General features: G+C 36.5%; 1 protein-coding gene across 2 annotated transcripts; it reads left to right on the top strand.

Annotated features, from left to right (window-relative positions):
• The first annotated feature begins 14063 nt into the window (after positions 1 to 14063).
• LOC131039363 (zinc finger CCCH domain-containing protein 5) lies at positions 14064 to 78521 on the top strand. Of its 2 annotated transcripts, XM_057972080.2 has the most exons (9): positions 14064 to 14557; positions 16207 to 16359; positions 16580 to 16714; positions 36189 to 36347; positions 40824 to 40916; positions 41146 to 41262; positions 75964 to 76038; positions 76144 to 76676; positions 76983 to 78521. In XM_057972080.2, exons 1-9 carry the CDS (start codon positions 14264 to 14266, stop codon positions 78139 to 78141), a joined length of 2718 nt encoding a protein of 905 aa, XP_057828063.1. In that variant the 5' UTR covers positions 14064 to 14263; the 3' UTR covers positions 78142 to 78521. The 2 variants fall into 2 exon arrangements, with proteins under 2 accessions (XP_057828063.1, XP_057828064.1); XM_057972081.2 differs by lacking the exon at positions 41146 to 41262.
• Positions 78522 to 133900: the final 55379 nt, after the last annotated feature.

Genomic DNA, 133900 nt, shown 5'->3' with positions numbered 1-133900 from the left:
CAACCCTGCTAAAATGTTATTATCATTACATGTGGCGTTGTACACCCCCATTTCCACATTATCAATTGTGGGATCACGAAAAAGCTTCTACATGTACTTCGTTTTCATCATCAAAGGATAACGCCCACTTTGAGAGGACATCTACCACCTCATTCCCTTCCCTCTATACATGGGTGATGCAGTAATTATTAAATGATTTTAATCCATTTAAAATGGTAAAAATATATTTATTGAGATGCCATGCTTGAGCCTCACCTTTCATAATTGAATTTATTATTATTAGAGAAACTCCTTCCAAATGTAAATTTTGAATGCCTAATTTTTCTCCCCATTGTATTACTAGCATGATTGCTTGTGCCTTTGCCATGTTGTTTGTTCCCACCAATAGCTTTTTTTGCTCCCATCACCATAATATTACCCAACCAATCCCTTATTACAAACCCTACCCCCAATATTCATGGGTTACCTTTATATGCTCCATCTACATTTGCTTTATACCAACCATGTTGAGGAGCAATCTGTCTCACACAAAATCTTTGAAGCTCATCTGAATTGACTCGACAAGGCCCATTATCAAGCCAAAACTCAATTCTAGTCCAACATTGTTGAATTCTACTATCCTCCTTTGTAAACAAAACCTTCTCTTTATAATGTTGTGAAGCAGCTACTCCAACCACCTCCTCAATTGCAATATTTATCCTATTGCAAACTTTTTACACAGATTTAGATTTATCCTGGAAAATACTCTTGTTCCTTTCATTCCAAATTTCCTAAACTCTCACCAAAGGGCTTATCTTCCATACACAAGAAAAGGTCGACTTCTTACTAGCTAGAGGCCATCCAATGAAAACATCTTTCAACATTTTTGGGAGAGGGCCACACCAACCCAATTTTTGTAAGACCATCGTCCAACATTGTCTGGCGAAGTCACAGTTTAACAATAGATGATCAACACCCCCTTCTTCTTTTTCACACATCACACACTTTGTTGAGCCCATGAATCCCAACCTTTTCCTTCTTTCTCTCATAAGGATTCTTCCTCTTATGGCCAACCATGCAAAGGTTCTTGTCTTTGAAAGGCACTCTTCCCCCCAGCACAAGCTTGTCAACCATCATTCCTCTCTCTCATCGATGTCAAGAAGCTAATAACCAATTTTGACTGAATAGTTGCCATCTTTTGCTCCAAACCACACGACTATATCCTCTCTCTCTGATAAAGAAACCATCCTCCTGTTAAAAATATCCTCAATTAATCTTTTGTGATGATCATTCACTAGAACATTCTCTACTAATTTCTAAACCCACTCCATTTTCCCATCCATGAGCCTTATCTCCATATATTCTCTTTCAGTCCCCACAGCATACAAAGAATTCACTTTACCTCTTCTAGATTCTAATCCTCTCCCAAGGTCTCCAATTCATCTTTTTAAATTGAATCAATAGAAAGTGACATATATGTTTTGAACTTTGAAATGATGTGAACTAATAAATTTTATATATTTTTGTGTATTTTATGTTTGTAATTCAAAAAATAAATAAATTATTTGAATATATATTTTTTATAATGTAAACACTAAAATTTAGCTACTGATAAAATGTTGTAATTGAAGTTACACAAAGCCCCACACTTTATATAATAAATTTTATCTTTTTTTCTTCAATTTTTTATGTGTATTGATAACTTGAAACTTTAGTGCATGGATATATTTTTTACTATTTTTTTATAAATATATATTTTTAAAATAAATTTGAAGAGTTGCATTGACTGAAATATAATTATTTCCATTTGACACCACCTTTTCTCTTAATTATTTACTCAAAATAGAAAAGAATTATATCGTCTTGAATAGATTCTTTTCTATACTGCATCATATTTTTTTGAAATTTTTAAAATAAATTTAAATATTTTTCCTTAACAAGATAATGAACCTTGTATTTTAGTGTTGATGACCTACTTTCAATAAAAATATATATATATAAAAAATATTAAAAACTAATTATAATATTAAAAGATATACAAAAGGTTATTTTTTAAATTTAATAAAAAATATTATTTATAAAAGTAGGAGTTATTGAAACATTGAGTTTTTCAAAAAAAATAAAAAATTGGTGATTAGACTTAAAGTGGTAGAAAATATACATTTAGTAGACACTTCCAATTGTAAAATTTGTGGCCCATGTATAACTTAGCTATAATGAATCTATATAGACCATGTGTTTGACTAAAAATATGTTTTAGTTAGAATTACTCAAATTCACTTGTGCTAATAAGTTGGCCTAAAACATGACATAGTTTTATACTTTTACCCATTCCCGTGAGATAACCCTAATTGTATTATCAACTTGCATCATCATCCTAAGCATAATGCATGTTTTTTGTTGTCTTCAATCTCAGTTTATTATTGTTGACTCAATTTGCCTAGAAGCTTGAGGAGGGAAACATGATCTTTACTTAGCAAGTTCCCAAGTAGTGTTTGTAGACACCACCCGCTTTATACATAAGTGTGATCATATTTTAATCACTTCACTTCTATGGTCTAGGACCAACTCCATGCACCAATTCACTTCTATAAGTGTGGACTATGAAGATCAATCAAAGAGTACACTTTGCAGGGGAAGTGACGGAGGAGGCATAACCAAGGAGTTGTTCATGAAACTATAGGCCAAATTCAACTACTAGTACTAATCCACAAAAAAAAAGTAGCTACTAGTAATAATCCACAAAAAGAGTAGCTACTAGTAATAATCCACAAATTGTAAGGGAAATAAGAATAACAATGGGAACAACAATGATAAAACCATAGATAATTTTTCTTGGTATGTGGATGGGAACAACAATAATGGGAACATGGACAACAAAAAAAAAGAAACATTAGTGAGCATAAAGAACGACAACAAGATCCAATTTCTAGAGGGACCTCATTCCCAGCATGTCCTCGGGGACAAAACTAGCAAAAATTAATTTACCAAAGGCATGCTAGACCTAGGTTGTTATTTGACAAGAACAAGTGTGCCCCACAAGTTTTATTTCCTTTTCTTTTATGTCCCCACTTCTTTAATCTTTGCATATCTCCTTAAAAGCTAAAAGAAAACATAAGAGAGAGAAAATGTTTGTTATACATGAGGATTTGAAAAATGTAGCCCAAGTGTGCCAAGGTCCTACTAGGGGAGGCACAAATAACAATATAAAGCAAATATTAAAACATCTAGATGTAGTGGAGGGGGCAGGGTACAACAGTGGATCCTAAATTCAATTGAATGATCTATTAATAAACCTTTTATACAGAGAAAGATTGAAATCCTCTTGGAAGAACACTCTTCATTTCTCAAATGTGCCTACAACTCATTACCCTACCAAAATAGTGGAAGATTTAACAAGTTATCGGGGATCTCTCATGGACGGATTCTCCCAACAAAAAGACATAGACAACACATATGAAAGATTGGTTTTTACTAATGCAAAGTAGTATAGGGGAATCCTAAGGCATATAAAAATTCAAAAACCAAGGCAAACACATAAGATTTTTTTCCTCAATTATCTAGGCGAATGTTAATAACAATAACACATATGTCTTTAGTAAGGTTTCCTATATCAAAGAGGAACAAACAAATTAAGAATAGAATAAAGGAAAACAATAGTGGGTAGAAAATATTAAGAATTTAGAACCAAAATTGAGCAAAATAGAAGTGCTCACAATGAACAAAGAAGAAAAATAAGACAATAAAGACCTATATAGTCCCACATCAACACCATTAATGTGGTCATATGAGCTATATGTGGAGGAACTCATGAACATGAAAAATGGACTTGAAATTTTAGAAACTAAGGGGTGTTATGAAGAGAACAAAGTAAAAGAAGCCATGGAGTTTAAGCGTGAAATTGAAAGAAAAACTAAAACTCTCAAAGAACACTTCTCAAACATGTAGAGGACAACAATAATTGGTTGCTTTGAAACAAGAAATGGAACAATTGCAAATAACTAGAAATAAGAAATCAAAATTGATAAAGGGAGATGACAACACGAATAAAGGAGATTCAATCAACATTAGCAGACATGGAAAAAAATAAAATCAACTAAGGTATTAGATAGAAGAGTAAAAATCATGGTCACAAGTTGTAAATGGTTCATTAAATGAGAAAAAAAGAATAATTGAGAAATAAATTAAAATACAAATAACTGAAGAACAAGATAAGCAAGACAAGGTCGCAAATATCATTATCAAAGGCTTTGGGGACTTTGGTGAGATGGAGAGAACCGACATTCTAGCAAGAGATCTCCTTGAAGACAAGTTTAAGTGGATCAAGTATACTCAACAAGCAAATAAGATAAAAAAGAAGACAGATGGAGGAAGAGACATGTTGCATATATGGAGCAATGTGTTGTCATTGATGTCAACCCATGATGCATTTTTTGTCAATTCATGATATGTGTATGACTAATAATGACTAAGGAGAATCGTGAAAATTATCTATGACACACTTGTATGACAAATGGGGAGATCAATTTAGATATATTGTCAGCATGTGATCTATGTGTTGCAGCTCATTCTCTTATAGTCATGATTGATTGATGTACTATTCATATGTAAATCTCTAAGGCACAAAGTTTTGCATCGCGAAAGAGGAAAGGATAGCTCTGCATTTCTCCGTAAACATTGATATGGCCATGTGGTTGAAAATACAAGTCACTACAACTCAGAGGTATGTATCTTTCAAGTTATAAAGTATAAAAAACAAACACAAAATATTCTAGTGATAACATAATTAAAATAAGACAAGTTCGTGTGAATAGTTGTACATGGAAGGATAGAAATCCTCCACACTTCTTTGCATCGCATCAATTTGTCTTGTGGTTGTGTATTTACACTCATAGATATGACAAGATTGATTTGATAAAGTTTTTATGAGATTTAGTGCTCTATTGATATTTTTACTAATGACAGTGTATTGACTGCATTTTAGAACTCAAAATAACTAACCAATATCAATATCCTTTTGTATACACTAGCTTGTATCAATCAAATATTACAAATGAAGTATGCAAGGTTGTTTGATAAGGTTAAAAGTGTATATATCTTGATCCACACAATGACGTTCATCTCTTTCTGGTACCGCAAACATGACAAGTCAATATTTTGATATTTTGGAGTCTTTGGGCCAACAAGGTCTACTGTTCTACTTTGTGCCATGAACTTGGGTATTTGCACTAGATTTGGAGATTTTAATAGGATGCCCTTGGAGTCAACTTAATTGTAGAATGCACCGCATTTGTGATCTCTTTGGAAAATGTGTTTTGTGGTTGACCTAAAAGATCTATAAGTCTCATTTGCACGTTACACTAAGGTGAGCCTAATTGATGTTTTGGTAACTTTGTAGAGAACATATCAAGTGATCAAATGATAAAGGACTATATAATTCATCTTCACATGATATTAAAGTTGACCTAATTGATTTGGAGATCACAAAGGGGAAGTTTAAGTGGTCGACTAGAAATGTGCTACATGCTTCACTTATATGTTATCACATAGCCAACCTAATTGTGGGTTTGAACACTTGTGGAGGATGTGTGTGTGTGTGTGTGTGTGTGTGTGTGAGAGAGAGAGAGAGAGAGAGAGAGGAGAGGAGAGAGAGAGAGAAGAGAGAGAGAGAGGAGAGAGAGGAGAGAGAGAGAGAGAGAGAGAGAGTAGAGAGAGAGGAGAGAGAGAGGAGAGGATGAGAGAGAGAGAGAAGAGGAGAGAGAGAGAGGAGAGAGAGATGTGAATGTTGAAGCCAAAAGTAGCTAATGTTGTAGAGCATAAATATTGTTGACTTACCAGTGGAATAGAGACATTAAAATCAACCTTTCTTTTGTACCAAAAATTACATTTTCAGAAAGTAGTTTCTTCCTTGGGTTGGGTGCCCCTAAATCAAAGTTGTAATCTTGTTTTATATTTTTGTGAGTTTGGATTTGGATAGTGGATCCAAGTAGCTTTCTCACCGCGGTTTTTTCCCTTGTTGGGTTTTCCATATAATTTTTTTGTTGTGGTCGTGTGCTTTTATGTTTCTTTTCATGTAGTTGCATAATCACATTTAATGAATTAGTGATCAATTGAAGAAATTGTTTAAGTACCAATTCAATTCCCCCCTCTCAGTACTTCCATGTGTTCAACAAGATATGTGTGTAAGACTTTATCTTGAGAAATATAGAGGATAAATATATGATTCTAAAAATTTGAGAAAGAAACTTAGAGGCACACACATTTACCTGGATGAAGAATTAATGGTTGCCTAGTAGGAAGAAAAAAAAGAAAGAGTGGGAGAAAATGAAAAGAACAAGAAATGAGGGAAAGTTGACATGGTTGAAGAACAAGAAAGACCAAATCAATGAATTGTTTTTCAAATAAGAACTAGGGATTAGGGGGCCCCATAAGACTAATTACATGTAGTGAGTTGGAATTGGTTGGGGGCCATAGTAGAGGGAAAATATATTATCATTCTTATAGAACACATGAGCACGATGACTGCAAAGTCCCAAATTTCAAATGTTACAAGAAAATTTTTGTTTAGAACAAAGGGAATGAAACATGCAACGGGCATAGGGGAGTTATAATGCTAGAAAGTGAAAAGTAGTATGGAATCCTAAAATTTGAAAAGAGGAATAAAATAAACAATACACATGGCTACAAATAATAGAGAATGAAGTAACTTTTAGGCTGGACGCTTGCTACTTTGCTCCAAAAAACTCAAAGAGAAATAAGAAGAAATTCAAATAATGAAGACCCACATGCCTCGCTACGAAAAAGATATCTCTATATTCAACACCTTAGGAGAAATAGTGTTAATGGGTGATTTTATTGCAAGGACAACTTACAATCAATCTCTCCACTTGACTAGTGAAGAAGAAGGGGAAAGTAATCTCTTATGGTTGGATGAAGGCAAAGGTCAATCTTGGGAAAGAGCATCACAAGATGGAAATGGGAGTAACACATTTTGGGGTGGGATTATTAGGGCTTTGTAGTTTGTTTAGCATTGTTATTTTCAAGGACACAAGAGGTTGACCAAATTGAGGAGGTATCACATGCAAAACTTATAAAGGACAAAGTATGGTGGACTACAAATTTTACTCTCAAAGTTAAATATTTTTAGATTGTTGGAGTTTGATATTGGGGTTTGCCCTATTAAGATGAAATTTGATCACAACTCATTTACTTGTTAAATTGGACTTCACTCTAGTTAGTCCACATAATAATCAAGCTCGCTACATGCAAAAAAAAAACTTACCAAAGGTAAAATCCTCATGAATCAAGAAAATAGAGAAATATATAGAGTTGCTCTTAAGCAACATTTCCATGTAATAAAAAATAACAGAATGGATAGAGAGACCAAAGAGGTGTGTGGTCATGTTTTTAGTTGTTTGTTGATTCCAATAATTCACAAGGATTTAAGTGCATGCAAAATGTTTCATCCTAAGGAGGGGGTTGCAAATTCTTTTTTGGCAAAGCCATGGTACAATGAAGATTGTAAGACACCAACGAGATCACTAAAAGAGAGAAACGAACAAAGAAAACAAGAAGTATGAAAAATTGGTGCAATAAATGAAACTGGAATATGTAAATGCAAGAAGAAAGGAGTTAAACTCCCTTGGGAAACACAATCCCAAAGGTTTTTGAAGGAATTCCAACAAAGGAGAAAATAGATTGAAAACACTATCATAGATATCCAATGGTTATAGTATGCAAGTCTCCTTTATGAATAGATACATGAGCAAGACTCCCCTCCCATAGTAAACACATCAATAGAACTCTTCATGGTGGATGATATCAAACAAGGAATATTTTTTTATAGAAAATGGTAAAGAAGAGGTCACAAATGGGCTACATACTAAAATTTTAAAATGGGGAGTTGAGACCTTTGCCCCTCACATAAAAGGAATTTTTAATAATGCCATTCGAGATGACTTTCCAATGGAGTACACAACTAGTGTGGTCATCTTTCTCTCTTTAAAAGTGGGGATACCAATAACCCATCTAACTACCACATTATTATGGTCAATCCTCTTCTTGGCAATCCTTTTGGGAGCATGATAGAACATAGAATCAATAGGTTGGGTAGAAGATGAGGGACAAAGAGAAAAAGTGCAGGTGAGTTTTAGTCCTAGACACTTTATAATTGATCATTTTGTCACTCTTAGACATTTGATAGAAAAAACATAGGACAATAAAGGAAAAGAAGCTTATTGTTGTTTTGTGGACTTTGAGAAAGCCTTTTACATGGTTCCTAGAGACAAATTATGGAATAGTTAGGATGAATTGGTATTCTAGATGTGTATAGAGCAGCATTGCATAAACTATATAAGAAAGAACTAAAATATTAACAAGCGAAGGAATGTCCAAGTGTATTGGTAGTCACATTGGCATTAAAAAAGGTTGTCCTCAAGCCCCCACTTTGTTTAGTTTATACATTGATAAGTTGGAAGCTTGGTTAAGAAAAACAAATGGAGAAGGTGTCTAGTTGGCAGACTATGTGGTGAAGCTACTTTTATATGTTGAAAATATGATCCTAATTTCAAAAACAACTCATAGGTTGAGAGAACATTTAAAGGCCTTAGAACACTTTTGCCAAGAGGTTGGGATGCAATTGAACATTACCAAGACCAAAATCATGATTTTCTCTTTAAACAAAAATGATAAACAAATTACCTTTTTTTCAAAGGCAACCTAATGGAAATAACAAAATGATACAAATACCTTGGGACCGACTTCCACTATAAGCCTAGTTGGGAGACTTGTAGGACAAAAATGATACAAAGATGATAGAAATCCTCATACTTACTTCAAAACAGGTGCAAAAAAGCTGAACTTTGGGACTAAAAAACCAAGAATTAATCTTTTTGGTTTATTGGTCATACTGGTTGTCTTTTATGGATGTGAAGTATGAGAAAGAACCATGCCAACTCGTAGATGGAGACAAATAGAAAGATTCCAAAAGCATCTAATCACAAGCAATCTCAAAGTCAAAATCATAATTCCATATTAAATCCCTTTGGTTAAAGCAAGTAAGATCCATTGGGGCATTGACAATAACCCAATTGATAAATTAATTTAAAAAAGGTTAAAAACATGGATAACCATTATTAGCCCCAAATAGTTATGGAGGAAGTTCTCGGTCGCAGAAATAAAACTTGGATGAAGTAGAACAAAAAATGCTAAGCAAGTGGAAAATCAATTTACACGAAAGTCCTAACACCAATGAAGAAATAAAAAATTATGTGATAGAAATATTTAGGATTGCGATGTGGTTTAAACAAATTAGAAGGAAAAAGTTATACTACATCAAAGAGTTTAACCTAACTTGGAATCATGGTGAAAAACATATTTAAGAGCAATTATTAAAGGAAAAGCAAGGTTGTTAGTTGCACACTTCTGGACGAGATCACATCATCTTAGATGTGAGATAGGTTGGTGGGAGATACCCAAGAAAGTCTTGGAAGAGAGTACTTGCATATTTTGCAATAAAAGTGCAGTGGAGACAAAGTGACACTTTATCATGGTGTCACATCCTCCTTTCTCACTAATACTTTGCTAGGCTTAATTTGCACTAATATGTGATGTTGATTTGATGACAATTGAACAGTGGTTCAAAATTTCATATGTGATATGATTTTATTTGAAAGTCAATAAGTTTTATACTATTGTCTAGTCATATTTTTACATGTTGGAATTATTGATAAGGTTTTAGGCTAACTTCATTGTTTTGACCTAGTGGTTGTAGGAATTTCATCATCCTCTAAGAAGAGAGAGAAAGTATCATTGGGTATGGAAGGTAAGTAGATGAAGGGTCGAGATGCTATTTGACTGTCTGAAACTTGTAAGTATTGGTCATGACATGTTTGTTGGCATGATTGGCATAACTGATGTGGATGAAGAATGATGACTGAACCGGTAAAGGACTGTTTGTGATGAAGAGATTGAGATTGCATGATTGGATGACTTTGATCAGTTATTTGTGTTGTCATTGATGGCAACTGATGTTTACTATGTTGTATTTTGTCATCTTAGTCTTTTTGGTCTACTGGAAAGACCTTACCGGTAAAGAAATAGGAAACTAGGAATTAGGACCTTAACCAATAAATGAGGAAATATTTTGATTAGACCTGGGATTGGTGATGATTGAAGTGTTGTGGTTTGGAATGTGAGTTTGTATCATTGTAATATGTATCTGATCGAAACTGCATCATGTTTTGGTTATCAGAAGTCATGTTTACGATTTCTGTTGTATTTTTGTTAGGGTTTAAGAAGGGATTAAGGATTGACAAAGAATTCTCTTAACCGGTAATGATTTTGAGTTTGGTGGTGGATCACATTATGTTCAAATGTTGGAGGTGACGTGGCACAAACCACGTGAAGTGTTTGAGATTTTAATGCGTTTGAAGATGGAATTTATTGGGAAACAACAAAGCGCTTAGAAGAGTGTTATAAGGGTTTGACTTTGTATCAGATCGAGATGCGGTGATCATTCAACGGTTGTAATTGATTGTTATGATCCATTTGATGATCTATAGTGAGTTGTAAAGATATGTGATGATCTATGTTGTAAGTCTTAGGGTTTTGCATCCGACTAAGTTGTAAAGGTTATTTAGGTCGGTACAGTTGATGTTTGTTGTGTCGGTGGTTTTTGAGAAGAGTGTGAAGCCGAACCAGAGTGTAGCAGATTTGGATCTGATCAAGTAAGCAGTTAAGTGCTATACCCAGATCATTCATTGTTGTTCCCTAACAGTTGCAACAGTCAAAATCCCTTATTCGGGTAGGTCCTAACAAGCCTTTCATTGTAAATCCCTTAACTGGGTAGCTCAACATCCGAGTGTTAAATCCTCTTGTGAGGTTGATCCTAACAGGTCAAAGCTCCTAACAAGGCTCATCATCTAAATCCCTTAACCAAGTGACTCCTAACAGGGTCTGCTCTTGATCGAGCATCTTTGTAAGCTCCTAATCGGGCTAGGCTCCTAATAGGGCACATTCCGAAAGAGTGCACAATTTTTGTGGGTACCAATTCCCACCGTGGTTTTTCCCTATTTGGGTTTCCACGTGAAAAACATAGTGTTCATATGTCGAATGTTTCTGATGTGTTGATTTGATTTACTTTCAGTTTATGCATGTTGATGAACACTTAATGAGCAATTTTGTTAAATTAGTTTAACAGTTGGTTATTAGTGATTACCGACAATGGTAAAGAGTTTATTACTGGTTTATGATAGATTTGGTGAAGTTTTATAAGTTCAAGTTTTAAGTTTGAAATTGTTGTTAATACCGATTCACCCCCCCCCCCCCCCCCCCCCCCCTCTCAGTATTAACCAGATCCTCTAAGATTAACAATGTTTTGACAATAAAGCCTAAAGATGTGGAGTCGTGAACTAGGTACTTAATATGGTTAACCCTTAGAGATAGTCAAGCTGTTAGGGTTCCTTCTTAACAAAGAACTCATGATATTGACTTAAGCCATCGAATAACTAAGTTCAAACTATAAATTGAATTGATAATCAATCCAAACTTATACTTTAATTTAAATGTACTGTATTTGATACATAAATGATTATGTATGTATAATATAAGAAGTACATATTTACACGTTTGTATATATGTATATATGTATGCAACATGTTAATGTGACACAAGTATATATATACATATACTTAAGTATATATAAACCACATATAGTATACATCATAGTCATATAAGTATCATTAAGTGATACTAATATATAAGTATCATTAAGTGATACTAATGATAGTTTAATGTAATGAACTTTAAATTCATTGAAATGAATTATAAATTAATTAAAAATCTTCTTAACCATTTAAGGATTAAAGCTAATTGGGAAAAACTTAATGTTCGTACATTACATACGAAAAGAAGCTTGCATAGAGGATTGTCACATAACTTGTGTTTTGGAATTTCTTTCTAATGGAGAAGCTGAAAAACTCAAACTGTGGTAGAACAGAGGTTTGGGAATATCGTAGCAAGCTAAGAAAGGAATATTGAAGGGTTGAAAGAAGTACTCTACTCAGCCAACTTGGAATATAGGCATGCAAGCCAGGTCCCAATTTTGAAATTCTTTGTTTGAATTATAAATTTAGGAAAGAAGCACTACTTTATTTCTCTATTCTTGTTAGTAAGAAATAATTCTAAGACCTGAGATTTTAGGTCAATAAGTTTATATCACAGTATAATTGTGGATTAGTATGTAAATAAGTTCAATGGCATATTTATGCTAAAGCATTCATGGTTGTCATAAAAGAAAGGGTCTACCTCTTGTAGTGTCACATATATGAGACAAAGAAGCTAATATAATGACAAACAATCTGAAACATTTCATTGTTCCAAACCATAATGCAAGCAGTGAACTTAAAATTATATCCCCTATGGGTAGAAATATAGTAGCTCAACAAATAACTGTTAACATTTATTTTCGCTGAACAAAACACCCATATGCTTTATAACAATCTTTATATAAGCAGAGATTAACTACGAAGTTATAGTAGTTGCATTGTGCTTTAATCATACTTGTTCTTGCACGAACAATGAAGAAGATTAACCAAATAAACAAGGTTCAAGGATTCAATTTAAAGTATTGAATAACGAAGAATTTTGCATTGTTTTTCATCTTTGTTTTTGTATAACAAGTGTTCATTTTACAAAACTTGTTGGAAAACAAAAGTAAAGATAACTATTGTGACCCCTAGAATTGAGGGCATATGTATATTCGTAAATGTGAGGGTGCAAGAATGCAAGCTCATGTTCATGAATATGGTCCCTGTTGAACTCTACAACAATTAACTCAATTTAAGTAATATAAACATGTTGTTAATGGTAGCTACCCATAATAATGGAGAACAACAAAGTCTAAACTTAGAATGGTTAGATAGAAGTTCTTAAACTTAGAAACAAGTGAGCCTCTAAACCCGAGTCAGTATGTAGTTAGCATAAGAGATAGTCGTGATTGGTCAGTTGACTAATCCTTATTATTGGTTATAACAGAGTAGGGTGATGAACAATGACTAAACGTTAAATCGTGCCCAATGCAATTATAAAAACCTCTGGCCAAGATGATGCTATCAATTACAAGTCTATGTCACTTCACATGGTCCAGATGCACTACCTAGTCAGAGGTCATACTAGTTAGGAGGTACCTCTAGTGTGTGACTGACTAAGGTTGTGTAGGGTCAAAACACTAGGCGCAGTTGACATTAGACCTTTTAACCCATTACACCCTTGCGAAGGGTAGGACCGCTTTTAGTAGAAAGATGTGCGAGAGATCACTAGGTATATGGTTGGGTAGTAAATCGCCTTGATGATACTTTCCCTTTGGTTAGTTACTTTGGATAATAAAGGAATCATAATGGATTACCAAATGCTGTCAACTCTAAACTCCTCTTGTACTTTATTTGTTATGTACTCAAGTTAGAATAGTCTATGAATTGATTATATGCACTTGTACTCATTCATGAATAGCTGATGTTACTACCTACATGAAGAAAAGTTAAATTTACATTTACTTTTATATAAAAAAAAATATAAAAAATAGTTCCATGTTATTATTTTTTATTTGTTCAAACTTCAAATGTTAATTTACATTCTTGTTCAGCTAAGGTAGTTTAGCTTGTTACACATGGAATGTATGACTTATGAGGATATTTGTACTCCATATGAAAACAATTTGAAGGTTGACAACATGCATCATTTATTCAATGAGGATAGGATTAACTAGACTACTAGCTTCCTAGACAAGATTCATAGTAGAAGATGTGACATGGGAAAGAGTATGAAGATAGATTAAGGCTACTATTCTCAGTCCCTTAGACTGTCTAGTCTCATAGACATCATTAAAATCATTCATTCATTCATTAATAAACACAAACTTGAAATAAAATGAAACATAATCAGATTATAGAATTTTGAATCTATCTTTAAATAAAATCATACTTTACAACATATTGATGTTAAACATAACATTTATTTAATTTAAATTCGATAAATGTAATTCATACCTGTTATTATAATCTGAGCTCTAAATCCTTACTTTTATTCTTTGCATTAGGGGAATGGGTAACTACCCTGGCAAAAAACTCGCCTCCCTCCAACCGGGCTATATTCTCCATCGCAACAAAGTGAACAATTTACAGTCACAACTCCGAGGCGGGAGAAGCTCCTTAAGAATGATGTTCTACCTCAACGGTAGCTTGTTGATTATAGAGTGACAACTGGTGATTCCAACCTTAAATCCTCAATGGAAACGGAGCAATCGGTGACTGTTGCTTCGAAATGGGACCAATTGCCCCGCAAAGAGAAGAGGAAAAACATGAAGAAGTTCAAGAGGAAGGCCGCGAGGAAAGAGGGCGCAGAGAAGGAGAGAGCGCGGCTGAATGATCCAGAGGAGCAGCAGAGGATCGAGTTGCAGGAGCAGGCTGAGGCCGAGGCTGTGGAAAAGGCCAGGAAGGACTTCGAGGAGCACGAGAGAATTTGGATTCTAACTCATCAGGAAGCCCAGTTGAAACGTCAGGAAGAAATCCAGATACAACAGGTATGCATATACATAATTCCTTTTCAATATATTTCGCAACTGGAAATCCAGCCTCTCATATTGGGTTATACCGGCACGATTGTCATCTTTGATTCACTAATTAAGACTCAAACTTAGGCCATTACCATCTCTATAACTCAATTTTAGTGCTTTATTGGATGGATTTTAGCTTGGGACTCCGCTTTGGAAGCTCTAGTGTTTTACCACTTGAGCTAGCCCATTCCACTAATACTTTCATTAAAAACTGGGTAATTTTAGGGGTTTTTTTGGAGCTTATGCAATGCTTGGATGCGGTATGTTTAGAGCTCTGTTTGCAGCACTCCATTTGGACGCTTCACCATGTCTTGTGGTGATTAGACCTTAGAAGTCCATGTTGAAGCCCTTATATTTAACCACTTCAGGTTATCCTATTCATTTATTGCCCTCATTATTTATTAAATGGCTAAATATATGGCTTTGTTTGGATTTTATAAATAATATAGAAGTTTGCTTATGCTCATTTACAGTTCTAACGATGTTGCAGGTGTTCGCTAACACCCGTTCCTGTCGTTCCCCCTGGTAGAGGCAATTGCTTAGCCTCCTCTCCTTAAGTGAGTAGATGAGCGGTTTGTTTATGCTTAACATGAAGCAATCAAGGAAATATCATTTGTTTGATTTAGTAGATTCCCCTTGTGAAACTTTTGGTTTATACTTTATTTGTCACGAAGTAGAAGCATCCATTATGTTAACTTCACATTTTTACCATTGGATAGGATACGCCACCAACTTCTTAGTTATGGAATTTAAGCCAATTTCAATACTTTATCATATCTCTTGGGGATTTGAACTTGGGATCCACTTTGAAAGTCCCCATGCTTTACCACCCAAGATAATCCCATTCAATTAATGCCCCATTTTTTTAAGAACCTGGTAAATCTAGGGTTTTTTTGGCTTTTAAGTTTTAGGCAATGCTTAGAAAATTTGGCTGCACTCGCTTATACCTCTCTTGTTGGTTTGGGGTTCATTATGCTCGCTTTCCCCTGCCCTGTTCCTTGAGGATTTCGCTTAATCTTACTCCTTCCCAAGACATACATGAGTGGTTGAGGGGTTTGCTTACTTCCATCTTCACTTATTCTCAGTTACCAGTATAGGGCTTTGCTATCTCCTCTGTGAGTAGAAGGGCTTGATTATGCTCACCTAGGGGTAGAGAAGTTTGCGCAGGCTTGCTCCTTTCCCTATATCTAATGTAAAAGAAAAAAAATGAGGAATCGACATTTTTTGCAGCATTGTTGGCACTGCATTTGAATTTTATGCAATAATAGCAAATGCTTTGTAATGAATAAATCAAGAGGCTTCAATGCCTTACCTATAAGATACAAATATTAATTTTCAGGAGGGGCAGGGCAGAGTATAGAGCTGAGACTTGAGTTGTCAAGTAGGACTTTTGACTTGGACTTGGACTTGGCAAAAGAAACTCGGTTAAGACTTTTATTTTTGAAAAAAATATATAAGATATAAGAATTGTTTTTAATGTTGTGTTATTATTGTTATTCTTTTTCTGTTTTCTTCCTTATGTTTTAGCAGACCTGGCTAGATTCAGCAAGTATGTAAAGAAGCATTTTTTTTTTGTCCATATGTAACTTAAGCAATACTTCATCTCACATTCACAGGCTCAAGAGGCAGCTAAGAAGGAAGAAGAAGAAAATTGGGAATATGTTGAGGATGGACCAGCTGAAATAATCTGGCAAGGAAATGAGATCATTGTGCAAAAGAAAAAGATCAGGGTACCAAAGGGAAAATTAGATGTGAATACAGTAGCAGACGTATGTGATTGATCAACTCTTGTGAATTTGAGCTGTTTGGCATGAATTCTTTGTTTATTCAGACATAAAGGTCAAAGATATCTAATGTGGTGAAAACTCTGATGTTATTTTTTCTCTCAAATTCAACCAGCAGTGGATTGTGGTCCTACTCGCTTGATGCTAATCGTCTTTGTAATTTAGGAATGGAAAGACAATGAATTCATTATGTTATTAAGTGCAGGATTCCAATCGACCAATATCCAACCCACTTCCGCCTCAACGTGATGCCTTTGAAGCTTACAGCAAACTAGAAACTCCAGGTTTCAAGGCATTTGATGCAGTTGAACAACAAATACCAAACTTTGGAACTGAACAGGTAACTCCACTTTTGCTGCATTTCTTACAAGATTGACTTTTGTAATGTGTCTCGCATTTCATGTATATGGCATTACTTAGACTTTCTAATATTCAATCCCACTAGTCTTTGTAGTATCAGGTCAGAGTGACATAATTTTCCTGTATTCAGGTTCATTCTATACATTGTAGCATTACACTAAAAAAACCAGCAGTTAATCATGAGTTATCATTACCCATTGCATTGCATGCTCGTTCCTGAGTTTTTCAAAAAAGTGGTTTTGATTTTTTGTAAATGTATTTTTTAGCTCATTTTTCCACAGACTACAAACCCAGAGCAAGGCGGACTGAATATTTATGGTTTACAGTTAGGGTTGGGGTATTATAAATTTTCTTTAAGTTTTACTTTGAATAGATTTCTTTTATGCTTTTTACATAAAACCCCTTAAATGTAAGTAAAAGAGTTTTCTTAAACTCCTATGCAAATTTAAAATTCTAACTATATTAAAACAAAAGAAGAATTACATCCATCCTTAACCCAAAAGCAAAACTTCATATGTTGGGGAAAAAATGACAAACGGCAATCTAGAATAGAATTGCTGAAGAGCAACAACATTAGCTCTTGTTGATACTGAGAAGGTGTATTATCTAATTTATCTTCATCTTTGGGACCTAGGGTTTTATGGATAAATAATTAGTTATAACTTATAATGGATAACACAGGGAATTTCTGAACATACATTCTGCTGTTACTGTTAAATATGCTAAAACCTTGATAACCCTAGGTTTAATGATTTGACTAATCAAATTTAGATCAGAGATTTGACAAGTTTCACGAGTTTCTTAAGCAATAATCTCAACATTAGAAGCATGACAGATTGCACAGAAGTATAAACATGATCCGATTGAAATCTGTTTGCACAATGGATTATAGCAGAGATTACCCTCAAATGCTGCTTATACAAATTGCTGGAAACAGTCAAGAGATCTGGGACTGGAATTTGAAGGATTATCCACATTTGAGGTGATTGAAACATCTTTTATTTAGCCCTGCTCTTCTGCATGTTTAAGCAAATAACTCGAGGCTGCCAGCATAATGGCACCATGTTATTGAAGAGGAAAACCTTGTCTGATTTCCATTGGTTTCAAAAAAACCAGTTCGTCCACCATCAAGTAGAATAGAGAAAGAACTGGAACTTATGCACCCTTCCACCCAATTGATCCATTACTCTGAAAAATCCAATTTGCAGAGCACCATTAAGAGGATTTTTCTGCTAAGACAATCATAAACAGTAGCAAAATTAATTTTACCATCATTATTCTTCTCTTAGTACTGATTGAAGAATGAATAGCTTCTTGAGCAATTATCACTTCATCGAGGATTCGTTTGCCTTTGACAGCCCCATCTTGTTCCTCCGCAATGATGCTAGGAAGCCACAATTGCAACCTTGTGGCCATAATCTTCGAAATAATTTTGTAAGAAAAGTTGCAAAGAGATATGGGCCCAAAGCTGTCAAATCTGAATGTTTTATATTCTTTTGGGATCAGAGGAAGAAAAGTAGAATTGAGAGCTGGTTTATCTTACTTGAGGTTCTAGATTCTTCCACCATGGATAGCAGATCTTCAACAATAGCATCCCAAGGTCTACAATTTTGATTTACCTGGGAACCATCTGAACCTGGGGACTTGTCAAGCTGAAAGGAGACAATAGCATTTTTATGTGCTTCAATTAATATTTCATTAACCGGTTGCTCATTTATTGCATTAGAAATAAGAGATGGATGAACTCAATTAACTCATCTCATGGCCACACTCTGTGTCATATCCCCGTCCGGTTAGATGAACGATTATAATAATTTAAATTAAAGATTTAAACCTATATCAGTTTATGGTCTTCAGAGTCAACCGTTCAAGGATTTTGATTATGATATAAAAGCCATTTTCATAAGTTATAAACCATAAATTTGAAACCATCGATCTCATACAAGTTTGTATTGAAGGTGGCGTGTTAATGAAGTAAACAATCCGTATGCTATAACAATGACTTCCTTAATGGTGTTGTTGTTAAGAATAAACAAGCAACTTCCTTAGGACAACAACTACAAAGTAAGAAAGGTAATGATTAAGTCGGCAACGTACAGATGTCTGAGCTTGAGTAATGAAGTCGGATCTAAAGAATAATCCATTAGCAATACACATCAATAATAAGGAATTGGTGGTGACTTGTGGAAGGAGAAGTGATTAGGTGAATCAAGGCAATGACTTTATTAGAAGACACGGAAGCAGCGATTAATTGCTGAAGCCAATGATAAGCTTAGCTAAGCATGCTATTAATCAAAGGCAGCAATTTATAATCAGCAATTATCAAAGGCATAGGTTAGTTTAGAAGCAACAAATTAATATATGATTATTATAAGTCAGCACCTGATTAAGGAGAGAAGGCCACGATCGTATTAAGCAATAATGAGACAAAGTGTGATGTTTCAAAAGCAGCAACTCATAATAAAAAAATAGCATATTAAATAGAGGGATGTGTCCATTGGAAAAGATGACTCCTGGGAAGAGGTTCGTACTCTTCTAGGAAGGTATAAGGTTTGGTGGGAGCACTATGAGAGAGGGAGATTAGAGCATACTATTTTTTAAGACATTTTATTTGTAAGTTCCGGAATGGGAATTGCTCTATGTGAGCAGAATATTTTAAGGAAGGAAACATAAGATATAAAACCATACATCAGAGAAGGTTCCAAAGGTTAAGTTGTAGGGTTATGTTGATGTGTTTTTTATGCACATGCGAACACAGAATAAAATACCCAGAGGTATCTTATCCTCTCTTGAGTAAAGTTTCCTGACTGCTGAAGATCTCGCCAAAGGATCAGTCAGAGTAACTCCAAGGTTCTGTTATCTAGGATCTCTACGTGTGGATAAGCTCTTCGTGGTATGATGTGATTTTGCTGGAATCACAAGGGGACTTACACTTGATGACTGAACGTCTGATTTGCTTTGAATATTGCTGGAACACAGGATTTCACTAGTCTAGATTTTGAAAAAAAGGGAAAAGGATGAGGGCGAGGAAAGGATCTAATTCGGACACTAAGAATGTAGGAGCAATGAATAACCTTTGATGAAATTCTAACTAAGTCTTGTTTTGACATCCCAGGACCATCTCCACAAGGTTAGTGCGATCTTCGGAGGAAAGCTTTATGATGTTCATATCATCGCTATAGGCATAGACACCATCAAGTTGATGCATATCAGTGAAGAAGCGACAATTGAAGTTAAGCTTAAGCTGAATGATTCCAGTTGTCTACACAAGGCAAGTCTGCAATCAACAAACTGCTAGTAGTATGGATAAACAAATTTCACCATCAATCAAACACATTTTTTCCATTCATCTAATAACATGAAATCAAATCTGAGAAGTATAAAGACCATGCAAATTGTTGAATCGACCCATAGATTTCACCATTTCTTCAATGAAGTTTACAAGTCTTTTACAACAATATCTTGGCAACAATCCTTGCCTTCTCTTTCTATTCTACTCTAATTGCTATTCTATTGACTAACTATTCACTATTAACTAACTATTCACCTTTGTCATGTCCCTATGCTAATTGTACATAATATGTTTGCATATATGTATTTAAATTTCTGATATTCATTTAATACTTATGTCGCTACTCAGAGAACAGTTCAAACCTTATTGTGTTAGATTAATTAGTGAATATTAATTAATATGAAATCATAAGTATTGCGTTGATCATTAACAATTATTGTTGAATTTAAATTAATATACTTAACATACCTATAATTATTAATGTAAATATTGCATAGGATGTGTAATAAATATAATGTTAAATAAATGCATTGGGTATGCGTTTGAAGAGAGACACGACCCAAACAAATACAAACAAAAGGGCAGCGAACTATAAAGTAATCACGTCTCTTCTAAAAAGAGACGTGACCCTCAGTTTGACCCGCCACATACTATAAGACAAACACATCAAAGGGGGACAAGGGATCACGGAGGAATATATGGAAAGGAAATCGACTACAGCCAGGACACCGACTGCCAGGTATGCCATCATACTCAGATTCTAAAGGATATGAAATTATTGGTACGTTAAAATCGTAGCCCTACAAGTACGTCTGTAGAATGATATTTCTGTCGATGTTTAAACCAATTTCCAAACTGTATAAAATATACTCCATCACGGTGAACTTTAAGCGATTCTAACAGATCTTATAATTCTGATTAAAAGACTGAAAATAAGCATCTTTTACAACTTGCACCAGTATAATAAATAAGGTAATGATAAAGTCTGAACAAAGAACACAATAACATCATATATAATAACTTATCATTATATGGCTGCTCTTTGAGAGGAGGGGGATCTGTAGTGGGGTCAATTGCCCACCTAAATAGCCCACCTACTGTGTGAAGATGAACCAGTATGCCAGGAGGGCAAGTGACCGCTCCTGGGTTTGGGTCTGGCATGATGAACCACCATTACCATCCATCGTCCTTTGGAAAGATGCAGGTCATTTATAAGATAAAGTATAAATCTGTTTGGGAGAATAATTAGGAGACTGAATCTATGTGATTACCCCACTCAATTCTCAATGCGTTAAAGTGAATTGAGTATGAACAATAAACTGATGTTTACTAATTCTGGAATGGCAATTGTTCAATATTATTTCTGTTTCTTGTATTTGTAATCGATGTATTTTGTGGATACTTTCGTATGACTTCCGCTGTGTTAATTAATACAAATATAGTCTTTTATGATGAATAATTAAATTCAGTTGTTCCGTAAACCTAATCCCCAATTGTATGTCCTAGATTCTGACCTGTCTCCTTATAATTTCTGCCAGGCAAACTTATTAGTAATAGTAATCTAAGAAGGGGACATCACAAGTGGTATCAGAGCTTACTTTCCTGCCATCCTGTAGGAATTATTAAATGCATAGACGGGGTAATAAGATGGGTGATCAATTAAGTAGTGAGTTCCGAACATTCATGGAGCAGAGTGAGAAAACCAATCAATTGATCTTACAAACACTCCAAAACCTAAGCAACAATAATAATAACAACGCAAGATTTACTCAAAATAATGGAAGGGACACCAACTCCCATCATTCTGAAAATAATCAAAGTAATAACAGTGCTAACCCCAGGCCCACCAAACCCAATTTTTTACCCAGTATTGAACCGGGGGAAGAAGAAGCTAATTCACCCTTGGTTGATGTGGATGAGGTACTAAGAGCCTATTCAAATTTAGATCCTGAACTCAAAGCAAATGTATCTTTCAGGGATTATCATGAAGCTAAGCTAAAATCCATTCCCCAAGTAAAAAGAAAAAGATTCAGTGACAAGGACCTTAGGGAGAGAATAAGCAAAATTACCATTCCCAACTTTGATGGCTCGGGAAAAATTTCAGCCAGGTCATGGGTTCAAAAACTCGACACTTACCTGTCCCTCAGCCCAATGACGGAAGAGAATGCAATCAAATTTGCAGTCCTAAATCTTGCGGGGGCCGCCCATGATTGGTGGCACCATGGTCTCATAACCTTAGGCCACCAAAATATCACCTCCTATGAAGAGTTTACTCAGAAAATTATCAAAAGGTTTGATCAAAAGCACCCACAGTCCTATTTTAAAGAACTGGCTCACCTAAAACATGAGGGGACGGTGGAAGAGTATGCCACCGAGTATCAAAAATTAGCAGTGATGGTACCTGAAGTTTCACAAGAGAGACTTACTTACCTCTTTGTGGATGGACTAAAAGACTCAATCCGTAGTGTGGTGAGTGCCATGGAGCCCGACAACCTAGAAGAAGCTATTTTTAAGGCAAGGAAATTTGACACCCCCTCATCAAAGGAGAAATCAAAAACCTTTCCATCAAATACTCAACCAAAATATCCGCATAAGGGGGACAAATATAAGAAAGAGTACTACCATACAAATCCGTGCCAGTATTGTAAAGCACCCTGGGAGAGGGGTCACGCGTGTAATGAATATCAAAAACAACAGGAGGAGCTTAGAAGGAAACGATTATGTTTCAAATGTAAGGAACCATGGGAAAGAAAACATCAATGCAAAAACATGCAACTACATTGTTTGGAAAGAGAATTGAACGAGGAAGTAGAAGAAAGCCCAACAAAAAAGGCAAGATATGATAGTGTTGAACGGGTCACCCTTGCTACCATCTCTTGGGATTCTGAGCATAAACCCCTTAGACTGAAAGGCACGCTTAAGGGACAAAGGGTAATTGCTTTGGTTGATAGTGGGGCATCCCACAATTTTATCAGCAAGGAGCTAACAAATAGAAGAAAACTAAAAACTCAAGGATTTGAGGGATTCAATGTGGCATTAGCAAATGGGTCCATAGCCCCTTGCAACACCCATATTCCACAATTAGAGATCAAAGTGGGGGACCATACAATCAAAGGAAATTTCTATGTGGTAACACTTGATAATGATGTCATTTTAGGTACGCCATGGATTCATTCTCTAGGCAGATTTGCTATGGATCTTCCGAATATGGAAGTTTGTTTTAAGCACAAGGGTAAGGAGGTTACACTCAAGGGAATACCTAACGGAGCAGCTAAGTTGGTTAATTGTAAGAAAATGAGTAAAATTCTCAAGCATGGTCACGGAGAATGGATTGCTAGATGTATGGTCTTGGACCATTCAGTTCCCAATGATAAGACCATCCACATTGACATTCAACCCATCCTAAGGAAACACAAAAGAGTGTTTGAAGATATTCCACCAGGCCTACCTCCCAGCCGAGGGTTTGAGCATATGATTGAGTTGGAGGAAGGGACAAAACCGGTTATTACTACCCCCTATAGACACCCCCATAAATTCAAGGAGGAAATTGAGAAGACCATCAAAGAATTGATGGAGATGGAACACATTCGGCCCAGCTCGAGTCCATTCGCGTCGTCGGTGGTCCTAGTGAAAAAGAAGGATGGAACAATGAGAATGTGTGTTGACTACCGAGCACTAAACAAAAAGACTATAAAAAATAGATACCCAATCCCAAGAATCGATGAACTATTGGATGAACTTCACGGGGCCAAATATTTCTCAAAAATTGACCTGAGGTCAGGGTATCATCAAATCAAAATGAGGAAAGAAGATGTTCCCAAAACAGCTTTCAGATGTCATTACGGCCATTTTGAATTTCTAGTTTTACCGTTTGGCCTTACCAATGCACCGGCCACATTCCAATCATGTATGAACCATATTTTCCGCAAACACCTCCGAACTTGTTTACTTGTATTCTTTGATGACCTCCTAATCTACAACAAAACATGGGAGGAACACCTCCAACACATTGATGACATACTGAGTGTCCTCAAATCAGAATCTTTGTTTGCTAAGGCTTCTAAGTGTGAATTTGGCTTGGAAGAGATTCTTTACCTTGGACACAAAATCAACTCTCAGGGAGTCAGTGTGGATGTTGAGAAAATCAAAGCCATAAGAGAATGGCCAAAACCAAAGACCTTGACCCAGTTAAGGGGCTTTGTAGGATTGTGCAGTTATTACAGGTGGTTCGTCCAGGGGTTTTCAAAAATAGCAGCCCCCCTCATAGATTTGACTAAGAAGGGAGCTTTCATGTGGAATGATATAGCACAACAAGCCTTCGAAAAACTAAAGGAGGCAATGCGTTCATGTCCAGTCCCTGCCATTCCCGATTTTACACGACCCTTTGAACTACAATGTGATGCTTCAGGTGATGGAATAGGGGCCGTACTCATGCAAGACAAGCACCCTATAGCCTTTGAAAGTCGTAAGCTGACAGAGGGAGAAAAACATTGCTCCATCTCGATAAGGAAATGTTGGCTATTATGCATGCATTTGCAAAATTCAGACAATACTTAGTGGGTGGCAAATTTAATGTAAAGACGGATCACAATAGTCTTAGATTTTTTATGAATCAGAAGGACCTTAATGAACGCCAACAGAAGTGGGTAAGCAAGATTCAGGCATATGATTTTGATATAGAATATGTGAAAGGAACAAATAATGTGGTAGCGGATGCCTTGTCCCGATGGTCTTATGTAAACACTCTCACTTGTATTGAGGGAGATTGGAAGACTCAAATCACAGCAGAATATACCAAGGATCCTTTAGCCACTGAAATAATGGAAGGGAATTTACCAAATGAGGATTACAAGGTAGTGGAGGAATTGATTCTATATAAGGAGAGGATTTTTCTTATACCCAGCTCCAAATTCAAGAATACCATTCTGAAGGAATATCATGATAACCCCATGGCTGGACATCAGGGGTACTATAAAACTTACAAACAAATAAGAGAGAAGTTTTCATGGAAAGGACTCAAAAAAGATGTTCTTAAATATGTTCAGGAATGTATGACTTGTTAGAAAAATAAAATTGAACAGACACATCCGGCAGGACTATTACAACCTCTACCCATTCCTGATCAAAAATGGGAAAGTATTTCTATGGATTTTATCACAGGCCTACCTAAGGTGCAGGGCAAAGATTGTATCTATGTAGTAGTGGATTGCCTCACTAAATATGCTCACTTCTTTGCGATTTCCACTGAGTACAAAGCATACCAGGTGGCGGAAGTTTTCTTCAATGAAGTGTTTCGGTTACATGGACTACCAAAGAACATTGTCAGTGACAGGGATAGCCGTTTCCTTAGCCAGTTTTGGCAGGAATTGTTCAGATGAGCAGGCACAAACCTTACTCCCAGCACCAGCTATCACCCACAGATTGATGGGCAGACATAAATAGTAAATAAGTGGTTGGAAGGATATTTGAGAAATTATGTTACGAACCAGCAAAATGCTTGGATTAAGTGGCTACACTTGGGAGAGTATTGCTACAATACAACTCACCACATGTCTATTGGTATGAGTCCCTTTAAGGCTCTCTACGGGTATGATGCCATGACTTTTGGAGGAGTAGCCATACAAGAAAGCAAAGTGCCAGGTGCTAAAGATTTTATGCAACGAAATATTGATATTCTGAATTCTCTCAAAGATAACTTACATCACGCGCAGAATCAGCAAAAGATGTATGCTGACTGGCATAGAGAGGAAAGAACCTTTGTGGAAGGAGACTGGGTCTTTTTAAGGCTTCAGCCTTATAGACAGTCATCATTGAAGTCTAATGGTGCGGAAAAGCTAAAACCCCGATTTTATGGACCTTACAAGGTATTGCGGAAAATAGGGGAAGTGGCCTATGAGATAGAGCTTCCAGAGAACAGTCGGATTCATAACACCTTTCATGTATCTTGACTCAAAAAGGTCTTGGGGCAGCATATTGTTCCTTGCTCAGAATTGCCACCTCTAGATGATGAGGGTAAACTGATTCTGGAACCAGAGACCATACTGAATATGAGAGAAAAGAGACTGAGGAATAAAACTATTCCGGAATTCCTAGTGAAATGGAAAGGATTGCCTGAAGAAGATGCTACTTGGGAAGGAGAGGAAATATTTAATCATCCCCAACTCAAATTGCTTGAGGGCAAGCAAATTCGGGAGGGGAGGACTGTCATGTCCCTATGCTAATTGTACATAATATGTTTGCATATATATATTTAAATTTCTGATATTCATTTAATACTTATGTCGCTACTCAGAAAACAGTTCAAACCTTATTGTGTTAGATTAATTAGTGAATATTAATTAATATGAAATCATAAGTATTGCGTTGATCATTAACAATTATTGTTGAATTTAAATTAATATACTTAACATACCTATAATTATTAATGTAAATATTGCATAGGATGTGTAATAAATATAATATTAAATAAATGCACTGGGTATGCGTCTGAAGAGAGACACGACCCAAACAAATACAAACAAAAGGGCAGCGAACTATAAAGTAATCACGTCTCTTCTAAAAAGAGACGTGACCCTCAGTTTGACCCGCCACATACTATAAGACAAACACATCAAAGGGGGACAAGGGATCACGGAGGAATATATGGAAAGGAAGTCGACTACAGCCAGGAGACTGACTGCCAGGTATGCCATCATACTCAGATTCTAAAGGATATGAAATTATTGGTACGTTAAAATCGTAGCCCTACAAATACGTCTGTAGAATGATATTTCTGTCGATGTTTAAACCAATTTCCAAACTGTATAAAATATACTCCATCACGGTGAACTTTAAGCGATTCTAACAGATCTTATAATTCTGATTAAAAGACTGAAAATAAGCATCTTTTACAACTTGCACCAGTATAATAAATAAGGTAATGATAAAGTCTTAACAAAGAACACAATAACATCATATGTATTAACTTATCATTATATGGCTGCTCTTTGAGAGGAGGGGGATCTGTAGTGGGGTCGATTGCCCACCTAAATAGCCCACCTACTGTGTGAAGATGAACCAGTAGGCCAGGAGGGCAAGTGACCGCTCCTGGGTTTGGGTTTGGCATGATGAACCACCATTACCATCCATCGTCCTTTGGAAAGATGCAGGTCATTTATAAGATAAAGTATAAATCTGTTTGGGAGAATAATTAGGAGACTGAATCTATGTGATTACCCCACTCAATTCTCAATGCGTTAAAGTGAATTGAGTATGAACAATAAACTGATGTTTACTAATTCTGGAATGGCAATTGTTCAATATTATTTCTGTTTCTTGTATTTGTAATCGATGTATTTTGTGGATACTTTCGTACGACTTCCGCTGTGTTAATTTAATACAAATATAGTCTTTTATGATGAATAATTAAATTCAGTTGTTCCGTAAACCTAATCCCCAATTGTATGTCCTAGATTCTGACCTGTCTCCTTATAATTTCTGCCAGGCAAACTTATCAGTAATAGTAATCTAAGAAGGGGACATCACAACCTTCTAACTATTGACTAACTATTATTCGCCTTTACAAATGAGGAGCTAGGGCTTATATAGCGCCCTTAATACAATTCAATGGCTTAGATCAATTTGAGATCAATGGTCGAGATTTTACAATGAAAACCCTAATTAGGGTTTGTTATAACAAACTCAATTCTGGCCAATGAAATAATTGCATTATTTGGGCACATGTCTTCTCTGGAATATTCGACCAATGGATAACCGGGGTAGGTACATCAAAGTTTGTGTCGTCTTTGATGAGTCGGGTACATTGAATCTGGACACGCTGAGGTGGACCAATCCAACTGGAGGAATGATGACTGGGATGCCACCTTGTCTGACACTTGCAACTTGGTTAATGTTCAATTCGATGAGGCTAAGAAACTAACTTTAATTAACTCTTCTGAAACTATCTGCTTCTCCAATGGACCCTTGCTTTAACCTCCTTTGTCTTTGATGTGCAGGATGGATGGATGGATGGATGATGCTGGACTGGAGAAGGTCGTCCTTGATGATGCTGGGCTGGAGAAGGTCGCCCTTGATCTGGCCTGGTCTTCTTTCATCTGCAAGACAAACCATAAGATGATTAAGGACACATAATATATTTATTCTAACATAGCATTTTCTTCCTTAAATCATCAACAAGAAGACATCAAAATGAAGTTTGTTCAAGATTCTTCCCAGGGACAGGCCCCATAAGAATTTTGCCCTGGACCCTTTGGATGGGTCAGGAGCGAAATTCACCTTTTAGCTCAAAATTGGTATTTTTAATGTCAAAAATCTTTTCAAGGCATTCCAAATAGCTTCTCTCACCCTAGTCTAGGCCTGACTTCACTCAAAATTTGGAGAAAAGGATGGTTTTAGTGTTTTTCGCTCTGGACCCTTTGGAAGGGTCAAGAGCGAAATTCTTGTTTTAGGCTTATTCCTCCATCTTTCAACCTCAACCAGCTTCAAAAGGGCAAGAACACCAATCCTGACACTCATCCAAGCTATAAAAACCCAAGTTTGACTTGACTTTGCAAGGAAAATAAGTAATTTTAGGAATTTCGCTCTGGACCCTTTGGAAGGGTCAGGAGCGAAATTTATGATTTGGCTCAATTCCTTCAAATTTGATAATCACTGGCAAGTCAAAGTCACACCTAAGGACACTCCCAATCCTAATTCACCTTGAACCACCCTAGACTTGGCATAAAATTGAGGGAAAAGAGTGGTTTTGAGGAATTTCGCTATGGACCCTTTGGAAGGGTCAAGAGCGATTTTCCTATTTTGAGCTTGTTTTAGCTACTCCATTACCTCAATCTAATATTCAAAGGCAAGAACACATCAAAGTCCTTCTAACCATGCCATAAAACTCAAGAATTTGACCATCTCCAAGAAGAAAATATGAGTTTCCAAGAATTTCGCTCTGGACCCTTTGGAAGGGTCAGGAGCGAAATCCATATTCTTGATTGATTTCTCACCTCCTTCATCCAATCCATCTTCAAAATTGATCTAACTCAACTCTCCTCTCCACAATCAAGCCCACTCACCACCAAATTAGCTTGAAAACTTCACCTCTCAATGCCTTGGGCAAAATAAAGGGGGGGTAAATGAGGATTTCGCTCTGGACCCTTTGGAAGGGTCAGGAGCGAAATCCATGTTCTGAGTTGATTTCCACCATTTCTCAAGGAAAGAACACATAAATCTACCTTTCAACACGCGTCAGAAACCAACACTTGGCCAAAACTAGGAAAGAAATAAGAGCTCTAGAGATTTTCACTCTGGACCCTTTGGAAGGGTCAGGAACGAAATTCTTTTTAGTCTTCTTCCTCCATCCTTTCAACTTGAATCCACCTCAAAAAGGCAAGAAAACACCTCTCCTCACTCATCCAAGTTATACAAACCCAAGTTTGACTTGATTTTGCTAAGAAAATAAGGGTTTTTAGGAATTTCGCTCTGGACCCTTTGGAAGGGTCAGGAGCAAAATTCACTATTTGGCTCAATTTCTTCACTTTCAATGATTTCCTAGCGCATGAAGTCATTCCTAAGGATCTCTTTCACCTCAATTCACTTTAGTCTGCAATTGCATTGGCACAATATTTGGAAAAAAGGTGGTTTTGAGAAAATTTGCTTTGGACCCTTTGGAAGGGTCAGGAGCGAATTTCTCATTCTTGACTTGATCCTCCATCTTCTCAACTCCAATACTCTCTAGAAGGTAACTAAACATTATTCTTCACCCAAGGGACAAGGTTTGTGGTCTGAGCAAGGTCAAAAAATAGGTGTGTAAGGAATTTCGCTCTAGACCCTTTGGAAGGGTCAGGAGCGAAATTCACCTTTCTTGGCTAAAACCCTACATTTTTCAATGTTTTCAAACATTTCCAAAGGCAAAACATGTCCATTCTTCTTTTCAAGATGCCTTGCAAATCAAAATTTGGTCCAACTAGGGAGGAAATGAGTCCTAGGTAGATTTTCGCTCTGGACCCTCTGGAAGGGTCAGGAGCGAAAATCATGATTTGGGCTAGATTGTTCGTTTTTCAAACTTCAATCTTGTTTTGGGAGCAAACATAGATCATTTTCCACTTAAGGAACAAGGTTTTAAGCCCATTCAAGGTAGCAAATGAGGTTTATAGTGAATTTCGCTCTAGACGCTTTGGAAGGGTCAGGAGCGAAAGTCATCTCTTAGGCAAAATCTTGATCATCCAAAGCATCCAACTCCCTCTCAAGGCAACAACATACCCATTCATACTCCATCATGTCAACACCAAGCCAAAACAAGGAAGAAAACAAGAGCTATAAGGATTTTCGCTCTGGACCCTTTGGAAGGGTCAGGAGCGAAAATCATGTTTTTGACCTTGATTCTTGATTTTTCCAACTTAAATCTTCTTTGGGAGGCAAACATAGGTCGCTCTTCTTGCATCTCCATCTTGGTCCTGACTTTGGCAAAGGGAAAATGAGTGTTTTCAAGAATTTCTCTCTGGACCCTTTGGAAGGGTCAGGAGCGAAAATCTTGTTTTAGGCTAAAATCCTCCATTTCCTCCACCTCTAGTCATTTCCTTAGGCAAAAATATGTCTAACACTTCCACACATGCCTTAGAAACTAGGAAATTAGTCTTGACAAGTGAGAATTTGAGGTTTATAAGGATTTTCGCTTTGGACCCTTTGGAAGGGTCAGGAGCGAAAATCTTGTTTTAGGCTAAAATCCTCCATTTCCTCCACCTCTGGTCATTTCCTTAGGCAAAAATATGTCTAACACTTCCACACATGCCTTAGAAACTAGGAAATTAGTCTTGACAAGTGAGAATTTGAGGTTTATAAGGATTTTCGCTTTGGACCCTTTGGAAGGGTCAGGAGCGAAAATCTTGTTTTAGACCAAAATCATCATTCTTTCAATCCCAATCTTCTTTGCAAGGTAAAATTTCATCTCTTTTCGCCTAAGGAACAAGGTTGGTAGTCTAAACAAGGACGAAAATGAGGCTTATGAAGAATTTCGCTCTGGACCCTTTGGAAGGGTCAGGAGCGAAATTCCTATTTTAGGCCAAAATCCTTAACTTCATCTCTTTTAGTCACTCTCTAAGGCACGAACATATCCGTCTACCCCCACTATGATCAAGGAACAAGACTTTCAGTGCAAACAAGGAAGAAAAAGGGGTCTTCCAAGAATTTCGCTCTGGACCCTCTGGAAGGGTCAGGAGTGAAATTTCTCTTTGAGCTCAAGTCCTGGCTTCATTTTCACATTTCTTCATTTAAACAAGGGCCTTTTCCTTCATTCAAACCTAGGAATGGGTTAGCTTATAGTTTGGGTCAAGGTGGAGTGTCTTGTAGAGGAATTCGCTCTGGACCCTTTGGAAGGATCAGGAGCGAAATTCCTGTTCTAGGCTCAATTCACCTTCAAACTGACTTGACTTTGTCTTAGACTTGATCCTAGATCCATTTCCTTCTATATCCTTGCCCGTTCGCTCAACCACTCTTTGACTTAGGTGAGATCTCGAGTCCTTGGTGAATTTTCGCTCTGGACCCTTTGGAAGGGTCAGGAGCGAAATTGAAATTCGCTCTGGAACCTTTGGAAGGGTCAGGAGCGAAATTTGACATTTTAGCCTCTCCGTCAGGATCATTTTATGGAATATAACATTTAAGTATAAGTGACATTTCCTTATATCTTTCTTCTTTCTTATACTTTAAGTTATATTCCATATATACTGTTAGGATGTTTGAGAGTGGTTTCGGACCTTCAGGAGTTATAATGCAAATTCTAGTTTTTGGAGGATTCTTTAGTTTTCCAGACTTTAGTCAAATTTTAGGATCAGGACATTCCAGACAGCCAAATTTCAGGGCATTTGAAGATCAGGATGACATTCCAGACTTCATCACTCACCAACTTGACCTAGCTCGGACCTTCAAGGATGATACTCACTCACCAAGCAAGACATAATTAGCAACAAGAGCAAAACCAAGCCCTAAGGAAGACTTTCAAAGAAACCCTAACCTGGAGCATCTACTGACTCAACCTAGCTCAAGCAGAGCCTGCTATCCAGCGATCCCCCTGACAGCACTCATCATGCAAAGGCTAATAGACAAAACCCTAAAAGACCTAGAAAGCCAAGCCAAAAAAGCAGGGGTCCCCATTTGCAATGGGGCGATGTGTGAATACGTCACAACAGGTTATAAGGAAACCTATCAGGCCTCTTACTTGAAGTAGAATTGCCGATTCTATAATAAATTCAGATTTCTGTCACCATAAGAACATTTGGAAGTGATATTGATTGAACTCCACATTCTTTACTAAGCTATCAATATAATAAATAGAGACATATATATCCATTTGTATATTTCAATACAAATCTTTATGAATATCTGTTTCGTTTACTTAGTCATTAAGAAAATTGGCCAAAGTTCGCATTGTTCCTAAATGGGAACATTAAACTGTGTCACAATCTTCCTCAAAAAGACGAGTCTGAAAATAGTCCTTCATAGCCTTTCTCATATAGAGTAGCCCTCAGTAAGATATTCTTCACCTTATCTTTTTTATAATAGAAATTATATTTCTCATCTTATGTGCCACCACTACTAGTGAAGAAATTTATAGTTAGCATCACCTTGCTTTACCTAGAGAACTCTAGATCTAAGATGCATTAAGAAATTTTCCTCTTCCTCTAACTTCGCCAACTTAGAAAACAAATTATTTTCTTAGCTCAGCTAGCATAAAATTCTAAGCCAATTTGTGCCATAATACTTATCACTTTAGTCTTTTGCAATTTGTTTGTTTCAGCTCACACTCATATTTCATGGTGCTCCTTTGCTACTCTTTTCTCTTGCTTTAAGTATATTTCAATTTGGCATGGAACTTATACTTTCAAGTCCCTTCTACTTTGATCTCATTCCACCACTTTTTGATATCATCATCAAAATTCTCATGCTCCAACCTTGGGAAGTTCAAAGCCCTGAAGTTGTAGGAGAATAGGAGCATGATCAGATCTGTTCCCAGGCAAAATGAAGGATTTGTCCTAGCAAAGATTCATCAACAAGAAATTCATCTAATCTCTGCATAATCAACAAGTTTCCTTTCCTTTTGTTTGTCCAAGTGAAAATACCACCTTTGAGGATGATATTAACAAGAATTCATTTTTTCCATAAATCCAACAAAAATTGAGAATTTTGATCCAAATAAACAATTCCCATTTCTTTCTCTCTTCTAATCTCTGAGTCAAATTGAAATCACCGCCCACAACCCAAATTTCTGGCCTGTGAGTGCACCCATCCCACCAAATTTTTGCCAACTCTCTTTAGCCAAGGAGTGTAGATAAGGACCAGTCCCTAAACATTTGTGAAGTGAATGATTTTTAGAAGTTTGACATTGCATTGAAATCATAGATCTAGAGCCAATGCATTCAACCCCAAACACATTATTATTCCATGGATCTTTCAATTGTAACATGGCATCCTTTGAAAGTTTCATTTCATGAAGAAAAAACAATATGAGGCTGCAAATCAAGATTTTTACCTTGAAGAGTAACATGGATCGAATCTGAGCCTCATAGATTCCAAGAGAAATAATCATTTTTTAAGGTTGCGAGGCACATCCATCTTATTCTTCCCTCCTGGGGTTTCCAAAGAAATTTGTTCGTTCCCTGGCCTAGCTGATTCATGTTTGTAAAAATTTTTAGGTATCTGTTTCTAAGATTCTTCCTCTATTGTTTTTTGTGACATTAACTGAAGTGCCTGTGATCTTGAAGGATGACCTGTCTTAATAGAAATGTGACAATCAATCTGGGAATTTAATCGCCCTAGAGACAGTAAACCTCTAGGGGTATTTGCAATTACGACATCAAAATGACAAAATCAGTTATAACCTTATTGGCTTTATCATCCTCCCTTCTGAAATAACATCGTCAATTCTCACACCCTTCTCTGTTCCGCTATCCACTTCCTGAAACATTTCCATTTCTTTACTTAAATTATTGATTTCGTAAGTCTACTTCATTGTCTCACAATCTTCTTCCTCACTAGAATTTACATCTAAGCTTCTTCCACTGCTCTCCACACCAGATTTAAGTGTTATTCCTTCATTATGTTCATCTTCTAAAGCAACAGATTTATTTTGAGTAGGCACTATACCATCAGCCTCCTTTTGTCTTTTATTAGCAACAGATCCTTTTTGTTGGTTTTGAGTTTTTCCTTGGCCTCTGATTGGGCTTTGGGATAGTTGTGGAAGAAATGTCCATAGTCATGATAGTGTGAGCATATAAAACGCTAAGATACCGATTCTTTTCAAAAATCTCTGGGTCCGGGTTCTGATTCTGCCCCGGTCCTGGTCCAAGCCTGATTCTGCTTGGGTTCCTCCCGGGTCCTTCCCAGGTGGCTGGGAAGAACCCGGGAGGAATCCGCGGGGAACCTAGGCGGACCCAAGAGAACCAAGGCCCGTGGGTTCCCAAAAACAGGGCCCACAGGTCATAAAGATGCAAAAAACAATTAAAAAACACTTTTTAAAATATTTTTTTAACATCTACACCTTAATTTTGCCCATATGTATATGTATATGTTTATGTATATGTATATGTATATAGATACATATATATACATAATATACATATGTATACATACATATACATATACATATACATATACATATGTGTGTGTGTGTGTGTGTGTGTGTGTGTGTGTGTGTGTGTGTGTGTGTGTGTACGGACGTACCTGTACCTGATTCCGTATCCGTATCTGTATCCGAATCGGTAACTTAGTATAAAAGGAATGCACTTATATTCTAGATCCTGTTTCCAATTTTGTTCTTGAGGTTCTGTTTCAATGCAATCAAGAAGACCCTCTGTTACATCAATTTTCATATATAGTTGAGTGAATGTGTAAGACTCTGTTGAGAAGTTATTTATGCAACAAACTTGCCAAGAGTGCCCCTAACTGAATAGGAAAGTGTGGTTACCTTACACAAATGAATGGGGTTTGGTACCTCTTCCCGCGAGTCAAAATTGGCATCCCAGTATTTCATAAATGGGCTGCTTCTTGCCATTAATCACAATCCTTTATTAAAAACCGTTTCATTGTCGTTTGGCTAGTGGAAAATAACCCAAGAAATACCCCTCCCAGAAAAACAAATACTGGGGAAGCCCATTGTTTCTGGTCGATGGTTGAATGCTCTTTGAAGATGGATAGAGACTACAAATCAATCCACAGTCTACCAGTTTGTCATAGTCCTGAATATTTTTTTGTCAAATCTCACCTTTGGGAACTTACCCTTTCTCTTAACAAAATCATCTTTTATAAGTGGGTGACATCTAGTTTCTTGCTTCAGGATTCCGTCATATCCTTAATGATTTCACTTTGGATTTGTTTTAAAGGGCCCTGAACTCCACAAACCAGAAGAGATACCTGCAGATGCTGGAGCGGACAGTCTTGCCCATACCAGATAAACAGCTGCCAAGCAAAAAGGTGGCTCAGAAAACCCTATCCACCTGCAAAAAGACTGTTAACATGTACTCAGAGACACCAGCAATGATATTCAATTGCAGAGAATGATGGTGATCCTGCAAACCATCGGCCTCCTCTCTCTTGATAGTGGCCCTTCCAATGCTTCACTTCTCCAACATATGTTTTTATCCATACACACTATATATGACATGAAGTAGCAAAATTAATTTTTATTTCTGTTCTTATAACGAGTACATTGTTATTTAATTCCTGAGTTTTTACCAAGTTTACCCGTTTACCCCATTTTGAACCTAGCTAATTGAATTCCAATTAGATGCTTTTACAATACCATGCTAATGCTGCGTAAATGGAATGCTACAATGATCCTATGTGAGTTTGCAAATATTGGTTTAGCAGCAGAATTTTCGCTTATTCTTGATTTATTTATGTTCTTTTTACACTTTTTTGGTGGTCAAGGCTTTATAAAATATAGTTGTTTGTTGGATTTAGTTTCCAATTTCTTTCCTCCCTTACCTTTCAGTATTGTAGTGAATTCAAGGCCCTATATATATATATTTTCTTTCTGTGAGCTAAACTTGGCGATTTTACTCATTCCTAATTTCAGATTTCTTTGCTGTTGTTATTTTTACATATTGCTATACACTAAAGTTTGTGGGGCTCTATTTTGTACTTTTCAGGTTAGTATTTCTGATTCTAATGATATTTAATTCTTCAGGATAAGACTCACTGTCCCTTTCATGTTAAAACTGGAGCTTGTCGATTTGGAGCTCGATGCAGCAGAGCTCATTTTTATCCTGACAAATCTTGTACGTTACTCATGAAAAATATGTACAATGGTCCAGGTCTCACGTGGGAGCAAGAGGAAGGACTTGAGGTCTGTAATATTATTGTGTGGGTTAACGTGTTCTATCATGTTCAAGTTTTTCATTCTACATTCTCCTAAGAAAATACTCATATTAAATACATAATTCAGCCTTCCTCTGCCAATGCAGTATCTGTAGAAGTCTTTGTAGGAAATATGGTGCTATGAGCCTAGATAAATCTAAACTGAAATTTATTAAAATCTGGAGAAGAAATCTGTGTACAAAATATGAATATCTGATATGTGAAATGAAGCGGTTTTAAGAATTAAACCTTTTACTAAGTTATTTTCATAAGAAAATAGTATCATTCAATGCATACTTCAGTTGTCCTACATGCCATTTCAGTATTTGTAGAAGTCTTTATAGGAAATGTGATTCTTTCAGCCTGGATGAGTCTGAAATGAAATTATAAATTCTGGAAATGTAGTCTGTCTGTACTGAATATTAATGAACCTTTTACTAGGAATAACTCTATTCTGACTATGACCAATAACCAGAACAGTCCAAGCTTACATGTGAGCCACTCCCACTTTTGAAGAAAAGTGGTAGTTAATTAACTGCTAATTCACACAATTACATTCCAAATAATCATGTCCTTGTTACAATAAGCTAGGCAAGGAAACATTCTCCTGAAAATAACTAATCTTTACCTGCCCTTCACTTGATAAAAAAGCAACCTGAAAAATTGTGTAACAAACCTATCTTGAGCCTTTGTGTGTTTTATTTGTTCTAATTCCCTAGTTAACTGGACGTTATCTCTGATTAAATGCAACTAACTAAATGAGAACAAATTTGGATTTATATAATGCAAACTTACGTTGTATTTGCATGAAATATTATATTTCTATATCATGTAAACTTATCCTTTATTTGCATGGATATTATCTTAAATATGCTTTATAATTTTACGCATGGATATTATCACTGATATTCTTTATTCTTTCCTGAAATTTTATTTCTTTCTCGTTGTGAGATATGTTGGGTTCATTACATATAGAAAGAAAAAATATAAATATGAAAAGGTCTAATAACATGTATGGAAAGTTTACAAATTAGCGATAGATAATTTGATGTCAAATGATTCAAACTTTTCTTTTAATCTTTGCTGCTGTTTAGATGAAGCTTCCTTTAGATTATAAAAGTCGTATGATAGGCGATTAGTCTTCTGGTTGAGATGGAAATGATTCCCAATTTAACCTCAACCAATATGTTGCTCAAGCAGCAAGCTTTGTTTTATGAAGTGACTCAGATGTTGAATAATAGCATCAAAGCTGAAGAATTTTTTGACCCTGCAACTACTATTGTGAAGGCTAAAAATACTTACAATTATATTGGTGTAGGTATCCTGCAATTACAACAATGAATTTCTAAAGAAGGCAATCCCAATTGAATCTCAAGTGATATAACATTCAATGTTGCCTGAATAGTAGGCTCTGCTCTATGAAAAGATTCAGATGGTGAATTATCATCAAAGTTAAGGATCGACCTTTAAACTACTATTACTAAGGTCATAGAATACTTATAATCATATTGGTGTAGACAACCAGTAACTTCAGCTATCAACTTGCTAAAGAAGACATGTTTTATTTAATTCATGGATAGAAATTTCAAGTAGTAATAATTATGCATATTGGTTGGCAGTTGTATTAGATTTAATTTATTATTGACACATGTAGTAATTGTAAACCAATACATAAATCTCATGAGCTTGCCATTTTTTTGCATCCCAACATATTTGTTTGTCTACGGTTAATACCTGTGAAGTCTCTTTCCCCTGACATATCTTTCCAGAAATCCATTTCGTGGTTCGGTGCAAAGCAGATTCATGGTTGTTGGCACTGGCCAAGGCTGGAGATGCAGACACATATCCTAATTGTAAATACTTAGGGAAGGGAGTTTTAAGCAATGTAAATGCTGAGGTTTCTGAGGTTTATTGAGCTTTTTATGTTGTAGGCTTATTGAATGTTTAGACAAATGGTTTATTTTTTATACTTTTTTAATAATTCTCTCCATCAATGAAAGCTGTCAAGAAATTCTATTTCATTGATTGTGCACTGAACTAAATGTAAATCATTTCTCTGGGGAGATTTTTCCAGATTCTTCTAAATTGATTTCTTCAGATATGAAGCTATTGTTGAACTTTGAATTTAATAATGTTTAGCTATTCTAGAAGAAAGGCAGATCCTTAACTTTTTGGTCTTGGGAAGGCCAAAAAATGGATGTTATTGAGATGGCATACTAGGCAGTGTATGCTTGCATGTTTGACGTTCCAAAAAGTTCCAACTAGCTACATCAGAGGTTGTACTTGATTGGAAGCAAACAGGTATTCAAAATGAAAGAAACCAACATTTAAATTCCAAAGGCACAAGGTTATTGAATATGGTTACCTGCATTCTCTTTTAATTTCATTCTATATTTTATTTGACATAGTATTTTCTGGAAATAACTCTAGCATCATAAGGGAAAGAGTATTCCACTAGATGGGCGTTATGCATGTCAGTTAGGCTAGTAGGTAGTCATTTAATTTATATTTCAAAAGAAGTTTGAGTCTGTTGTCTACTAAGCATTAAGTAGCACATCGGAGACATTAGTGTATTTTACTTGGAAGAAATCTGACTGAGTGTAGCTGCTTAGAAGAAGTCTTGAATATACTGGACAAATTCTGAAGTTCTAAATAATCGTACATGTTTCTTGTTGTGAAATCCACTTTGAGCGATAACTTTGTGTAATTTAAATATTGTGCAACTCAATGATACTTTAGTACTTTTTCAAAAAGAAACTAACAATACCAATAAGAAAATCTGGAATATAGGATTTGATTGTTTTTGTGGCCAGTTGCCTCTTATCTCAAAGAGGGCATTCAACATCTGCATATATCTTGTGATACCTCCAACATTGAGAGGCATAACTACATTGGCAGTAAGGGGTGGAGGACAATGGCATGAGTGTGTTAACAAAAGTTATTAAAAAAAGCTCTCAAATAAAATAATCAAACACAACAAATAAAATATATGATGGATATAAAAAAATTAAGAACTCTATATAATATTATTTTAATTAGATAATAAGTACTTTAGTAAATAAAACAATAAATAACTTTGCACTTTAGTAAATAAAATAGTAGATAACACTTAAAAATAACTATATGATTAAATATGCAGTAAATAATTTATTTGAAATTACTGTAGGATATCTTTTAAATAATAAATGTTAATAAATAAAATAACTTAGTATATACTGTGTTCCATGGGGATGTTTCCCTAACATCAAACCCCATTCCGGTCCTCAATGGTGTTTTGTTTCCGGCAGGGGACATCCCTAAAAGTCTTCAAATCTTCGAAATGTTTCAAAATTGTGGGGACATTTGGCCATCCCCAAGATGGCTGGCAGGGATGTCTGAGATGTCCCTCAACTGTCCTGGGGATGGCCAGATGTAAGATCATTTATAACATCAAAAAAGGACTGCTATATATATCATGACAACAGTATAACAGCAATTGAATTAAGCATGACAGCAGTATAACAGCAATTAAATTAATCTTGACAGCAGTGACAGCAACAGCAGTAGTATAACATCAATAAATATATCATGATTTAGATTTATAGCTAATGATATAAACTATATAACAGTTAACACTAACAACAATAATTTGGATTTCGGATTTCATTGTTCAAAAAAGTCTCTGACTTAAAACTCTCAATATGGTTTTAGAGTAATGATTATCAGTTCCAAAAGATATTAAAGGTTCATTGGCCATGGTCTGGTAGACTGTGGTATTGTGTGAGACATGCAGACAAACAATTTTCTTTGGCATGTGGGCTTCTGCAGACATCATCTAACATCATTTTAACAGCATAAATATAGATATATATATGCTGCCCCCCAAAAATGGCCCTCAGACTGCTGTCCCTGAAATGTGCCTTCCCCATCCCAGAAATGCCATGGAACATAGAGTGAATACAATAAACCATAATTAAAATTAGCTCTTCAAATAAAAATAATCTGAACAATGTAAAAAAATAAAATGATTTGTAAATAGTTCCAAAGTTTGAAAAGAACTTCCAAGTAAAAAAAGTAACTCAATAGTGGTATCTCTTGGAGTGTAGATGCATTTAAGATATTTTATATTGTTTACTCATTTTCATTTGAAGAGCTAGTTTAGTTTTTATTTGTTGATGAGTTATTTTATTTTATTATGCCGAGAGGTGTAATTACAGTATCAGAAAGGGATTGAGTGTATTGCTGTGAGCATGTTAACAGAACGTAACTGACATTTATCTAAAAAAAACTAAAACTATAATATAGCACTCAAGCAAATAAAAAAAAAAACTTCTTAAATAGTGAATAAATGTGCCAACAGTGATATCTCTTGGTGTGTGGTATGCTAGTTTTTAATTTGTGAAATACATTTCTGAATATTATTTTGAATATGATCCTTTGATTGATTATTTTCACTTCAAATATTGTTGCTGTGAACATGCTGCAGTATACAGATGAAGAGGTGGTCCATCATTATGAGGAATTTTATGAAGATGTACACACAGAATTTTTGAAGTTTGGAGAGCTTGTTAATTTCAAGGTAAGATTTCCTTTTTACTCTTTTGACATTTTTTACGAAGCATGTTTTTTGCCTGCAAAATGCTTGCATACATACTATACTGGTAACACAAACTATTTTTTTGCCACATTTGGAATTGTGTTTCTTACATACAGAACTGTTTAACTTTATTAGTTGTCACATGATTTGTAATTTCAGTTTGATATTTGGAAACTAGAATTGTGAAGGACTAATCTTTTTGACCATCTAGGTTTGCAAAAATGGCTCATCCCATCTTCGTGGGAATGTCTATGTGCACTATCAGTCTCTATTGTCTGCAGTTTCTGCATATAATGCCATAAATGGCCGCTTCTTTGCCGGAAAGCAGGTATGTGATAGACTCACGGGGCAGTAATATTTCTAGTGGCATGCTTGGGTGTTGTTAGGCCATTTGTGAGTCGAAGTGTTATCATAAAGAATTGAAGTCTTCAAGTGCTTGCTAGGATTGTTTTGTGTTCATGTCAATCTTGAATCCTGGTTGGATGGTTGCCCCTGCAATGCTTGGAACCTCTAGATTTGTTGCTTTATTTGCCTGCAGTTACCACTTGAATCTGCCTCTGTTAAATTCAAATTTTTCAAAGCATTTCATTCTCTGCAACTGCATGATGCAGATTTTAGTGCTATCTTGTTCGTTAAGTCCAATTTTGGCAATTTTTATATTTTGTCAATAAATGTCCTATGATTTTTCCCTTTCAACTATAGCTTTTGTTTTGAAGAATACAAATAATATTAGAAAGAGTATTTTTTTAAAAATAATTAGCACATGGCTGTACTCTGATAAAAAAGATGAAAACAGAAACTGGGGACTAAGATCACATTCCTGGGAAGGAAGGGGACTAGGAAGAAATAAAATCAGGATTTATAAACAGACATACCAGTTAATTTACAGCACAAATACGATGCAAATAATTGTAATTGCAGAAGAAATAAACCAGTACAAGGAAACAGGGGAAAGCCTAGAATGGTCTGGAATACTGTGAGTTTTTTCCTTAAAAATGTGCTGAAAGAGAACACGTTCAATTTCTGCTGCTGGACAGGCACATATCAATAGCAACACCTTGATGTAGTTCCTGCTGCAAGCCTTGCCTTTATCTGTGTGCCCTATTGGGTCATTCCATTCCTGGTTTGAGAAGTTACACCCATATTAATATGCTTGAGCTCCCTGTTGAAGCCTATTATTGAAGGGTATTTACTATTTGGGGGCATGTTGAGGGAATGTGTGCAAAACCCCAAATATTCTTAAACAATTCAATGTTGCATGTGCAACGAAACATAAGATTGAGTAAATTTTTTTCAAATTATCATGTAAGGCATGTAATTTTAAAGAGAATAATTTTGAGGGTAAGTAAGCATAATTTATTGGGGTGTATCTCCTTTTAAATGAGATTAGTGAGTAGTTATGAGGGGAAGAATGTGTGATGTATGTAAAATAAGGGTTAATTACTTGTCAAATCAAATAAATAATGGGTCAGCCCTTTTTTTTTTAAATATAAAACTTTACTAAGAGTCCTTGAGAGCAAGGTGTCATGCCCCCAATCTGATGACCCTTGTTAACAATAAGAAATCGTCTTACCCTAGTAAGACCTCACAATTTGTTATCCCTCACACTAAACCATGGCTACAGCAGCAGATTGTGATTATAGATGAGTGCAGATCGAGACTAATTTGAGAACAAACTGTGATTATCCCTGCATACAGATCGGGGTTTTTTAACTATATTAATCGCCTTCCTTCACTCCTAGCAGCGATGCTCTCCCTTAATCAATGAAAGATCCTTTCCTTAATAGAATGAAGGGTTAATTAGAATCAACACAATCTAGAATTAGAAGAGGCAGTTAGACATTAAAGAGGTGCGATTGTAGCCAATAGACATGTTGCCATCCAAGAGTCACAACCATAGGGGAGGGTCACTATCTAACGAAGGATATAAAAGGATTTTCCAAGCAAACCAAGGGATTATCATGTAAGGAGCAGATCAGATGATATATGTAATCATCTGGAGACTCAGTACGGTCATAGCAAGGTCTTCAATTACAGCAGTTTGAATCATTTGCAATCATTATTTGTTACAGCAGATTGGTATGCTGTATCTTACCTTATGGACTAAGTGCTTATTTACAATAATGTCATATTTGAATTCTATTAGGAATAAAAGATTTATATGAGAGCTGTGCTTAATTTCATATATATACATATACATTCATAATACATGAGAAATTAGTGTGTCAATGACCTAATCCTTAATCATTCTCTATTACCCCTCATGAGGATTGGTTGGATTTGCTAGGGAAAGGCGGTATTAATATCTCACAAGGTAGGTGAGCCCCAAGAGGTGGTATGGATAGGTGTTCCTGAAACCCTTAGGGAGCCGAAGAGGTGATATGGACGGGCGTTCCTAAAACCCTTGGGCCTATTTGTGGAGAATGGTTTTCTAGTGCCTTAACATAGTTATTCCCCATCCTCTATTAGGGTTGATGATTAGGAAAGAAGTAGGGATTGGGCTTAAATATGGTAATTATCAATTGTATTATGAATACTAATAATAATTTGATTTAAGGTATAGCAAGTATGATGAAGTATGTTTAATCATGGAAAACATGCATACTCCTAGTAGGAGAGATTACACAAGGGCTAAATAAAGTAGAAGAAGAGTGCAAGGATGCTAGAGGCATATAATTACAAGAATGCAAAGAAGGTAAGGAAAAAAGAATAAAATGAGTGGAAAGGACTGAATACAAAAGTAATCTAGGAGGAGAATGGATCTCAAATGAAGGTGGAGGAGCAAAATACACATGGAGACAGTATTGACAACCAAGGTGAAAGGGAAGAAAAGAGGGAAGATGACAATTCAAGTGATGAGGGATAATATTAAGGGGTTTGAGATTGTGCTGTATCAAGATTCAAGATGAGGAGTTGAAGAGAGGAAATAAATATATAATTTTAAAGAAAAGCAAGAAGGCTTGACAACAAGAACTAAGGGGAAATTGTAAAAGAGAACTAAATTATTATACTTATGAGAGTTTGTAATTGATTCCCAAGAAAAATTTAGATCTGATACCAAATCTCCATGGAGATTGTATGGGTGCTTGTTAATATCAAGAGCTTCCCTAAGTTTTCTCTCATAGTGATTTTCCACTTTCAATAAGACCTGGGTGGCCTCTAAGCAAATATGGAGTTTGGGTGTTGAGTGAATACTTTACTTGTGTGGATCTGTTGATGTTCTCATTTTTGATGTTCATGTCGTGTCTCTCGATCCTAGTGCTAATAGAGCAACTTGTATCACCAACTTGAGGAGTTTTGTAGGAGCATACTTTGAAGTAATTCTCTTTGATTTTAACGCAGAGAATTAGATTTGTGGCTTTAATATGTGGTTTAAACAAAGTTGCATTGACGTTTTTCTTCAAAATTTTAGAAATCTTGTTAGAGATTCCTTCAACACATGGAAGAAAAACAATGGGCATCTCATATGAGCCATCTACATTTCTATTAGTCAAGTGAGAGATCTTAAGCATCAAAATGAAAGGCTCTATTAGTTGAAGTTGTTGAAGTGTACGTGTTTTTTCCATATGCTTGATGAGGCAAGGATTAATCATGCTTTCAATGAAGAAGATTATGAGGAAAAAAGCATCATGAATTTGTTTAAACAACATAAGAAAATCAGGTTTTTGATCCTCACCCTTATGCATAAAAGAGATGCTATAAAACTTTAGGGTCTATAAATTGAGTGTACTTGTGGAACTCCTTTCATTAGTGAAATAAGTTGCTCTATCAACACTAGCTTCATAATAATCATATTATTGGGGATCTATATACGAATCTCTAACCTAACAATAGTAGATGAAACCTCATTAGCTAATATACCAATAGAACGATAAACAAATAACACATCGAGAGCATATATAACTATTCCCAACTTATCATAGTCAACCAAGCTAGAACTAACATATTACTATATGCCTATATAGCTGTCCACATACAGAAACTAAAGAGAACCAAACCTATTTAAGGCATCACTAACATTCCTTCAAAGAGGAGAATAGTACCTCAAACTAGCATAGAGCTACCATTAAATAAATAGGAAAAAACAACAATAGCTACCATCCCTAGCCAAAGACCAAACATTTTGTAGTAGACTACCACAAAAACATATAGATCTAGTGCTAGGGGTGCAATGGGACATGTCCTCGAGATATGGGGATTTGGAGGGGACACCCCCTTATCATTGCAATAGCGCCGTTCAAGTCTTAGGGATGTTTCTAGGACGCCCCTTGGTTTGTGAACTTTGGGACACTCTTGAAAAGTTTAGGATACTTAAAGGAGTCCCCTAAATATCCCAAGAACTTCTAGGTTTTGCAATAAATAAGTGATAAAATTTTGAAAGTGACATTCACCATGAAGTTTTGTGAGGTTTTGAAGGCGTTAATTTGTGCTTGGTGGTGGGGGCTTCAACTCTTGACCCTACCTTGTATTGCGATAGGGAACATGACAATGTGTTGCCGCCCCTCGATCTTGTTGGGGGGTTTTGCTCTTAGATCCCCACAAGGTGTGTTGTTCCCAAACCCTTACAAGGAGTGCTGCCCCTTGACCTTGTTGGGGGCTCTGCTCCCAAACCCTTGCAAGGGGCACTTTCCCTTGACCCCAAACCTATACATACCATTGTTAATGCTCAATGCAATAATTGCTACGTTCTTAATGACGATAAGTTTAAACTTTGCTTAGTATGCTAAGGTTTCATTTACAATTCTTATATTCTTGATTTTCCCCCAAACCTCTACCCACCATTGTCAATATTCAATGCAATCATTGCCATGTTTTTAATGTTAACTAGTTTAATATTTACTTAGTATACCAAAGTTTCATTTACATTTCTCATACTTATTTCTTACACATCTTTTATAACTAATTTTTCTAGTACTTTATGTATTTGTGCCACACCATCGTTGCCTCACCGCCCTTGCTCCATTGCCTCGTTGTTGTCCCCAAACTTAGGCCCTTGGCCTCCTTGTCCCCTTGCCTCCTTGCCTGGAAACTTTGTGGAACTATGGTAATAATCCATTGCTTTGAAACCCAATTGTAAATATCATTTCTAGATATTGGAGTGTTTTGTACCAATGGAGCAAGTGTTCTAGCTGCATACACAACACCATGAAGCTTAATCCATTTAATAACCTCGGTTCTTCATAGTGCCATTATAAGCATTCTATCCTTTGGGAGTGGCATAAGATATCTACTTGTGAGCTCAACATTTTATTGTGAAATGAGACCACCATATGTTGTGTTGCCATCCTTAAATATGACATAATGCCTACATTATTTGATTATCTGATTGTCACTCACAAATATCATCTTGTAATTTCTTTATGACCTTGTCCATATCATTCCTTGAAGTACGCTTCTTTGATTTACCTAAGTGAGACTATTTCATTCCTCTTAACAATTCTCTTTTCTCAAATTTATTATCCATCTCCTTATAAACAAGCACTTGTAGGATACAATCCCTAACCTTGTCACTCACAATGGCTATTGTAAACTTACATTTAGAATCCACCATAATCATTGCCGGCGAACTCAATTGGCCATTATCTGCTAGACCATACATCCCTAATATTGCCTTTTTAACTAGACTTCTTTCCACACCCAAACAATGGTTTGTAATGGGCCACAAAGCAATGGGTTCTTGGAAGATTCTTGTTGCACCATTATTAGAGGCCGACCCACACAATCTGACAACAAAATACCTAGAGGAAGAAAAATCAACTTTCTAAAAGTCACATTCCACACAACCAGAATACTTAAAAGGTTTTCCCACTTCTCCGAATGACTCTTCATAAAACATTTCCAAGGCAATTCGTAATGAATATTGATGTGCTATAAAATGTGCGAGTGGTATACATGAATATAATCAGAGCCTCTTGTCTCTTCAAAGAGTATTCACATATAACACAATATATAACAATTATAGTGGTTGATCCTCATCAAAAGGGGTTCCAACCCCTTCCAATCTTCAATCCTCCTACTTCTGACTAATTTGATGTCTAATTGAAGCACATCTTTGGTAGCCAAGACTTATTCCATTTTATTTTGAGATCTATGATAGCGTGCTACTTGATGTGTTTTTACGCACATGCGAACACATAATAAAATACCATAAGTATCTTATCCTCTCTTGAACAAAATCTCTCCGATGCTGAAGATTAGCTTAAGGATCATTCGAGACGACTCCAAGGTTCATGAATGTAGGGTCACTACGTGTGGATAAGTTCTGTTGGTTGATGTGATTTTGCTGGAATCACAAGGGGACTTACATTCGAATGCTTGAATGCTTGATTTGCTGAACCTTAGGTCCTATCTACTCAATTGGAAGATAAAAAAAAGAGCAAAAGAGATAGTGTTTGAGAAATCTACGCTAGGCCTTAGAATGTAAGAAGATAGATGAATGACTAGGTGGAATCCTACCAAGCTAGGTCTCACCATCAACTTAAACAATTCAACACAAGCTCAGTGCAATCTTCTAAGGATGTTTCAAAGATGTTCGAACCAATACCGCCAAACATCGACTACCATTCAAGTTAATGCATAAACAATGAATGTAGAACGATTCGAAGTTAAGCTCATATCATTCCAGTTGACCACACAAGGTGCACTTACAAACAGCAAGAGGCTAGTGGTATGGATTGAGTGGATTCCACATGAATACATTCAACAACTTCTTTTATTCAATCTAATCAACATGAAAATAAACTGAGAAGTAGAACCATGAGGCTTGTTGAAATAACAAATTTCACCATAACTTCAATGAAAGAGTATCTCATTTACAAGTCATACCAACAATTCTTCGTTCTCCTCATCTACTCTAATTGCTATTCTACTTACTACTAGCTATTAACCAACTATTAGCTATTAACTATTAACCTACTATTAGCTATTAACTATTAACCTTTACAAATGAAGAGATTGAGCTTTTAGAGAGAGCTCACTTACAATGAATGGACAGACCAGGATTTTACAATGAAACCCTAATTAGGGTTTGTTACAACAAACTTCTCCATAGCCAATGAGAAAATTACATTCAGAAAGTGTTGTCCAATAGATATTAGGGGTAGGTGCCTCGAAGTTTGTGCCATCACTCATGAGTTAGGTACATTGCATCTAGACATGCTGATGTGGAACCCCTCTAATTGGTGAGTGATGACTGTGATGCCAATTCGATTCACTTAAGACTTGAAAGAATTGATACTCAACATTATCTAGCTTTAGCGGTGGTGATGATGATCTTCTAACTTTGATTTACTCTTCTGAAATTATTTTCTGGAATGCCTGAGAATGAACTTTTGATGTCATCTTTATATCTCTCCTTCGGAATTCCTTCTCTTGTGACTTTCTTTCATGTTGTTGATGTTGTAGATCTTGTCTTCACGCAAGTGAATGCTTCCTGTTTGATCTCCTTGTTTTCTTCTTCATTTCCTGCAAAACAAACAAGCAAATATCAAATACACTTAATATGTAAGCTTAATAAGATCATACAAAGAGAATTCGCCCTTAAAGGCCCCTACATGAAGTTCATTTATCTCAAACATGAAGTTAAATTCGCTCATGTAGCTTGATTCATGAAGTTCACTTGCATGAAATTCGCTCCATTTCTTCAACTCATGAAGTATAATTCCGCTCTCCTTATTCAATACATGAAGTTGTAATATTGTTCCAAATCACGAATACAAGAAGTAATAACTTCGCTCCTAATTGCTTGAACCTGAAGTTCTCTCTTCTCCCTTAAACATGAAGTTGCACACTTCGCTTCAAGGAGGTAATTCATGAGGTTCAAACTTCGCTCCTATCTCTCAACTCATGAAGTTATTGACTTCGCTCCTATTTCCCAATGTATTCATGAAGATGTTGAATCTCACTCTTATCCATCAACTAGTGAAGTTCGCTTGAGAAGCGCAACTCATGAAGCAATGATTTCGCTCTAAAACCTTCTAAGATGAAGCTCGCTCCTTATCCCAAACACATGAAGTAGTAAACTTCGCTCCAAAACCTCAACTCATGAAGTATGACTTCGCTCTCCTTGTTTAATACATGAAGTTGCAAGATCGCTCTAAATAGGTGGTTCATGGAATGAAAACTTCGCTCCAAATCATGTGTTCATGAAGTAACAATTTCGCTCCAAATTGATGAAACATGAAGTTGCTTTAATCATTTCTCAACTACCGAAGTCAGAACTTCGCTTACTCCCTTTAATTCATGAAGTAAGCACTTCGCTCTTCTCCTTTAGTGCACGAAGTTGATTTATTTCACCTATTTATATCCAACTTCACTCTCAAGATCGCTTCATTTTGCTAGATCATGAATTTCGCTTCAAAGTGCCCAAACATGAAGTTGTCAATTTCGCTTCAAAATGCAAACTTGTGAAGAAAGAAACTTCGCTCCTTAGTGGTGAAACATGAAATTCGCTCCTAAGTCCTTGATGTAAGGGACGGGGGCTAGGAGGACACTATGCATTCATTCAACCAAGGTTTGATTTAGCAACTTGAAGCGTGACTGGATAGTACACACAAAAACCCTAGGAATGATCTAAATAACCCTTAATCACTCAACTGACCTGACCTCCTTCACTCCACCTTGAGGAGATCCACTCGGCTTGATGACCTTTGAGAAACTCAATCCCTTCAATGCAAAGGCTAAGACACTAAAACAACCAACAACAAAACTAAAAGAGCTAACCCTAGAAAGCAAAAAGTGGGGGTCCCCATTTGCAATGGGGCGATGTGTGAATACCTCACAACACTACTGTCTATGTTATTGGTTTGCTCCTTGCAAGCCTTTGTTTTGGGTTCAGTGTGAACTCAACTAAAATTTTAGGTTGCTTTGGAGGGGAGTTGGCTAGGGTTTCCTTTATGGTTTGTGGTTTCATCTCAAGTGAATTTGAGCAAATCTAACAAAATTTCACAAAAGTAATATCGAATATGCTGTATTTTTACAATGTAAAAAAATGCCTTTAGGCAGCTACATGACATTGATTAAATTTGCTTCCTTAGCTTTTGTGGTGCCCTTAGTGAAAATCGAGTCCAGTTTTGATTTTTGACATTAGCAAAATACATCAAAACTTTCCCCTATCAGATAAAGATTACATTAGAATGATTACTTGTAAGTCATCGTAGGGCATTTGTTTAATGCTGCTCATTGGTTGCTGGAGGGTAATCTCCATGTGACAAAACATGTGGAATTCTTTTAATTTTTTTTACAATGAGCTTTAGATATAAAGGTTATGAAGACCTAATTTTATTATTTTAATATTAAATTATAAATATCATAGCTATGAATATTAGTTTATTGATGTTTATTATTTTTCAAACATCATTTCATTATTAATATCTATTGTATAAAAATAAAATTTTAAAATCAAGTCCTCGTTTGAGTTTACAAATTAATATTGTTAAGTATTATTATGCCAAAGGCAGTCCCTAAATGAAGTGAACCACCTGCTTTTTGAAATCAATGGTTCAAAATTGAGGAGAAGGATGCAAGACTATAGAATTAATCTCAACCATTACCACCTGCTTTTTGAAATCAATGGTTCAAAATTGAGGAGAAGGATGCAAGACTATAGAATTAATCTCAACCATTCTATAGTCTTGCATCCTTCTCCTCAATTTTGAACCATTGATTTCAAAAAGCAGGTGGTAATGGTTGAGATTAATTCTATAGTCTTGCATCCTTCTCCTCAATTTTGAACCATTGATTTCAAAAAGCAGGTGGTTCACTTCATTTAGGGAATGCCTTCGACATAATTAATTTAAAAAAAATTGTTTATAATAAATAATAAAACAAATATTATTAGTTAGAAAAGGAATGTGCATAAAAAAAATCTCTTTAAAAATTATCTTCATTTGATCAAAATATCTATTAATATTATTTTTTATTAGGATATTCTATTTTGTTTTAAAGTTTCTAAAAAGAAAAAGAAAAAATATTGAAAAAGAAAGAACTAGCTTCGCCTCCTCCTCCTACTCCTCTTCTTCTTGTAAAAAATAATTTTTCATTTTATTTTAATTATTTGTCTTTTATGCAATTACAAATAATAATTAAAAATTATTAAAATTAATTTAATTTATAATTATTTGTCATATTAAAATTTTAATTATTGTAGAATGATTATATTTTGAATTAAAATCTTTCTTTTATTGCTATCTTCTTTTGATAAGAATATCTTGTAATGTTATCTTCTTTTATTAGATATTCTAACTTTTTTTTAATTTCTTCTAATTCTACCACTCCTTCCTTTTTAAGGATTAATTTTTATTAAGTTAAAACTTTATTTTAATTATTTATGTCTTCTTATGGAATTACAAATAATAATTAAAAGATATTATAATTAATTTAATTTATACATTTTGTCTTATTAAAATTTTATTTATTGTAAAATAATTATATTTGAATTTTATTTTAATATCTATGTTAAAATAAATTTCAACTTAAAAAACAAATTAAACTTTTAGAGCGTGAGAGCAAGAGAGAGAAACTGACTTTTGATTACTCATTTCATGTCAATAATCTAAGGAAAACATGTGTACTTGGAGAGTTGTGTTGTGTTGAGGGTAGCATGTCATTTGATTATTATCTCCATCTGTATCTCTCCCCCTATCTATATCTCTCTCTCTCTCTCTATATATATATATATATATATATATATATATCCCCTCTCCCTCTTTCCTCTTCTCTATCTATTTATATATCTTTTCCCCCCTTTATATCTATCTCCATATCTCTTTCACTTACACATACATTCCTTATTTCTCCCTCATTATCTCTATCTCTCTATCTCTAGATCTTATACACTCCTTTTCCTTCATCTCTCCTAATCTCTCTCCATATCCCTCTCTACTTCTACATATATCACGTCCTATATCTTTATCTTTCTATCTATCTCCCCCTCTCTCATTGTCACTCTCTTTCTATCTATATTTCTCCCTCTTTACCTTTTTCTCTCTTTCCATCTCTTCCTCTCTTGCTCTCACCCCCTTTATATTTTACTAGTTATATCTACTCTCTCCTTTCTATCACCATGTTTATCTCTTTCTATCCCTCTCTCCCCATCACTCCCTCTTTTTATATCTCTACTTCTCTCTCTAATTTGTATACACACACTCTCTGTTTCTTCCTTCCTATCTCTATCTCTATCTCTATTTCCCTATCTTCCCCCTCTCTATCTCTCTCTTTCTCTCTAAGTCTAAATCTTTCTTTCTATTACTTGTCTTTGTCACCATCCTCCACTCTCTCTTGCCCCCTCTATCTCTAGCTCCATATATCTTTCTCCAACTTTGTATCTATATATCATTATCTTCACCCCTCTCTCTCATTCACTCCATCTCTGTTGTACAATCTCTCTCTCTCTCTCTCTCTCTCTCTCTCTCCCTCCTCTATCTATCTCTTTCTATGCATATAATCTATATCTCTCTCCCTATCCCCCACCTCTCTCTCTCTTGGGCCCTCCCACTTTCTATCTTACCTTCCTCTTCATTTCTCCCCATCTCACCCTCCCTCATTCCTTCCCTATAGCCTTATCTATCTCTTTATCTCTGTCTTTCTCTCCTATTTTCTTTCTGTATATCTTTATCTCTCTCTTTCTATTCGAATATATGTCTATCTTTCCCTCTATCTCCTCCTACTTCTCTCACCCTCTCTCCATATCTATTTTTCTATCTCTAGTTCTCTCTATTTGTTTGTATCTTTATCTCCCTTCCTCTCCCCCTCTATATCTCTATCTCCCTAACTCTATCTTGCCATATATATATATATATCCCTCTTCCTTTATAGATCTCTCTATCTATAGCTATTTTTTACCTCTTCCTCTCTCGTTCCATCTTCATCTCTGCCTCTATCTTCCTCTCTCCCCTATATCTCTAGACATGCCTTTCTCTATCCATCCATCTCTCTTCCTTTCTCTCTTCTTATCCCACTTTTTAGACCTCTATATCGATATCTCTTCTCCTCTCTATATTTATCTTTCCGTATCACTTCTTTTATCCGTCTCTCTATATCTATCTCCCTCTCCCTCTACTACTATATCTCTCCCTCTCTCTATATCACTTCTTATCTCTATCTTTATCATTCTATCTATCTCTCTCTCTTCCACTATTTATTTTTCTCGTCCATCTCTTCCATCCCCATCTATTCCTCTCCCCTCTCTCGTCATCTCCATATCTGTCTCCTCTCCATTTTCCTCTCCTCATTCTCGATCTCTATCTATATCTCTATAGATTCTTCTTTGTCTCTATCTCTATCTTTGTACCCATCTCTCTCTCTCTCTCTCTCTCTTCCCCCTCTATATACCCCTCTTTTTAGCCCAATCTCAACCTCTCTCTCTCATTCTCACCCTATTGCAAACATAACATGAGCCTGTTTGTAATGAAATTCTGAAAGTTGTTTATCTTTTTGATTCAAAGGTTTTGTTCCAATTATGTTTGGATCCTTGTAAGTGGATGCATAGTTGATTATAAGCTATCACTTCTCCATTGGGACCTTTGATGCACAAATAACATCATGGCCTACCAATTGACCTCATGTACTACACAGATTTATGCTAAAAATAGACCAAATTTTTGTTAATCGACCTTCCACACCTCTTCTACATACTTATTGCACACCAAGGTGCAATTGCTAGTTTTACTTTTATGGTGGTTTTGTTTATTATATACAGGTTACATGGTATTTTAATTTAATTGTTTTTTAGATTGCTAATATGTATAGAATTGTTGCTTTTATATGTTTTTTTTAAATGAACCTAAAAGTAACCTAACCCCAAAATATTTTTTTGACAAAATCTAGGAATTGAGTCCTACATCCAAATCTGAACTTGAACCTGTACCAAGATTGTTAGCTTAGGCCATCTAATACAATTGCGTTTAGCCCTTCATTCTAGAACTTCTAAGATCGCTTTTAGTTTCCAATTAGGGTAATTGCCTTTGTTAAGTACAGTAACGACTATCTATGAATTTCTTTCAATCTCCACATCTCCATACCTTGCCGGTTAAGTAGCTTTCATTCCTTCAAGTAATGCTTCTTATTATGCCTATGTTATCAGGTACTGCTGGTAAAGCCTGGGTCTTGCTAGTGTATGTTTCAGTTACGAGTATGTTTTGGGTACGGCCTGGGTACTTCTAGGGTCCCGACGTTCGCTGTGGGTCCTTGTGTGAAGGACCCATAGCTCACCCAGGCACCCAAGAAGTACCAAGGGCTGTACCCAAGCGTGGTTTCATGCATTAAAAACAACAGCTTCACCCTTCATCATTTTGGGTATGCCATTTTCTTTATCCACCCAATCCCAGCTGTATCATAACTTTGTGACAGCATTTTATATCACAATATGCCAGCAAGCAAGCAATTCAATATTATTTCAGTTGCATTTGTGGGTTGTACTTGTGAACACAGGGTTAGTAAACTTTATATCAGCAATAATGAGATTAATTTCAGTTGATTTACATTATGCATATGTACCAGCTGTTTGTTTATGTTTTGTGAAATCACTTTCCTTGTATTCTTAATGATTTGACATTTTGTCAAATGTTTGAAAAATGAAATTGACCAGTGTCTACACTTGACATAGCTAGTGGGATTGGCAATTCAATTGATTGTGGTTCAAATGAAATTGAATTGAATGTTGATGTTGACCTTGATGCATTTGATGGAGAAGAATATGAATATTAAATATCATTTGTAATTTGAATTTTCATTGTGTAATGACATTTTGAGACTTGAGTATTTTCATTTTTGCAAACTTTGAATATGAGGTATTTAAATATTTTATTTTTTGTCAATTATGAGTATCACTGTACTTATAATTTATATCTTATGAACATTATATATATATGCCCGCTAGAATAAGCTAGCAGGCGCATTAATGAACTGATGCCCCCCTACTATTTGAAGTAAGGGGCCGTTGATGGAACGCTGCCTATTTATTGCTTCCCACCCACCCTAGTTAGTCAGATAATGCTTCCTTTCCATTCCACTGAGAGAAGCTTCCACCTACCCCCACCCTTTGTTTGGGGCTGGAAGGCCTTTGATTTATTCCCCTCAAAGAGAGCTGGTTATTCCTCCTTTCTCACTCATTTGAACCCTCCCAGTCGATTTCAAGCCGCCCTCCGAAGTAGCTGTCGTGGAATCATTCAGAAGAGTGGGTGGCCATGGGAATCCTTTTGGGGGCACCAGCATATATAAGTAGGTCGCTGTGTGACTTATTGTGAGTGGGGTGGGCGCAGGCAGGCGTTTTTTCTCCCCTTGGTGACCTTGAATTTTGCATGTGGATCTTTCCATCCCCGCAGCTCCGGCAGGCCGGTCCCCCTCCTCCCGATGAGTAATTGAGAGGCACATTCTTAATTGCCACTTAATAATACGCAAGGAACTATAGCGGGTATATCGGGGTCACAATATTAAAAATCTGACCACTCATGTAGCATTCTTTGGTGTTGGGGTGGTAACTAATAGATGTGTGTGTGTCTAAGTTACCGGATTCGGCATTATGAGGCTTGAAACGGGGCTGGGTACAATTCTATTCTGGGTTCGGTATTGGTGCACCCTAGGGTAGTACCCGAGCGGTACCTTGGGCAAACCTAGGCATACTTGCCATTAGGGGCGTCCAAAAAGCGGCCCCATCACTTAAAAAAACAAATTGAAACACCCCCTTCCCAATTCCTAATGCCTTAACTTTCCCTATTATTGCCATTTCAACTCATTTCCTCAACACAAAACACCATGCTCACCAATTTTTTTTCCTCCAAGATGGTTTTGAAGGTTGCTACATTTTTTTTCGAAGGTGAAGGCTATAAAGGAGAAAGACGAACATAAAAGGCTTAGGAATCATTGGAGAAGGAAGATTTAGCCATCAAAGGTGAGTAAATCACTTTTTTCAAGCTTTTTTAATTTTTTTCTTTTTAAGTTTTGAATATTTTAAAATTTTTTTATGCATAATAAGGGGTTATAATGCTCATATTTTAAATTATTTTTCAGTAATGTTCTCTATTTTAGGTTCATTATTCATACATAATGGCTGAAACTGGAAGTTCTAGTTTAGTTGCCCAAGGCCAAAATGAAGGGAGTCCTCTTAGAATTGATGCAGCTTCGCCACTTTGGCTTTATACAACAATGATTAAGCAAATGTTTGGTGGTGTAACCATTGCAACAACAAGAATACAAGTTCATACTATTGAGTGAAAGCACATTTATGTGCCATCCTTGGACACGGAACAAAGGCTTGTTGGGGGCCAAATGACAAAGAGCTACCACAAGATCTAATAATGGCTTATATTAAAGAACAAGAGGATGCCAACATGATGCAAAAAATAAAAAACTAATGATCATCCTCTTGCCAAGAAAAGCTCAAAGGGATCTCCTAGTAGCTTGACACAACTAGCTGACCCACATCCTTTCATGCGAATGCCACCACCTTCTAAACTAGAGAATGTTTTGGTTACATAAAAAGAGATCCATTGGATAGGACCTTCAAAAATTAAATCAAAGAGGTTGCAGATTAGAGGGTTGCTTGTTGCGTTTATGGCAGTGGACTTCCTTTTAACAGTGTTAGATCACCTTATTAGTGAGAGATGGTGAATAGCCTTTGTAATACACCTCTCGATTATGTTAGTTTTGGGTATGAAAAGGTGCAAACCACTTTATTGGGGAAGGAGAAAGCTTGAGTAGAGACATCATTGAGAGTAATCAAAGATACATGGCCGAAAATAGGTGTGTCCATTTTTGATGGATGGAAAGATTTCAAAAATAGACCATTAATTTATGTTGTAGCAATGTCCTTAAAGGGGGGCTGTTTTTGAAGGTAGTGGATTGTGAGGGGCAAGTAAAAGCTGCAAGTTTCCTTGCCAATATCCTCATAGAATCCATTTGGATGGTGGGGCCTGAAAATGTTGTTGAAGTCATATTGGACAATGCTAAAAATTGTAGGGCAGCTAGGTCTATAGTGGAGGATACGTATAGTCACATTTTTTGGACACCATGTTCTATCCACTCAATTAAATCTTGCAAAAGATTGGCACACAAATTGACTAGGTCAAAGAAGTCTACACCCGAGGAGTTTCAAATGTTTGAGACTAATCATCACGTGTCATAAGCCATTTTTTTTGGTTGATGTATGACGTGTATTTTTTATGTCATGTTTGGTTGCCGAAACATGATTTGCATCTCACACAATCATCTTAAGACAACTTGTGAAGGTGCGAGAGGCCTTGAGTTCTATGGTCATCAACATCATGTGGTTTGTATGGAGCTAGTCAAATACAAAAAGAGCCCATAAAGTAAGAGCATGGGTCCTTGATGATGAGTGGTAGGATTGTGTGGAATATGTTTTGAGTTTCACTGATCTCATCTTGAGCATAATTAGGTATGTTGATACTGATTGCCCATGTTTGGGTGAAATTTATGATGGCATGGACTCATGGTGGAGAGAATAAGAACAATAATAGAGGCCAAGGAACATGACCCAATGGAAACATTTTTCAAAATTGTGCAACAAATTATTGTTGATCATTGGAACAAGATGACTACTCCCTTACATCCCTTAGCATTTGCTTTGTTGCCAAAGTTTTATAGCAGAGAGGTACTTGCATTGCCAAAGTTTTATAGCAGAGAGGTACTTGCATTGCCAAGGAGGGTGGCATCTTATAGAGATGGGGAGGTTGCTATTGGCTATAAGGCTGCGTTTAGAAAGATATTTTTAGATGATAAATTTAAAATATTGACTTGAGTGAGTTTGGCCAATTCGTATCTTCAAAAAATCATGATACTACTGTTCTTCATGCCTAATATAGGATCGCTGGTGGTATGTACATGGGTCTTGCAATTAAATTTTTCTTGAGCACTCATTCAATATTGAAACACCATATCCACTTAGGTCACCAAGGTCCTAGTGAAAAAAGAAAATTATTGCAAGAGAAAACTTAGGAAGCTCATGAATTAAGAACACCCTTATAATCTCAATAGATATGAGGGGTGGGGCTTGAGTTTCTCTTGCCAACTGAGTATAAAGTCCCTTAATCATGATAATATTACACCAAAATGACTTATAGATTTGGTTCTTATTTGGTTTCCCTTTACCTCTCTTGGTCAAGCCTTTCCATGTTTCTTTACATCATTTTTTTTTTTTACCTCTTAGTAAGATTTAAGTTTATTTCGAAATTTGTGTGTTATTTTACAAACATGCTCATTTAATGTATTTAGACGTGTGTAAAGAAATAAAGCAATATAGTAAATGAAAGATTATGCTAACTTAACAACATCGGAGTTGGGAATTGAAAAAGAACTGTTTTAGAAAGGCAAGGTGAGAGAAGGCATTCTTGATTTGATGTTTGAACAAGGCTGAAGGCTGGTACAAGTTGTGTAGATATTCAAGATTTTTTTGGATTGTGCATAAGAATCAAACAACAGTCCATATATAGTGTGCAGGTGGTTTGCAAAATGTAGTGTTGACTTGTAAATCAAACTATTGACCCAAGAAGATGAAGGCATTTAGAAATGTATAGACCAACTCTTGGCAACTGCAATATGGAAAACTACGATCTTGACCGTACAATTACACTAGCAACTTGTAACAAACAGTAGTGCCCTTGGGTTCCAAAACTTCATACTTTCACAGATTGTTCATTTTGATCAGTTGGCCATTGTGGTGCATGCATATTTGAGATTTGTTGCTCTAATAGAAAGATTTAGGGGCTAAAAGTTGCAAGTAAGAAAAGAAAAATGGTTGTGAAATGCTTGGCAGTTTGCAGTCACGCCCTTGAATGGTATATTTAACCTCATGTAATAGTAGATAAAAGTTTGGAGTGTGTCTCTGCCTAGGTGCAACAGTGAGGAGCCATGTTAAATGCTTAAAGATTTAGAAAGTTTATAGAGACTTTTATAGGTATCCTGATGGATGGAAGAGGATAGGGAAGATGGAAGATTGTAAAGAGTCATGGGAAAAGTGTGTGAGGTTATAGGTTTTTGGTAGTGAACAAAATTACAGGAGAAGTAATGGCTAGAAGTTGTAAAGAGTTCATTGCTGTGTTAGAAAAAACATCAGAATATTCATGAGGAAAAAATCAGCCAAAAATCAAATTCAAAAGAATAGAGGGAATTCCAAATTAGTTGTGTGAGATTAAAAAGAAGATTAAATCTTTAAATGAGATTCAAAATTGCATTTTTATAAAAACTGCATGTAGGTTAGTTGTTAAAAAACACAGTAACACCACCAAAAACAAATTGTTTGATTGTTTTCAGATGGGTGTGTGCGCTTGGAGACTACTTGATTGCACTAGTGACTTGGGTCCTGGTGGACATAGGTTCTCAGAAAATTTAGATACGATCAGAAACAAATATTGAATTAAGATTGAGCTTTTTTTGCATCTTGATAAAGGTTTTAAGGCTTGGGAATGGGCTGAATGACTCCTAAAACATATTAAGGGAATTACTCTTAAATTGCAAAGTGGGTGATATCTAGCTCTTCACATCCCAAAACAACATGGTTTCTAACCCCATAACATTTATCCCTCTATCTCTTGAATTACCTTTTTCCCTCTTTTCTTCTTCTTTATCTCTTGGTTGTTATTAGTATTACTATCCTCCATGCCCTTTTTACTCATCCAACTTTATCCTAGGTCCATTCTCTCCTAGATTATTGTTGCAATGGCATTCAATCCTTTCCATTTGTATTCATTTTACATTTTCCTTACCTTTTCCCTAATTTTGTCATTACATTCCTCTTTTTGATCCTTGTATGCTACTCCTTGCTCGTTTATTTATGCCACCTTTATGCATGATTCTAGTAAGGTTTTTATAAATTATTTGATGCATTGACCAAGAAATTTTTTGTGGCGTTTCTACTAGAAATCAATACTTATTATACATAACTTATGCCTTCTTAGAGGGTTTCACTTAGTAAGGTTGTCCTACAGTGCCTTCATTCATAGAATCTTAAATAATACCTCTAATTTTCATTTCTATATCTTGGTATTTATTTTTTCAAACCACCTCCTCTTACATCATTCCTAATAGAATATCATTTAGCGAGGGTTGGTAATAGGGGCTTCCACCCTTTGCATTTTGTAGGAATAACACTCTATCTAGTGCTTTCCAAGCAGGGATTCCGTTGGAATTAACTTGTGTGGGGTACTGCACCACCTTTCACCTTGTCTCTAGGTCCTCCTCCTTGTGGGACTCTTGCTCCTCCAATTTTATCTATGAGACTACAACTTGCCTTCTTTGTTCCACCCAATCCTTGTGTGGGACTACTTGTAGCGTCCTAAAATTGCGACACTTGCAATTTCGACTGCATTTCGGTCTTCACGATGGCGACGCAACACGCAACCTGAATGGAGACCCCGAAACCTGATTATGACACAGAAAACTGCATTTTCTAGCACCCTGGCCTGAACCTCCTTTGCACCCTGCTGTCCCGGGAGGTGGGACCAGAGCGCCCAGCGCCCTGGTCCCCCAGGACCATGGCGCCCAGCGCCCTGGTCCCTGGGTCTTATTTTGGGCCCGGTCTCTTTTGGACTTCGGGTCTTTATGTTTGCAAATTGGAAAATTATCTTTCCTGGTCGGCCTAAGTTCGGGAAAATCAGTCTATCAGCCCTAAATGACAAGTATATAAACTACATTTGCCTCTCCCATTTGGGTAAGAGAGATACATGAGGGAAAAAGCGTGGAAACTATACTCAAGCATTCAAGCATTCAAGCATTCCTTCAAGCAATTGATCATTTCAAGTCTCCATTCAAGGCTAAGTGTTGCATTCAAGACAAGGATTCAACCATTGAAGAGGAGATCACTTACTACATACTACTACAACATACAACATACAACATCTATACTTTCGCACATAAGGATACAAACATCCTTACAACAAGGTATTAGTACTTGTTTTACATTACAGACATTTACATTTACAGCACTTGCTCATTTCTTGGTTAATTCCAAAATCGGGGTTTGACCTAAAGGCAAACCCCTAATCCCTAACCCCCCAATCGTCTTCGCTTTTCTGTGTGTAGGTTGCAGGTACGCGGCTGAAATTGAAGATCTGGAATCCTTGTGCAGAGACGAACAGATCCCCCTTCGTTTCGCGGATTTTTCGGAGGACCATGGCGTTCGGGCGCCATCGTCCCGACAACTTTTGCTCAAATTTGCAGGACAACGCCGTATCGACATTTTACTGCTAATTCCAGGTCCGCAGCTTCATACTGTATTCCTATCTCAGTTTATAAGCGAATCTTTGTCACTTTCTATGCATTCCTAGCTTAATTCTTCTATCAACATTCTTTACAAAAGAGGGTAGCCTTGCTGTCATAACCCTTGAAACACATTTAGCATCCAATCTTGCATTGTGTGGGATTGGATCTTGTGGGTTTCAACCCCTCTTTTGAATGTAAAGTCTCTCCCCTAAGTGAAAACCATCAACCCTAGTGAATCTCCCTTCTCTCTCCTTGGAGTTGGAAGAGGGGAGAGCAACTAGGGTTCGAACGCGATTTTCCGCTTTACATTTTGGTGAACCCGACGTGAACATCCTTTCTGATTATTCATAATTAGATCTGAAAATTGGATTCCTTGATTACATTTCCATGTTTGATCTTTTGCAAATTTTAGAGGCTGATTGCATAAAAACCCTAAATTTTCTTTTTAAGTAATTAAACTTGTGAAATGTTTAATTGTTGATGCTTGTTTCAGATCTGCCCTTCTATTACAAATTATCAATTCATATTTGTGCTTTAATTCTGAAAATTAAGTGGTTGAGTGTCAAAACCCTAATTTTTGAAACCCTCTTGATTCAACCTTTGTCCGACAATTTCACTGATCAAAACATCTCCAAATCAGCTGTAACTTTGGATTCCGCAATAGAATCACAATATCTTTCATCCCTGAAAATTTGGAAAAAAGTTGCGAGGACCGTGTGCACTCCGAGCGCCATCGTCCCCGACATTTTTTCCGAAATTTTGGGAGCGAGATCTTACTGTATTTTCCTGCTAAAATCCAGAATTTTGGCTGATTTTATCAATTTTAACACTTTCAAAATTTACAGTCAAAGTTGGTCTTGTGATTGCTTGGTTTAGGGCTTCTAATCATTCAAAAATCATCGAAATTGAAATTTTGTGTCAAAATTGTGTTCTTACTGTCCTAAATCTGAAAAGTGTATTTGCATTCATTCGAAATTTCAGTGCTTTATTCAAATTCTTGCAATTTGTGACTTTTGAAATTAAGTGCTTAATTACAACAACTTTGATTTCCGCTTTCAAAATTGAATTTTGCGTGAAATTGAGTCAATTTTTAAATTTCAAAACTTGCATTGCTTTTGACATTCCCTCTAAAATCATAAAATTCAAAATTTCAGTTTCCCTCTCTTTTTCAAAATTCAAATTTTGCATTTTTTGACAATCTTGATAGGGATCAATTTTGAATTTGCAACTTTAATTTGGCCTATTTACAGATCGTAAAATCACTCAATTTTTTCAGATTAGCTCTAAAATCATCATAACTTTCATCCTTGCAAATTTCGAAAAAAGTTGCAAGGACCGTGTTGCACTCCGAGCGCCACGGTCCCGGACATTTTTTCCGAAATTTCGGGAGACTGTCGTGATTGCATTTAACAGCTTAAATCTGGAAGATTGGCTGATTTTACTAAAAATTGCTACCTCTAAATTCAAAATTTTCTCTCTCTTTCTAGTGCATGAGTTTTACAACAATAAGCCCTACTTACACTATTCCTGTTAGACGAAGCCGTAGAATTAAGTCTTTCCGAGGTTTAATTACCGAGGAGATGGAACCTAATTTGAATAGCCTTTTTAACGAGGACATGGGTAATTCCTCTAATCCTCCTAATGATGAAGAAGCTCTCCATGAGGTTTCTGTAGAACAACTTTCGAAATTGGATAACCAATTTGACGATTTTCACCAATGGATGTCTCATGAGTATCCCGATAGTCAAGCTCTTCCTTTAATTGAGGGTCTAAAACATATGCTTCAAAGTGATAAGAATGGAATTGATATTTTGCGTGGTATTTCACACATTGTGAATTTGAACGTGATGCCTATGAAGAGTTGTGCCGAAACTTTAGGTTATACACAACCTCCTACACAAGTTGATCATTCTATTCCTTTGATAACTCCTATTGCTAGCATACCTACCTTTACATCAAACATAATGACTACTTCTATACAAGACATTCCTCCTGTGATCACCAGTCATGGGGGCAATCCTTCCTCTTCAATTAACCCTCTTCCTTCATTTAATCCGACTTCTTCATTCATTCCTTCAATGAGTGTCCCTATTATATCTCCACAAATGAACATGACGCAAGGGGGCAATTCGTTCAATCATTCCATTCCTCCTTGTAGTGTTCCTCCTGTCCAATCATCTCCTATGACTAATTATCATAGAGTCCCACCACCTTACTCTTTACCTTCTTTCAATAACATAACACCTCCATCTCAATCTAACACATCTAATATGAATTCTTCGACTGAAGCGACCATTAACAATCTTGCACAAACTGTCTCTTCTTTACAGCAACAAATTGCCTCTATGAATCAATCTAAGTTTAGTGTGCCCACATTTGATGTTGCGAGCCCACTTTCTCTTGACATTGTTCGAGCTATCCCTCCTAAACATGTTGAAATCCCGCATTTGGAGCTTTATAATGGTAAAGGTGATCCTCTAACACATGTTAAGACTTTTCAAACAATATGTACTGATTTTGCTTATGACCAAAGGTTGCTTGCAAAACTGTTCACTAGAACATTAAGAGACAAAGCCCTACAATGGTATTGCTCGTTGCCTTCTTATTCTATTACTTCTTTCGAACAACTTGCAAATGCTTTCATTCAACAATTTCAAAACAATATAAGTCCTAAAGTTACTTTGATTGATTTAATGCATTGTAAACAAGGTGTTACAGAAAAAGTGACTGATTTCATTGGTAGATATAAGCATTTGTATGCTCAAATTTCTTTTCCAGTGCCTGACAATGATATTCAAAGAATCTTTATTTCTAATTTACAAAAAGACATTAGAGAAAAACTTCTGTTTTCTGAGTTTACTTCTTTCCAACAGTTGTGTGCAACTCTTCACAATTATCAACTGACTGTGAGTCAAATGGAACAATCACATCCTATGGCTCCGAGTGATAAGGGTGATAGCAGTCAACAACCATTTGGGAAGTTTAAACCGAACAGAGATTCCATCAAATTCAATGAAAACATCATCAACAACAATGTGAATGCAGCATCAGGTGTGCCTCCTATTTCTAAATTTTTCAAGAAAGAAAGAAAGTATACTCCTTTGAATGAATCATTGCATAGTATTATGAATAAGTTATTGGAACAAAATGTGCTTACTCTTCCTCCTATAAGACAAATTGATCCTGCAAAGATTACTTCACCTTATTTTGATAACAAATCTTTTTGTCAATTTCATCGTCAACCTGGGCATGATACTGAAAAATGTTTTGCTTTAAAGGGGAAAATTCAAGATTTGATTGATAATAATACTATCTCTGTTTCTGGAGTGAATGATAAAAGCAACACATCTGTAGCTCCTCCTAACCAAAATCTTCAGATTTTCACTGATCCATTACCTTCTCATACCTCTAATGCAATTGAGGCTAATGATTCCTCTCTCTCATCTGATGGTCTTGTGTCTATGACTCCGAATGTGATTAACTTTGTAGAGCAGCAAGAAATCCCTAAAGAACCTTCCATCACATTTGATTCCAGTGAAACCATTAGGGCACCTGATGGTCCTTTATACATAGTTGCAAAAGTCAAGAATACACCTTGCCGTGGAGTGCTTATTGATCCTTCGTGCATGGTTAATGTTATTACTGAGGAATTTCTTTTTACTTTGCAATTGAATCAAGTGATCTATGACAAAACAGATGTGGTTGTGAAATTATTTGATGCATTTTCTTCTTCTGCAATTGGTTCTATTTCATTGCCTATTGAGGTCCATAACAAATCCCTTGATGTGAACTTTGCTATTATTCCTTCATCCGAACAATTTCGTGTGAAGCTTGGCTATCCTTGGCTATCTTCCATGAAAGCTATTGCTTCTCCTATTCATAAGTGTTTGAAATTTCCCCATAATGGTGAAGTTGTTACTGTCAATCATAGTCTCTTTAAACCAGCTGAAAGAACTTCTAGCGTTCCTATTGATTACTTTTGGCCTAAACAATTCCAATCTCTTCCTCTGCGAAGTGATCATCTTTTCAAATCTTATCAAAAGTGGAAAACAGATATGATCCTATCTCTAAGTGAACCTAGAACACCTAAACTTGATATTCCTATCATTCTTGAGAAGGAAGTTCTTCCTTTGAAAGATAAAACTAATGTCTTTCCTCAAGAAGATTCCCAACCCGTTCCTATGGATGTGACTATGTCTATATCTAATAAACTTCCTAAAAGTAGACCTATCCCTCCTCGTCATGATGGACTTGGTTTCCTTCCTAAACCAAAAATTCCTCCTTTATATGGAGCAGTTCCTCCTCCTTCCTTCTATAGAGAGAAGAGACCTTCTTCTTCTCCTATTATCCAGCCTAAGAGACCACAACCTAAACACCCAAGTGCTAAGGATGAGAACATTCCTCCTCCTCAATCTTCTCAACTTCCTACTAAGACTAGACGAAATCGTTCTGCACGTGAACGCCGACGAAAGCGTCGTCTTAGGGCTCAAGCAGCTGCTTCTCAAACTTTACAATCTCCAAAAACACCTTCAACAAGCATTATTCCATTTTCTCCTCAGCCGGACATTGAGCCTAAATCTCCAAAACATAAGATGCATGATGGTCTTGATCCTGTGCGAGTTAAAGATCCTATTTTTATAAATCTTGATGATGCTATAGATGAAAATGTTACTTCTCTTGCTTCTGATAGTGAATATGAACTTGTTGATATTGATAACCATTTATCTAATGAATTTTCTAAAGCACTTATCCTAGCTCCTAGACAAGAACACCGCGGCTTGGGATATGAACATAGCCCTTGTTTGGATCTTGTGATAGCTCCATCTGCTGTGTTGGATGTTCCTCCTCTAGCGTGTTCCCTACCTTCCCGAAATATTGATCAGCAAGATCGGGGGGTAGATGACGTGCTAGACTAGTTACATTAGCATAGCAGATTCTCTCCTCCTCTATCGTTACTTCCTCTATATGTTACTCTCATTCTTCTATTTGTTGTCCTTAGTGTTGTCTACTTGAGGACGATGCAAAGCATTGAGATCTCTCGATCTCTCTCATGTTGACTCAAAAGACACATGTGTTCCCTTCTTCTAGGTGACCTTCCTTGACTGGGGAATGAAGAACAATTATGCATACATACATATGATATACATGAATAATCATACAGCATACTGACCCCGAGGAAAGCGAAGTCACCTTGTGCTTTGTGTTTTGTGTCTATTATCCTTGGGCTTATCTCACACTTGGGGGGCTAAATCCTTGCGATAACGTGCTCCTTTCTCATTTCTTATATGTATCACTACCTTAAAGCAATCACCCCCGGTGAGGCGTGTGCGATCGCTTTAACGTAGGGGGGCATACATCCCGTTCATATCTTTTCAAGATACTTGAAAATTTCTTGGCAAATTTAACCTTGCCTTGAAAATTTTTGATATCTTTCTTGCATGACTCATAGTGAGGGAACCTTACTACTGACAGTCATGGTTCTCCCTCATGATCTTCCCTTTTACTTTGTCAATTGAAGTCGTAAGATCCTTAGTCCACTGGGGGCTTGGTGTATCTTGCCTCCTTGACGTGGTGAAAGTCTTTCAATGTTGTTTCCTTGTAATTTACCGGAAGTATGAGCATACATACTCCCGCTAAAGTGGGGGCTAAATGTAGCGTCCTAAAATTGCGACACTTGCAATTTCGACTGCATTTCGGTCTTCACGATGGCGACGCAACACGCAACCTGAATGGAGACCCCGAAACCTGATTATGACACTGAAAACTGCATTTTCTAGCACCCTGGCCTGAACCTCCTTTGCACCCTGCTGTCCCGGGAGGTGGGACCAAAGCGCCCAACGCCCTGGTCCCTGGGTCCTATTTTGGGCCCGGTCTCTTTTGGACTTCGGGTCTTTATGTTTGCAAATTGGAAAATTATCTTTCCTGGTCGGCCTAAGGTCGGGAAAATCAGTCTATCAGCCCTAAATGACAAGTATATAAACTACATTTGCCTCTCCCATTTGGGTAAGAGAGATACATGAGGGAAAAAGCGTGGAAACTATACTCAAGCATTCAAGCATTCAAGCATTCCTTCAAGCAATTGATCATTTCAAGTCTCCATTCAAGGCTAAGTGTTGCATTCAAGACAAGGATTCAACCATTGAAGAGGAGATCACTTACTACATACTACTACAACATACAACATACAACATCTATACTTTCGCACATAAGGATACAAACATCCTTACAACAAGGTATTAGTACTTGTTTTACATTACAGACATTTACATTTACAGCACTTGCTCATTTCTTGGTTAATTCCAAAACCGGGGTTTGACCTAAAGGCAAACCCCTAATCCCTAACCCCCCAATCGTCTTCGCTTTTCTGTGTGTAGGTTGCAGGTACGCGACTGAAATTGAAGATCTGGAATCCTTGTGCAGAGACGAACAGATCCCCCTTCGTTTCGCGGATTTTTCGGAGGACCGTGGCGCTCGGGCGCCATCGTCCTGACAACTTTTGCTCAAATTTGCAGGACAGCACCGTATCGACATTTTACTGCTAATTCCAGGTCCGCAGCTTCATACTGTATTCCTATCTCAGTTTATAAGCGAATCTTTGTCACTTTCTATGCATTCCTAGCTTAATTCTTCTATCAACATTCTTTACAAAAGAGGGTAGCCTTGCTGTCATAACCCTTGAAACACATTTAGCATCCAATCTTGCATTGTGTGGGATTGGATCTTGTGGGTTTCAACCCCTCTTTTGAATGTAAAGTCTCTCCCCTAAGTGAAAACCATCAACCCTAGTGAATCTCCCTTCTCTCTCCTTGGAGTTGGAAGAGGGGAGAGCAACTAGGGTTCGATCGCGATTTTCCGCTTTACACTACTACTATACTTCTCCAGCACTGCCTTTTCCTTTATTTTCTCTGGTGCTTATTCTGCCTATTCTCCTTCATTTCCTATCAGATAATGATGACTCCTACTCCTTCCACCATCTCTTTCTTGCCAGACTACTACTCTGCTTCTTTGTTTCTCTAGATCCTTCTTACTTGTTTTTCAATCCTTCAACATTTCTCTTGGGTCTTTTGTGGGCCTATTGCTTGCTTTCAATTGTAGTGGTGATGCTGCTCTGGCATGCTTGCCAGCACTAAGATGTCACTTGGGGAGATTTTAAGTTTTATCTCCAACATGAGAACTAAGTGGCCCTACAACTTGACCACAACCCCTATGACAATATGCTCCTTATTTTTACTACATATCCTAGGTGCCTTTTTTCTAATGACATTTTTTATACACCTTTTTATTTATACCCTTCATATGTTTGATTGAACATATCATAATCATTTCTTTCATACCCATCCCCCAAATGAAAAGTATTGAATGAATTTAAATTGGAAATAATGAAATCGAAATGTATTAGAAATATTTTTTGTACTATAATAATTTTACATTTACCTCTAATACAACATTTTATTTAAAAAAATTAAGGGAAACTACTTGATATGAATGCGGGGTCATTCTCGACTTGTACACTTTTGTATTGAGTAAATAAATTAATACTTATGCTTCTAAGATAAATTTGATGAAAAAAGAAATACAATTCTTCACCCATCTCGGATCTTTCCATGAACATGAAAAAATTCCTCTTTAGTTTTAACATATCACAATCCTTTAAATAAAGTATTTATAAACCCTTCAAAACATGTTAGTGGAAATATTAAAATATATATTTAAAAATGGCACAAAGGTAAAGACTGTTTTCTTTTCATTTTTGAGTGAGACACTAATTTGATTTATGAGAGCCTCTTGGTGGATGACTAGAAGAAGATTCCTTTTTAGTTTGCTTTATAATGCTTTAATAATGTGATTACTTATATACAGTATCCCTCTTTCCACTTTGTTCATCTTTAGGTCCACTTCTGACTAAACAAATATGTTTGTAAGCCCTACATAAATACCATAGTCATTTAACCGTTGTGCCTTGTTGGAAAGATATATTTAAATTTGTATTTTTTTTATTCACCTACCTTTCAATTCCTTGGACCAAACCCACGTCACGTTCTATTATCTTATCCCTAATACTTGAGAAAAAACATAAAGAATGGTACTGTTGACGAGGCTAAAATCGCATTGTTACAACTCTCTCCGACCAACGTAGAATAGAATGTTCTTGCTGAGTATCCCATCCTCTCTTGTGTAAGGAATCCCTAATGCTATTTTAGTTGATCAATGGGGACAACCTCGAGGTTCCAAATGTCAGTTCATGATTGCGGGATAGCTCAACGGTTGATGTGTTTTGCTGGGAGCACAAGGGGACATGCGTTTTGCTACAAGCTGGTTTGCATCTGATTCTCGAATTGGGAAATAAAAGCAAAGGAGAAGGGTTTAGGAGATCGAAAATTAACAAGACTGGTATGTGAGTAGATGGATTCGACATAACCAATCCCTGCTTGGCCAGAATAACTCACAACCTTACAAGAACGATGCAATCTTCAAGGGGACTTAGAAGATTTTTAGAGTGCAGGTGCATGCCTAAGCACCCAATTCTGGCGTAGCTCAAATGGACACTTGCAATTGAACTAAACACAATTTTTATGGCTTAGACTAACCATACACAGGAATACACAATCAACATATCCCCAATGGTATGAACCCAAATCCATCAAATACCTGCACAACAAAAGGATCTATCTAAACCTGGTGAAGGAAACCATGCAAATAGAAGAAAACCAAGATGATAAACACCATACTTCAATGTTCATATATTGATTTTGGCTGTCGTTACAACAATTTCTGCAGCAGTTCTACTCTATTCCTAACTACTAAAATCTAACTAGGATCTAACAATCTAACCCTTTACAAGAGAAAGGCCTCTGCCTTTTATAGATTTTACAATTTGAATCGATGGCCAGGATTGACTGCATCCAAGGGCCTTGATCTGCCTTCTAGAAGCCTAGCAGCTTTGACCCATGCCCATTAAATCCTTAGTTATCCCCCCAACCATATTCTCAACTACCTACCACTATTTGGCATTAATCTGGTCAATCCGGTAGTTGAACGTAACTGATCTGTGTCCCTTTGTTTTGAAATATCTTCAACGGGGCCCACAGGCAGTTGTTTACATTAAACAAGTTCAGTTTTTAAACTGGTTTTTTTGGAATTTCTTCCAGCAGTGTATTTCCAAGAATGCATTTTTGTAGCACCCTGCGTGTTCTTTGTCTTTGGTTTGGCTGGTGGACTTCAACTCTGTGGTCTGTGGCGTGCTTCCCTGTGCTTCGTTTTGCGCTCTGTGGTGCGGTCTTGCATTTCCTCTTCTGGTGTTGATCGCGATCAAGGCTTCACTTTGCGCCTTAGGTTGTTGTCAATCTGCAAACAGTGAATTCCACTTTAATAATCATTTTGAAAAATAAAATAAAATAATTTAACAATCATATTAAATCATCTCTTTTAAATGCTCCTTTGCATGAAATTCAGACCCCTTTGGTTAAAATGCACGACCTCTTCTTTCTTTGGGAATTCGACCATTCAGCTCTCTCGCGCGATTTTAACTCTTTTATGATTTTCAGCCTATTGAGCCTTAATGCGCGATTTTGTTCGTGTTTTGCCTTAAGCCTCCAAATTTCGGGCGAAATGGCCGAATTGCGAGATTTTACTTGACTTAAGTTTTATGCCCTAAGTCCTCAAGTTTCAGGCTTATGAGCTGAAATGCGCGACTTTCTTCTTTGTTTAAATGCCCCTTTAGAACTTCGGGTCATTTGGGCGAAATGGGTGATTTTATTCTTCTAAGTTATAATGCCCTCTTATGGCAATTTCGGGCTCTAAGACCACTTTGAGAGTTTGCGCTGCTTTCTAACTTCGGGTTGAATGCGCGATATTTCTTTTGGAATTTTCGGCCTACATGCCAATTTTGAAAGTTTAAACTTCATTATTCTTTTTTGGCTTGAAAGACACTTTGGCGAACTTAGTCTCTATTGTGATTTGGGCCTTGTGTTTGAAATGCGCGACGTCAATGTCTTTGGTCACCATTTTCGACTAAATGAAGTAGATTGCGCAAATATGAATCCTTTTCATTTTCGGCTTAAATAGCCTCAATGCATGATTTGGAACTTTAGAGCATTTTTGGCCTTCAAGAAAGAAAGAAAAAAGCGAGCTTACCCCCCTTTTTACCTTTTCGGGCAAATAAGGTGAATTGCACGATTTTGCTTTTGGTTTTGAGCAAAAAGAATCGGGCTATCAAGCCCTTTTTTGCGTGATTTTGACATTTTCGGCCAACGCAAAAGGTTTTGTGAGAAATATTTTAAATGGCGCCTTTAAGTTGCAAACTCGGCTCTTTAGCTTGCAATTCGAACTCTTAGACAAAACGCACGACCTAGGGTTTATCTTTCATTCAAATGCCCCTCTCATGGTAATTTCGGGCTACCAAGCCTAAATGTGCGATTTCTCTCATTTTGGCACTTTCGGCCTATGGGAGGATTTTGCGAGCTTACTTTCCTTCTCTCCATCCTTCGGCCTATGAGGATATTGTGCGTGACTTGGTTTGTGCTTTTCGGCTTACAAGCCAATTTTGGGAGCTTTGGCTTGCAAAACGTCGAACCTTTGTTGGATGAATTTCGGGATTTACAGGGCGCTTGGAAGGTGCTTCATTCTCTTACGGGCAGATCAAAGGAAAAACTGGGGGTCCCTTGTCAAGGATGGGGATGTGGTGCAATACGCACAACAGGTACCCTTTTCTACACTTAATACCTAGCAATATATTCATCTATTTCTTTTTGCCAATATAGAGTACTCCATCATGAACTCACATGCTATGATATTACTTATCTAATGATGTCCCTAGGAGCCCTCCTGCCCTCTTAACTACTCGCTAAGTTCATTTAAAAAGAGATACACTCCACTATATTTTGAGTTTTTTAGCTACTTTGCGTTTTTGAAACATTTTCATGTTCTTCTCTGGTTTAAATTTACTTTAATAATTTTACATTGTTACTAATTCATTTATCCTTTATCATCTTTCTCACCTCCAATGGCCTTTCTCTTTTGCTAGATTTTTATCGGATTCTTAATATCATTGTTTGACTACTTTAAACCTATATTTTTTTCTATATTTACCGTCATTCAATCTTTCCCTCATCATCTTTTTTATGCTAAAATAAATTATGCTTGCTAACTTTCAAAATTATTCTCTTTAAAATTACATGCCTTGTGTGATATTTTTAACTTTTTACTTAATCTTATATTTTATTTTACATGCTACATTGAATGCTTCAACAATTTTTGGGATTCCATGCTTCCCAAGCTCACGACTTGGCATCCCATACACTTTTTAAAGAGAGATAATTTGGCAGTTCACTCATTTTTTATTTTCTCATCTTGATGATGGAGTGTAATGTGTGATCTGAAACATTGATGCGATCGTAGCACACCATTTTTCCCAGAATATTTTTCACTTATTGTCATGAACTGTGGAAACCTAATGTTCATATTTGTTGTTGTCTTTCTACTTTATAACTCTTTACACAATTAATTTTTTTCTGTTACATTTATTGCAGTTTCTGATGATTTTAGAAAACCCTTAATTGGGTACAGCTCCAGACAGAGTAACCATGTCACATCCAATATGGGATCTTCAGATACATCTGGATATGATATCAACGCCATTTCTGGTCGTATTGTATGATTATGCAGTATCCAATATATGGATATGTGTATTTGGGTAGGGGAGGGGCAGGGGTAGGGAAGACCCCAGTGAGTTTAGAGGGAACCTTGGAGCTGGGGAAGGTGTAAGTCAACGTCACTTTCAATGATGATAGGCATTGATCTAGCATACCATAGATTTTTGGAGGATGGTAATTGGCATGTGTGAGAGAGGTAGCCTTCACGCAAAAGAGCATTTTTTAAACAAATTGCTTGCAGGTCTGGGTTTCTTTCCACTAAGAGATGCAAATAAATGAAACTTGGGGCAGTAGATTGGAGGTGAGTGGCAAAGATGAGTCAGTATGAAGAGTAGAACTGTAGACAAATATATTAAAGATTGTTGAAGGGGTGCTCCAAGTGGGTTGAATAAATGGGCTATGCGGTGCCAAATCTCCCAATCAGCCATACAACGACCGAGGAAATATTAAATTGTTTATGTATAATTGAGACTCTTGGGCCATCGTGAGTGGGATCCATGGCAACTTTTTGCTTGCTTATAGAACTTATGCTATTAGGATGTCTGTGTGCTAAACTAACCTTGAGAAGGATTTGATTTTTGTTGAATGTTTGCATTGCCAGATTTTGGTCCATTGATGTTATGTGGCTCCATCCCATCATGGGCTGAGAGAAGAAATCTGTGGCCTCTGCAGACCTAAGAGATCTCCTCCCACAAGGTTTAGCTTAGCAATTAGATGTGTTTTTTAGATATTATGGGCTCACTCCCTTTTAAACATTGCACGATTTGCTATAAACCTTTCCAATGATACAAACAAATTTCTTTTACACTAATATACCATACTATTTTTTCATTTTTTTTACAATACTACGAAGCTAAAAGGCTTTATTACAGCATACACTACCAATCTGCCAGCATAACACCAGGTTCTAAATATTCATTCTGTTCTGCTCAGATAACGCCATCCTTGGAAATGGATGGTGTAGTGAACACGTTGGATATTTAAAAATTAGTAATTGGCCACCCTCAAATTTTCCATCTGCATAGCAATGTCTAGACGATGTTTTCACATCAGATAATTGGTTATCTGTTGAATAAATGCCTGCTGAGTATCCCTCCAACTTTGGCTTCACTTCCTCCAGGATTTTGCTCTACTTCTTCTAACTCCTCATCTGTACTAACTACTGTCATCTAGGATCAGCATCTTGTTCTCCTTGGTTAGTGCATGCAGAATCTATTTCTATGCTTCTTCATCCTCAACCCTCAACCCCAGCCTTTTGCTAAATCAGCTTCATTTGCATGCATATAGTTTGTGCCTCTCAAGGCCTCCTCACCCATAAGCACCTTAACAAAGGACAGCGTGTCTACATCCACTATATCTAATATCTTGCTCAATCTTCTATCAGATGCTTATCTCTTTGATGCTCCTATCTTGCAGCTCCTCTGCTTCCTTTCCATCCTGCATAAAACATCAAATTTTCACAGTGCTAGAGTAGACTACAAACACTGGATTGGTGTCCTTCCTTATCTCCTTAAATTAGAAAGAAAAGCCAGAAAGATCCACCACTTAAAGAATAATGATTACTTAGAACACTTCAAAAAGCGCCATTAAACTTCTGGTGAGCAGAAAGTAGGAATTGGTGGTAAAATCATCCACCTATATTCATATAGAAGTGACTCATCAAGCTGTTACTTCATAGGATCCAAGCTTACCTTAGCTGTTAAAGGGAGTTACTTTAACCTTGCATTTGCTAATCTATCCACAAACTTACTGCTTTCCTAGAAGCAATGTTTAAATGATAACAGCTGAAAGTCATTCCTCAGCAATTGGATTTCTTCTAGAATTTTCTTCTGCTTCAAAGCACACAAAACCCATCTCTTTGCCCATTTCAAACCTTCCAATAAAGCAAGCAATTCTGCTGTATTATTTGTTTTAATCCCTAAAAAGAATGATCCTCCTTTTACAAACTTGCCATTCTCATCCCTTAATGCCACCCCACCACCTGTCAACCCTGGATTTCATCTGGCTGATAAATAAAAATTGAGTTCGAGGGTTCCCTACAAAGACGGATTCTATTTGCTATTTCTGTGATCTTTTGTATTTTTAATAATCTTTTTTAATGGAGTTGGCAGTTAGATTTTAATCTTTGTAGGGTAATTGTTGTGGAATGCGGTAAGGTAATCCCAGCAGCCCAGCTTGAGTCAAAAGGTGGTGAATAGCCTTGGTCTCATCAACTGTTTAGCCAGAATGGATGACTTTTAAGGATCAATAGTGTTCAGTCAGCATTGTAGAGCAGTAGCCTAATGGATTGATAAACTTTTTTGTGCCTCATGAGAGTTGCAAGTTCTCTCTAGTTCATAAATTTTAACCATGTGTGATTTTTTAAAACATGTGTGATTTTTTAAAACTTTTTCCTATATTTTTAGGCTTTACAATTACTGCACTATGACACTCATGATATGGATCTGCAACAGTGGTGCATATGTTGTAGTTGAGTTCGCACATTGTGCACTTTTAGATTGCTAAGTTATATTTACAGTTCTGTAAGTTTTGGAATTCTAATCAGATTCTCCAACTGATGGGATTGCATTTAGAGCTTTTCAAATCAAGTACAATTTTGTTGCTACTTTGTAGATCAACCGAGATACCAATCTTGCTAATATTGTTCACTCACTAAGCCTATACTAATAGGGTTACTTTCATCATGCTTTCAAACAATTCTTTTGGTGACTCTTGAATATAGCTATGTTTTCTCGTTTTCTAGGTTTGGACAACCTATGTGGATGAATATTGTGAAGTTTTCTGTCCTCTAGAACTTCATCTCTATCATATGCATTTAATCTAGTTTATTTCTCTCTGTTTGATGTTTGCGACTCTGCACTGCTCTTTTTTGTACTTCATCATTCAGTCACGCCAAACTAAAATTGTTAACTGATTAGCATATTCGGGATCACCAAGATTTCATGTTACAAAAGCTGGGATGCAGGATGTTTTTGAGACCGTGATTTTTATGATTTTTCATGTCATGGTTTTCTTATATCATTGTGACCATGAAAATTTGTAGACATCAAAAAATAGTTCTTATGCATATCATAAAACTTAGCTGGATAATTTTGGTCCATTTTTGGTTAGACTCTACCTGATTAGTTAAATTAAATTCATCCTTTTTCTAAACCTATGTTGCCCAGGTAATTTGTGAGTTTGTTGGAGTTATGAGGTGGAGGGTAGCAATATGTGGGGAGTATATGAAGTCTGATCGTAAGGTAATGTATAAATTCTGTGGTCTTAGATAACTTATCTTTTTCTTCATTTAAAGCATGTGTTCTTCATCGTGGAACTGAAGTATCTACAAATTGGAACTTTGACAGAACTGTTCACGTGGAAGTGCTTGCAATTTTCTTCACTGCTTTCGTAATCCAGGTGGAGAATATGACTGGGCAGATTGGGATAGTCGACCTCCAAGGTCCTGGGTGAACAAGATGGACATGTTGTTTGGCGGCTCGAGGGTTGATCAATACGATCATCAGAAACTGAGAGATCAAGATCATTGGAATCGCTATGGACATTCTGTTAGAAGAATTCAATCAAGGAGTAGTTACAAGAGCTCATCTAGGCGGCATAAGTCACATGAAAGGGATAGCTGTAGTAGTGGTGAAGACAGAGGAACACCCACAAGAGAACCCTCAAATGGTAGGAAATATGGTGGCAAAGAAGAAAGAGAACAAAGGTCAGACTTGGATCAAAATTGTGCTGCATATAATAGGAGTAGTTCCAGAAGCTCGTCTAGGTGGCGTAAGTTCCATGAAAGGGATCTGTGCAGTAGTGATGAGGACAGAGGTACACCTGTAAGAGAACACTCAGGTGGCAGAAAATATTATGGCAAAGAAGAAAGAGAACAAAGGTCAGACTTGGATATAAATTTGTAATGTCCCCTTATATTAGAACTTGTAAAATTTGAACAATTAACTTGCAAAGATCAATTGCAAGAAACTTCTTTCCTTAAAGTCTCTAATAACACTTAAAAGGATAATGATTTAAGTAAGATTACTAGTCTATGATACCACTTCTAAAGATTGTTCTTATGTTGTACAATATGAGTGAATGTCACTGCTATCTCTAATTCAATCAGTTAAGTATACGCAAGATGATTTGGTGTATATATATATTGCAATTCAATAATGCTAAGATTATTTCTGTTGGGTGGCAGGAAATATAGTGGCAAAGAAGAAAGAGAACAAAGGTCAGACATGGATCAAACATGTGCTACATATCATATCAGTAGTTGCAGGAGCTCATCAAGGCGGCATAAGTCACATGAAAGGGATTCCTGTAATAGTGACGAGGACAGAGGAACACCCATAAGAGAACAATCAGGTGGCAGAAAATATAGTGATGAAGAAAGAGAGCAAAGGTTAAATTTCGATCAAAATTATGCTACATGTAAGAGGCGAGTAAACCGAAGAAGCCCTAGTCATGATAGAGGTGGCTTTGAAAAATCAGAAAATAGGAGTAGTTGCAGGAGCTCATCAAGGCAGCATAAGTCACATGAAAGGGATTCCTGTAATAGTGTCGAGGACAGAGGAACACCCATAAGAGAACAATCAGGTGGCAGAAAATATAGTGATGAAGAAAGAGAGCAAAGGTTAAATTTCCATCAAAATTATGCTACATGTAAGAGGCAAGTAAACCGAAGAAGCCCTAGTCATGATAGAGGTGGCTTTGAAAAATCAAAAAATGATTATGTGATTTCTGAAGAGGATATAAAGAGTAGGGATTGCCACCAGGCAAAAAGAAAAAAACACTACAGGGAGCTTACCTGTGAGGATGATGACGATGATAAAGAAAGGAGTGTAGTTAGTGTTGACATGGACCTTGTAGGGGAATTGCAGTGTAAAAGAAGGAATGAAAGTTGCATCCAATTTGAGAGTGATATGGATAAGTTAAAGTCAAATGACAGAGAAACTATGCGGAGAGAGGACGTTAAGAGCTCACATTACAAGAAAGAGCAGAAGAGAAAAGCATCAAGGAGAGCCCAAGATCAGTTAGAGTTGGAAAACATTGATCAAGAGAAAATCAAGTTATCAAAGAGTTGCTATCATTGCGAACAAATGCCATGTAAGCATGAAGACCATAAAAAAATATCGAAAAGACATCAATACAGCAAGTCTCCAATTAGAAGCAGGAAACACAATTGGCTCCAGAGTGGAGAAAAAGGCCAGAGCATATCTCCAGATAAAGACAACCACAACAATAAGTTGCCAAGCACTAGCAGAAACTCAAGTGTGAAGGCTCCAAAGAGAAGCTTAGATGAAGGTTCATTTGCCATTCTTGATCGATGGCAAGCTAGTGATGAGCCTGAACTGTAGTTTTGTTTCTGTTAGGACCCCATTGGGGTGGTTTTCCTGTACAGTGATTAAATGCGATGAGTTGATTCTTAAAATTTGGGCTCTAATTTTGAGTCTGTTAGTAGTAGTTGCCCTGTACATATTGAGTAAATGGGATAAGTTGATTTCAAAAAATTATGTTGTAAATTTATAAACGTTTTTCAATGTAGTGCAACACATATGAGTTTTTCATGAAAGGGGCTCTTTGCCTAATGATTGTAAAACAATGCACGAAAAATGCTGGTCATTTATGCAATTTGCAAGTTCATGATTGGAACTAAATAATTTGATTAGTTAGCTGATTACCTTTTGACTACTGATTATAATTAACTGCAGGCCTTATGTTGCCCTATTTCGATCAATTATCTTTGTTGCAAAGTCTAATTGGAACCGTTTTGCTAATTGTTAGTCCCATCACCTAGCCTTTTAATATACTAGTGCTTTAAAAACTAACGATGTGTTTCTTTTGTTCTTATGCCATTTATTTGAGAATGTGTTTATAGAAGCTTGTGCGTATAGGAAATTCTAGTTTCACCTCAGATGCCTTCTAAAATTCTAATGAGATATTTTTCAGAATGTAGCCATTGATGTACTTTTAGAAATATTCTTATGGAGCTTTTGGCAATGTATATGAATACGGAGCCATTTCAAAATAAAAATAAAAATTGTCAGAACAAAAATACAACAGCAATTGCAGAAAATCATAATATATACCCAGTGCAGAAAAGTTTACATCCGAACACTTTCCCACTTTAGTTTTAAACTACCTGGGTTGATGACTTGGACGCATGATTTGACTATTTTGGTGCATACCTGATATGTAATGTAAACACATTTTACCTTGTCGATCCATTTTCCATTAGTTCACTGATCTCCAATGCAATCATTGTTGTGATCACATCCTTTGATTTCAAAATTCAAATTTCCCACATTTCAAGGCTGACATTTTTGGGATCTGACAATCGCCTGTTGGTGTGGGCACCTTAATTTCAAATATATGCATCTAGGGTCAAGTGTTGAAAGGTATCATCCTAGGTCATTTTGACATACGAGAGAGTGAACAGAAAAGGATGTTTCTTTATAAAAATTATCAAAAGCTTGTGTCCTTGTGTAGGCATACTATTGAACAATCGACTTGTTTGTATCAAGTGACATGTATTGTCAAGTGCACAGTTGAAAGTATGCACTTTGGTACAATCACATATTGGCTTACATCCGCAAAATCAACAATAAATGATCAATCATAATGATATTCATTGCACCCTTTGGTACAATCACATATTGGCTTACATCAACAAAGAAAAAAATAAATGATATATCATAATGACATTCATTCAGGTGGACCATTCTCACATTCACGCTCATTGCAACCCCATTTATTTTCTTGTTATTGTTACTTTAGCCATGGGGCTTGACTAAGGTGTAAGAAGCCTTGAACATTAATTCTTGCATCACAAATTCGTTGACGCTCTTTTAAACTACAATTTTCTTTGCATTAGATAGCACCATGCAAGCATTGTTTGTAGGTATCAAAGATTAAATTTCATTTTGGACACAATCATAGATTTGGAGAGGATCATGGATTTATGTAGACATGATTGCAACAATGATTTTGTTCAGGATACTAAACTACACAGGACTCAATCATCGTAGATTTCAGAGCCATAACTGGATACCTCCTTAAGTCATTAGTCTTTTGTCATAGTGTATGATCAATTAAAGTTCCAAAGGTCTGTAACGCCCAAACCATCTCATTTCTATTTCAACGTGTGTTTAATTTCAGTTTGTAATAGCTTACATGGGTAAATTTACATTACTCAGTGCTTGATTTATTTAGGGTTTTGAATGTATGGATCTATTCTTGGATATGTTTTGTAGAGTCACTTTTCTTCATCTTCATTTGGTGAACATGTAGCTTCCCGACGAAGGGCTGAATGACCTTAACTTAGAACCACATATGCAAATCACTATTGATTTGACTTAAAATCTAATATGGGTTTTCTCCTAACCCCAAACACATATAAAATGTAACTCAAGTATGCAAGTAAATGCAGAATCAGCAAACCACTTTTCATTAATCTTATCCAAAATTTGAGGAAATGAACAAATTACTTAATAAATCTGCAAATACATTACATGGCAGCCTTATAGGCTTCAAATAACACTCCAAAATCATATACAAAATTGATAAAATTAGTCACAATAACTAAAATAAATTACAAGCCAAAACACATCTTCCACTCATGCATCCTACTTGCAAAACTGGCTTTGTAACCTTCAACTTGCAACAAGATTCAACATGGTTTCATAACTTAAGCCTAAAATCTACCCATAATCATATTTCTCCATCTTCAAATCTGCCATCTCCTCAAAGACAATTTTTTTCTTCCCCATCAAACTTCTCAAAAGTCTAAAAATGGGAATGCTAAAGTGAATGTTAAAACTTGCCTTTTAACCACCATAGTTACCAAACCCAAGCTTTGGTAAACCCCAAAAAGTCACATCCAAAAAAGGGAAAGACATTTTCTCAACTAAGAAATTGCCTTAAAGCTTCTGGATGCTTTGTCACCACTTTCAAAACTATCAAAATATCAGTCTACTATGCTATCAACTCCACTTAACATGATCCCAAAATAGAAACTGCTCAATAACTCATTCTTAGGCACCTATTTTTGAATATTTAGCATTAAGGAAAGTATCTTTGAGTCAAGGCAATTTGTAACTCAATTTCTTATACCCAAAAATATATTTCAGATTTGATGTTGATTATGTTGATTTCAAATTTAAATCTCCTATCCACCATGGATGCTCCTACATCAGACATCCAAGGTATTTTGAAAATTTTCATGAGTTAAACTCATAATTTTTTTAAGATTTTGTGCTTATCCCTTCTTTCTCTTTTCCATACTCAAGGTCTTACAAAACCTCAACAACATATTTTTTTAGAAAACCCTCAAGTTTTACACATGTAAATTACCTCACATTCGGTGATCTGTTTACAACCATAGGAACTTCAGCTCCTAAATCCTCTGAATAGTCTTTCTTGCAAGTTGTATATACAAATCTCTCACACAATCCAACCCTTAGGTCTTGGTGCGAATTGTCTCCATCGACGCTTTTGTTTGCACACTCAAGAACTCTTGCTCAAAACCATTAATGAAGGGCTAAATGACCTCAACTTAGAACCACACATGCAAATCACTACTGATTTGACATAAAATCAGATATGAGTATTTTACTAACCCAAAACAAATAGAAAATGCAACTCAAATATGCAAGTAAATGCAAAAAATTAGCAAACCACTTCTCATTAATCTTATCCAAATGTTGAGGAAATGAACAATTCACATAGTAAATATGCAAAAACATTGCATGCCAATCTTATAGGGTTCAAATAACACACCAAAATCAAATACAAAACTAATAAAATCAGTCACAATAACTATAAGAAATTATAAGCCAAAACATTTCTTCCCCTCATGCATCTTGCTACAAAACTAGCTTCTTAACCTTCAACCTACAACAATATTCAATATGGCTTCATATCTTAAGTCCAAAATCTACTCATAATCATATTTCTCCATATTCAAGTCTACCATCTCTTCAAAGATAAATCTCTTCAAAGATAAATCTCTTCTTTCCCTCAATCCCAAAAATCTAAAATGGGAATAGCTAAAATGAATGTTGAAACTTCCCTTTTAACCACTATGGTTACCAAACTTGAGGTTTGGTAAATCCCAAAAAGTCACACCCAAATAAGGGAAAGGTATCTTTCCAACTTAGAGATTGTCTTCAAGGCTTCTAGATGCTTTGTCACCTCCACCTCTGACTTGCAAAGAATATGAATCTAGTATGTCATCAACTCCCCTCAACAAGACCTTGAAATAAAAATTGCTCAATTAATCATTCTTGGGCACCCATTTTTGAATATTTAGTATTAAGGAAAGTATCTTTGAGACAAGGCAAGTTGTAACTCCCATTTTCGACACCCAAAAAAGAAATATTCCATATTTGAGGTTGAATATGCCAATTTCAAATTTAAATCTCCCATCCACCATGGATGCTTCTGCATCACTTCCACACCCAACCTTTAGGGTTATATATTTTGATTTTTGTGGGTTTCATATTCTAATGATAATTTTATCATACTATTTTAGATTTGTTTGCCGTTGTGTTTATAGTGCTTCACTTAAGGTTTGTCTCTTAGTGGAATGTCACCTTTGAGAACCACCTTTTGCAGGAACTCGATGTTGAAGAGAACTTCACAAGCCAAATAACCAACTCAACCTTTTGTGGTAATTTGATGTCCAAGTGAAAACTTCCCCTCTTAAGTTATTGAGTTTGGCTTAGTTGTCTTTTCTCATTGACCAATTCACTTCGAATTCTTCATACATGACCATTTATAAAGCCTATTTTATGAGATGTAGAATCACTTATATTTCTTTTAACATGACCATTTATGAAGCCTATTTTATGAGATGTAGAAGTTCGAGCCCCATTTGAATCAGATTAATAAACTTGTTCACTTGTAGGGTTCACATAGAGAATTCCACATTCCTCCTCGTTGACATTAAGTTGATGCTTTGTTGATGTCATCCTCATTCATAGAGACCCCTTTGTCTAATTGAACCAAGCCTTTTCCAAAGCTATTTTCCAAACTGATCTAGTTGCTTTTTACTTGCAAGTCTTCTCATGCTTACATCATGTTGACATCATCTACAAACTTTTCTGAATCAATTGAACACGATCCTTCCAAATCCCATTTTAAACTACTTCAATTGTGCTTCCCCGCACATCCAGTTCAATGACATCTTGCACGTAAACATTTGTTGATGTCATCCCATCTTGTTAACATCGTCATGACATAATCCCAATGAAGCCATTGCACTCCATGATGACAACATCCTTTGTTGGCATATAGCGACTAATCATGCTATCATGCTTAAATTTTGGTGACTTTGATAGTTGCGTTTTCCTCACAAATCAATTATCGGGGACTGCAGGGGGCAAAACCCCTCTTTTCAGGCTTGTGGAGAATATGTTGCTGCTACAAAGGCCAATAAAGTGATGATTTGGTTACAAATATTTATGGAGGAATTGGGAAAGCAACATGGGAATAATCGATTGTACAATGATAATCAGAGTGCCATTCATTTTGCAAAGAATTTAGCCCTTCGTTCTAAGACTAAACATATATAGCTCAGGTACTATTTCATACAAACCATTTTAGAAGATGGATAGTTGAAGTTGGAAAAGATACATTAGTCAAAATTCTATAGGTATGTTAATGAAGGATTTAAGTAAGGAGAAATAGATTTATTGCTTAGTTTCTATTGGCCTTAAATCATGATAATGGTGGAAATGAGAAACAAGCCTAGTCCTGGCACCTCAATCTAGTGGGAGTTATAGGTGCAATAGGATTACTCTTCAAGTGGGAGATTGTTTGTTGTGGTGATTGATCATGTTGTTGGGCTTAAATTTTGGTGATTTTGATAGCTGTGTTTTCCTCCAAAATCAATTAACAGGGGAATGCCCCTCCTATGGGCCTTGGGGAGCTTATCTCCTTGGTGAGAGGCTATGGGTCGAGCCCATGATGGGGGCTCACCGGTAATGACCACAAATAAAAAATTGCCCATTATTTAATAAAGGAGCTGGTTGTTAGTTCGATATTTTAACCGACCTTTGTAAACCGCCAAAAAGGCTTAATAAATAAGTGGCCCTGGAATGTGAAAGTTCAACATATTGTAATATGTTTTATGTTGGATAATCACAAAAAGATGGATGGTTGTTTCTTTATGGATGTAGCCCACATTGGGTGAACCACATTAAATTTATGTTGCTATGAATCATTATTATTTTTACATTTTATTTTGCATTATAGTTGACATTGTTTATTTTTCAAATTTTCTTTGAATTCTAACATCCTTGCTTGAAATCATCCTTCATTGGTGTTATCAATGAAACTTTCCATCTAGACTAGATACCAAAGGCTTGCAAAGTTGGCAGGTTTAATTTATATTGTCTTTTCCACAAATTTAGTTCCAGGTGACTTTGTAGTAGGTGCAATTTAGATGACATTCCTTGTAAAAGGTCTAATTACACTTCCAAGATCTACAAAGGCACAAGAATGACAAAAAGTTGATAGCAATGATCGAGTTTATGCCATTAATGTTCTTTCTAATGCCCTCCAACCACCAAATTCAATTCAACGGTGACAAAAAATCCTTCTAAATGCATCGCTGTAGGTGCTCTAAGTTTTATCAACTTTCATAAGTTTCAAAACCTCCTTCAGAAGTCGATGAGGTTGTCAAGACCATTCCAAAGGTGGACAAGTGAGGAGAAGGAAGAAGAAAGAGGCAAGTGCTTTAAGTTTCAACAAGTTTCATAAATTTTGAAACCTTCATTGGAAGTCAATGAGGTTGTTGAAACCACTCCAAAGGTTATCAAGCATAAAGAATAGCAAAGAAAGATGACAAAGTAAGTAGAAAAGCTAAGTTTTTGGAAAAATTAAAAGGTTTTGAAACCTTTGTCAGAAGTCAACAAGGTTGACACAACCATGTTGGAGGTTGACAAGGTTTTGAAATAGTTTCCATCTTTGACAAATTTTGTTTGATAAACATTGAAGAGCAAATAGATGACATGAAATTAACCAAGTTAAAGTTGTGTTGAAAGTTTTCAGAGCTTTTGAAACTTCTATCAATTTTTGACAAGGTTGTCAAAAGTGGTTCTATTGCTCCCACTAGGTGTCGAAATGATCAAAGATGCATAGAATTGGGAAAAGGTTGGTGTTAAATGAAAAAATAAGCAAGTACGATATGATGCAAAGAGGGTAGAATAATGCATAGACAAACAACGAATATGCCCAAAAGATGTCAAAATATGATGCAAGAAAGAAATTAATGGCACAACGAATACACAAGGTGTACACTATAAATAGAATATGTTAGATCTATAGAAACATGCTGAATTTTCTATCACTAAGGGGGGGGGGGGGGGGGGTTCTTTCACTTGCAACTTGATCATATTGTACAGACTGTATGGCCAAGTACTAATCCGTACAACCAACATTAATAGTGAAAGAACCCCTGATTCCCTCCATTCATAGTGACAAAAATTGATGATTTGATAGTTGATTTATAGGTTTTTGAGCCTCCTGGATGCGATGGTGATGCTAGATTTGAGCCAAACTGCCTCAAACTTTTAGCTACCTTCTAAATTAGGCAACTAAAACCCTACTTCCAAACCTTGTAAATCAAACAAAACATAACAAAATTTGATGAAATAAAAGGCATACTTGGGTTTCTTCGATGCCCTAGATTCAATGGTGAGGTCAATGAAACTCCAAAATGCACCCAACAATATCTTAAAGACACGTCATAACTCTCAAATCTGGGAAGATGTCTGCAACAATGGAGCTTTAATGCCATGTAGGAGTAGATAGGTGACTCCTCAACACCCTTAGAATTCCTACAAGACCAAAATAGCTTGCACAAGAGAGGATGACATGATAAATTTCATAATAAGAATGCATTGATTGAATATATTTGAATATACAAGAGGCCTTTCTTATATAGACAAGGTGTGATGGGGTATGAACAACTACCCTTGATACAAACATTAAATGGATGAGGCAAAACTTAAATGCCTAGATAACTAAAACTAAATGAGGTGAGAATGCCCCCATTATAACTAACTTATAGAAATCACACTTAGGACCAGAATAAATTTAATATGTGAATAGGTTCCCACTAATGACTAGTTAGGAATTAACCTCATTCATACTAACATGATTAAAGAAAAATCAACCTTAATTGTCTCCTTACGTATGGTGTGCATTTCTAAATGTGTTGATGATTAGTTGGCCAACTATATGAATGCAAAATTCTTGTTAAGATTTTGCAAGTTATATTTTCTGAGTGTCATAAATTGTATTCACATACAATTTCATCCTCACCTAGACCTCACTTTGGTGTTTTGTCTTTTGATGCTCGATGCCTACTTTGATTTTTCTCACACCTTTTGCAAACATGCATTTTCTCTTCCCCTTTTATCTCTTGTCCAAATATTGATTCTTAGGACCATGACACTAAACCAACCTAGTCCTTCTAATTAGGACCCAAATTTGGTCCTCACAATGGTCATGTCAAGTGAGCGAGAATTTAGGTCCCATGTCAATCTACTCTAAAAATTCAAATAATTTTTGGATGGTTAATTATAGAAGGAGGCCTACCCCTCTATGTTGGAACTTAAGAACCTCAATCTAGATCTCAATTACACTCTAGCAAATTCAATTCAAGTGAGGAAGCAATCAAGCATCCATCAAGCAATGAAGGAGAGGTTAAGTCAAATTCAAGCATTCAAAGATGGCATCCATGATCAAACTTTGATGAAGACATTCTACTTGACATCCTAAAACCCTTGTGTGAGGATTCGAGCGAGCTTCATCAAGGTATACACTTTAATTACAAGAACTCAATTTCAGATCTAGCCTTTCCCTCAAAGGTAAAGAATCTTGCTGCAATTCAATTTTATTTCCTTTATAATCATTATTTTAATTTCAAGGTTAATTCCTAAACTAGGGTTTGACCCAAGGCAAACCCCTATCCACAACCTCTTTTCTCTATGTGTGTGCCCAAGAAATTGATTCAAGAGCTACGATTGAAGATACAAAGAGAATTAGTGATAACGAACATGTTCATAATTTAGAGTGAAAAGCAAAGGACCAGGGCGACCTACCACCCTGGTCCCGACAATTTTTCTCGATCTTTCGATAGTGGATCTAGTGCGTCTTCCTGGTTTGGAAAAGATCCCATTTGCTTGTAAGATAATTATAGGACCAAGGTGACCTACCACCTTGGTCTTGATAATTCAGCTCGAAATTTTCAACAAGTTCGAATCCCATTCTTCTGCTCAGATCTTTGTTATGACTTTGTCTAACATCTATATCACTCTGTTATTAATGTTTTGTTTCAAATATCCATTTATTTTCCATACACTTTACAATTCAAATCAAATTTCAAATGAAAAGGGGGAGACAAAAAATAGGTAAATTTAATTAGTATTTAAGCCCTATTCCTAATTTAAACGTGGCTAGATCTATTGAATTTACCCCCCTCTTTTAATGTAATGGTTAATTAGGAAAGTTTAGTGGTTTTGTTGGTGTAAATAATTATTCATCATGGATATTATTACACTTTACTTAAGTTAACTTAGGATAATGCATCTCATCGTAGTTTGGATATGAGACACTTAGGGAAGTGTGCACATAGGGATATAGCTTGAAGGAGAAATTCCACCTTTTGTGGTCTTATCTTGCTGTTACACTCCACATTCAGTGGGTCCTCCACCTCTTGTGGAATATTATATTATTTCTCCTACCCACCCCTACTTTTTCTTACCTACCCTTGTTTCTCATTGAGTCACATGTCATGATTGTGTGCTCACATATCCATATGGCCTTGCCTATATAAGAAGGCCCATATTCATTGTATTGGTTAATCCAGTTGATCATTTGCATATTGATGAGAATACAGTTTTGTTCTTGTCATACTATTGTCTCTCTTTTGTGCTTTTCATTGTGCCCTTGATCTTGGCAAAATCTCACATGGTATCAGAGCCATTGGGGCTTCATTGATTGGTTTTGGGAGACATTTTTGGAAGGCTTCTATTTTCAGATCTGAGGTACTGCACATTTTGGAGGCATCCTAGAGCATTTTTTGACCTCACCATTGCATGCGAGAGGCCGTTTCCATAAAAATCGAGTATAAACTCGACCTATTTTGGCGAAAGTCAAATTTTGGGTGTGGAGAAATTTTTTGCCCAATTCCGGTGGTACGGTACGAATTTTTCAAAATTTTAAAAAAATAAATAAAAAAATTTCTGAAAATATTTCATTTCATAGAAAATTTTTATTTCGAAAAAAAGGGAGGGCAATTTTTTTTTATTTTTTAAAAGTTTTTTTTAAAAAAAAAAGAAAAAAAGAAAGGGCAAAGGTTTTTGCAGGGGCCGTATCCTGCGTAGCACGTAGGGCCATACCACCTGTAGGCAGTAGCGTCCTCTCTCCGTCCGACAACATCCTTCCCGATAACGACCCCGTTTTCCGGTAGCCACCGACACCGACATCACCTCCCACCTCCCGACAATTCCCCGCAACCCGCCGCATCTGTCCCTCCGGTCCTGGTGGCCCCATCAGCTCCCCTACTCGCGCCGACCGCCTCCCATCGCAGCCGCAGTCCCTGCTCCGGCGGCCCCTCAAGCAGCCACCTTCGACACCCAGCTCCAGGCCCACCCACCGGCCACCAGACCTGACCGTTGGTCACCGTCAGTGCTTTATCCCAACGTACCATGCTCGCCATGTGGTAGAAGGCCACTGGCCCATGGGAAAATTCTAACACGCCAGCGCCTTGTCAGCCGCCAAGTCAGCCTTGTCCGTACGGTCAGCAAGGGGGTGTGATGACCATTTTGACGGTCAGACGATCGTCAAATTTAACACAACGCTTTGTTGACGTCAGCATCTTTTTGAAAATTTTAGACCCCTCTCCGTTGAACAGTTTGGTTTTTTGGGTCAACTTTGGAGGCTCATAACTTGCTCAATTTTGCTTCTTTTTGGGTGCAATTTTTTTTTGATTTGGGATAATGTTTTGTGCTCTCCGTAATGTTGTGGTTATTTTTTAATTTTGGTGCACAATTTTTTCATAATTTTCAGATTCTCTCACCTGTACCTGTCCAATCCTCAATTTTGCAACTTCAAAGGCTTCGTTTGAGCTCATACAACCTCCTTTTCAAGTGTCATTTTTTTTGAAAGTGCATTTTTTTTTGTCTACTTTCATAATCTATGATCAATTTTCAGAGATTTTGAGTGGATATCGTACTTTCAGATATTGGTCTTCTTTGGCCTACTTGGTACTTGTAATTTGCTTGGATCTGAGTTTAGATCTCTTGCATTATCAATTTGAGTTTCCTTTGGCCTCTTTGAGGTAGTTGTAAAGTTGAAATCAAAAGTCCACTTTGCCATTTTTTGCAAGTGGCCCATTGTACACAAACTAAGTATAAAGTGCCAAATCATCATTGGGGGGGGGGTGTTCTTTGATTAAGTGAATTTTGGGGGGTGTCTTGTATGATTGTGCCTCTCTTTCCTTGTGCTCTTTCATTTTTGTTTCTATGAGTCCTCATAAATTTCCACCTTTAACTCCACATAATTATGAATCTTGCAAAATTAAAACATGGAGCAAATTAATGGAAAAAGGACTCACGCATTACATAGATGGAACAATAGCAGGACCACCTGATCCTAAGGCTGATCCTAATGCTTAGTTAGAATGGCTCACTAAAAATTGCATGTCTCTTGGAACTTTTCATAAGTATGTATCAGATGACCTCATTTTTCACATTGAGAAGTGTTCTACAATCAAAGAGGCTTGGGAAATGTTTCTGAAATTGTATGGTCAAGTTGATGAAATTAGAGGTTACAAGATTGACAATGAGCTCACCAACTTGGATCCCAAGAGTTTTGATACAATCCAAGATTATGTCACCAAAGCAAATGAGCTAAGAGCAAAGCTTAAGGATTGTGGAATTGACAAAAAAGATGCTCAGTTGATATTCAACTTGTTGGACAAGCTTGCACCTGAATATGCAACATTTGTTTCTAGCTTCCAAACTCATTGTTTGACAGTGGGGAGTTTCTACACTATGCCTTCATTTGATGCTTTCACAAAAATGTTGATATTGGAACAATCTAAGTTGTTAAACATGGGGCTTCTCAAGTCTTCAAAGTCCAAGGCTTTGGTGGCTAATCAAGGGAGTCAAGGCAAATATTGCAACAAGAAGAAGAAGTCTAAGTCAAAGCCACAACAGGAAAAAGGACAATCATCCTCTCCATCACAAGGCAATTTTTCATCCTCTTCCAAGAAGGGGACTCCACCTAAGAAGTATAAACCAACTTGTGCTTATTGCAAGAAGTATGGTCATGATGAGCATCGATGCCACGCCAAGCAAGTTGATGAGTTGATAAATCTTCTTAAGAAAAATAACATCAACTTGCCATCCATCAACAACAAGAAGGATTCATCTCCTTACTCTTCCTCACAGTCTAAGGGAAAAGGGCAAGCATTTGTGGCTACAAAAGGTTCTTTACAATAGTGGATACTTGATTTGGGTGCCTCTTATCACATGGGCTCTACAAACGAACAATTTTCTTCATTGGAACCATCAAATGTACCTCACATTTACATAGGTGATGATACACAAGTTGAGGTTGAAGGGAAAGGTTCGATTGACATGGATGATGGAACATTTGAGAATGTTCTCTATGTTCCTAACTTGTCTACCAATCTTCTCTCTATCTAACAAATCACTCACTATGAGAATGGGAAAAAGGTTGAGTTTACACCTAATTTAGTTGTGGTAAAGGAACTTGATAATGATGCCTTGGTAGCAGTGGGACAATTCAATGACAACTCAAGGCTTTATTCATTTTCCCACTTTGTGCTAAGTTCTCCTTCTAGGGCCTTTCTTACTCATTCAAATTCAGAAAGTAATCTATGGCATGAGCAGTTTGGTCACCTCAACTACCGCTATCTTTAGTAGCTCAACACTAAATACATGGTCATAGGTCTACCTCGAATCAATTTTTCAGAGGGTGTATGTTCAGGATGTTCCATGGGCAAGCATCCCGAGGAGAATTTTGATAAGGGGAAAGCTTGGAGAGTTTTGGAAGTTCTTCAACTTGTTCACATCGATGTAGCAGGTCCATTTCCATCACCTTCATTTAGTAAGGCCCGCTATGTCCTCACCTTCATTGATGACTACTCCCGCTTCACTTGGATCTATTTTCTTGTTCATAAGAGTGAAGTGTTTGACAGATTTCTAGACTACAAGGCTCATGTGGAGAAGCAATCAAGGAAAGTGGTCAAGATTCTTCGCATAGATAATGGAAAGGAATATGTGAACAAAAGACTTGAGGATTTTTGTACATTTGAGGGGATTGATCTTCAACATTCTGTTGCTTACACTCCACAACAGAATGGAGTTGCAGAGCGCAAGAATAGAACTCTCAAAGAAATGGCTAACTATATGATACATGCACGTTCTTTTGATCCCGCCTTTTGGGCAGAGGCTATTAGTTGTGCCACACACATCGAAAATTAGGTTCCTCACAAAGCTTTGACATGTATTACTCCTTTTGAGGCTTGGACTGGTAGGAAACCGATTGTGAGACATTTAAGAGTCTTTGGGTGTCCATCATGGGCTCTCATTCCTCCGTAGAAAGGCAAGGCATTGGAACCACAGAGTAGGCCTTGTCTTTTTGTTGGATATCTTGAGGGTGTTAAGGCATATTGATTGATGGATCCTGAGACACATGAGGTGTTCATTTTGAGGAAAGCTCTCTTAGCTGAGCCTCTCTACCTCCTCCACCTTCCTTCTTTGTGGATAGCGATGCCAGTGATTTAGATGATGAGACTCCTTCAACTCCGACTCGCAGGGTTACACCTCCGCAGGGTCCACTTGCAATTGATGAGCCTCATTCTCCACCTCCACCTAGACCTCGTTGGGCTCGAAAGACACTTGAGTCAGTGGGTTCTCTTGTTGGGGATCCTTTAGATACACAAAGGACTTGATCATAACATCGAGACCTTCCACATGCATACATTGCTACCACTTCCGATCCACAGACATTTCGGGAAGCATCAGGGGTTCCTGAGTGGGACCAAGCTATGGAGGAAGAGTATAGTTCCTTTATGAGGAATAACACATGGGAGTTAGTCCCTCTCCCTAAGTGGAGAAAGATGGCTCGATGTAAGTGGATCTATCGGACCAAGTTTGCAGTGGATGGTAGTGTGGATAAGTATAAGGCTCGGCTTCTTGCGAAAGGTTTCTCTTAGGTTCCAAGTGTTGACTATACTGATACCTTTGTGTCCATAGCCACGATGAACTCCATTCGCTTGACACTTGCTATTGCCGCAACTCATGGTTGGGCTATACATCAGATGGATGTGAAGAGTGCTTTTCTTCATGGGGATATTGATGAGGAGATTTATATGGAGCAGCTACAGGGTTTCATCCAGGATTCTTCCTTGGTTTGCAGACTAAGGAAATCTCTCCATGGCCTTAAGTAGGCCCCCCAGGGCTTGGTACACCAAGATGGATTCCTTTCTTCTCTTAGCAGGGTTCACCAGGTGTCATTCCGATCCGAATGTCTACATTTTGTGACAGGATGACTCTCACTTGATACTTGTGCTCTATGTTGATGATTTGATCATTACAGGGAGCACCACATCCATCATTAGTAGGGTCAAATCTACTTTGCATGACATATTTGCTATGATTGACTTGGGTCTTTTGCACTACTTTCTCGCGATAGAGATTTCACAATCACCTTCCAGGATTACACTATCACAGCCCAAGTATGCTCTTGATCTACTTGCATGCTTTCATATGGCTGTTTGTAAGCCTGCACTGACTCCCTTTCTTTCAGGAGTCAAGCTTGAGGCTAGGTGCTCTTCTCCACCAGTTGATGCTACATTGTATCGTCAACTTGTGGGTAGTCTCATCTACTTGACTCACACACGCCCTGATATTTCATTTGCAGTTGGCATGGTTTCCCGCTTCATGCAAGAACCTCATGAGCTTCATTGGAAAGCCGCCAAACACATCCTTCATTACATCCAGGGTACACACCATTATGGGATTCACTATGCTGTAGGCACAAGACTTCGCTTGGTTGGTTACACAAACTCCGATTGGGCTAGCGATCTTGATGATCGTAAGTCTACTTCAGGTTATTGCTTCCACCTTGGTTCGGGCCCCATTTGTTGGCAGACCAAGAAGCAACATGCTATTGCTCTCTCTTCGACTGAGGCTGAGTATCGAGGAGCTGTTAACGCATCGACTAAGACCATTTGGTTTAAGCAGATTCTCACAGAGTTTGGGTTCACCACTCCACAACCGACAGTTCTACATTGTGAAAATCATAGTGCTATTGCAATCGCGAAGAACCTGGTCTAGCATCAACAAACCAAACACATCGAGATCCATATGCAGTACATTCGAGAGCTAATTTGGGAGCAGGTCATTGATTTGCAGTATTGTCCTACAATGGAGCACGCTGCAGACATATTCACCAAACCTTTCACCGACAGTAAGTTCTAGCAGTTGTGAGCTCTCTTGGGGGTGCGGGATGTCTCATTAGGGGGGTCAGCTGACTTCTCCTTCCTCTCTTATGGGGGGACTTTTTCCTCTTTGAGGTTTTGTCCTTCTTCTTTGAGAGTCTTTTGTACATTTATCTCTCTTTTGGGGGGGAGTTTTTTCCCACTAGGTTTTCTCCCTTTCTCCGTTTGTGAGAGATTGCATTGTATAAGTTTGCTTGCATTTGCATATTGTACAAGGGTACCTATCATGGCCTAGTAGCCGAGACCCATCTTGCATTGTTGACTTGAGTCTTCATTCCCCTAAGTTGCGCTTAAAGAGGGGTGTTGGTGTAAATAATTATTCATCATGGATATTATTACACTTTACTTAAGTTAACTTAGGATAATGCATCTAATTGTAGTTTGGATATGAGACACTTAGGGAAGTGTGCACATAGGGATATAGCTTGTAGGAGAAACTCTACCTTTTGTGGTCTTATCTTGCTGTTACACTCCACATTCGGTGGGTCCTCCACCTCTTGTGGGATATTATATTATTTCTCCTACCTACCCCTACTTTTTCTTACCTACCCTTGTTTCTCATTGAGCCACATGTCATGATTGTGTGCTCACATATCCATATGGCCTTGCCTATATAAGCAGGCCCATATTCATTGTATTGGTTAATCCAGTTGATCATTTGCATATTGATGAGAATACAGTTTTGTTCTTGTCACACTATTGTCTCTCTTTTGTGCTTTTCATTGTGCCCTTGATCTTGGCAAAATCTCACAGGTTTTATTATCTTAATTGGTGAAACCCTAATTTCCCCTACATCACATTTTGGTGAACCCATCTTCTTTCATGCTTATTTATAATTCATTATCCTAGATCTGATTTGTATGCACTTAAATATTCATTTTTGCACTCATTGATCATATATGAAATTGAATTACATAAATTTAGAGGTTAATTTCATGAAATTAACTAATTTATTCTTCTAAAATTGACTTGTGGGTTGCATAATTTTTTAATTGAATTTTTTAGATTTGATTGCTATGACATGTTATGTTCATATTTAGATGCATCTATTGTTCAATATCATAATTCACATTGTTTAATTCATTGGTTAATCAATCATTTTACAAAGAAATTGCATTGTTCAATCATAGTTACATTTCCAATCTTTGCATTCAAGTTTCCCTCTTCGTGAATGAGTTTCGTTATCCTTATTCCCACATACAATATTCTAGTGAGAAGAAGTTATAGACTTAGGGATTCCCAAAGTTTAAACACTAAGGATATGTAGCCTCCATTGACTAACTTTTGCCATATGAATGTTGGTGCTTTCTCTAATCTAACAAATGACATCTCATATCCCCATTCACCTCATACTTCCATTCCATTCAATTCAACCATTCCATTCTTATGCCAAAATCCTTGCCTAGTGTGCCTAAATTTACATATTCTATCATGACTACTTCCACACAAAATGTTAATCCTACACATGTTAGTCATGGGGGCAATCCTATTAATTAATAATCTTACATACCTCCTTTCACGAGTCTTCCATTTTTTTCACAGCCATCTCCTATACCAACATACCATAATGTTTCCCCTCCTTATTCACAACATCTACTTACAACAATATTACTCCTCCATCACAATCCAATATGTCCAATTCCAATCCATCCATCGAAGCAACTATCAATAATCTATATCAGATTGTTTCATCCTTGCAACACAAATTGACTTATTTAACTAAATCAAAATTCAATGTTCCCACATTTGATGTAGCAACCCACTATCTGATGATATTGTGTTGGCCATTTGGTGGAATTGATTATGTGTTGCATTGATGTTTTGTCATTGATGCCAACACTAGCTGTTTGGATGCTTTACCGACACTCTTTTGGTCGCGGTAGGTTGAGCGGTTTCTAGTTGATTTGGATTCGACATGATCCGGTAGGCTCCGGTATAGTTTGGTGATGGAATTGGCCTATTCATGATACTCATGCTCATATTTGGTCAATTGGTTTTGGTCTGGTGATCGGATGGTATCCTGCTTGCCTAGAAGCTTAGTTTTTGGTTTTGGCGAGGGTTTCACCGGTAGATCTTTTGATGAAGATCTTTGATGAATTGCATAAGTGGTGTTGGTGTAGTTTCTAGTGGAGTTTCAAGATGTTGTTGGTGATCATGTTCGAGACTTGGCGAATGGAGATCATTATTGTAGCATGTGGACCTATACTGGGTCCCGGTTGATCTAGGTTATGGACCGAGTTTAATGTAATGCGTGGATTGGACCTCTCAATGTATTTTCGAGATGTGTTATGTGTTGGATATTATTTGTTTGGTCTAAGGCCGACATGGTTTGTAATTATGTAATTGGTTTATTGGTTGGTGGCCGACTTGATTGTTTATGGTCAAGGGTTTGTATAAATAGATGTAAAATCTCATTGTAGATCATCATGGTTATGTTAGAGGTCAAGGTCAGGAAATGTAATGTGTGAATAATGTAATATCATTCAGGAAGAGGATTTGGTCGATCATTGGAGATCAAATTGGGTTTATGTAAGAGGATTTAGTCCTTCGGTATTGAGCTTAATCAAAACTATACTTAGGCATAGGAGATGCTATCTTTTGTAGTTCAACACTTCTCTGGATTGTAGTCTGGATTTATATGTAGTCAGTGAGGCTCCTTTTGTGATGAGCAGTGTGCTCTAGGCTGTTGGACTTCCTGCAAGTGCAGGCCACTCAATTGTCATTCACATACTTACTGCATAAGTATTATCTAACCGTGGGTAGGCTTCCCACCATGGTTTTTCCCTTTACCAAGTTTTCCACGTACAAATCTTGGTGTCATGTGGATGGTATTTATTTTGTGATTATTATTTATGCTTAATTGGTTTAACTGCTATTCTGGTATTAATGTTTTGGGTTCCGGTATTAAAGTTTTAAATTGCTAATAGTTATGGTAATCTGTGACAACTGATTCACCCTCCCCTCTCAGTTGTCTTCCGGTTATTTCAACTGTCTAACAATTGGTATCAGAGCATTGGTCCTCTCTGCAGAAAGCTTAACCGCTTGAGGAAGATCCTATGGCATCTAACAGTTCAAGTTCATCCAGTTCTTCTGGAGCTATCATTTAGAGGGATATTGCGAGGCTTGATGGAACAAATTAAATAGTATGGAAGATTTAGATGGAGACTCATCCGAGATGTCTTGGCAAGGAGATTTGGGAGATCACACAGAATGGTTACACACCTTATAATCTAGGATCTGGAAATCCTCCTTCGGCAAACCTGGACAAGGAGCTTGAGAATGATTGTAGAGAAAGAGAAGCCCTCTTGTGTGCACTTTCTGATCAACAAATAATGGGATTAATCGACAAATCATATGGAAAGGCTATATGGGATAAGTTGGAGAATCTTAATGAAGGTGACCCTACAATGAAGATTGCTAAAATTGATGGTTACCGGGTGAGATTTGAAAACTTGAAGATGGAAGAAGATGAAAGGATTACTGCATTCATGGAAAGGGTAAATGAGATTGTTATGGGAATTCAATGTTGTAGTGGAATTCTGAGCGAAGATGAAATTGTTTCTAAAGTCCTGAGAGCCCTATCACCGTCTTACAAAATGAAGGCTACTGCTATTAATGACTTGAGAACAATGGCTAATACATCTATCAACAGAGATACTTTGGTTGGGAAACTATCTGCTTTTGAGATTCAAGAATTTGGACCTTCTAGAGCTGTGAAGTCTGAACTTGCTTTTCATGCATCTACATCTACAACTAGTAAGAAAGACTGGAAAGCTTTATATGCAAAGGAATTAGAAGATACGAAGAGAGAAGATGATGAGTTTGAGCAACTTGAAGCACTATTTTCTAGAAGAGTACCTAAAGGACCAGTAGGAAGTAAGTATGAAGGAAAATAACCTTTTAAATGTTTTGCATGTAATAAGATTGGTCATTTTGCATCTAGATGTCTTGAAAGGAATTCAAGATTTGAAGAAAGAGCTATAAGATCATTTAATCCTAACCTTGGATATTAGAACACGTACAAGTACAAGAAAAATAGAGATAAATCATGCTACATAGTGGATGAGGAAGACATTACTGATTCTGATGATGAACCGACAGAAGAATCTGCTAGTGGTTCTGTCAATGGGAAGGAATGGGTGTTCTTGGCTATCAAAGAAGATGATCTGGCACTGAAAGAGAATGTACCTGAAGAGAAGGCACTTGCTGCTAAAATTGAAGACAAGGATGAATGGGTAATTGACAGCGGTTGTTCACATCATATGACTGGAGATAAAGGGAAGTTTCTATCTTTGCAAGAATTTTGATGGCGGTCTAGTTAGATTTGGAGATGACAAAGCATGTATGATCAAAGGAAAAGGAACTATATCATTGGATGGTAAGAACAATATTGACAATGTTTATTATGTTGAAGGTTTAAGGCGTAATCTTCTAAGTGTAGGACAATTGGTAGATAAGGGATTTCAATTGCAGTTCAAGGATGGAAATGCAAAATCATTAACAGATCTAGATTGGAGATTGCAACTGGTACACAGACAAAAGGTAATATATTTCATTTGAACTCCGGTGAGAAGACTTCTTTGATTACATAGATTGATGAGAGTTGGCTATGGCATAAAAGGCTGTGTCATGTGAATTTTGATTGCATTGTGAAGATCAGTTCAACTAAGGCAGTTAGGGATATACCTAAGATTATGAAGCCCTATAATCCGGTATGTAAAGAATGTCAAATGGGTAAATAGGCTAGAACCTCTTTTAGGAGTATACAAGATAAATCTAATGATGTTCTTGATCTTATTCATACTGATTTGTGTGGCCTTGCTAGAGTTAAAAGTTTTCAAGGTGATAGATATTTCATGCTAATCATTGATGATTATTCTAGAATGATGTGGGTTACTTTTCTAAAGGAAAAATCTGAGGCATTTGAAAATTTTAAATATTTAAGGCTAAAGTGGAAACTGAGACAAGATTGAAGATTAAATGTTTGAGGTCAGATCATGGTGGATAATTTACATCCGGTGAGTTTAATAACTTTTGTGATAAACATGGTATAAGAAGACAATTTTTTGCTCCTCGAACACCTCAGTAGAATGGAGTTGTGGAAAGGAAAAACATAACTATCTTGGATGCTGCTAGAGAAATGATGATGGAAGCTACTCTACCTCATATCTAATAGAGAGAAAAGTGAGCACAACAGTTTATACATTCAACATAGTACATATCAAAGGAGAAACCGGTAAGACACCTTATGAATTATGGTTTGGCAATACACCTATAGTTAAGTATTTCAGAATTTTTGGTAGTAAATGTTATATCAAGAGAGATGATATCATTGGGAAATTTGATCCTAGATGTGATGAAGGCATATTTCTTGGTTATTCTAATGAAAACAAAGCATATAGATGTTATAACAAGAGATTGCAAAGAATTGTGGAGAGTGCTAATGTCAAAGTAGATGAGCTGAACATAATTCAAATCTGAGTTTATGAGAAGGAACCAATAGTGGAAATGATTATATCTGAACCAGTAGCACCTTTACCAGAACAAAGTGTTGAACTAGTTACTCCGATAATATCAGAGAATTCTACAGTAACTGGAGAACAAGAAAGAGGAACAAAAAGTCAGAAGACTCCTAGGTATGTGAGATTGAATCATTCAGAAGATCAGATCATTGGGGATAAGAGCAATGGAGTGATGACAAGAAGAAGACTGACAACTAATGAGGTATGTTTAATTTCACAAGTTGAACCGATATCAGTAATTGAGGCATGTAAAGATGAATATTGGTTGAAAGCTAGGGAAGAAGAATTAGATCATATTGAGAAAAATAACACATGGACCTTGGTTCCCCGACCTAAAAACAAAAATGTTATTGGAACTAAATGGGTTTTTTAGGAATAAATTGAACGATGATGGTCAAGTCATAAGGAATAAGGCTAGATTGGTTTGTAAAGGATATTCTGAGAAGGAAGGAATTGATTATGGAGAGACTTTTGCACCTATAGCTAGGATTGAAGCTGCAAGATTATTTATTGCCTATGCTGCTTATAAAAACTACAAGGTTTATGAGATGGATATTAAATGTGCATCTTTGAATGGGGATCTTGATGAGGAAGTTTATATTGAGAAACCTGATGGTTTTTCACTATCAGATGATACAAATATGGTTTGTAGGTTAAGAAAGTCTTTATATGGATTGAAACAAGCACCTAGAGCTTGGTATGCAAGATTGGATAAATATCTTTTGAAGCTTGGTTTTACTAAGGGCAGTGCTGACAATAATTTATATTATAAGATCACTGATGATGATATACTGATTATTGAAGTATTTGTTGATGACATTATTTTTGGAGGTGAAGATAAGTTATGTATAGAATTTTCTAAGAATATGGAGGAAGATTTTAAGATGTCTATGATTGGTGAGATGAAATTTTTCTTAGGTTTGTAGATTACTCAAACTGACAAGGGTATTTTCATTTGTCAAACTAAATATGCTAAGGAATTGTTGAAGAAATTTGGTATGGGAGATTCTAAACTGGTAAGTACTCCTATGGTTACAAGTGAGAAATTGACAAGAAAAGATGTTTCTGCATCGGTAAATCCTACAAGATACAAATTTATGATTGGAAGTTTTCTTTATTTGACTCAGACTAGGCCTGACATTATGAATTCTATTTGTATTGTTTCAAGATTTCAGAGTGATCCTAGAGAAAATCATGAGATGGCAGTGAAAAGGATTTTTAGATACTTGCAAGGTACATCAGAATATGGTATGTGGTACCCTAAGGATGATAACTTTACTTTATGCCCATATACAATGCTGATTGGGATGGAGATGTTGATGACCAGAAAAGCACTTCTGGTGGAGCTTTCTTTCTAGGAAAGAAGTTGGTTTCATGGATCAACAAGAAATAGTCATGTACTTCTTTATCTACTACTGAAGCTGAGTATGTTGTTGCTGCTACTAACTGTACACAAGTTCTATGGATGAAGCAAATGTTGAAGGATATAAAGGTGGATTGTGATGCACCGGTAGTTATTCATTGTGATAACTTTGTTGCTATTGATATATCAAAGAATTTGGTATTTCATTCTAAAACAAAGCACATATCTATCAAGTATAAATTTTTCAAGGAAAAAGTGGAAGCAAATGAAGTTAGACTAGTTTATGTGAACAGTTTAGAACAAATTGTAGATATTTTCACTAAACCTTTGCCCTAGGAATCATTTGAGTACTTGAGAGATAGATTGGGAGTTTCTGCCCCTCCGATAGAGACTTGATTGATGCAGTTTGGCATCAGTCTGACATGCATTATCAGAGATACTATTCATTCCGGCACTGATGTGGGATGCTACTGCTCAGGGGGAGTAGTCAGCTTTGTGATTTAGTGGTTTATGTTTTTACTTTGATATTTTTGTCAGATTTCTGGTATTGATGTCAAAGGGGGAGAGATATTGATGTGAAAAAGATAAAGGAAGAAAAAAAAAATCAAAGGGGGAGAGATATTGACATTCAGAGCTATATGTGGGAGTTTGTTGGTTGTCTTCCATTGGGGGAGACTTGTTTGGCATTTCTTGGTACTTAGCTGTTTTTCACATCTAGTGTTGCCATCAATGCCAAAGGGGGAGATTGTTGGCTATTTGGTGACGACATTACTCTAGGCCATTGAAATTCTGAAGGAAACCAGGACATGTCCGACGGTGAACATGACCGCCATTCTGACAAGCCAATGTTGTTAGGCATATAACATGCCCGTCGGACGTGTTACTCTTTGCTGTCAGAATTCCGATGGTATTCTGTCACCCATCCAACGAGCCAATGCCGTCGGGTATATAACATGCCCATCAGACGTGTTACTCTTTACCATCAAAATTCTGATGGTATTCTGCCACCCATCCAATGAGCCAATGCTGTTGGGCATATAGCACGCCTGTCGGACATGTTACTCTTTGTCGTTAGAATTTTGACGACGTTCAAATTATTTAAAAAAAATAAGAAGACTATTGAATTGACACCTATTTTTTCATGGATTATCCTAGATGAGATCCTAGTGCATAGGGGTTGAGTGAGGAGTAGAGAATCAAAAACAAGGAGAATATAGTAGAGGAGAGGCCTAGATTATAACCTAGATTAATAGCACTATCTATATTGGAAAACATGCTAAGATAGATGGAGAGAGGGGGGGTCGAGCGATGCAACCATTGTGAGATCCTCTACTCTATCATCTATGACTACCATTGTAGCTCTTTTGAGTCCACCTTTTACTCAAGATCCAAACTCTTAGATCAAGGAGCTATGTGATATACCATTTATGATATTTTTGTTCATATACATGGTATATTTTGAATATAATTTATTTCATGCATTGTTCTTGTGATACATGATAATATATTGATACAAATATTTATTCATTTTGTAATGAGGACATGAGAGTGACTCAGGTTTATCAATTGACTCATCGCTAAGATGGTCACCATTATATAGTTGAAGAGAGAAGTGCAACTTGAATATACATCACAACAAATTGCTGGTCGACACCTAGAGATTTTTTAGCCCATCTCACATATTTGAGTGACATATGAGGAGTCTAGGGTGTGATAGAGTCAAAGGACTATAAAGATATCTACACTCATTTCTAAAAAAGATCAAAGAGTATCAAATGTGTAGGCAATGAATACATACAAATATCATCTCATGGTGAAATTTATTGCACTCAAGGGAGAGTGAGACCAAGTCATGATGAGAGTAGAGATTGCTGAGATGACACATAAAATTCTATAGAGCTAGTTTGATTAGATGTGTGGATATTTTTAGAGAGCATATATTGCTATCCCCTCTTACCTCAATCTTCCTAAAGTATAGGAGTTGATAGATCATGTTGCAACTTTTAGAGAGTAGGAGCTAGGCCTTAGAGAAAATATCAGATTGCTATCCCCACTTACCTCAATTTTTAGAGATTGCAACCTCTCTACTAATGAATTATAAATTTGTTTGAAGAATAAAGAGTATTTGTTCTTTTAATAAAGTTAGAGCATCTACATCTTTACAGTAAAGGCAAGATGAAAGTTCTCTAGAGCCTTTCCTTCAAGCTCCTATGCTTCCACTCCAACCTCCATGGGGTCCTTTTATTCTTTGTTGCTCCAAAGGACGTGGACTAGGATGAAAGTCCTCTAGAGCCTTTCCTTCAAGCTCCTATGCTTCCACTCCAACCTCCATGGGGTCCTTTTATTCTTTGTTGCTCCAAAGGACTTGGACTAGGCTAATTGCTTGATAGTTCCCTACATGCATTGCCTCAAAAAGTAATCTCCTATGCACTCTTAAACTTGTTGGCTTCAAGTCTTTGCAAACTTTGGTCATTCTCTTCAGTGCAACACATCCTCCAATAGTTTTGCGACCATCTACTCCCACTTTTGCACTTATTTCGTACCTCTACACGATCTCCCCTCCTAGAGATCTCTCTATCCTTTTGCTACACCACCACACAACATCCTGTTCATGAAATTTTACCTTCTTTGTGTCTGTGACCCCTTCTTGAATATATCTATGCCCCATTACGAATACCAAATTCATCAACTCCTCAAGTCCTCCCCCTAAGAATGTTGGTGCCTTCACACCATCCTTCTCTCCTCTTGTTGTACTAATCCTCTCTTTTTGTGTTGGCCTCTTCCATCATCACATCCAACCTAACCATCATCTTTGCGTTCTTGGCCATCAATTGTGTCTCATGATTTCTCTTTGCCCTTGCTCTCCATTGAGCCATATTATTTGTTTCTTGTCCTCTACCCATCTACTCATGATGGCAATCAAGCCCCTACTTGCACCTACCCAACAACCATTGTGCTATAAGATACACCATCAATTACCTTACACTTGACTATTGCAAATCAATTATTTTACCTAACTATCCCAAATCAACAATTTTGCCAATCCATCTCAATTCAACAATTCCACCAATCTTCCTCAATTTAGCAATTCTACTAGACTATCTTGACTCAACGATTCTGCCAATGCCTTCTCTATAACCTCTCACACACGTGCCAAATTTCTTCCCATTGATATTTTTGTCAGCACCTCCTACTCAAGCAAAAGAGCATATAAGAGCATTTTTGCAATACAAATGCACCATGACATAACTATATACCCATTAGTTCAAGAGATGAATGATAATGGATGAAAGAATTTCTTATATAAGCAAGCTAGGAACAATCTTGCATATTTAATTGCTAACTTCCCAAGACTATGAATATAGATAAATCATAAACAGTCCTAAAAGATATACACAACATCAAAGTTACTATGAGTTGGTAATAAAGCCCGAGTTAGTGAATATTCTACTCCCAATATGACTTTTAAGGCATCATTTATTTCATAAAGTCAATCTTAAACATAAATATCACCAATTTATTAATGCATATGAGATATTGTTATGATATTTAAAGATGCTAATAAACAAACTAGATTCAATAAAAAGTATAGGACTTCCCACCTATAATCCAAGATACTCTTCTTATTAGGTTCAACGATTACTGAAATAGATCCCATCCCTAGATAAGCTCTAGAGAACTCAATCAATAACCGTTGCAAAACATAGGTATTGACATATAAATGCAAGCTTATACACCAATGTGTACTGATAAGAATACTATACAATCTCGTAGGCAACACAATCTAACAACTATGCAAGATGATATTATAATAACATCATATTAACAAACCACATAGTAACAATCATTTAACTCTCCTTTTGATGGCTAACATACCATATGATATCTAACCTAATGTTTATTCAATTTATAATTAACCACAAGAATCATTACCTACTCAAGAATTTTCATATTCATAACAATTATCGATCCTTTAAAGATCTCATATCTAATATGAGTCAATCAATATTCAAATCTTTGATTCTTTAGTTATGTAATGTACAAATTTTCTTAATTTTTCTTAAATCTAATGATTATAATTGCATGTGATTTGCACCAAGGGTTGTCATGAAACATTAAAATAAGTGTGAGATTTTGCCAAGAGCAAGAGCTCAATGAAATATACAAAATAGAGAGACAAAATATAGGACAAGAATAAACTGTATTCTCATCAATAAATAGATGATCAAAAGATCAATAGTTGTTCAATAGTTACATACAATGAATATGAGCCTTCATATATAGGCAAGGCTATATGGATATGTGAGCACACAAACATGACATGTGACTCAATAAGAAACAAGGGTAGGTAATAAATAGGCGTGGTAGGTAGGAGAAACAATAAAATATTTCACATGAGGTGGATCACCCACCGAAGGTGGAATTATCCCTCCACAATAAGTGGATATGATAGAGTAGTAACAAGATCAACACCATAAAAGGTGGGAATTCTCCTACACACACTATCCCAATGTGGCACAAACACCCAAGTGTCTCATACCCAAACTACTATGAAATGCATTTCCTAAGTAAACTTAAGTAAGGTGTAATAATATCCATTATGAATAATTATTTACACCAACACCCTCCCTTAAGTGCAACGTAGGGGAATGCACTTAAGTCTACAATGCAACTAATCAATGGAAGATGGGTCTCCGCTACCAAGCCATATTAGGTACCCATGCACAAATGCAAATGCATGCAATGAAATCTCTCATAAAGTGGGAAAAGAGAGAAAAACCCAATGGGAAAAAACACTCCCCCAAAAGAGAGATTGAAACAATACAAGAGAACTCTCATAGAAGTGTGTGAGGAACAAAACCCCATGTGAGGAAAAAGTCCCCCCCATATGAGAGAAGAAGAGAATCTAGGAATCCCCCCCTCAATGTAGAATCCGCACCAATGATAGAAGCTTGATGATGAATGAAGAAAATGTTCCATGAATGTCGAACAACATTCCTCCCCTTAGGAAGAAACAAAACCAAAGTTGTATCCATGAAGTCTCCCCAATCATGTAGGAAAGATGTATGAAAAAAATTCATGATGAAAGAAGTCTCTGAAAACTGCTCAAGTGTCCCCATGTCAATGCTGAAGGTTACCCCCTCCAAAGGTGGTGAACTTCTCCACACTGTTGAAAAAGGTACTCCAAGATCTAGTGGAGATGAAAGTAGAACAAGTCCCAAAGACTCACATGTCTCCTCTAAACATAAAGAGACCTCATCCAACTGCTGTGCATAAGAATCCACAATCATGTCAACCTCGAAAGAATGATCATGTAGAGAATGAACAAGAGGGTCAGAGTGTTCCCTCACAACAATCAAAGAATGATCATCTTCATCAAAGAGAAGATGAATATCATCAATGATGTCTCCCAAATATTCAATGTAGGATTCCACAAACAAACCTACAATGTCTGTCAAGTAATCATCCCATGAAATAGAAGCTGGAAGACAATGAATATCCCGCTGCACTGAATCATAAGAAGGAAAAATTGTCGCACTATCTGCATCATCAGGTGCAATAGGTGATGTGATATCAATAGGAGGAGATGAAACACAAGGCTCAAGAACGGGGTCACATGTGAGAATCCCCAAGTTCAACTACCCAAAGTTCTCCTAAAAAATTGAATCATCACAAGAAGTGTGATCATCATGTGTAGAATCATCATCATCAACTAAATCTGAAAAGGAATATAATTGAGATGCATGATCAACCACCCCAGTCACAATGATAGCTCTAGTTTCCAAGTCTCTAATGAAAATTGACTCAGGTGTGAACTCCACAATTCTCTTAGTTGCCCCATGTGTGATTTGATAGATGGAAATAAGATTGTTTGTCAAGTGGGGTACACACAACACATCATTGAAGGAGTTATCCCCAATGGCAATAGTTTCTTTCCCAATCACATCCATGTATGTATGATTGCCCATCAAAATCTGTGACTTGGTGCAAGGCTCAAATGAAGAGAACATAGACTGCGAAGATGCCATATGATGAGAAGCCCTTGAATCTAGATGCCATCTCCTTGAATCATGACTTATAGTAGCACAAAGAGCTTGTCTTTTTCTTTTCCAAAAAGAGTGAGTTTTCCCACTTGTTGAAGCCATGAATGCTTTCCCTTTCCCTTTTGATTATGAGGATGTGGAAGTTGACGAATCATCCTTCTTATAGACATTAGGCAAATCAATATTATGCTTTTTGAGGATGTCTTGGAGCTTATCAATCTTCTTAGAATGGAAACGATGCTCCTCATGACCAAAATTTTTACAATATGCACAATTAGGTCTCTCCCTCTTTGGTGAATTGTCCCTCTTGGAAGAGGATGAATCTCCTTGTTGTGGAGAAGGTGATGCTTGTCATTAGGATTTGATTGCCATTTCTTCTCGTTTGAGTTGTCCTTTCCTTGATTTTCTTTGTTCCCTTGATTTGCCACTAATGCTTGAGACTTAGAAGTCTTAAGAATGCCCATGCTTATCAACTTAGTTTGTTCCATCATCAACATTTCTATGAAAGAATCAAAGGTAGGCATTGTGTAGCTTGAACCCATTGTCATCCTATGGGTTTGGAAACTAGAAACAAATGCTGCATATTCTTGTGGAAGTTTGCCCATCAAATTGAAGATCAATTGAGTATCCTTCTTATCAATGCCACAATCCTTGAGTTGTGCCCTCAACTCTTTTGCCTTAGTGACATAATCTTGTATAGTATCAAAGTTCTTGGGATCTAACATGGTGAGATCACTATCAATTTGATATCCCCTAATCTCATCAACTTGACCATACAAGTCTTGAAACTTTTGCCAAGCATCCTTAATTAGAGTACATTTCTCAATATGAAAGATGAGATCCTTTGATACATACTTTATTAAGGTACCAATTGCCTTGATATTTTTAGTGAGCCAATCCAAGTGACCAACAAGATCATGCTTAGGATCAGCAGGAGCAATAATAGTTCCATCAATATAATGAGTTAGTCCTTTTTCCATAAGTTTACTCCATGCATCAGTTTTCCAAGTAGCATAATTATGAGGAGTTAAGAGAGGAAACTTAGGAGAACCCATAGTAGCAAAAAGGAAGGAACACAAGAGAACAAAAGCACAAGAGACACCCCCCCAAATTCAATCAATCAAAGTACCCCCCCCCCCCCCCCCCCCCCAAATGATGATTTCGACACTTTATATGTAGTGCGTGTACAATAGGCCACTTGAAAACAATGGAAAGGTGGAATTATGATTTTTTTTTACAACTGCCCCAATAGGCTGAGAACTATAATGCAAAAGACCAGCAATATAGAATTATGCAATAAAGTGCCAAATTGGCCAAAAAAAGACCATATGCTGAAAGTATAATTTTTACTCAAAATCACTGTAAATGATAGCATATTATGAGATTAGACAAAAAATTATGCACTTATAAAAAAATGGCACTTGAAAAGGAGTTCGTATGAGCCCAAATAGAGTCCCGGAAGTTGCTGAAATGGGGATTGAACAGGTACAGTCATCAAAAATTGAGATTTATGAAAAATCCGTCCATCAAAATCAAAAAATAAAGCCACTACGAGAAAGTACACAAAATTCTAGCCCATTTTAAAAAACAATTTCACCCAAAAAGGAGCAAAAATGAGCAAGATATGGCCATTTGAAGTTAAACTGCAAAATCAAAAAGCTCAACGGAGGGGGCTTGCCAAATTTTCAAAAAAATGATGACGTCAGCAAAACATGAAGTGAAATTTGACGGCCGTCTAGCTGTCGCAAAAACTTCACCTCCTTGTTGACTGGGTGTCCGTACATTACAGACTGACACATGGCGTGATCTGGTTGGTCAAAATTATTGATGTGGTAGTACAAAAATGCTGAGGTGGACTATACGGTCGTACGATACTGCTGATGTGGAGGCCCACGTAGCATGCTGATGTGGCAGCCAACTGGGCTGTTGACTATGCAGGTCGGTGTCGTGGTGCTGACTGTGCGCCAAATGGCAATGGGGTCCGCGTGGAAGCATGAAGGGCGATCAGAAAGGCGGGGCTGGTGTCGGGAGGTGCTCGACGGGAAAACATGACCGGGAGGTCACCGAGAAGCTGCGATGTCGGCAGGTAGGTGAGGTCGGCGAGGGGCCTCGAGGCCACAATAGCGGCACCGACGGTCAGAGCAGCACAGGCTGGTGCTAGAGATGGAGCTGCTGGTGCGAGTACGAAGTTGCTACGGAGGGCGGCGCGAGAAGATGAAGAACTACAACAGTGGCGGCAGGGCGCTGATGACCCTGCAAAAAATCAAATCTGCAGTACGGTGGTCGGTGGGGGGGGGGGGGGGGGGGTGAGCCCTTGTAAAAAAAATATTTTTTTGATTTTTGATTTTTTGAAAAAACAACTTATTTTTTCAAAAAAAATTTCAATAAATTTAATCTACGGATAATAAAATTTTTTTGCAAAAAAATATTTTAAATTTTTTTTTCCGAAATCCGTACCGCACCGCCCAAATTGGGCAAAATTTTTCCTCCAAGCCTGAAATTTGACTTTCACCCAATATAGGTGAATTTATATTCAAAATTCATGGAAGCGACCACCCAGATGCGATGGCGAGGTCGAATCTAGTCTAGGACGCCTCCAAAAGATGCTGCTCCTCAGATCTGCCTCTTGACATCGCAATAATGCCTCTCAAGGACGAATCAATGATGCTCTAATGACTCTGATACCATGTGAGATTTTGCCAAGATCAAGAGCTCAATGAAATGTACAAAATAGAGAGACAAAATATAGGGCAAGAATAAACTGTATTCTCATCAATAGATAGATGATCAAAAGATCAATAGTTGTTCAATAGTTACATATAATGAATATGAGCCTGCATATATAGGTAAGGCTATATGGGTATGTAAGCACCCAAACATGATATGTGTCTCAATAATAAACAAGGGTAGGTAGGAAATAGGTGTGGTGGGTAGGAGAAACAATAAAATATTCCACATGAGGTGGATCACCCATTGAAGGTGGAATTATCACTCCACAATAAGTGGATATGATAGAGTAGTAACAAGATCAACACCATAAAAGGTGGAAATTCTCCTACACACACTATCCCAATGTGGCACAAACACCCAAGTCTCTCATACCCAAACTACTATGAAATGCATTTCCTAAGTAAACTTAAGTAAGGCGTAATAATATTCATGATGAATAATTATTTACACCAACGATAAGTATAGTTTATGGAGATTTGGCTAATATAAGCATTATCGACACTATGCACCCAAGATTACGTTAATTTGTCTATACAGAAAGTATACTACTGTATTCAACATACTATATGTATCTATAGTTTTTCTTTAAGACTATAATTTCATATATAAAAAATAGCAATTATATAATATACTTTGAATCGCCTCAATACTATGAGAATAAAGAATCCTACTCCATTATTCTTTCTAATATTGATCTTAAAACTCTCTATATGTGTATTTATAAAATAATTGCTTTAGTCAATCAATATGTATTAAGAGAAATGAAAGTAGATAAGATAGTATCATCTAATAAACAATGAACTTTATAATAAAGGTTGCAAAAGGATACCCTTGGTGGTCATACATCTACTTCACCCTTATAAGCTATTTACAATTGACAGTCATAAGCAATGTGCCAAGGCCAATAAAGTCGACTAGGGGATGGAGGAAAAGGTTCAAATCCGAACATTAATTACAAATGAAATGGTTTCCTAAATAACTAGATTGCATCTAATTTCCCTCTAAGAAATTATGACAAACAATCTGAATATCATTAACACTCATAAAGGGATCCACACACTGGTATGCATGCAAAATATAATAACAAGGAGAGCAAGTGTGAACTGTTTGACAATATTCCTCAAGCTAATGTGATCGTCAGTCATACATAGAATGAATTTGTTGAAAAGGTTTTAGAACTTTCAAGAAAATAGATTTTCCAATACCATAATATAGAACAAAGCCTGAGGATTCACATAAAAGGCATAGATCTAAGTTATAGACTCTTATTAGTTCTAAGAATTATAGTTTAAGATGGGTAATGACTAGTATCAAAGACATGGAAAAGAACTAAATTCATGGAGCAGTTATAACATCATCAAGGATGGCCATACTTATCTCATTCGAATTGAGATCGCTCTTCATCTTACTCTGGATCTCTTCTCTCTCCCCTCACGTCCTTGCATTCTTATTTACTTCCTTTTTTCCCATGTTAAAGGATCAGCTCCACTGATTTGTAACGTATTCTTCCCATCTTGTTGCCAAAATAATAATGAACCCCAAGCCTTCTCCCAAAATCATTGTTGAGGCCCCCTACAATCCTCCCCCCATTCACATGATATTGTTGCCCTTTTATGTCCTCCCTTCGCTGCTAATATTGGCTTCTTATCTCTCTTATCGTCTTAACACAAGATTCCCTTGTTCCAAAGTTCAATATTTTGTAAGTCTAGTAAGTCAAGTTTCTAACCAGGTTTGTTGTGTTCATAATGGCGTTATCCTACATTGAAGATTGCAAGATATTTATGCTTTTCTTTTCCAAATTGTACTCTCAAGGAATGCTCTCACAGTCCTAAGGATAACAGATTGTACTCTTGTGGGTAAACTTGTTCAAGGTAGGTTTTAACCATGTGTGTCAATGTGGTTTAATACCAAATTGGTGGATTAAAACGTCCCAATAGTAAGGTGGTATGAGGTCATTGTTTCATTACACTCTTATCCCTATGTTGTAAATTTTTTTTTCCTTGCAAACATTGTCCATATTAGTATTCATCAAGACCTATCACACTCATGTCTTGAGTCCAATTGGGTGATGTTCCACCAAGTCATTGGAGTTGAGTATTTATGAAATTCATTGGTTCAAGTCAGTCAAGGAGAGGTAGAGGCCTAATCTCACTCTTATGCCTACCTATGTATGTGATGAAAGACACTTGGGGTCATCCCTTATCAAAATGTTAGACCTCCTAATGTTGTCTTTGGTTGAATCAAGGATTGGAGTCACCAAAATTGTCTTATCTTGTTATTTTTGAAAACCTGCCCTCTCATGAAGAGTTGAGTATTACCCCTGTCTCTGCATCACTAAGGCATCAAGTTTGGGACCAACCCATGTGGGAAATACATCATGACACCTCAAAAACACAATACGCATACCAAGCCACAATAGTTAAGGACAAATATAATAAATCTTGGAGAAACTAAGAATTTGTTTGGCCTTCAAAGCTAGAGTAGTCTTCAAGGGAGATAATAAGGTTCATATAATTTGATCACCGTCTTTCACAGTCCCAAATAATGAATAAGAGTACTATTGTATTTAAGAAATCATTAGTAAGAAAAGATAAAATGGTGCCATGAGAAGATTTGATAATGGAAGAAGAAATATTCTCAAACCTTCACAATGACAAATACAATCATGAGCCTTTCACCAGTGAAGAGCAATCCCACACAAAAACTAAGCCCCTTCACAAGGCATGATTAGGGCATATTGATAGGAATGCTTCACATAAAGAGTGCCCAAAGAGAAGACTTGATGATAGAAATAGTGATAGCATAATCCATTCTCCATTTTGAGCATAATGATACAAATATACATAGTGAGAAACATCAAACATAGTAAGCCATAGGAAGATACAAGTTCATAGTCCTAGGTCTAGACATGTTTGACTAGAGGCAGATTTGAAATGATTTTCCAGTATTAGATTAGAGGTTACAAGTATTTAAGGGCATAAACAAGTCAAAATGAAATGGTATTAGAGCAACATCAAATGCAAATCTTCAAGGCTTCAAATATAGTGACAAGATCTCAAAGAAATAAGAGTTTGTTATTGACCATCAAAAGACTAGTGATCGACCATCAAAAGATTAGTGATCGACCATCAAAAGACTATTTTGTGGCTCTAGTACCAAGGAATTTTCTAGTAAAACAATCTTGACAGTGGTTCCTACTATGAAAGTATGGTTTATTTTAACAACACCAAGCTTGGTGATTGGTGTACAAGCAAAGGCAGGTTTGTGGCTTTTACCAACAATGATTGATAGCATATAGGACAACATCAAGCATTAGATTAAATAGGTAGCAATCAATAATCACTATTATATACAAGAAATAAACTTATCAACAAGAGCTAGATTCAATAGGTAGCAATCATAAATGGTCATCAACAACACAATTTTGTTTGTCATTGAAGAGAATCATAAGGATCATTTATAGAGCTACAAATCAACAATCACATTGTATGGAAATGAAATGAACCATGAAAAACAAGAAATAACTAATGAACACCATTTGTAGACAAACATAAGACAACGATTGAGGTTATTTCAACAAAAGAGAAAACATAGTTTGCTACAAGGTATTTAGAATAGTAATGAGGTGCCAAAGCCATTTGGAACAATCAATTGAGAGCAGTCCCTCATTGGTATCATTGAAGATTATACTCAAAAGGACTATTAAGGTCATGTGAGTATAGAGAACAGATCAAATACAATGCCATAGAATGCAGTGGCGGAGAAAATGATAAGGAAAATTAAAAAATACTAAATAAAATGTCAACTAATAAAAAAACTTACAAGGATGAGGCATATTCACAACTTTTTCACTAGCGCCATGGCTGATATCAACACTAGAAGCAACTCATAGTGTTAGTGTACATACAAGACAATATGGGAGTTCATTATACCCAACAACTTGTGGTGTTGTTCATATTGGCTTTGTTGGACCCTGCAATTAAGATTCAATATACATTTTTTAATAAGATTAACTGTGCAACATAATGAAATATTGAAAATTGTGTTATCTTATTGAGCTTCACTTTGTTTTGAGAATAGTTTAATATTCTCCACTTAATAGGGCCAACCACGTGAAGGTGGAAGCTCATTTGGCCCCTCCCCCCCCTAACATCACTCTAAATTCCCCGTTAACATCTAACATTCATTCATTCTTTCTACCATTAATAAAATATAACATTCATTAATTAATATCACATAATGGTAATTAACATAGAACATTGATTAACATTCATTAACATGCAACATTCATCGATATTCATTAACACATATCATTCATAACCATTCATTAGCACATAATTACATTCATTAAAACATAAAAATCAGTCATTATCAAATAGGGTAGATTACAATCATTTCTTTTTTTGTTTTTTCTTTGAAGCTATGTAAAGTATAAGTGGAGCATCATTTTCTTCATCATTTCCCCCCTCTTCAGTTGTTCTACCCTCTGCTCCTGATCTGATGTATGCCTAGTCCTATACTGAGGATGAGGACACTGAAGTGAAGGGGGGTCCTCTGCAATAACAAAGAAATGGGTTAAATTCAAAACATTTTATTATTGCTTCAAGTATTTCATTAATTTAAAGAATATAACCGTGGCACTCTTAACCTGATGGGGCCACATCATCTTCCACATCATTTTGTCTAGCCTCAACCTCAACATGCTGAACACCCTCTAGATCCTCTGGAGTTGAAATACTAAAGGTTACATTAGTGCTGAGCACCAATTGAAATTAAATTTGTTTAAAGGAATAACAGTGGTCCTCTTTACCTGATTGGGGAACATCACATTCTTGATGTTGTGTACCTAGATCATGCTCCACTTGGTCACCACCGACTACATGCTCTAAAATATATACGAAAAGGGTTACATTAATTACTACACTAATTACAATGTAAGATGTTTAATTGTATTAATAATTACATAAATAAATTTGAATAGCAAATGAATAACTCCACTATTGGGATACACATCGAGACCTTCATGTGCAGGTCATGTTTCACGATTAGCAGGTTACATTCCAATGTCATGCACATTGTTATCATTGCTTGCTTATTTAAAATAATTATAGTCACTTTATGTTGGAACTCAACATTAATTGAATCATTGGTAAAGTATTCAATTTGAAACAATTTTCATTTAGCTTATTTACCCGTGTAACGGATGCACCAAAATCTTGTATTTGCCTACTCAATTCTCATAGCCACAATTGTATAGCCTTGCTGGTAGGAAATTCTCTTGTCATCTTCTATGGGCGCTCTATTGAATTCAGAGCCTTGCATTTTTGCTTGGTATCGTGAATTTTTCTTGCATTGTTTGATAAAAAAAGTTGTTTGCAATTTATAAATCTTTTGATGTGATATTTCATTTACTGATACTTAAAATTCGTGCGGCAAGTTTCATATAACCACCAGAGCCGAGTTTGTGTTTCTCGTGCTTTTCTTGTTTTGCCTTGGTTGTCTTTGATGTGTCACTCAATCTATGAAAAGTTTGAAATATGTTAGATTATATAAATATAAAGAGTAATTAATACATAATTACATTTTTAATAGTATCCCATACCTTCTTTTGGCGTCTGCTGGTGTATTTCCTTTTTTCCTTTCAATTCTCTCATTGGCATAAAAAATCAGGTCCTTCCACTCCCTCTCTGGAACCATGGGGCGATGCTCGTACTTTACGTTCTTCTCTAAATGTGTCCTGTATTGGTCCCTCACATACTTTAGATATGTGCCAACTTTTTCAAGGAGCTTGGTTTTGTCGAATGTGTCATTTCCAAACAACTCAACCATATGATTTGTCAATTCAACTTTTAACCTTTTTTCTTGGTCATTCCAACTTTTAAAGCAAAAACAAACTTGTTAGATTCAAAAATGAACTGAAGCTACCTTTATTATACTTCAAGAAATGGATCAAAGGAAAACTATTCTAGCAATGATATGAAATCAAAATAGTGGATTAGGGTTATTTCACATATAATGTTCCACCTTTTACATATGGTGGGCCCAAATATCTGCAATGCAATGTCATTAAGATTTTTATAAAAACTATCATTTCCTGCAAAAAAATCATGGGATCATTAGTCCAAAACGAGTGATCAGTAAATATATTACAATTAGACTATATATAATAATAATTTTAAAGTACCTAGAACCTTTTGTATCTTTAAGGGAATCAATTCTTCGTCGCTCACCACCAATGTGACCTGCAACATTCCCGTACTAGCAATACGGGAAGATCAAGGAAATGATGGTATGTTATCAGCAATAGTCGCCTCTGCCGCATCCTCATGTGGATCTCCTGCTGCAGAAAATGAATCCACTATGAAATGCCCCCAAGAAAGAACGCTTCAAGGGAAATAAACACATAATAGAAGATAGAGCAAAAGAGGGATCTACCAACAGTGGGCGGGCCAACATGACATGTAGTAGAGGATGTCTGCATGTTGCGTGTTGCTGACATTGCAGTCGACAATACATGTGGGGCTAACCTCTTATGAGGCGACATTTGCACAGGAACATTAACAACACATTAAATATATGAAAACTGCAAGAATTGTAAACAAGGATGAACCTTTATTATGAACATTGACAGCATCAAGTATGATGTGTTTTGGGTACTGAAAATGATAAGCCAAGAAAGTTTCAATCTACTTGTTCGATCATGACAGTCACAATGAATGGTAGTTTGGGTTCCTTATTTTACAGTTTTGGAATTTGGGTTCCTTATTGTATGAGTAAGTGCAGATTATGAGTACTTGGGTAGTTGGAGTAGACATTAATGAGATAAGGACAGTAAAAGAACACTCTTGGAGGACAGGGGTGAGTATATTTTAAGGCATGATAGTTGAAATAATTGGTATTTTCACAATGCTAAGGCTAACATGGAGTTGCTTGAACATGTAACTTGTCTTGTTGGAAGTTGACATTATGAGGAAGGTTGTAGATCCTTAATGGAGTTTGCATGTGTGAACATGTAAAAGAAGACTGAATTTGTGTCTCAGACTGTCAAAACATTGGAAGGAAGAGTTTGTTGAGTTTGTGAGTGACTGTCACAAAAAGGACAATAGACTAAAACCTTTTCATTTTGTAGGATCAACTTGATTATTAGGAATGGTGTTGGAGTTGAATGTTAGGGGAATGTTTTGGTGAGTTTATATCTTTTCTAAGAACAGTTGAAGGGTTATAAAATAGTGAATGGATCAATGAAGTAAGATTATCCCATTGGTGTTTTTTTATCTTTGTGAACAGTGTGAAGACAACAGAGGGTCAAGATGTTTCTTAGGGTGGTTGGGAGGGTTGAGAATTATGTTTTTTTTTTCATGGGAAAGAAGTCCATTTATGTGTCCTTGGGAACCACTAGTTTGGTGTGTGACAAATGAGCATTGGGAGATGCGCTTTAAACCATTAGTGGTCCTAATTAGAATTAGTATCGTATCAAAGTCAAATTGTGAGAGTTGGAGTGATTCAAAGAGTGAAAGTCCTCAAGATGGATTTGGGAAAGATGAGTATGCCAGTAGGATCATAGTAGGACAACTACATTAGGGGCAGACAATGATCTCATTGTTACTGTTGTCTTGGCACATAGTGGAGTCAAATTTCAGAGTAAGTACAAGTGGAAATGTCCTTTGAGTCAGATAAATAGCCAAGGTCTTATGATTAAGGGGTTTATCCAAGTCAAGGATCTAGAAAAAGGATGTGTTGGAGGTTTATTAAGAACAAGTGAATGGATGTATAAGGAGGTTTGTTGCCCTAAGATATGAATGATTAGTCATGAAGAGCATCAACTAGATCCCTCTGCATCAACTACATAATAAATATATGAGCAATAACACTAGCATTAAAAAAACAAGTTCACAAGTCCAAAGAAGGAGTAGTTTTAATGTATAGAAAATTGTCATCACCTGAACTTCCTGCAATACCCTGATCATGGCCACCAGGTTGATGAGGATGCACAAATTTCTATAAAAACAACATGTACATATTTTAGTTAATGACATAAAAGAGTATAAAATATAAACCATTATTGAACTTTTGTTATAATTAAAGCTTTCATTACTACTTACTTGCAAGTTTTCTGTTGTCCGCATCAATTTTTGCACCCTCTCTTGTATCTCATCAGTCCGAGGCTCCACAGATGCCAAAGCAACAATCTCTCTACTAATTTTTCTAATAGACTTTTTTATCAATTCTATAGGGTTTGTGAAATTTGTGATGTCATCATCGCTTAATCCTATTGAGTCCACATCCCTAGAGAGGCGCTTAAGTACTGCAACTCCCTTTCCCTTTCCCCGAACGTCCGTCTATGATAAGAATAGCATTAACACTATCAAAATTACTCCAAAACACTCAAGAAAAGAACACAATAATGTAATAGTTTTCTTCTATCTAATTTGTTCAATTACAATGAGGTTTACCTGCTCGGTAGAAGTGTCATGACCTACATCCTTGTCTGTGCTATTTGATGGATCCATGTCGCCTTGTGACAAAGAAAAAATATAAAAAATGTTAGCGAAATGAAACCAATAGACTTAGCAAAAAAACTTAATAATAAAATGGTATATTGGAGTCATTAATTGGAGGTTGGTTAATTTAAATGGTATATAGTACGTACCACCCCCATGATAGTAACTTTGTTTGTATCTATATGATTCAAATTGTAATCCAGCATCTCTTCCCCTACACTTATTGATTTTATCGCACATACAAATACATGATTACCCTCACGCACCTCAAATATGCAATTGGGTTTCTTATTAGTTGACCTAGATCACATACTATTTATAAAACCTGCAATATTCCCTATTTCTTTTGGCCTTCCATCAATGTATACAACCACTCATTTACTTTGATCATCATCTTTCTATTGTATATACTTTGCTGACAGTGCATACCTACGCATACCTTTTTTATATCAAACAATCTGCATCTAATTTTTGTAACTATAACAAGGTCCAACAAACTTCATCAATTCAACAACTTTGTTGTAATAGACCTTTATGCCGTCCATGGAAAATAGGCCCAAACCATGTAACGATGATGGTGCTATGTGATATATCCTATTGTTAACACAAAAACAATGTTTATTGAAGGAAGTTCCTTGGGTACCCATTGTTTCTGTAGATGTTTGTACCTCAAGGGAACCTATATGTCACCTTTGGTCTCATCATTATAAGAACATGACCCCCCTTGAGAAAGGAAAAATTCCATGTGTTTATTGGATTTTCTTCTAATCATTTGACCTCTAGTTGATCTCCCTATTGTAGACTTACTACATGTCTCACTTTCATTTTCTATTCCCGCATTTCCCTCACTCAAGGAAGACACATCTGACAAATACCTATTTGATGATACCTGCACTCCATCAAATGAGAGAGTTAGTTGGCAATGAGAGAGATATTTTGCAAATGAGGGTGATGTTGATGAAGAAGTCAGCCCTAAAGTTGATGTTGAGATTAAAATTTGAATAAGTCCAACTAGGGCCTCAAGTGTTGATAACTGTATTAGATTTGCTGGTAATGTCGAGGTTTGAAAAATTGAGGAAGTTTGTTTTCCAAGTAATTTTTTAAAAATAAACCATTTCTATAGGGTGTATTGACTTATACCTGTTGATCCATGAGACTGTGCAAGATCCTCATCAAAGGGGTTCAGGTTCCTACACATGTAATTCAATTATCTTATGTTAGGTAAAAATTACATGATATGTATAAGAATCACATATGTATCATCATATATGTAATTGAGCATCATAACCATCACAAATGTGTCATCATAAACATGTAATCCATCACCTATGTATCATAAATCACCATCCATCACATAGGTAATAAACAATCCACATTCTATAAATAAACACAAAGTTCAAAAAATGTCACATGTATCATCATAAACATGTAATCCATCACATATGTATTTTAAATCAACATCCATCACATAGATAATAAGCAACCCAAATTCCATAAATAAACACAAAGTTTAAAAATTGTCTCATAAATAGTCACTCGCCCTATCTCCATCTCCTTAGGGTGGCATGGTTCTACTATGAGGACCTGCTAGAGGTGGGACATGAATTAAAAACATTAAAAGGTGCATCATGAATAAATTATGTAATGGCATTTGAATTCAAAACATAATGAATTAATTATGTAGCCATATAAGTCAAATAAATTTGTATCAAGAAATCAATATTAAATAGATAATATACTAATCACATACCTTATACATTTCATTCATGTCATCATCATCATCATCATCATCATCATCATCATCATCATCATCATCATCATCATCATCATCATCATCATCATCATCATCACCACCACCACTACCACCACCACCACCACCACCACCACCACCACCACCATCATCATCTTCGTCATCGTCACCATCACCATCACCATCACCATCACCATCACCATCACCATCACCATCACCATCACCATCACCATCACCATCACCATCACCATCACCATCACCATCACCATCACCATCATCAACTTCTTCTTCATCATCATCATCGAGTAACCTTCGATCGTGATCATCATCTACATTCTCTTCTACTTCTTCGGTATCTTCTTCCATCACATTATACTTTATCGACCTTCCTCTTAGATCATGTCTAACAAAAAATGACCAACCCCATTTATGTGGAACCTCTGAGTAAAATACCTTCTCACATTGGCTTGGAAGAACATAGGGATCATCCCCAATTGATTCAAATGACCTTGTATTAACCATTGTAAATCCATTATCATGTTCAATAACAGTTCTACCAGGATCATTTTTATTCAGTCGTAGCCTGTACCATTTGACGACGAACACAACTAATTTGAAGGAATTAAAGTCACACTCAAGTATATCAGCCAAAATGCCATAGTATCAATTTTAAGACTCTTGAGGATGTATGTCATTTCTCGATGAAATATTTGTCACCTCAAAGACTGCAGTTATCCTAGAATCACAAGTTTTCTTCGTGTCATCCAACTTTTTGATGTGAAATTTATGACCATTGCAGCACATAGCTGTGTGTGTGGAAAGTGGAATAAGTATTTGTAAGATGTAAGACACAACACTTCAATTAAGTCATTGCATGCATGATTAGACAAATATAATAATGAATATGAAAACAATAACAAATTGACCTATTGCCTTCTAAAAGATGCGAGTATAGACTTTCTCTCAGATTTGTCTAAGCAATACCAGTGACTAGACTACACCAAGATGAAGGATTTAATCTATATGAGCACACAAATAAGCTAAATGGATGCAAGATTAAGTTAGATATGCAAGATTAAGCTAGATGAATGAAATTTAAGCTAGATAGATGCATAATAAGCTATATGAATTCAAACAATCATAATTAAACTAAGTATGCAAAAAGCTAAACTAAGATGCAATAATCTAAAAGCACAATATTTTCAATGACTCTAGAGCAAAAACTGCATAATAACAATAAATCTCTAGGGTATTTTGAATGAGAGATGAAGGCTGAATTTATAGAGACTCAAAAGAGAGATGAACGGTCAAGATCAATTGGCAATGAGCGGTTGAGAATATTCAAGAAAAAACATATTTCAGGATAATTGAAATAATTGAGAGATCAAATTTAGTTAATCTTGAGATAGATTCCAATTATAACTTGATTGAATGCATTCAAATTATAAGTCTGAGTTTGCATTGGAGATTAAATTTAGTTGATTCCATTCACTTGAGATAAAATTAGGTGATTCCATGCACTTTTGTTTAATTTGTTCAAGATTTTTATTTAGAAAAAACCTTTTCAATGCAACTGAACTTATTTTCTCAAAAAGATTTGAGTTTTAATTTTAGAGAAAATGATTAATTCAATTTAATTGCTTTTCTGCTTTCTCAAGTTATCTCAATTTTAGAAAAAGAAATATCTTAAGTTTGATTTCTTCTCTCAATTTAATTAATTAGTTTTTTTTCAATTTAACTCTTTCTTTTGCAGATTAGTTCCTCTTTTTTGTAATTATCTCTTTTTGTAAATTAATTCCTTTAATGATTAAATGGCAAATTTATTTATTAATTAAATATGGTAGGATATTTAATTAAATAAATAGAATAATTGATCAAAATGATTTAATTAATTAAATAAATATTTAATTAATATTGAGTGATTTATTTGCCATCTAACATTAATGATTGAGAATTAATTAATTAGGTGCTCAAGGTTGATTTAATTGCCTTTGGTTAGGACCTTGGTGATGTTGTTGAGATTAGGGGCCCATAGTTTAGGTGACCATTTTTAGGGTATTACATTTGCCCCTTTTTGAATTAATATGCGGGCAACGCGTTGGTTCAAAGAATAGTTACTGTCAAATAGATATCGGTTCTGAACTTGATGGATCACAAACCGATGAAGAGCAATATGTTCAGCTTGATTTGAAGCGATGAAATTGAATAGATTTGATTAAAGTGATATCGACCCTGAGCTTGATTGAACAAGGATCGACAAAGAGTGAGATACCGTTCTTGAACTTGATTGATCAAGAAACAAGCATCAATCTAGAACTTGATTGAACTAGATTGAGTGAGAGACATAAACGATTTTGAACTTGATTGAACAAGAATCGACTGAGCAAAGCGATAAAACCGATTCCAAACTTGATTGAACAAGAACTGATTAGCAAGAGAAAATGTCCAACTTGATTTGATGTGATTGAAATTAAACATCGATTTGAAGATTGATTCAGATAAGGACAAAGATTGATATGCCCCTCGAGATTGCTTTATTTGACATCGAAGAATCTCAACTTGATACGATGCGATTTAGTTAAGATGCCCCTAGTAACAAGGTTTGGTTGATTTTTGCTCGACTTTAGATGAAGATGATTTGAATTTTTTTTTGACTTTTGATGACGATGATCACTGAAAAGGTGTAATGAGTATGCCCCCTCGGGAGAAAAATCAAAAGATAGCGAGGGTACAATGATTTTAGGCAATTTTGAGTGATGATAATTATTTGATCACGAAGATTGATGTTGAAGAATTAAAATCAGAGTTGATTTGAGATTTAAATTGAGATTTAGAATTGAGCACAAAATGATTTGAAAATTGACTTGAGGATGAAAGTGCTAAGTGGTCAATGCCATGAAATTTTGACTAGAGAATTGACGTCAGATTTTGATTTCGATCCCGAAAATGGACTCAGGACAGTCGATTTAGCTTAGGATACAAGTTTTACGTCTATCGGAGCAAGTTGAAAATTAGGGTTTGGGATATATAAGGGGTTAAATGTGTCACTTTCAATTCATTGTTACCTCTCAAAGTTTGAAATTTGAAAAACCCTCTGCGAAGAAAAATGGTGATTCCGATCCAGGAGGATCGATTTGAGTGCCAGAGACATCATAATCGACCGCGAAACTATGACCCAACAGTAAGTGATCAATCTTTAGCCTGTGCATTTCTTAAAATTTTGAATTTTTGTTTAATTTTTGCAATTTATTTTTCGTTTGAAGTCGTTTTCATCATTTTATCATGTGGTTCAACATGTTTTCTTGTACGACAATCTATCCTTTTGTTTTATCGCTTGGGCAAGTAAGATTTTTCGTCTGGTGCCCTCCCATGAATCGTATGAGAGTGTTCTTGATAGTTCATTTTATCGTGTGAGAGGATATCTTTTGTCGTATGGGAATGTGTAATCGTGCGGGGTGTAATGTTTGCTCGTACGAGTTTCTGCTTGTCTTTGGAAACTCGTATAAAAAACAAGCATTTATTAGAATGTAAACAATAATTTTTGTTTTTGAATTTTGTATATTTGGATTCGTGAGCATGTTTAATATATTTTTAGCAAAAATTTGATCACGTGCTGACAATTTATATGTTCGATTTTGCAGATTTGGTTGTTGGATATTCAGTTTTGGTGTACATTTCTGGCAATGATGAGGCTAGTTCGTGAGTTATCGGATCCAGAGAGAGCACATATTGGTTTGTGTGGATTTAGATACCTTTTACAGATGCCTGATACCTGTGTGAATCATGATATGTTGACTTCTTTAGTCGAGAGTTTTCATTTAGAGCATAACACCTTTCATCTACCGGTTAGAGAGATGATCATCATGCCAGAGGATATATATAGGATTTTGAGGATTTTGTTCGCTGGAGACAAGGTTGATTATGATTCTACTCAACGACTAGGTGTTTTGGCATTGAGACAGATATTCCATGACAAGACTATTCTTGAATGCACTATTACGTGGGATGATTTAATGAGTAGATATGGTGAGCAGTACCCTTTGGCATGAGTTTGGCAGGTGTGATTGGTTGTTTTGTAATGCCTGATAGAGGACAACAAGGATTTTTATGTGGTTGGGCCAAAATGCTTGAGAGGTTGCTGACTTATCCTGTAAGATTAGGATGGGGATCATGTTTACTTGCTCATATGTATCATGAGATGCATGAGATTGTGTATTGGGAGGGGAAGAGCATGGCAATAGGTGTTTTAGTTCTACAGATATGGGCATGGGATCATGTCCCAGTATGTAGACCTATTATAAATGATTCGCGGGAGGTGCACCAACCTATTGTATGCTATTATTTAGGTTTTGTTACTTAGCCCCACTTGGGCAAGACTGACTATTGGAGGAGATAGTTGGATGATCTGATTGCTGTAGTATGGAGACTGTATAGGGGTCTAGTGCTATGGGATGATTGGAGAGCTCAGAGGAAGGACATGTTCATGACTTGACCTCTCATTTGTAGATTGGTGTCTATCACTGAGCAATTTTTAGTATCTAGAGTGATGAGGCAGTATTGGAGACCACAGAGTATATCCCTGGAGTTCATAGCCTATGCTCGATATGGAGAGGAGGAGAGATGAGGATGGGCATCAAGACTATCATATGCGTTTTGTATGCAGGAGTTAGCAGGTTTACAACTGCAGTGATGGGACTATCTAGAGGATGTAGTAGACGTGAGAGCATTGCCCCAGTACAGAGATTGGTTTCAGAGACATCCATTTCGTCAATTTATAGATCCCAGAGAGCATGCACCTCTTATAGAGGAGGTTGAGGATGAGGCACCAGCATAGACACAGGTACCAGGTCAGGTACAGGGATGAGGACAGGTATAGGGATGAGGGTAGGTACAGGGATGAGGGAATGTACATGGATAGAGAGTGGATGTACTTAGGTGGGCATGAGATGATCCTGGTGCTAGTAGAAGTAGGGTACCAGCGGGAGTTAGACAATGACAAAGAGGGGAGGGTGGATCCTTAGGAGCTATTGGGGTTGAGGCTAGTAGTGCTAGGGCAGTAGAGGGTGGAGGTGAGGAGGAGAGAGTGGCTCCTAGGCAGGTTAGGGAGCGGAGAGATGAGTAGGGAGGCGGAGAGGGAGATGCTGGGAGAGAGAAGGGAGTACCAGACGTAGTATGATCTTTGAGATCAAGGTTGACAAGTTTGCAATCATAGTTGACAGTGGCACAAACACAACTTGCAGAGTGAGACTGACAACTTGTAGAGGTCAGAGCAGAGCGTGATGCTCTTCAGCGAGAGGTTTTGCATCAGACGAGTCGTGCAACCTATTATGTCACAACTTATAATGTAGCGGTCCTAGTAGCGCAACAGGTTGTTCCATGTTGTCAATATATGGCTCGATTTGAGGGAGCTAGGGAACCCAGACAGGACGTTGGTCAGTAGGCACCACCTCCTCCACCTAGCGATGAGGGAGAGGCAAAGAGCTAGATTTGTTATATCTCCTAGATTTTGTTATATACCCCATTTTTTGTAGCCTATACGATTCTTGCTCTGATGAGACATTGTATATGATAGTTGTTATCATTTGTACTTTGAGACATTGATATTATGATGATATATACGAGATCTTGATTTGATTTCATCGTACTTGTGTTGATTGATTATGAGATGTCTTTGTATATGCTTTATTCTATATGTATGCATATCTTTTCAGTATGGATGAATGTAATGCAGATGAATATGCATGTTTGTTTTTTTGTTTCTTTTTCATATGCAAATAAATGATGAAAATGAGTAATTAGCAATGCAAATGTTTATTTTTCATGCAATAATATGAATGCAAATAAGTATATGAAATGTATGAATCTATATAAAATGATCATGTATGCAGCTAACATCTCAATACACAAGTACTTGATCAGAGAAATCATGATGAAAAAGATACCACTTAGCTGAGAAATGACGATGACTTCAAACTCTCATTCAAAAGATAAAGAGATCATTGTTATCATGCCGAAACCAATCAAAATGCATAAAATTTAGATTGAATGTAACCTAAACCTAGTCACTGGATTTCTTATGCTTGATTTTCATCATTGAGCATTTTACAAATACAATGGAAAAATAGAGTTCCTTCCTTTTCATATGCAATATTAATTATCTTGTCTGCAATGACCCTTTTTTTGTTCATATCCTTGGACAGATTACACATGCATCCAGATTGCATATTAAAAAAATTCCCTCAAATAGACAAAGAAATGACTCCAACCTCCCTGTAGCATACAAATAAGCAGAGTCGAGGTATGTGTGGCGATCTCACCTTGATGTGAAGGCACTTATCATAGACACCCAACTGATTAGATGTTTCTAGATCATCAGAATCATTCTTACAAGTAGAAAACAAAGAAAAGTATCATGCCCACAATCCTTGCTCCTCTTAGTCAAGATAGACTTCCTCGAGTTACTCAGAGGGAATAATAATCAAAAACCAATTGAAAAGAAAACACACAAATAAAATTTCAATCATATCTCAAACAGTTTAGTGATTGTTTTCAGTATTCTTGTTTTGCTTGTTTACTTAGTGGTAAAACTCTTTAGTAGTTAGGAGATAGGTGTCTGACTCAGAGTGGATGACCTGGTACTACCGACTGTTGGTCTTTTGGATGTGTTGCATTGGTTTTGTCATTGATGTCAACACTTGTTAACACTTGTCAACACTTATCAGCACTTGGAGATTCCTGATTATGTTCACTGACATGTTCAGTGATTTATACATAGTCACCTGTATCTGGTTTGCCAATAGGTTATATTGTTCACTGGCACTTGGAATGACTTGGAGACTACTTGGTTATGTCAAAGACATCATCTGATCACTTGGTTTTGGCAATTTGGTTATTGGTCTATTCGGGTTTGCATATTTGCTGTTACCGACAAATAGGTCCAGGTTATACATCGGCAAGCATATCTATTCCAGATCAACGCGACACGTTATGAAGATGATTTGTTATTATTTTAAATGCATTGAGCTGACATGATGCATCGCATAATGATTTATTTGTAAATGATTTTATTGTAATATCTTTAGTGAGTTGACCTACTCAATTGGTGTTAGGTTATGGTATAAACGTAAGATCTCATTTCTGAGATTGGTCTGTGATTGGAAAAAGGATTGTAATAAGGTATATGTGAAAATAAGTAGAGCTATACACACAGGCATCATCTGAAGATTGAAGGAAGGTATTTGAAGATGGCATATCAGAGCTAAATCGGTACTGAATCTAGCATATGAAGATGCTATTTTGAGCAGTACATTATCATTGGATTTAACCATCCAATTGTAGTCAATGTGACTCCCATTGTGATTGAGCAGTGAGCTCTAGGCAGTTGGCCTTTCTGCATGTGCAGAATCCATATTGTACACACATACTATCTCCAGTAGTATCATCTGATTATGGGTAAGGCTTCCCATCGTGGTTTTCCCCTTACAGGGTTTCCACGTACAAATACCTGTGTTATGTGTTGTGGATGTTATCGTCTTTTTGTTTCATGCATTAATCTTTACCGGTACTACAATTAACTAATAAAACTGTCTACTAGCATAAAGTTTGGTTTATTGACATTAAGCATTAAGCTTTGGTTAAGTTAATTTTGGTTTGAATTTATTGGACAACTGATTCACCCCCCCTTTCAGTTGTCTTCGGGACCTAACACAGACATAAAGATGACTTGGTTGATACTTCTTAGGACATGCAAATTGATCAGTCGATTACCTTAAGACTAGGACATTGATCGGTTTCAAGCTATGAGGGTTCCAAAAGAACCAGATGTTACAAAAGCAACTAAAAGATATGTACAAGCGAAAGCAAAGATGTAGGAAAGCGGGAATGAAAATGGGAAATACCAAATTTGCGTTGATAGATGGAGCGCTTGAGTACAAGAGGCACCTGTTTACTAGGTTTTCACTTGCTTGGCAAAGATCCTTTCTCTTTTTTTTTACCAAGGTGCTTGTTTACCAGGTTTTCACCAAGGCATTTGATTTTTTTTTTTTTTATATTTTTTTCGGATTTTGTTCAAGACATTTTATGCTGTACAGGTTGCTGGAGTAGAGAATACTAGGTGAAGAATTTATTCAAGTGGATGGTGCTGATTAGTTCTCAGAGATTTTCTCCTTCCAATGTTGAGAGTTGATAGGCACCAAAACCAAAGATTGCAGTAATGATATAGGGACCCAACCAGTTGGGTTCAAACTTCCTTTTGTTGTCTCGAAACTATTGATTTTTAGGATTTTATCTCAAAACAAGGTCACCAACCTGAAATTCTCTTTGTCAAACTTTCTTGTTATAACCTCTAGACATTCTCTTTTGGTAGGCTCTCAGATGATCAAATGCCACTTGTCGATGTTCATCCAACAACTCGAGTTCTTGCAATCTAGATATTCTGTAGTCTTCATCAGTAACAAGACCTTACAAGGAAAATCTCAAAGAAGGTATTTCCACCTCAACAGGCAAGACTGCTTCAGACCCATACACCAAAGAAAAATGTGTAGCCCCAATAGGTGTTCTGATACTTGTTCTATAAGCCCATAGTGTAGGATTGAGCTGGAAATGCCAGTCCTTTCCAAATTTGTTTATTGTTTTGTGTAAGATAGTCAGCAGATTTTTGTTATATGCTTCAGCTTGTCCATTACCTTGAGGGTAGTATATGGATGACCAGTGCTGTTTGATTTTGACTTTTTCATAGACCTCATCTAGATCTTTATTTTTGAGCTGCCCTCCATTTTCAGTCACAATGGAAGAAGGTATCCCATACCTGCAGATGATATACTTAAGGATGAACAAAGCTATTTGTTTACCAATTTCTTTGATTAGTGAAACATTTCTACCCACTTAGTGAAGTACTCAGTGGCAGTTATAATAAACTTGTGTCCATTTGATGATGCAAGATATATTTGGCCAATGAGGTCAAACACCCATTGTTGAAAAGGCCAATGTGTGATGAAAGGTATGAGATCTCTTACTGGAGCATGTATGAGGTTCCCATTTAGCTGACACTTCTCACAAGTTTTAGCAAATTTTATAGCATCTTTCTCCATATCTAGCTAGTAGTAGCCAACCCTTAGCAATTTTTGAGCTAAAGTTAGACCGTTTGAATGAGATCCAAAAATACCTTCATGGAGTTCAGATAATGCACGTTGGGACTCTTCAGCTTCTAGACACCTAAGAAAATTACTATCCAAACCTCACCTATATAAATCATTAGCGATGATGACATACCATGAAGCATTTTGGATTAGGTTCCTTTTCTCATTATGGGTAAGATTAGAAGGAATAATTTGGTCACACAAGTAAGAGTAAATATGTCTATAGTGAGATGAATAATATCCAATGATAGAATAGACCGTCTAGGACTCAGGGGAATCATAAGCAGGATAATGTAATTCTTCCACCAGGAATTCAAAGCAGAACTCAGATTCTTGTAGCTATGGTATAGATGCCAAGGTAGCCATAGCATCTGCTGCTCTGTTTGCTGATCTGGGAATCTATTGAAATGATACAAAGGTAAAATATTTCTTGAGGTCATCAACCATTCTCTTATAAGGCATCAGTTTCTCATCCCAAGTCTAATATATATCATTAATTTGGTTGATAATTAGCTGAGAGTCTCCATAGATGTGTAACTCAATGACCTTCCATTTGATAGCTAGCTTGATCCCATTCACCAAAGCTTCATATTCTACAATATTGTTTGTGCAAGGAAAGAGAATCATGTAAGCCTTTGGGATTGAATATCTTTGAGGATTGATATAAAGTATTCCAGCACCAAAACCATGTTGATTGAAAGACCCCATCAAAGAACATTTTCCATGATCGCTGAGTAAGGTGCATGATGGATTCATCTAGAAATTCTATGTGAAAAGGTTGATTGTTTTCAAACAGAGCATCAACAAGTTGATCTGCAATGACCTATCCTTTGATAGCTTTGCATTCTATATAATCAATATCAAATTTTGTAAGAATCATGACCCATTTAGCTATTCTTCCTATAAGTGTTGCTTTGCTGAGAAGGTATTTGAGCGGATCAATCTTAGCCACCAGCTTGATAGAATGTGCTAGCATGTAGTGTCTTAATTTTTGTGATGCAAAGACTAATGCCAAACAAGATTTCTCTATGATAGTATAGTTCATCTCATAGGACACCAAGGTCCTACTGATATAATATATAGCTCTTTCCTTTTTATTCTCATCCTCTTGTGCCAAGAGTGCCCCCAGTGATGTATTTGTAGCTGATATGTAGAGAATCAAGGGCTTGCGTTGAATTGATGGCATCAATATAGGTGGATTAGAAAGATATTCCTTGATTTGTTTTAGATGTTGTTCACAATATTCATCCCAATTGTATTTGACTCCTTTTCATAATGCCTTTGTGAATGGTTGAGCCTTATCTGCTAGCTGAGAAATAAAGCATCTTATTGATTGGAGCTCCCCTTGTAAAATTTTCATTTGACTGAAATTCTTTGGAGGTGGCATTTCCATGATAGCCTTAACTTTTTTTGGATCCACTTCAATTCCTTTCCCTAAAACAATATATCCTAGGAGCTTACCAGATGTAACCCCAAATGCATATTTCTTGGGATTTAATCCGAGTTTGAATTTTTCCATCTTGTCTAATATTGGACCTAGTTTTGATAGATATGTTGATATTTTCATAGATTTAACTAGAGTGTCATCAACATAATCCTCCATGTTTTTGTGCATCATATCATGAAAAATTGTTGTTACAACTCTTTGATATGTTGTGCCTGCATTCTTTAAACCAAAGGGCATTACATTCCAGCAAAAGGTTCCCCATGCACATGTGAATGTTGTTTTCTCTTGATCCTTAGGTGCAATTTTGATCTGATTGTATCCAGAAAAACCATCCATTAAAGAGTACATTTCATAGCCCGCAGTCATATCCATGATCATGTCTATGTTGGGTAGTGGAAAATCATCTTTCAGACAAGCTTTGTTTAAATATATGAAATTAGTGCAAACACGGATTGATTTGTTAGGTTTAGAAATAGGTACAATATTAGATATCCATTCGGCATAATCAATTGTTCTGATGAATCCATCTTTTAGTAATTTTTCTAGCTCAACCTTAATAAGTCAACATGAGGATGCATTTTTTGGAGTTTTTGCTTAATAGGTTTAACTCCAGGAGTGATAAAAAGATGATGCATTATGAGGTCAGGATCCACACCCAACATATCAGCATATGTCCATGCAAAATTGATCTTCTTTTCCATGAAGAAATCATGAAATTCTTTTAGTTCTTCGGCGGACAAGGATTGAGATACATGTATGGTGTGTTGAGATTCTTCTATTTCAATGTTTATTGGCTATGTAGGTTTAATTTGCACTGATGATCGCTCTTGAAAGTGATCAGGAAAAATGTCAAGTATCTCACCTTTAGGCGCCTCAGAGAGGTTTTCACCATAAGGTAGGTCCTTTATTTTTACTATTTTTGATTCTGCTACCACCACAATGTGGCTTTTGCCATCAGAACTCTTATTTTTCTTTTTTTGATTTTTGAGACTAAGATACTTGACATTTTCTATTGTGATGTTGTCACTTTGTTCACTGGTGGAAGAGTCCATTGGTTCAACTGCATTAAGATAGAAGGATAATGTATAATCATTGGCAAAGGTAGGTATATTCAAAGGTTGATCTTGGAGAGTATATTCAATTAGCTCAAAATGTACCAGGGATAAAGATTTAACAGGTTCAATAGAATTCATGGTATTATCATCATAGCCTCGGATCGATAAGTTGAGTTCCAAAAGACTACCTTGCGTAAGTGTCTCGAGACCAGGAAGAGTTACAACATGATTATCAAAGTGTACGTTAATATTTAGGGGACCTAACCCAACAAACCTACCACTAGCACCATCCTCTACTTCAGACTGGACTACATATCATGGTTTGACAGTAACAGGGTCAGCAAACAAAGTCTCGACATTCATGACAAAGTAGTCATAGTTTGGTATCAAATAGGTATTGTCATAAATAGAGCTTATGTCAGAGTGATTAGAGTCATAAGATGAAGTCTCTGACTCTTATTCAAATGGCTTAGTGAAATTATGTATAGTATCAATATCTACATCTTTGACGCTGCAAGTTCCTTCGTGATTTGGTTCAATGATCACTTGTATTTGACATAACTGTTGACAGAACCTTGATGACTCTGTTAATCTCTGCCATCTTTTCCATTCAGCTTCCTCTGGACTAATGACCGACCTTGCTTCTGTAGCCTCTAATTCTTCATTTGTAGTTCCATACTTGATTTTCTCTATCTCATTGGAGGGAGATATAGTAGGAGAAGAATTTTCTTGTGCTCTTTCTTCTTTCAGCTGTTGTTCATACTCTTCTTGTCTTTTTAGTCTGATTTCCTCTATTTCCTTTTGCAGCTTCAAGAGTATTATCTCTTGTGCTTCATCTATGATATCACTAGATTCTTCAGGAGTTTCTGTAGTAGATGTAGAGGATCTGGACCCCACTCATACTCATTCGAGTCAGTTTCTGAATTATATATTTGCTTTCTACCTATGTATGTGACCTGAATGTTCAGTGGTGAAAACAACTCTTTAATTCCTTCGCTTTCTTCTCTCATATCTTCTGGGACTTCTACTCCTTGTAGTGTTATTGCTGACACAATTGAAACTTGATTACCAACTTCTTCTTCTCTCTTGATTGCCAATTCTTCTTGTTCATTTTCATACTCTTCCTAAGTTTGTTGAGTATTTATTTCTTGTGATGTTGAAGGTAGTATCTTTTTCCTCCACTTAGACTGATGATGAGAAGTATGTTTTTGATTTGATGACTCTCTTAGATTGTATCCCAATCTAGCTTTATCATTTGTAGACTTAGTTGTAGCTGAATAGGTTCAATAATACCTTCTTGACACTTGCCTAGAGGACCGGTACCTGAATATCCCATGCGGTGAATCATCTTATAGCCTGGACCATATTGTGCCGGGGAAATTTCACAATGTTGTGATTCTTTGTTTTCACTATCTTCTTTGAAAATCCATTTGAGAACAACATCTTCTTCTATTTCATCTGCAAGGGAAGTAGAGGACTGTACAAAAATACCATCATAAATGACATTTGGAGTTGAATTTTGTGGCTTCATAGCCTCTGATGGTTTTCTAGACTGTCTTCGTGATGGAGGAAGAGACATTAGTGAAAGTATAGGTTCTATTTTGTATCCATCTATGCCAGTATATGTGATTTTCAATTTCTTTTCTAAATCTTTTATCAAAGTTTCTGAACTTTTAGCTACAGAGGCTGCTTTGTTATGAGGAACAAAGGTATCAGTTCACTATTTTAATGCATTGCAGATGTAGCTTGTATCAGAAGGAATACTGACTTCAACTCCATTCAACTCCATTATAAGGAAATTTCAAGCACCGATGATAGGTAGATGGTACTGCTTGCATTTTGTAAATCCATGGCCTAGCTAGCAAGATGTTGTATGAAAGAGGAAGGTCAAGCACCTAGAAAATAACATCTCTCTCCACAGGTCCTACCCTGATTGGTAATAGTACTAGACCTTTAGATGTTGTTTCTTCTTCATCATAAGCTTTGATTGTTATTTTCTTTGCTGGATCAATGACATTTTTAGAAAATCCCAACCATGTCAGTAGATTGTAGGTACAAATATTCAACCCAGCACCTCCATCTATCAAAACATGTTTGACTCGGTGTTTATGGATCATAGCTTTGACGTGTAATGGTTGGTTATGTGGGTTATTCAATGAATTATCATCTTCTTCAGAGAAAGTGAGGTAATGAGGTGAAGTCAGGTGACCCATCATAGATTGAAACTGATCTACATCTAAGTCTTTAGTGACATTAGTAGTGAGCAAAGCTTTGTCCAAGATCTCTCGATGAGCAGAAGAGATATTAAGCAGTTTCAAAATGGAGATTTGAGTGGTAGTTCATTTCAATTGTTTGACAATGCTATAACCAGGAGAGGATGATGAAGCCAACTTCTTAGATTTAGCCGTGATTGTATCTAGTTGTCTGTTTGAAGAAGTCGGTAGGTTTGATGTTGCTTGGTGAGGAGTTGAGGAACTAACTCCTTTGAGATTAACCTTGTTTTGAGTGTGGGTCACAACATTTGCAGTTTGCATTTTATTTGTTTTTCTTTGATTATGATCACATTGCAATACTCAGAATGGGAAGATTCAACCATGTTGATCACATTGTCATTGTTAGTGTAGGTGTAATTGACTTTGGCACCTCCCTTGGATTTTGAGGAATCACCTTGTTCATAAGAAGGTAAGGGATCTTTAAAAGCTTTGTGATCAACATTAGTCGTGTGATTTCCAACAACAATTTTTCCAGCATGATGAGGTCTTGGATCTCATGTTTGAGTTTCATGCAGCTGTTTGTTGTATGACCCTTGTTTCAATGATATTCACAATACTCATTTTCCCTCCACCATTTGGGTTTAACTTCTAGATCATATGGTCTAGAGTTGTCTGACAATGTTATCAGATCATTTGCCAATAAAGTTTTAAGAGCTGATTCATATGATTCTTCCAGAGGAGTGAAATTGCTTTTAGGCTTTGGAAGCCAAGGTTTTTTCCTTAAACCACTATTTTGATTTCTTCGGAGG

Source organism: Cryptomeria japonica, chromosome 10 (assembly GCF_030272615.1).
Source record: "Cryptomeria japonica chromosome 10, Sugi_1.0, whole genome shotgun sequence".
Lineage (NCBI taxonomy): Eukaryota > Viridiplantae > Streptophyta > Pinopsida > Cupressales > Cupressaceae > Cryptomeria > Cryptomeria japonica.
The sequence above is the reverse complement of the archived record's forward strand: the minus strand, read 5'-3'. Positions and strand labels throughout refer to the sequence as shown.

Coding starts and splice junctions, on each gene's coding strand:
- LOC131039363 (XM_057972080.2), top strand. CDS start 14,264: ATGGAAACGGAGCAATCGGTGACTGTTGCTTCGAAATGGGACCAATTG. Junction 36,348..40,823: donor AGCAAGAGGAAGGACTTGAG/GTCTGTAATATT, acceptor AACATGCTGCAG/TATACAGATGAAGAGGTGGT. Junction 41,263..75,963: donor GCTTCTTTGCCGGAAAGCAG/GTATGTGATAGA, acceptor TATGTTGCCCAG/GTAATTTGTGAGTTTGTTGG.